At 34.4% G+C, this 144,179-nt stretch overlaps 1 protein-coding gene across 5 annotated transcripts; it reads right to left on the minus strand.

Moving 5' to 3' along the window:
* Nucleotides 1-15,198: 15,198 nt before the first annotated feature.
* LOC123525659 (uncharacterized) lies at nt 15,199-72,239 on the minus strand. Of its 5 annotated transcripts, XR_008370315.1 has the most exons (20): nt 71,445-71,952; nt 65,679-65,894; nt 64,811-64,897; nt 61,838-62,060; nt 60,987-61,199; nt 60,614-60,808; nt 59,101-59,282; nt 58,491-58,662; nt 57,646-57,756; nt 56,180-56,299; nt 54,228-54,383; nt 50,409-50,567; nt 48,112-48,312; nt 47,426-47,565; nt 35,825-35,984; nt 25,159-25,401; nt 22,342-22,456; nt 20,958-21,059; nt 16,666-20,481; nt 15,199-15,520 (listed from the first exon to the last, which is right to left on the minus strand). XR_008370315.1 is itself a non-coding variant. In XM_053539067.1 (19 exons), the coding sequence occupies exons 2-19, from the start codon at nt 65,834-65,836 to the stop codon at nt 20,447-20,449; spliced, it is 2,772 nt and encodes a 923-aa protein (XP_053395042.1). In that variant the 5' UTR covers nt 65,837-65,894; nt 71,718-71,952; the 3' UTR covers nt 15,579-20,446. The 5 variants fall into 5 exon arrangements, 3 of the variants coding, with proteins under 3 accessions (XP_053395042.1, XP_053395041.1, XP_053395043.1); XM_053539067.1 differs by lacking the exon at nt 15,199-15,520 and having other exon boundaries at nt 15,579-20,481; nt 71,718-71,952; XM_053539066.1 differs by lacking the exon at nt 15,199-15,520 and having other exon boundaries at nt 15,579-20,481.
* Nucleotides 72,240-144,179: the final 71,940 nt, after the last annotated feature.

Raw genomic sequence — 144,179 nt, forward strand, 5'->3', positions numbered from 1 at the left:
AACAAAAGATTTTAAAAAGAATTCATTATTAATAGTTCAATTACAAGATAAAATTGAAAAAGAAATGAAAGCTATGGTTGATTCTATTAAAGAACTTGAAGAGAAATCTGATTTGACAGATGAAAACATAAAAGAAGTATTTAGAGTCAATTTAAACATTTTATTCACTCAAATACAAGAATTAAAAGATAGTATGATTAAACATGAAGAATTAAAAGACAAGATTATTGAAGCTGAGAAAAAGTTACAAAATATGTATCAGTTAGAAATCAAAACAGAAGTAAATAAACTAAATACTGAAATGGTAAAAGGGAATCAAGATTTACTTGATACATTTTCAAATAAACTTGCAGAATATAAATCTGAACTGGAAAAGGCAGCTTCACAAAGAGGTGATGATCATGACACAGCATTAGATAACCTTAAAAAAGAGCTCAGTTCTAAAATAGAAGACTTTAAAAAACAAATTCGAATTTGGATTAGTACTGTTGACAACCGTCATAGTTTAAAGTATGCAGACTTAAGTAATATTACAAAAAAATTACAAGAAGATATTAATGAATTTAATGCTAAAGTTGAAAAACATAAAAATGAACTGGACTTTGTAGTTGAAAAATCAGTTAAACAAGGAGAATCAATTACTGCTAATGCTAAAGCAATTAACACAATTAATGACCAGCTAGAAAATTTTAAGAAACAACTTCGGAACTTGATTAGTACTGTTGACACACGTCACAATTTAAAGTACGCGGAATTAAGTACACTTACAGAAATGTTAGAAAAAGATATCAGCGAATTTAATAATAAAAATTAAAAAATAATAAATGATCTGGACTCTGTAGTTGAAATATCAACTAAACAAGGAGAATCAATTACTGCTAATACTCAAGAAATTTCTACTAATACCCAAGAAATTACAAAAGTAAAAAATGCTTTTCTAAAACAAGAAACACAATTAGCTAGAACAAAGGGTGTTGTTGACAATTTATCTGCTTCTGAAGTTGCTACAACAAAATTTAGCTGAAATAATTCTTAAACTTAAAAGGAAAGATAGAAAAGATAGAGAAGAATTGGAAAAAGAACTAGAGAAAGTAAGACGTGAAGTGTTTCTTTTTGATATAACAGCGGTTATAATGAAGGAGAATCCATTGTAGTAGCATATTCATACATAAAATTGAAAAAGTATTTTGATCGCCACGGTGTCTGGATATATTTATTATATGATAATATAATTAATAGTGGTGCGGGCTATTTTAGTGCATTTAATTTGGTATCTGGAAATATCGTAGATTATACAGATTTTATAAACACAAACCAAGAATATAAACTAGCTGTACCGGATGTGCTATTAAACAAGAGCACCGCCTTGCGGGTGTTGACGCTCATCTGATTTTTTTTGTGTAATAGAAATATTGTCCTACCCATGATTTTCTAAGTCTAAAAAGGGCCATCATTCTTGCAAAAAGCAGGATAGAGTTATGTTTCTTGATGTACAGTGTCCACTTATGATGGTGAAAAACTGTTGCAAGTTTTAAAGCAATAGCTTTGATAGTTTATGAGAAAAGTTGACTTAAACATAATACTCAACCAAGAAAATGATTTTCTAAGTCCAAAAGGGGCAATAATTATTGCAAAAAGCAGGATGGAGTTATGTTGCTTGCTGTACAGGGTCAGCTTATGATGGTGAACAAGTGTTGCAAGTTTCAAAGCAATAGCTTTGATAGTTTAAGAGAAAAAGTTGACCTAAACATAAAACTTAACCAAGAAATCTGATATTTTCTAAGTCCAAAAGGGGCCATAAATCTTGCAAAAAGCAGGATGGAGTTATGTTTCTTGCTATAAAGGGTCAACTTATGATGGTGAACAAGTGTTGCAAGTTTTAAAGCAATAGCTTTGATAGTTTAGGATAAAAGCTGACCTAAACATAAAACTTAACCAAGAAAACTGATTTTCTAAGTCCAAAAGGGGCAATAAATCTTGCAAAAAGCAAGATGGAGTTATGTTTCTTGATGTACAGGGTCTGCTTATGATGGTGAACAAGTATTCCAAGTTTCAAAGCAATAGCTTTGATAGTTTAGGAGAAAAGTTGACCTAAACATAAAACTTAACCAAGAAATCTGATATTTTCTAAGTACAAAAGGGGCCATAAATCTTGCAAAAAGCAAGATGGAGTTATGTTTCTTGCTATACAGGGTCAGCTTATGATGGTGAACAAGTATTCCAAGTTTCAAAGCAATAGCTTTGATAGTTTAGGAGAAAAGCTGACCTAAACATAAAACTTAACCAGGCAACGCCGACGCAGACGCCGACGCCGACGCCGACGCCGACGCCGACGCCGACGCCGACAACCGCTCAAGTGATGACAATAACTCATCATTTTTTTTCAAAAAATCAGATGAGCTAAAAATGTGTCCTCAGTAAAAAAAGCCGGAATTTATATAATAGATATCAGGTAATTATAGTGGCGTCCCAACAGTCGACAAAATGCAAAATATCACATTTTCTTTTTAGGTGGTGGCAAGAGGGTTTTACAGGTACATTTCCCGGTGGGAGTGTAAATATAACATCCAAGATCGATGATAGTGGGCCCGAAGCGGGCAGTGTATGTATGTATCAGAAAAAAATCAAAATTTATTTAACAGAAAGGACAATGTTTGACATTCATCCTTATGACGATTCATCATCTACAGAAATACCATTTATTCTTATGTCGGATAGTTATGTCAAATTCTACATATTGGAGGAATATATAAATTATAAAGAAAGCAAACTTTTGGAGGAATATATAAATTATAAAGAAAGCAAATTTTTGGATTACAACTTTAATTAAAACTTTATTTAATTACTGTGTTTTTATTTAACTGGAATAATTAATATAATGGGAATATTTAATAATATAAATGAAAAAGTAAATAAAATAGAAAAACAAATAATAAGAAAACCTCCATTGTTTCTAACATGTTATACTCAAGATACCGGTAGTGGATTATTTCAATGGAAAACTGTAAATGCTAGTCCTGGTTTAGTTCAAAATGGTAATAATGTAAGAATTAATTTTAATTGCATTTTAATTATTCTTGTTGATGCAATTAAATTAGATAAAGGAGAAGCTAAATTACAACTAAAAAAATAAAGAAAATGTAATTCTTCAAAGTTACAATGTAAAAAATAACAGAAAAAATGAATCTATTTCTATTAATTATGCTAATAAATTTAAAATAAATGATGTTATTTATATTAATTCTTTAAACGTTATGAATATTCAGTTAACAATTTATGGTTCTATAATTTAAGAATTAATTTAAGAATGAATTTAAGAATTAATTTAAGAATGAATTTAAGAGTTAATTTAAGAATTAATTTAAGAGTTAATTTAAGAATTAATTTAAGAGTTGATTTAAGAATTAATTTAAGAATAAGCTAATGTATCAATACCATTATCAAGAATATATCTTTTATCGTCATAACATGATAAAGATGTTTTATTTATAACATAACTGGAAAGATTGTGTTTATCAGAACGAATAACTTTAAAGGTGTGATTAGTTTGGGTTGAATTAAACAAAGTATCTTTGTAATTTTTATGAACTATTGTTTTCTTAACAACAAGTTTTTTAATTCCTTTACATTTTTTAACATTTACTTCGTTTTCTAATAAATATGAATACATTTTACTTCTTAATCCAACAAATTCAACAATGGGAATGCCGGCAGCTTCATCTTTAAATTTTCCAATTACTTTTTAATTATTGTCGAAATAAAATTTTGAATTACTATCATAATCACTATTATCAAATAAATCTTTGTCCTTATAAAAATCCTCATATGCATCTTTGGTTTTTATTTCATAACATAATGAATCAGTGTCAGTGAATAGTAATTTACAATTACCCTCGTACTTTTCCATAATGTAATTATAATGAAAATCATACATTAAATATTTTGATAAATCTAGAATGCACATTCCAACATAACAAGGTCTGTTTAATAACAAACTTTCTTTTATTCTATGAATACCAACCAAATTCTTGTTAAACATCGTTGAACTAACAAATGAAGGTTTGGCTATATATTTTAATAAAAGGTTTTCATCATGAGTTAATTTAATATTAACCCTCTTGCGTAAATTCTCCATCGTCTTACCGAATACAGAGTTGTTCATTAACTTAAAAAAGTCCTTTTCAAATGAATTTTTTGCTTTAGATCTTTTTTGAGTATTAAAATCAATATATTTTTTTACCCAAGGACTTTCGTCAAAAGTTAATATTTTGTGTATTTTTGTTACGTTTAACCCTAATTGTGTATATAGTTCAAGATTTTTATAATGAACTACATAATTTTGTTTTTTCATTAAAGTAGGAACTAATTTTTTTACATTACTTTTTCCTATTTCAAATTCTGTTTTAATAGTTTTACTATAGTCAGAAAGCCATTGATCTGGTATTTTAATTTTTTCAGGAGCCAAAGGATAATCATTATGTACAGTATGTAATTCTTTTGGATATTCAAGATCACATTCAACTATAAAGTTACTTTAAACTTTACAATTAATTTCTTGAATTGTTTTTCGGATATAAATTTAAAGTTTCCAGAGGGCAAAGGTTGACACATGGCCTAACCGTAAAGGTTATTGGCGTCGAGGTACATAATGTATTTGCTGTCAAGTTTAGGATTATAATCTTTCATATATTTATTGTTTGCTTTACTGTATCTGTTTGAAATATAACTTATTCCTCCTCTCAGTCCCTTTTCAATAAAAAGATACATATCAATATCAGTTATTAAATCTAACTTAATTCCAGTCATTTTTAACATTGCATCCCAAGCTAAACCAGGGCTACTAAAATAATGACAAGGATCTAATTTGTAGTACTCTAAACATAATTTTCTAAAATTTTCGAATACATCAGCTAAAAGTTATACGTCAGTTTTTAAATATAGATCATGATATTCTCCCATTGTTTTAATTTTAAATTTATTCCAAACATTTTTAGCATGTTCATATTCGTTGTCAGATATGTGTGTTTCATTTAAAATTGAATAAAACTCTTCTTTAGAAGGTAATTTTGTTTCTTTGAATTTTTTAAATGAATCCATGTAATCATATGGATAAACACCTTTTGTTTTTAATAATTCAACACTTTCACAATTAAATTCAGTTGATGTGTATTTAAATTCTGGAATATTTTTTACTAGGTTATCCAATGATTGAGACATAAATTGGAATGAATCAATAAAGACCAGGTCGGAAATCATAAATGCCATATATCTTTCCATATTGTTAGGAATAACATTATTTTCTTTTTTGAATTTTCCTATTTGTTGCATAATAAAATGACCGTCATAACCTCTTAAATTATGAAAAATAACAGGAATTTTGTGTGTTAGTCTAAAATTAATATTACATTCTGAGTGAGCACTTCCTCTGAATTTTCCTGTTATATGACAGTGGTCTCTTACTTTGATTGAATCTTCTATATATTCTTTTTCACAGATATGACAAAACTTTTGTTTTTTAAATTCACTTTCATCTTTTTTAGACATTCTCAAATCTTTGTTAAAGTGCTCTTTAAATATTTCTTTACAATATTCCTCTTCCTCAAGCATTTTTTCAATAAACTTATAAACTGCATTAGGTCCTCTATAAATCTGGGTTGGTTTAGTATATTTATCGTCATAACAACAAACAACTTTATAGCCGTAACCACAATCTATATGATTTTGATATGGTTCAGTAAATGAAGATTCAGGTGATGGTAAAGCAGTTAAAACTTTCTTAGTTATTGATTCAAAATCAGCATAAATTACAAAAGGTACTGCTAAACCTTTATGATAATTTTTAAATTGTACTTTACTTCCCTCTTTTGGCATTTTTACGCCTTGGGTACCATTAATAGCTAAACAATTTGGAATATGTTCATTTAATATTCTTTCTTGAGAAAAATGCTGCAGGCAGCTTATACAAAAATGGTTTTTATTTTTACATTTTGTTTTTTTAAACATTAATCTATTAAAGTATTTTGTCCAAACATAATGGTTTATCTTATCTTTATTAATTAGCAACATGTCACAGTGTTCTTCGTATTGATATTTTGATATGTACAATGGATAAATTCCCATAGGTTCTTCATAACCAAATATATTAAATGATATTTCATTTAAAACTTCAATTTTAGGTATTTGATTTAATGTAACAGGAAACTTTATTCCAGTATAATCAAGATCGTTTATATGTTTTTTATAATTTGAAACTCTTTCAGAATGCTTTGTTACAGGAAATTTGTAAGCTAAATGACACCATCTAAAACATTCATTATCATCATTCTTTATATTTATCAATCCTTTCTTCGGATTTTGTAATGGTTTTGGTAATTCTAAATAACTTGAAGCAGCCAATGGATTATACTCATATCTATTTATATAATGAGCATCAACTGACTCTATTCTCCAGCCACTTCCTTCTGAAATCCAGTTTCCAATTCTATTTATTATTTCATCAAAAGCTTGGCGTAAAGTGTTTTTTATTTCATTTGTATTAATTATTTCTAAAGCCTTTGATTGAAAATAAGCTGGTTTATATATTGTATCAGTTTTATCCATTTTTGCAAAAGTTATTTTTAAAACAACGTTTATTTTTATACCTTTTAAAGTTTTAAGTTCAGATTTAAGTATTTCAGAAGAGTCGTTTATAGTTAAATATAATTGATTCTTTGGATCTTGTCTATATGTAATTTTAATTTCAAATTTCTTATAATATTGTTTTGCAGATCTCTCAATTTCCATCTATATATTATATTTAGAAAAAAAAATCACTAAGGAAAAACGGATTAAAAAAAAAATAAAACAAATAAAGTTTAAGATGAATTAAAATATTTAAATTTATATCTTTTTCCGCTGGTTTTTGATATTCCACTTTTAACTTGGTTTTTCCTTTGCAGCACATTGTTATTAACCCTGAATTAATATTAAGGTCTTTGGATGCTGCATAAGTGCTTTTATATGTTTTTTCTTCATTAGTATCATAATTGGTTGCAATAACTTTTTTAGGATTGTTTCGAATATTATTTGGTCTGGGACAATCACATAATCTTTCGGCATTTTCTTCTTCAGTTAATAGACAACACAGTTCCATTCAAATAAATTATTTTTTAAAAGATAAGGATCTATAACATTTTGTAATTTATCAATGACATGATTTTTATATTCATCGCTAACTATTTGATTTAACCAATATTTAATAACATTTCTTCTTTTAAGAACTTTTTTATATGAATTTTTGTCTGGATTCATTATTTCTCCTAAAGTGCTAGATAATTTTGGCATAATCATTCTATCTATCTTTCTATTAACCATCTATATATAATATACTTATAGAAAAAAATCTTTAAAAACACACGTAAAGAAATTATATTGATTTGAGAAATTTGTTTATATTATCTATATCTTTTGAATAAGATTTTAAAGCCATTTTTTCTAAATTGTTATCAACTGTTAAAATTTTAATACCTTCTTGAGACATTCTGTTTAACCATTCTTCGTGTAATTTGTGTAGTTTTTCTAAATAATCTAAACCAACTCTGTTTTCTTCCGTTCTTTTTCTTTTTTGAAGTCTTTTAAGACATATTTCTGGGTCGGTTTTAACATAAACAAATCCATCAATTGGGTTTTTTCCGTATGGTTTTATAATATGATCAGTTAAGAAAAGATTGTATACTGCCCACTCGGGGTCATTTATAACACCGTTGTCGTGATGTTGTTTTGTAAAAACGTTACTGTTAGTTAAATAACAACGTTCGAGGACAGAAACACCATCAAACTGTTTAGCAGAAGATAACATTTTTATATGACTGTTTAAAGTTGTTAGCTGGAAAGGAAATAAATATTTGGAAGGTTCTTGAGCAGCAAGTTCAAAAAGGTTATATGAATTTCCGCTTGGATTAGAGGCTTTGCCTCCGAAGGGCGTAGCCCTGTCCATAACATTTTGCCATTCGTGAATTGGTTCTGGAATTATATTAAAATTAGGATTATATTCTTTAATAATATCTAAAAACGTACTTTTTCCTGATGCAATATTACCTTCAACTGATATAATTTTTCTCATTTATATAAAATACTTATAGAAAAAATCTTTAATAATCTTTAATAACCTTTAATACAACTTTTCTTCTTTTTTACTTTTATATCCGTTAAGTTTAAATTCCTTCATGTGCATTTCAAGAGGTGTTGAATAATTTTTTTCTTTCTGCATTTCTAATAGTATTGTAAAAATATCCTGAATAACTTTATTTGGATCTTCTTTATTTACTTTTCCGATCCGTGCTTTTGTTATAAGTTGTTTTATTTTGTGATGATGTGTTTTTAAAATAAATTTCTTGTCGTCAAGTTTTAGTCTATTAGTAAATATGGTAATTATTGTTGGAACAGCGCCAGCAACTGCTACAAATATAGGAATAGCTGGAAAAAGTGCTAATGCAGCTGAGCAACCAAAGATACCTGCTGTAATATATAACCCAGTACTTACTCTCCCACAGAATTTATAACTTTTTCTGTAAGCAGCAGCTAGTTTAGTTAAGTGAATAATTAATTGATCTATTGTTTCTATTCCATTATTATTAGAAATTAGATTTTTATTACTCATTTATATAATTAATATTAATATTTTTCAACTAAAATTTCTTCCAATTCACTAAACGGAACCCAACTATTAAATTTTTCATTGTAGCCTTTCCATTTTACTAAAGCTTGTTTTTTCTTATAGTCTCGTTTGATAACTTTTTCTATTCTAAAAACCTCTTGTGTAGTAGGTAAAAGTTCTTGTTCATAAAATGAACCTTGAATTATTTCATCATTTAAATCTTTAATAGTGTATGTTCTGGGATTTGTATTATTAATTTTATAAATTATAAATATTTCCTCTGTCCAGTTTGTTGTATATCCTTTTTCAAAATGTCTTTTAAGTTTGCTTAAACGAACACGATCACCAATTTTAAATTTTGCTTTACTCTTTGGTATCTTTAAATTACCATATAAGTTAAAGTAAACACTACCTTTATTTAAGTTTTTACTAGCTTCGGTTGGTGTCATTTTTATACTAGAGTGTTTTGTTTTGTTATATTTATCAACCATTTCCTGCAAATTATCTAAATAAGTATAAGTATTATTTGCTGTAAAATATTTCCACATTATTCTTTTTAAACTTCTATTAAATCTTTCAATAACTACAGCCTTTCCTTCATTAAATGTATGGTACATGTTAATTTTATTTTTATTCAAAAATGATTCAAACTTTTTATTATAAAATTCTTTTCCTTCATCTACCCATAAATTTTGTGGAATCCTTGCAGTCTTCGGGGACTTTCGTCCCTGAATTCTATCTTCAGGTCGAGCGTGAAGTTCATCAGGAGCTGAAGCTCCAGAAATTATTTTTTCAAATGCTTCATTAACAGATTCTCCAGTTTTATTCTTTAATGGAATAACCCAAGCATATTTACAAAATATATCAATAACGGTTAACAAGTACTTTACTCCTTTATTATATTTTGAAAAAGCTTGCATGTCAACTAAATCAGCTGACCAAGTATCATCAATGTCATTAACTATCACTCTTCGTTTCCTAAATTTTCTTTTAATTGGTTTGTGTAATTCTTCTGCTAATTCATCGCTCCAGCGGTAGCTTGGTACAGTTATTTCGGGGGTGTACTCTACCCCCTTTTCCCGTTTTTTGACTTTCGTTTTTGTCTGGACGTTAAGCCCATAGGGAACTGTTGTTCCTGTCCCAACCCAAGTTTGTATTTCGTTTTAATTGCAGGTTTTACAACTAAATGTTTTGCAATCTTTTCTCCAAATGTTTTTGATTTAGTTTTATTTAAGTTGGGAAGCATTTTTTTGTCGCATGTACCCTTTTTTACACCACTGTCATAGCAAAAGTCATGGTCCATACATACTGCATCCAGTTCATTGACAGGAGGTCCATTATCTAAAGGATTTCCTGGCCCACAATAGTTATATCCTGGAAGTGTTAAACCCTTTTTAGGTAATAAAGGTAACATTGCTTTATGGATATCTAAATTACCCCCTGTACTTTTAACAAACTTTGATTTCATTTTTCCACAAGACGAACAGGTAGCCATTATCATTTTTCTCCCGTTTTTTGCTGTAACATAGTGAGGATTTATATTATCAGTAAATTTTCTTTCTTTCAAACAATATATTTTATTCTGTAAACTCATTATATTATATGTGTTTAAAACTTTTTAGTCGGTTTGAAACCTGTGGGTTTTAAATTGTCCAGCATTAGTTGTTTCGGACCAAGGATTAAAGGTTAAATTAGGTTATTTGCTATTCTGCCATTTTGTTTGACGTATTCTGCTATTCTGCCATTCTGCTGAAGTTATTATGCTATTCTGCCATTCTGCTGGAGTTATTCTGCTATTCTGCCATTCTGCTGGATTTATTCTGCTATTCTGCTAACTTCACACAGATCTCGATTTGCCGTTCTCATTATCCAACTCACTGATCAAACTGCATTCATCTGTACCAATATTTTAATATTAAGGTATTTCTGCACGTTTGATAAACCGGAAGTGATGGCGTAACGTCATTTTTCCGGAAAACGTAGAATAAAGACTGGATTCGGCATACGCAAACGAAAATAATTTTATGGATTAATCGCAACCTGTGAGTAAATTAATTACAGTGGCTTTGTTGCCATATTTCTAAGTCGAAATAAGATATTATTATTATAAATTTTATGTTCTGTTCTGTTCTGTTCTGTATTAATTAAAACATATCACACGTTAAATAATTCAAAATAATGTCTTAAAATTAGCGTGAAATGTCCGATTTACTTTAATCATGGTCAATTATCTCAAAAATAAGCACACGGATCTATACATTTTATTTTCATCAAATCATAGGCCATGTATTTATTTACAATTGTGAGAAGTTTCATCAAAATCTACATTGTAGAATAAAATGCTATAATACACGAAAATGTTATGAATGTTATGATTTTACCATAGACTCCCGTTATTAAGTATTGTGTGAGGTCCCTATTTTTCAAATCAGTCTAGCAAAAAAATCAAACACACGACTCTATCTTTTTTATTTGCTGAATTTTCTAGGTATATTCTGAAGTTTTGAAAAATCAGAGTTTAATCCAATTCTACATTGTAGAAACAATTTCTATCAAAACGTGCAGAAGTACCTTAGCGACTGTTTTCTTATATAAATTACCTAAATCATCAAAGCGTACCAGCTTCAAAAGTAAATATCTTTGCAGAGAAAGCGAATTGGAAGCTGTGGTTTCGAATAATTACAGAGAAATAATTGTACTTTATCAAGGAATATTTCAAATATTTCAAGTTTGTGAATAAAAAAGAATATTTGCGGCCGATTCATCAAATGAGTCATTTTGCCGAAAATCTGCACACTTTTCCCGCAATTTCTCGCTGAATAATATCCCGTTTACGCCATGATTTCGTCGGTAGAATCCTTTTCAAACAGGGAATCAATCAGTATGATTCTTTCTGCTAAGATATTGCGGGAAAATGTAAAAATCAGGCCAATATTCACTTTTACCAAAATAAGTACATGTATATACTGTACTATCGTCGGCAGATTAATGGTATTCACTAGACTCGATTGAACGGTGTGTCTGTTCACCTATCTGTTCGAAAGCCAAACTCTGCTGACAGTTTTGCCGTAGTACAGCGGAACGGCGCTTTGGGGCGACCCCGCTTTTCCTTTTTTCGCTTATGCCGGCGAAATCGTTGGCGACTCGTAATAAAATCATACAGTTGTCACGAGTTTTCCTGCTAGTTGCGTCAAATGAGACCGGTCCCATTACCCGGGAGCTTATAATTTGACATCGTCAACTGATATCGTTCCAGTTCCTTTTTCAAACTTTGTATCTTTATTTTGAAGCATACACATTCAAATCCTTGGAAAATATTACTTATATAGTTAAAACATTTTATGACAGAAATGTAAACTAACTTTTTGAAAAGATTATAGTACATCTGTAGTATTTTCATTCTTTTGTGTTCTGTTCCTTTGTCAACTTTTGAAAAAAGTCTAGTTCTTTTTTTTTTGCCGTTGGAAATATCGCTTAAATATATATCTAAAACAGTTTATGACGACAATGAATACTAGTAGCCTATCTACTTTTTGAGAGGATTTTATTGCATTTTAAGTATCTTCATTTCTTTATGCTTTATTCCTTTTTCGGGTTTTGAAAACGGAATAGGGAACCAGTTCCTTCTTTTGTATTCGACTTTACGATTTTTGTTATTTATTTATTACAGATGTCACATTTCACCAATATGCCTTCTGTTAATCGTAATTAATTACTGTCTTATATAGATCTGTTCAATGGATTCTAAAAAATTTAATGTTTCGCATCTACGTACATTATGAATTTTCGAACTTTGTACATTTTGTATTTATATTGCAAGGCATAGGGGCCTACACTTCCAACATCCCCAAAAAAATTTTTCAAAAACTGTTATTTTTTTATGTTTTAAAAAGGTTTTCATGACGTGTAGTTGTTATTATTTTCAGATTTTTTAATTCCTTATTCGGCTTTTGAAAAAGGAAAAGGGAAATAGCTCCTTATTCCTCTTTCGGTTTTTCGATCTTACTTGTTCATTTATGCTGTGAAACATTTTTAACCGCGAAGTAAGGATCACTTTCCGATTGCTTTTACAAAGTATTCGCCGAATAGGGAATAAGGAATCTTGTTCCTTGTTCTTTATTTGAAAAAGGAATTAGGAATAAGGAATCAGGAACCAGTCTATTCGTCATCTATATGTACCGTGAACTACAAAGGGCATATATATAGAAGTGTCTAGGGATAAGGATCCGTCCTGTTAGGGGTTGTTTAGGGGTACAGACCTCCTTTTCCCAGATGTTGTGTGTGTTTTTACATCTATTAATTTTTGAAAATAAACTATCATATAAGATTTTACCAACATTCACCTAAAACTTGATTATAAATGGTTATGGTTTACAGATAACAGCATTCACCCGATGTTTACACTTTCTTCCGAAAAGTAAGTAACCAAGGAATACAAAATAAATAACGAAAAAAATCGAACCGGCAAAAACTGGCAAAAACAGGTTTTAGATTACCTTGTTGACAAACCACTTTTTGATAATAAATAAGGTATGTTTTCCGCACATTTGGTGACAATATCAAGATACCAGGGAAGATTTACAAACTGTTTCTTTTACTCGTATCGGTAAATTGATTACAAAAGAAATTATTCTGTGCCGATTTTTATATAAAACACATAAACAGGTGCATATCGTACAGTATATTTAGTAATTTCTTTATGTTTACTGCTGAATTTCAAATATAATTCATTCAAGAGTTCGATACGCTCGTTCGCTTTATGTCGGCTCGCCTCAAAATATAGTGAGAAAATCAGCATTAACGCACCTAGAACTCTGAACGTTCCGAAAATTAGGACCAACCTGGATTCCAGCTTCATCATATCAATAAAACATAAAAAAAATGGAAATCAAATTTTACGTTTTGGAAAGTAACCAATAGAAATCGGACTGACAAATTATAAATTTACCCCCATGTTTTGCGGCCATAAGTATAGTAAATATCGCAAATATGTCTTTGAAACGACAAAGACGTCATAAAATCAAAGAACTGAAGGTACTGAGAGGGAGTCACGGTTAGGTCATATTGCACTTGAACTCGATTGAGTCACACATGCAACAGAAAACTTTCAATAAGAAACAACTAAACTAGTCAATGGACAGAAACCTCAAACAAAAGCGCCGCTTATCGGGGCATAATGTCCCAGTTTGAAATCGGCAGTAAAATCAAAAGCGAAAATAAATGTCCAAAACGATAAAATGTGCTAAATAATTCAGAATGACACATCGATGTAAATAGTATTCAAATTAAGTAAAAATACATATTTATTTATATGCAAATTCTAAGGACTGGTTGGAAAATAGAAAAAAACTTTATATTTTTATATTTCACACTGAAGTATTTTAATGTGAAACACAATAGGTGAACAACAATATAGAACAAATTGTTTGTTTATTCTTAGCTGCCGAATGAATGCCAAATGTAATGAAATATTTGTTCATGTTAAAAGAAGAAAATTATATCTTCAATTCTAAATGATGACTGTATGAGTTTGAAAATGCATGTCTGTAAAATACTTTCAAAAATTTCAGATTACCGGTATTTCATAGATAAGTTTTAATACTATTTCATTTTCAAAGTTGGCAAGGAGATAAAAATGAAGATATGTAATGAAATAGACATGTCGATGCACGTTTGGTAATAAAAGAATTTAAAGCGGTTAACTTCAGTTCTTGCGGAATTGAACTTTCAGTCTACGGCCATAAAAGCAAAATGGATATTTCTGACGGTTTAAGTTTATTTAGTTACTATGTATAAAGTTCGAAAACCTTACATTATCTCTGACTAAGGTTCCGGAAACTGAAAAAGTTGACTTACGATCGGACGGACAGACGACGCGATAACTTAATGCATTAGATATAAAAAAAAACATTAAAAACTGGCTATTTAGAGCTACTCTAAACTGTTTTAATAGTTAAAAAGAAAAAAAATCGTAATGTTAAAAAATTCAAGCCAGTAGAGGTTCACGCAAACTGAATTCTGTTTTCACTGTTCAACTTATCAACGGCAGTCTGAAAGCTGGCCTATTAACATATGCCCTATCAATAAGAAATCTTCAAAATCATATGTATGATCAAATTAAACAAGTGTTATTTGAGCAACAGTATGTCAGGATTTTACAATATTGTGATAGACATTTTCACATGATCAACATCAACAGTATTTTGAAATGCATGAAAATTTTGATCTTTTTATTGTTATACACTTATTATACGGCAACAGCGGGTTTTCTTGGTAACTGCCACCGCTAAACCTATATTGTCACTAGGCTATTGTAAGTGTATGTAAACGTTAAAATAAAGCAACCGGCATGCCAAAAAATCAGTTATTTTGCGCTTTCGGTTATTTGCATCGGTTACTGTCGCTTGCAACTGTGTTTCAACTTATAGTAAGTCATTTATATAGGAAGCAAAGTATCAGTCAGTGTACATTAATACATACTTATGACAACTCTAACAAAATTCAAAGTACATGTAAAAACGTTCAGTTTTTTTTTTGTGGGGGGGGGGGGGTTGGTGGGGGGGGGGGTTGAGTTTAACGCAGTTTTTCAACAGTATTTCAGTCATGTAACGGCGGGCAGTTAACCTAAACAGGGGTTCCTGGATTCTGTACCAGTACAAACCTGTTCTCTGCAAGTAACTGCCAACTCCCCCAAATGAATTATCAGAGGTGGAGGACGAATGATTTCAGACACAACGTCTTTCATCAAATCGTCACGGAAAACATACACCCCGCCCGGGGATCGAACTCGCGACCCCGCGATCCGTAGACCAACGCACTCCCTACTGAGCTATGCGGGCGAGTTAAAAAAAAGTTTAGTGCCAGAGAACAAAGTGCAATAACATACTATTAGTCTAATCAGTCTAGCCAAAAAAATCACCTAACCTAGACAAAATTGCAAAAGTTTTGTTTTGTGTATTTCCAAGTTTTACAATGTCTAAACTATAACCAGGAAAAAATCCCCTGTCCAGAAAGTTGAGGAAGTACATAAAATTGCTATTTCAATTAAGGACCCCGTAATTTTGATCAAATCTTCACTGTTATATTTGGGAATGGAATTTTATCGGTATTATAACGGTAGATACACTAATACATGTAAACATCGAAGATAACTTATAAATAATAAGACTTAACACGCAATACATCTTCAATAAACCATTTATTTCAAGTTTTTAGGTAAATAATGTGAAAAGAATGGGGTAATTTTACCCCACCCACTTTTTGTGAAAAAAAAATGTTAATTTGAAAATTTTCACAAAACATGGATTTCTTTCTTTATATAGGTAAATATGTTTACACATACCTATTTTTATTCATTTCTAATACAACTAATTCATTACTATAAGACAATATAATGTTTATTCAATTCTACCTTAATTATATAGAGAGTGGTGCTGCGTATTGGAAATAACATTGTTTCTTAAACTACACTGTTTTCTTTGCATGTGCTTAATGTTAATCTACAAAATGCCATTAAGGATATAATATCTATAAAATGATTAAATATTACACATATTCATACAAAAGATAAGCCGCTATTTAATATTACATAACAACATTACTATCAGTATGTTACAGATTTTCTGAAATTCTTATTCAATGAGACAAAATTGACGGCAAGAAAATTTGAGTTCAGTTGCTATAGCAAAATCAAAGTAAAGTACTGCAATACCATAATAAAATTTTAATACTACACTACCATAATCAAAGTATATAACGTTAACATCATAATAAAGTAAAGTACTGCAACAAGATAATAAAATTTTAGTACTGCAATACCCTAATTAAAATATAATACTGTGTACAGTGTACTGCAACACCATAATTAAAGTATAGTACTTCAACAGCATAATTAATGTATAGAAGAGCAACATCATAATCAGAGTATAGTACCGCAACATCATAATCAAAGTATAGTACTATGTACTGCAACACTTAAAGTATCGAAGTATATTACTGCAACACCATTATCAAACTATAGTACAATGCACATATTAGACACTTCTGACTCCATACTAAAAGTTACTCTGAAATTATAACTATGCTGATGGGTTATATACACTGCCTGCTGTAATTTAAAAATGGGTACAAATTGCATTGATCAGAAAGTATAATTCATAAAACCGATGTAAAATATAGTAAAATAAAATCACATATTGAAATCATCTACGAATACGACTGAAAATGTAAATACAAAACTTTGCTGCAAAAGTAAAAAAAAAAACGAAGAAAAAAAAAACAGTGTGGTATAAAAAATATACTCTGCTTATACGTTAACGCAACACTATACTACAATAGATAGGTAAAACCGATGAATGCTTCCCAAAGTTTGACTTTGCTTATTTAAAGGACAAACGTGGAATTCATCGAATAGGCACAAACGTCGGCGTTGTAGTGAAGCTTCCAAAGAAGTTTCTTTGAACTCTAGCAAGTAGCTGTTGAGAAAAAGCATGCACACTATATATCTACTCTTCTGAGCGAAGATTTCTATGAAATTTTGCTGAATTCCAGCAAGTAATTTCTGAAGAATACTCAAGCAATTATGACGCTTAACTAATGATGAATGAACAAAGTGAAATAGCACTTAAAATCATCATGAAGATTATATGCGTATATCCTCTTAAGACTGAAGCTTCACATAAGGTACTGCTGAATTCGAACGAAGAGTTGTTAAGGAAAACTCTCGACAAGAAACGGTACAATAGTAAAACTAATTCAAAATAATTAGAGGGCTATAACTAAGTTAAAACACCTGACTGGAACTTAAAGAAAATATGCAAATCTCCTCTTTGGGAGTGAAGTTGTCTGAAGTTTCGCTGTATTCATACAAGCAGTGGTTGCTTAGGAAAACCTCGGACAAGAAATGGTATCACGGTATGATAATGTTTATTAATCAAAGAGCAATAATCAGTTAAAATCATCCAACCGGGACATGAAGCTTCTTAGGAATTTTCGATAAATTCTAGCAAAAGTCCTGAGAAATACTTGGGACAAGAATTGCGGGATGGACGGATGGCCGGACAAGCCGACGGCTGTATGGTTCACCATTCGGCGAGCAGAAAATACTGTGGTAGAAAATATTCAGCAACTTGCTACGCTAAAAAAAAACTAGCTTGTGCATGGAATGATATCCAGAGGGGCACGAGTGGACTTTACTTCCTTATAATAATTAACCGTGTTATTGTGACGAAAGATAGAACAATATTACACTTCAAAGTGTCTAAACAATTCTATTATTAATGTCTAAACAAAGCTGTGCTTAAAAAGCTACACATTTAACATCGTCAAAAATGTAAACAAAAAACTTTACTAAGAAGTCTAAACTATAGTAAGTTATAAAAGTTTAAACAATATATGCTAAACAACATTCTAAATAAAGGCTGAGCAACACGCCGCTATATTAAAAAAAGTACTGTGTCGCACAATACCAAGTTACAAAAGTATTAACTTTACTTAGATATGAAAATAAACAAGAGGCCATAATGGCCCTAAATCGCTCACCTGTTATCATTACACTTAAGGACAAGAAGGTCAAAAATTATAATCAAGATCAATCAAAAGAATCATGAGAAAATATAGCTGAAATTTTCTTAAAGGTACAGATAAGTCAAAATACACCTAAAAATTGGAGGTACCATCCATGTTGTATCACAGAAAAGTGGTCTCGGTTTTTCTCTACGGCTAATAATAAAAAAGTTACTAAAACTATTTATAGTAACATAAAAGGGAAGTAATTCAAAAAAATTATTGTAAGTGAACAAAAGAAGGATCTGCCAAATAAAAACAAGAGCAATGCAATGCAACGCAAATGCAGAGCAATATACACACAAAACAAAGTCATATGACCTTTGACCCGTAAGCGTGACCTTGACCTTGAAGTGAGCCATCCAAAACATGCGCTCTGCACATCATTTCAATGAGGTGAACATTTGTCAGACAGACGGACACCGAGACGATAACATTATACATCCCTTCAGGCATATAAAAAGGAATCGAGATCTTATGGTGATACAAGTTGTGTGCAAGTGTGGTTAAAATTAGGGGCCATAACTCTAACCCAAATTAAGGGATCTGGCCGGTTCAAAAAAGGAACCAAGATCTTATGGTAACACAGGTTTTGTGCAAGTTTGATTAAATTCAAATCATAAATGAAGCTACTATTGTGCAGACAAGGTCAAAATAGCTAATTTTGGCCCTTTCAGGGGCCATAACTCTGAAACCTATTATGGGATCTGGCCGGTTCAAAAAAGGACCCGAGATCTTATGGTGACACAAGTTTTGTGCAAGTTTGATTAAATTCAAATGATAAATGAAGCTGTTATTGTGCAGACAAGGTCAAATAGCTAATTCTGATCCTATCAGGGGCCATAACTCTGGAACCTATAAAGGAATCTGGCCAGTTCAAGAAAGGAACCAAGATCTTGTGGTGATATAAGTTGCGTGCAAGTTTGGTTAAAATCAAATCATAAATGAAGCTGCTATTGTGCAGACAAGGTCAAAATAGCTAATTTTGGCCCTTTCAGGGGCCATAACTCTAGAACCCATAATGGAATCTGGCCAGTTCAAGAAAGGAACCAAGATCTTATGGTGATACAAGTTGTATGCAAGTTTAGTAAAAATCAAGTCATAAATGAAGCTGTTATTGTGCAGACAAGGTCAAAATAGTTAATTTTAGCCCTTTCAGGGGCCATAACTCTGGAAACCATAATGGGATCTGGCCGGTTCAAGAAAGGAACCAAGATCTTATGGGGATACAAGTTGTGTGCAAGTTTGGTTAAAATTAAATCATAAATGAAACCACTATATATATATCGTGCAGACAAGAAATTGTGGACGGACGACGGACGACGGACGAAGGGTGATCACAAAAGCTCACCCTGTCACTATGTGACAGGTGAGCTAAAAAGAAACATGATATGCATCAAACGCTTGATTAAATAGAAACAAAACAAAATGCTGCTTTAGAGCGAGTATTTGGTTATCAAAACTGGAAGCAAGAGTGAAGAAAAGTATATTCTCAACGTTATATCTGGTTGGAAAACGTTTAGTGTAGATTATAATATTATAAGAAACAATGACAGAATCATTTAATTACTGGAGATACATTTTGTTCATAAATTACATATGTATATAGTTAATATTGGTGTACAAGTCTCAATAAAATTATGTTCTGTTTTGTTCATAATTTTACATTTAGTGTAATTTCTTGTTTTGCTAGAAGTTTCTGACATTTTTTTCAGCGTTGGAATAATTCAATTTTGTTTTAAGTATGTAAAAATAGACCTTAGTGCTTTCTAGCGCAAAAGGCTCAGTATTTAAATATTTATTAATGTATAATATTTTGTATATAGTTTGGTGGTCATTTCAATGTGGCAACTTTCTAAATTTTGATGGTTACGGAATACTCAAGGTGCCCCTCCGTGCATATTTTCATCACGGACAGGCACCTTGGTAAAACCACTGACATTCCATACGACAGCTTCCTCACATGACGAATTCGAAGTCCCTAGTGTTGCTGGAATTTACATCGGTAAGGAGCAAGTGATTCGAAGACAACATTAACCAGTCGGCCACGGAGACCCTAAAATATTCAAAGTCGCGGTAAAACTTACTTAACATGTAAAACTGATATTTTTGTAAAGTATCGAGTAATGGAAAAAATGTTCATTCGCAATATTGCGACACTGAAATTATTTCCTTTGAGTGTATGTATAGTTAGCTGTTGACTGTACTCGTGTAGGCAGCTGTGTCATAACGTAGTGTTGTATTCGTCTACTTGCTGCAGCCTTGCATAGGCTCAGGAGACTCTGTAATTAGAATATAGCACTAACACAAAATGTAGGATAAATAGTATTTATTCATGTTACGCATAAAATTCAATTTTTAAACTTTCAATGAGTGGAACAAATCAGGTAAGTATCAATCGTTTATCATGTAGAAGTCTCATGTTTTACTTGAGTTTGGGTAACGCCTTTTATTTCTAAAGTTTCTTGAAATATTTAATCAAGGATACAGTAGTTAGTTTAGAGTAGTTAAAACAAAATTTACTGTAGTGTCTATTATTCTATCGTATTTTTAAATGCATTTTGTCAAATCTAATAATTATATCCGTCATGACACAAAGAGTATAATGGTCATAACGTAATAGAGTACCGCTAAAACGCTATGATATTGAAGTATTACTTTTGTATTGAAATTAAGGATCAGTGTTTTAGAAGGATTTGCAGTGATAATCATCTGAATATTTTATTTCTAGAAGAGTCCATTTTACATTTTTCTGTACCTAAATTACATTGTAGTTTTTGCCTCTTCTGTGATGAGCCTTCAGCCACGGACTGGAAATCTTCTAATACTCCCTTGACTTTTAATGAAAATTGTCCGACAGCTAAAATTGAAACGCAATGAAATTATTGATAATTGTGTTTTTTCTTAACAGAAATCTTATCTGTAGCGACTTTTCAGTTGCAAATGCTCGCTTAGTTCAGTATGGTCGTAAGTTCGATCCCCGGGCAGGGCTTAAGTTCTCCGTGACGATTTGATAAAAGAAACTGTGTCTGAAGTCATAAGGTCTCAACCTCTGATTCATGTTGAGAAGTTGGCAGTTAATTGCGGAGAACAAGTGTGTAATGGTACTGAATTGTGGAAGACTTGTCAGGTTAACTGTTTCCGTTTGATAACTTAAATACTGTTGAAAAACGGCGTTAAAGCTAAAACAAACAAACAAACTAACTTACTAACCAGTTGTAATGGTTTATGTTCATACAAAGTGCTCCATTGGACATAAATTCAGCCAATGAGTTGAACCTAGGTAGAACCACCTACACTAAATTAGACATTTACGTAGCTCCATCACATGATGACTCGAGCAGGAATTTACCCCACAAAGGTAAGGGGTAAATGCTTCGAATTCAGCGAACTGAACCATTCAAGGGCGGTGGAACCATAAATAGCTTGTTTCTATCACGAAAGTTTCAATTTACTCAAATTCCTCATGTAAGCAATATTGTCTACTAAGCTTGTATTTGGTATTCTATCATAACGATTAATGATGTTATGAGTTAGGTCGGAAAGAAGACAGTGTTCCAAACTCAGGTATCAGTCTGGTACCTTTCTGTCAGGTTTTGTAACTAACATACTATAAAATCATTATTATTCGTGGTGTACACTACATGCACATGAACGGAAACACGTTGTTCCCTAAAATTTAAGGGTTTTGGTTTGTGTGCGGTAGTCATTCAACAGAAAAGAATTTGTGGGAATATGTAGAGTAAATAGTGGTTAAATTGAAATTTGCATATTCCTCGGAGGATGCTTCCGTCGAGCATGCGTTTAAATATAGATTTGATTCTATTTGAATGTCTGCCTCATCTCTGCTTTTACTTTTAGAAGTCCGATATAGACAAACCTATCACCTACTGCAGGTTTTCTGTAAATAGATCTTATGCTACTCTAAGCAAGACGCTTTTGAAGGTTTCAATTGTTTCTGTGAAGGTGTTATCTCGAGTTTATTATACTTTTATTCTGCATAATTTCATACTCTAAACATTATATTTTGTCTGGAAGTTATTGCGTATTCTATCGAAAAACAACATATCTTTATTCTAAATAAGAAAATCATTTAAAAAGACGTACATATTTTATGTGAGATGATCTAGAAGTTAACATACCTTCGCTGAAAGCGGTTCTTAATATAGTGTTGTCGTCCCAGAGCGGCTCTAATGCCGTATTTAAATCATTTACTAGATCGTTACTCTCCTGTGTCAACTGCTCTATAATACTTTCCTGCGCATTTAAAAGCAAGATAAATGTAAACAAAATACGAATAATCAAGAGAAATGCACATATTTATTTTAAAAAATGTCTGTATAACATGAAAATCTTTAAATTAAAAAAGCACAAAATCTAGAGCCGAGTCGGGTTACGAGGTTTTTATATGTTGACACATCGAACATTTCTGTTAGTAACAAAATGTTTGGCTACTCGTAGGAAAAGTTAAAGTCAAAACAAGTTTAGACAAAAACTATAGCCCGAATATGTAAACAGGTGCGTGCCTGGGGGTCTTGCGCATCATTTACCGTCTTACCGAGACAAAGTTTTGTGAACTTGAACGACAGTTAAGTTGGATACCAGACAAATGGGACAAAAGCAGATCGAATTGTCTCCCTCGCCGAAAAATTATGTCAAAGTACACAGACATTACGTATTAAGATATATATGTACAAAAAGAGTGCAATCTTCCTCAAAAATACTTATGTGTCAAGTAGGCACAAAGCCATAAGATATCTGCACAGTTCATACTTCACGCTGTACAGTTAATACTTCACAGTTCATACTTAATGTTTCATAATTCACACTTCATACCCTTCAGTTAAAAGTTCAGAGAACACATTTCAAAGGTCACAGTTAACAGTTCACACTTCATACTTAACAAATCCTAGTTATTGTTTTGTGCCATATACATCATTTTTGATTGCCTTTGAATGCGTCTTTTCTATATTTGGTGAAGAAATTATAAGCGAAACATTCCATTTTATAAATACTATATCATGATATCTGGGTTTATGTAATTAGAGTTCAATAAGTACAGTATATGAAACAAAGTTAAACTGACATAGAACTGTGATAGTGTAGTGTAAATGAATTGAAATATATATATTGTTTTTGGAGGATGTTATTTTTCTTTCTTCAGTTGAAACATATGGAAAAAACTACTTTTTAACAGTTGTGCATAAGCTGTTCATGTGCATTAATTTAACAGAGTAATGGCATTGGTGTTTCTAAAGATAGTTTTTCATACCTTTTTGTAGGGTTGGAGAAAAAGCTTTGGTCCTTTCATTAAACAATCGTTTCAAATAAAATTACTAAGCAAAAACGTCGTAATTGTTTGAATGTTTTTCAAGTTATGTGAACATGTTTCAATTGTCAAACTGATTCTAAAATATTAAGAAAGTAGGTCAGTAGGTCACAATGATGATCGTTGAAAGTCAATTACAAGATCGGTGTACAAAACTGTATATATTTCATCCAAATTTCATATTTCAAGGCTGTATCATAAAAAGCAAGGAAGTATATGAGTAAGTCAAGGTTACTGTCACAATTTGAACGATTAGCAAATGATCACCAGACAGTGCCACATATAAAATACCTAAGCTGTGTGCCTCTCTGTTTCAGAAACGAACATTCTTTATGTTTTTCCTATACAACTCTGTGTAAATTTAGGGGGCAATGGGATCATAATTTGAACAATCTTGGTTAAAGTCTACCAGACAATATCACATACCAAATATCTAAGCTCTAGGTCTTCAGGTTTCAGAGAAAAAGATTTTTGAAATTCGCAATAAAGTGATATAGGAAAAATAAGTCCCGCTTCCTGGCGGCCATGTTTTTAAACGGAATAGAATGGTTTAAGTAATTTTGGTAGAGAGTCACCTTGAAATCATTCCTACATAATATATTTGAAATCCGGCTACCAGTTCCTGTGAAGAAGATTTTTTTAAAGATTTTCCTTCAGGTTGCCATGGCAACCACAGTTCTGAATGGATTTTAATGCTTTAGACAATTTTGAAAGTGGACTAACCAAGAATCATTTCTTTGAAGTTTGATGTAAATCTGTCCAGCGGTACGGAGAAGATTTTTTGAAATTTTCAGAATAGCCACTGAGGGAAAATGAACCCCGTCCCCTGGCAGCCGTGTTGTTTACTGAAATAGAACGACTTCAGCAATATTGGAAGAGGGTCACCTAGAAATCATTTCTACAAAATATTTTTGAAATCTGGCCAACAGTTTCTGAGAGTAAGATTTTAAAGATTTTTATTTCCGATGCTAAAGTAACTACGGTACTGAATGGATTTTAGTTGTTTTGAGGCAATTTAGAAAAGGGGCCACCCAAAATGCATTCCTATGAAGTTTGGTGTAAATCTATCCCGTAGTTTTGAAGAAGGTTTTTTTTTAGAAAATGTTGAAATGTTGATGGCCGCACGATGGACGACGGTCGACGCACGACGGATATCAAGCGGCCACAAAAGCTCCCCTTGAGCCTTTGACTCAGGTGAGCGAACCACTATAAATTTTGCAATCCCATTTTATCGGAAAATATCCAAAACTTGTGCAAAATTGTGCGGGCAATCTTAACGTCCCATATTAAGAATTAAGCAATCTGATGTAATGAATTTTACACATTTTCATTTTTCTTTTTAAAAAATTTGAAGCATGAACTTTGACGTATTAAATGATAATTATGAAGAGCGAATTATGATCTACGAAGTCTTTTAGTATGAGAGCTGCGACTTGTGACGTATGGATTGTGAAGTATAATGTGTGAACTGGTTAAGTACAACATAATGTACAATATATTGTGTTGTACTAACCAGTACTATTATACCGTACAGTACTATTAATTTTTCACTTTGAAGTGTGACGTCTGAAGTATATAAACACTGTGTTGTTTAAGATATACAGTCATCGCTAGTCTATCGTTAATATACCTTAATGGTGTGCAGTTTATCTGCCATGTCATCTGCAATCTCGACAAACATTGTCCTCCGCTTTTCGTCGATTCCTGCAGTAAGTTTCGACTTCACTCTTTCTAACATTCCTTTTCCTTTTATTTCAGCGCACTCTTTGTACACATCAGAAAGATGTAGTTGTATATGCGGTGAAGCTATCCGAGGAATAGCACGATGCTTTTGCGATATCTCGTCTTGTATGACCTTTATGGTACAACTTATCTACAATAACGTAAACAATAGCAATTATAAAACTGATAGGTATTCCTGAAATACAGCTTGGACACAAAAATGGCTACCATTATCGTTATCAAAATAAAAATATGAAAACAAAAAGAATGAAAGTGATAATTTGTTATAATTGCAGATAAGATAACTATCTTTCAATATTTACTCCATTTCAAGTTTCAGATATCACGAAAAAATGGAAGATAGATCATCAAGATACGCTTTTTTTTTTTTGTTTCTTTGATTTTGCGTACCTATCGATCTGTTAAATTAAAACACACCCATATCTATTTATTTGAAAGTGATTTATATAGATTATTTTCAAGCACTAAAGGTTTTGTGTAGAAACAAAACATGCTGATTTTCATATAACACGACGTCAATGCAATGGTATTAATGATAGTTCTTTCCACGAGACTGTACGGGCAATCTGACACACAAAACATGATCTGTCCCTATTAATGAAAAATGCAACGGAAGCGTGTCAAAAAATGGTGACGCTGAGCGTGGAGTTAGGGATCTGGGTCTTGCACAGGATAAATTTACTTGTAGCATAGAACATTTATGCCAAGTAATTTTAAAATCCCTTGACAATTATGCGCATGATACGTCGTTTTTGTTATGGAGAATATTTATGCAAAGTAATTATAAATTGACGTTTACATTACCTTGAAGGTAAGGATCTGGGTCATGCGAATGTCACATTGTCTCATCATTGTAAACATAAGCAGAGTTGTGAACCTGATATGAAATAGACCCTGTTTACCTTTGACCTCTAAGTGTGTTAAAGCCCGGACAAATAACCTACACGGACGCCAAGACGGACGGACAGACCAATTTTAATATGTCCATCTTCGTGACATAATAACTTGCATCGTTCGAAAGATCTTTCAGTTGCTTCACTGATGGTGAAGATTAATGCTGAACTCACCTTACTTTATGCCCATATAAGTTTAACTGAATCTATTACGATCTGCATGTTTATCAGAAGGCGACATTGGCGTGTCTTGTTTACTGCCTAACATGGATCAACAGTCTGATACTCATTTTTATTTACTAATACACATGGGATACTGAAAACACATGATCACTATACGGTACAAATGAAAAAACTAAACCCGAACTTTGTTGTATACGTCTTTAAAATATCATGGTGTAATTTCTTTGTGTAGACGTCAATTTCCCGCCCTTTCTTTAGTTAACAATGCAAGTAGAAAGACTGCAATAAAATCATTCGTTTTTCTTTATTCTTTAATTTCTAAAATATATATTCAAGAAAATTAAGCCATCTCTGGTTGTAGGAAAGAAGGAACACCCGACCGAGAAACCGACTGCTTCCTTTGTATCTACAACCAGTGGTGTACAGGGATCAAACCGAGTTTAAAAATCTTTCTGGGTTTTCCAGAAATTTTTAATTTTTATTCTTTGTGATTAATAAATGTACTGGAATGTTCGACAGGAAGCTGTCTGAAGAAAAAGAACCTAAAGAAATTCTTATTCAAATGCTTTCCTGCATTTCTTAAGGCATCGCCTACAGTGGCAGCCATTTGACTCAAAATTTTATATGCAAATTTTCATAAAAATAAAAGATGACTAAGTGGTAACTATAAAGTCAATAAATTTGTCATAATTATGTTTTAAATATCTATGTGAACATATGCAAGTAGAAGGATGTGCATTTCACTACCTGTATTATGCCTTTATTCGATATTTTTTATGACAAAATTTTGCAATTTTATCTGCAGTCAAACTCAGTATATATTCAATACATTTCAAAGATAATTACAGCCAATTGTAAAGCAGACCTTGAAGAATAAAGTCTTCAGAAATTATTTTGAAATTTTACCTGATTACTGAATTATACACAAAAATCCCAACACCATCAATTTATCCAATTTGTGTTATCTGTTCACACATAATTTACATGTATATAAACAGGTGATATTATAGGATTATGTATAGGTTTACCTGGCTACCTGTGGTCAGTAATGCATGTACAAACAACATTTTAAATTAAATTTACATGGGGTTGTCTTTTTGTGTCTAATGCAATAACCAGGAACAATTTCGACAAAAATCCATAGGAGTTTGCAGTATACATATTGTACTATGAAATTAACTAAATTTTGTCTTTGTAATATTTTTTATATTGGAGTTCTACTGCACATAAAATTTCAATATTTTGGGGTAAATTTTCGGTCTAAACGAGACTAAAATATTTTACAAGTGGTATATGTACTATAAATCATCATATGCTTCTTATGTTGATGATAATTTGACCAGCTGTTAAGGCTTTAGTGCAATTTTCAAGAGAAAAATACTCGGCCTGAAAATATGAACTGATACTGAGTTGTGACTGTGGCGATGCCTTAAGAACGGTATATTACAAGTTTGGATATTCTACATTTGTTAACGTTGGAAATACATTAAGGCATCGCCGCAGTCACAACTCAATATCAGTTCATATTTTCAGGTCGAATATTTTCTTCTTGAAAATTGCACTAAAGCCATAACAGTTGGTTAAATCATAATCCACATAGAAGCAGATGATGATTAATAGTACATACGCCGCTTGTAAAATGTTTGTTTCCCGTTTAGACCTAAAGTTTATCCCAAAATATTGAAATCTTACTCGCAGTCAAACTCCATTGTACCAAATATTACAGAGACAAAATTTAGTTATATTTGGCGTACAATTCGTATACTACAAACTCTTACGGAATTTTTGTTGAAATTATTCCTGGTTCTTGCATTAGACAAAAAAAAAGACAACCACAACAACCACATGTAAATTGAATTTTAAATGGTGTACTAATCACAGCTTGTTAGGTCAACCAGTACACATCGATGGTTCAAGGCAACACTACGCTAACTATATATTGATTTATAAAGGGAGTTTTTCATTGAACAGTCGACCTACAATATCACCTGTTTATATACCTGTAAATTATGTGTGAACAGATAAAACAAATTGGATAAACTGATGTTGTGGAATTTTGTGTATAATTCAGTAACTAGGTAAAATTTCAAAAATATTTGCTAAGGCTTTGTTCTTCACGGTCTGCTTTACAATCGGCTTAATTACTTATTACATGTATTGAATATATATTGAGTTTGACTGCAGTAAAACTGCAAAATTTTGTCATTTTGGCAAGAGAAAAATTTCAAATACATGTAAAGGCAAAATACAGGTAGCGAAATGCACATCCTTTTACTTGCGTATGTTCACAACATGTATGTATGTTAAAACATGATCATTACAAAATTATTGACTTAATTGCTACCGCTTCTAATGATAACAGGTAAGGGTAGATTTCTCTGAAGCACAGAGTCACGCATTTGCAAAGTAGGCCCACAACAAAAGAGGCTGACAGAAAATCAGTTTAAAATAGGGGCACCGCCTTGGAACGGTCAGCAATCTATACAAAGGATATTGGGGATTTAACGCGTTTAGGGCATGCCAACCTCGCATTTACCCTACCCACAACAAGTTAGACAAGACACTGTTAATAAAATGCCAACAATAAACAATACTACATACGCAACAATAAAATCCCCACTTGTCTGAAGTCAAAACACCAAGAGCCTAACTTTTAAAGGCACGACTAAGAAAACTACAAGAAAAAATCAACTCCCTCCGACCGTTGTATGTAGGATTTAAGAGAAAAGCATAATGGAGTCAACGAAGAAACAAGTAAAGAGGTTAAACATGATACCATAGCATGTCTACAATAGCGTTTTAGAATTATATGTCAATCAGCAACAGTTATTCTTTTGCGAAGTTTACGTCTGATATTCCCTTGTAGTCGAACAACATGAGAACAAATTTTGCGTCTTCTTGGGGAATTAATAGAAAATATATCGATTCCAGAATCTTTTGAAATATTTCCCTTTTGATAAATGTTATCATTTAAACCTAATGGGAAGGGTGAAATTTAATCTATTTAAGTTCAGAGACATGTTTGAGTTTAGCCTTAAAGCCAGAAGTCATGTTAACTTCATACTTGAATTGTTCAACAGCTTGAACAGAAACATCTTTATCTGAATGTCCAGTTTAACGAAAATGATTGTATAAGAAGATTCGATATTTATTATTACGAATTTTGTAACAGTGTTCCCGAAATCGGTTTTAAGGGGTCGTTTCGTTTGCCCAACATGCTGTATACCACAATTATGGGCGTTTCATGTAACAACATAGATAACATCAGAGGAATTTCAAGAAATGTCTGAATAAATATTTATACTGAAATTTCTATTATTACCAGAACAGCGTATTGTCGACTTGCAGTTGAAATAAAGAAGCAAATGCACCTATCAGAATGACACTTAGAGACTGATTGAGACCTAACGTGTTTAGTAGCAACTATTCTTATGTTGTATTTTCTAAGTATAGGTGATTCAATTGGTGAAATCAGTACTTTTAAATTATTGTTGTGAAGTGCAGTGTTTTTATAGTTCTCCTAGAATTATCTGAATGTAAAGGTAAATGACCACTGGTCGCCACGTTACAGTTAGTAAAAACGGAGGATAAGTATTTACTGGGCACGTTAGACACCATATAATTAGTCATCTTTTATTTTTATGAAAATTTGCACGTAAAATATTGAGTAAAATAACCGCCACCGTTGCGACGCCTAAACATTGTGGATTTGAAAATTTACCATAAAGAGAGGATTTGTATTGTTTGGATAAAGTAAATTCACTTTTAATTCTTTGTTAGATTTGGAACTAATATCGCTTGCATTTAGATTAAATAAGGACAGCATTTGGATTTTTCGTGCATTTTAGATTTGGAATAACGGCTAATTTACATTTTCAATGTATTTGAACTGTTACTTTCAAACATAAACTTTTATTATTGTTGATAGTTGCCGGTTTGGATTTCTGTTACCTTCAGTATTCTAAGTAACAAGCACCCTTAGACTTACGACATACTTTTGAACATCTGATTACTGTGGATATGATAAGCGTGAATAAATGTGCTGCGAATGATCATACTGTCTCCCTACAAAATTTAAGCTGAGATATTTCATACCGTAGTAATAAGGTGATAAGTCAGCGATGCCAGGACATTAAAAAACCTTCAAAATATATTCATACAAACAAATACATTTTCATTTTAAACAAAACTTCTTGCTTTCTTAACCTATCAACCAACTTCACTTTTCTGCACATTGTCTTATCGCCATCTACCTATACAACATATGATGGACAAAACATATGATGGACAGAATTAATTTAACTATATCCTTGAACTTTTACCCAACGACTTGGTTCTTTTATTTGAAGATGGGTTGGGGATTTGTTGTGACATATGTGAGGGCTTTGGTTTGTGAGATTTCATGTGGTGGATTGTCAAAAGCAATACTTTGAAAAGTTATGCGGTGCTTCGAAACTTCAATAGATAGAACTCAATTGTAACCTTGAACTTTGATCTCCAACAAAGCTCATGCGTTCAATAATTCTTTGCTCTGGACACGATAACATGTATGAAGGAAAAAGTAAGCCTACGAACTCAGTTTGTGACATTGACCATTTACGTATATACTAAGTTTAAAGTCAAAACGTTGAATGGTTATTACATTACACACCGGCAAAGAAATAGTGCGTCAAATTTGACACTAAAGCTCCATTTTTGACCTTAATCTTCCATCTACAGATATTGTTTATGCTCACTGCAGATTGCCTTGTCGCCACGTACAAATATGCAATATTTATTGTAAATACAACTAATAAATTGGACACAGGCAGACGTACGCACCATCGTATAATAGGTACCATTTTTCAAAACGGGCATATAAAAAGTTATTATTGAACCTAACAGTTTCTTGTCAGAACTTGTTTCATAGATTTACCCATATCTTGCTGCAAAATTATGCTTAAATGACAGGGTTGGTTAGCTGGTGAATACAAAATATACCAGATGAACACAATCTAGAGCTGTTACAGGAATGAAGAATTACTCCCCCACAATACGACTTTGTCACAGAAATAAGCTAATGCCAAAGTGGAACTTGTCCTATATGTGATAATGTTACATACAATGTATAACCGGCTATCCTGACGTCCGCTGGACAAAAAAAAAACACGCTGGAAAAGTAACTCAGCTGTAAATCTGCAAGTAAAGTTTTCATTTATTTATATTGAAACAAAGCCAATTCTTCTAAGTCAACTTGATAGTTTTGTCAAGGAATGGACATGGCTTACATGTATAATTTCATTTCAGGGCCGAAAATGATAGTTCTGTTTTTAGAAATTCCCTAACAATTTCTTAAGTTTGCAAAATCAAACAAAAATCCAAAGTTTCGCGCAAATTGTTTTGTTTATGAACAACCATTGCAAACTTTTATCATCTGGTTTAATTAATGTGTCTTTTCGGAACACCTGTGTAACTTTTCCGGGTTCTACGTTCTTTCCGAAAATAAGTAGTAGCTGTTAAATAGGCCACTATATTTGCAGTAGACAGTCGTTGAAGGCAGCTATCGGCTATTGAGAATACAGCTGTATTGAAGTAAAATAAATTGTCTTGTAGACATGCTATATGTCCCGTAGTGTCTCCTCTTCATGTATATTTTGTATCTGTTTAATCTATCTGTGTTTTTGCGGGTAAACCGTCTTTCATTTGTGTTAAATGTGTATACTTGTAGTCAGTAAACAGTTTAAATATACTTATGTATTGTCCTTACTGGAAGACTTAAATAACGTTTCAAACCAATCTCATTAGATGCTGCTGAGGTATATTCATTTACATAAAATAAAGAGAGGTAATTTGTAATAATTCAGTCAAAAGTTATCTACCCTGATTGTCAGTGTCAATCTGATGGCATAAATGACATTTCAAATCAGTATCTTCATTGGTTATTGAGATACACCCATATTAATTTGAAACAAAGGGAGGTAATTTGACATAAAATCAGTCCATAGTTATTTATCCTGATTGTCTCAGTCCAACTAATGACAATAATGAAATTTCAAACAAGTCCTATAGATATTTTCTGAGATAAAAGACAAAAATAATGTTTCAAACCAATCTCATTAGAAGCTGCTAGGTATATTCATCTACATAAAAAGGGAGGTTATCTGTCATAAATTCAGTCAATATGTATCTTCACTGATTGTCAAAGTCCATCTGATGGCATAAATGAAATATTCATTAGTTACGGAGATATACCCACTTTAATTTGAAATAACGGGAGGTAATTTGACATCAGTCCATAGTTATCTACCCTGATTGTCTGAGTCCAACTTATGACAATAATGAAATTCTAATGAGTCCTATAAGTACTTACTGATATAAATCAATTCTGATTAAAATCAGGGGAGTTAGTCAGATATAAAATAACTCCAGATTCAATGATCAGATCTGACAGATTCATCATGGAATCCAAGATTTATTGTTGTTGAAAATATTTTGCAAGTTTGTAGCAAATCAAACCATAAATGAAGTCTCTATATGACTGCAAAAGCCAAAATAGCAAATTTTGGACATTTAAGGGGCCATAACTCTGAAACCCATGATGGGATTTGGCCAGTTTTCGAAAAGAACTGAGATATTATGCCAATACAAGTTGTGTGCAAGTTTGATTAAAGTTGATTGCAAAATGTTTTCTCTATCGTATTCACAAGAAAAATAGCAAATGTTGACCCTTTAAGGGGCCATAACTCTGAAACCCATGATAGGATTTGGCCAGTTTTCGAAAGGAAATGAGATATTATGCCAATACAAGTTGTGTGCAAGTTTGATTAAAGTTGATTGCAAAATGTTGTCTCTGTCGTGTTCACAAGCCAAAAATAGTAAATTTTGGCCCTTAAAGGAGCCATAACTCTGGAACCCATGATGGGATCTGGCCTGTTTTCAAAAGGAACCGAGATATTATGCCCATATAAGTTGAGTGCAAGTTTGATTAAAATCAAATACAAAATGTGGTTTCTATCGTGTGACGACGGACAGACGAGGGAAGGACGGACGGATGGATAGACAGACACCGCCATAACTATATCCCTCCGACTTTCGTCGGGGGATAATGAATTTGGCGATGTTCCACGCGTGTACGATACCGAACATTCACGTTGGGCTATCATATGCATATGATTGCATATGATTACTACCTTCACAGAAGAACCATACGAAATGTTTCAAGATTACAACAATCATCATTATACAAATAACTCCTGACAGGTGCAGGTTAGTTGCAGAGACATAATTAGTGGAAAAGGATTTGGATACAATACCCAGTACATGTGAACACTTTCCTTGTGTGCAGAACCTGAACTTGTTCTCTGATCTTAAATCTAAGACATCCCAGTGACCTCTACCAAGTTTTGAACTACTGACCTTCGGACTGACAGTCAAAGCTGGTATCACTTTAGCACTGAGCCACATTAACACACGAATCTTAGTATACCTGGATACACTAAAGGTCTGTGTTTTATGGTAGCATACAATAATACTGTGTACGCTTAAAGCACCTATTTCTTTTTGTACAAAAAGACATTATGTACGTAAAACAATATACAATACCTAGCGTTGAACAAAATAACAGTATAAGATCTTGTTGACAGAAAGAGCAAATGCGTGCACTGCACAAAAGGGGAGTAACACTTGTGACATAAATCCTGGGATCCGGGACGTATAAACAAGCAAAGAAGAGTTTCGATCTACCTTAATATTTGTTGATTAAAGCTACATGTGGTTGGCATGTTAAGAAATAACTGACCTGATAAATTAACACTACTCTTTAAAACAGTCATGTGACATTTAGTAAAGTTCTGCTTATTTAGATTTGAAACAATTGTTTACAACCGTTTGCCTCTATACATCAACAACTTGCAGTTTTAGACCATGTATAAAGTGGTATTTGTTGAAAAGGTTTTTAAAACAAAATAGCAGAATTACATTAGGAGCAAAAAAAAAACTTCTTCAGTGTTTATGCGAAATGAACGACAAAACAGGGTCGGCAAATCCTTGAATAGCGCTCAAGATTAATGCTTAATTTGCCAACCCTACTTCGTCGTTCATTTTGCATGAACACCGAAAAAATGAGTTTCATTTCTTATATTTACATTATATTTCCTTTCCATCTGTAAACATGATAATATTATAAATTGCACATACTTTGTGGCATTTAACATTAAAATCAGCTCCCCGGCCATTCTGTTCACCAGACGGAACAACTGCGACGTCATCTTAGGAACGTTCTCCCTGAATATATGTTATCACTAAGCAGCGATTCTGTAGCTTTTGCGCCTTTCCTTTTGCAATTCATACGAAATGAACGTCATAATTTACAATGGAAAAGGACAGGGCGAATGTAAATATACATTTATGCTTCTACTTAATCAAGGGCCATAAATCTATTCTGACTGAGTGATACCTCCAACAAATCCCAAGGTGCATAACTTCACATGCTAAATGTATACTTTTCCTGTAATGTTTCATAATACTGGGTCAATTACTTTTTGAGATTCATGCGACACAAACTTAGGCCTATTTTATGCCCATTATAGACCTATTCAAGGGCCATAACTCTGGTCTGATTGTGTGAGATCCAAATTAAAATCATTGGTGCACCACTTCATGTGCTGAATTGCAATCCTGATAAGTTTGATGATAAGTCAAATACTTTAAGAGATATAATTGATACAAATTCGGGCGGATGTACGGACGGAAGCACAGACGGTCATCTCTAAGTGCCCCCACCCTACGCAACCCGACCTCCCTCCACAATAAAAAGCATTGGCTGTCGAAAAGTGCCACTACTAGTATGTCTTTGAACTGTATTGTTTTGTTTTGGATAGCTCCTTCTGTATGATTTCATTTGAATCGGGTTTAGTTCAGCATATTCTAGTTTTCATTCTATGTCGTCGGTAATAGCGGAGTAGAGGACTAAGATACTAAAGTATTTCAACGAATTAGCTTCAAAATATCACCTAAAACATGTACGGTCTCGAACTCCCAGCAAAGATTATCTCTTCTAGCGCTATATTAATCATGATCACTGTCGCAACTAATACCACGGAACATTGAAAAGTCACATGACTGTCGAAAGAACAAAATAAAATATTTTTCTTATTTTCAACTTAATTTTTCATCTGTCTGAAATCTTTGAAATAAATCCGAAACAATTTCAGTGATTGAAGTATTTCAGCAAAAGATGGAAAACGATTTATCAAATTCTTCCTAAAGTGTTTTTTGGTGTCAGATGTCTCTGTAAAGTAGGAGACTGCTTCCAATTTTCATCCGATTCGGTCAGTACGATAGTCTCAACTGTAGGAGGAGTTTTCCAGAAAAGAAACATGTTAACGATCGACGGACGGGCGGGCAAGGTTAAGCAAAATTATCATGCACACTCCTTGAAAGCAAATATCAAACATGTAAGAAATCGGTAAAACCTGTTGACGTTAAATTAAGTTCTACCTTAGTGGACGCAATGCATTCCTGTGCTTTTCTAAAGTTTTCGGAAACATCTTCTGGTATACCGAAATCGAGTAAAAGTTCATCCAAAAAGTTCTTTCTCTCCTGTAAAACAGCATCCTTAAATTCGTCCAGTACTTGCCATACGGTCCCAATGACAGTCCTTAAATAGCACAAAAATACTAATGTACCAAACGGAATGCACCAGTTACAGACAGAAACATCCAAAGAAATAGAAGTGTACACTAATCTTAAAATAGTAAGCAATCTTTTAAATTCTACAAATTCGTTACGCTCCTTCTAGTTAAAAACAAAATTCCATTAAATTACTAAATTTAGATACTACGTAAGGATATGTGTCAACCACTGATCTCCATACCAGGGTACATAGTTCTACAATTGTTATGATAATTCAAGTTTTTAAGTGTATTTTTGCAACATCTCTGTGTTTTCATGATGATATTAGAATAAGTTCATTCTATAGGTAAACAATTATAAATCCAGTCGTGGCAGGTTTTCACAGGTAATATCTAAACCCAATTAAGTGCCTCTTCATGTCTACAATAAAAGCCATATTGAACCCAACCGTCTGTCCGCGGAGCCAGGTGGACAATGATAAATACTTCTAACAGCAAACAAAGTAGATTATTTTGCTTTTTGTTTTGGATTTAACGCTATTTTTTTTCAAGTCTTAAAGATATAGACCATATCAACGATCTTATCAAGGTAAACACTCCAAGGGGCTTATCAGCTGAGCTCTCAGTACAGTTACATTCTATTGAAAAACACATCTGCAGGATACTAATAATTATGTTGATTTATTGTTGTGTGCCAAATTGTAAAGGCTCTGGTTAGGAAGAAAATGTATCTATGCATCAATTTCCAAATAATTTAAAACAGCAAAATGTATGTTTTATCTTTATTTATAGTCAAAACATAATGAAATATACTAGTAATACATCTTTACACTAACTTCTTGCAACATTTTTTTCACAGCATAACGTATAGATTTATCAAATTGTATCACGTATAGTTATCTTGCACTTTCTTAAAAGTATTACATGTAGATACCGGATAACAATAAAAGTTGATAACGATAACATGTTTAAATAGATGTGGAAGGAAAGAATACTTGTGCAGGAGAAACATCAAATGACGACTTTGTTATAAAATAACTCTTCAAAAAAGAAGATTTTCACTACTTAATAATAATAATGACACACCAAGAAGAACCATATTACACAGTGCTACACCATCTGTATTTCCTTAGACGAAAACACGAACACGAAAATCCGAAAAGAAGAGGCGCCTGGAAGACAGTGACATTGACACTGCGTCAGAAAAACGATGACAGGGTTCTGCTGAAACCTAAACTGACATACCAAATATCTGCAACCATCAGTTCTTATTGAAAAACATTATTGAATCAAACCCCTAACTGAGATTAATGCAGTTCTACACAGGATTTCCAAACTTATCTATGTTTAATACTGTTCTACAGCTGCTTGTTCCAAATAAAGACAGAAGTCAAAAAAAGTATTGGGATAGACGCAATCCAAATCAGTTTACAAGTGGTGCTGATTCCGATGATGAAGGGTGTGTGAGCATGGACAGTGATAATGAAGGTGACGACTCAAAGCAACCCATTCAGATTATTATTATTATTATACCAGATTTGTTGAGCGCTCTTTTCATATGTAATATACGTTCAAAGGCGCTTTACAATTAAACATGTGACACATCGCACATATGTAGGAAAATAACAAAACATGACATATGCAATCACAAAACTGAAACTGAACAATTTGATTAAACGCCTTTTTTATAAAAGATATTTTCAATGGCGTTGTACATAATAATAAAAAATAATAGTTATTACAACAATATCATAAATGAACAATGATAATATTTACAGCCTTATTGTAACAAACAGCCATGACCACACCCCCACCCCCGAGGTCGTTTTACCCCTATTGCCAATACCAGTGCTTTAAACATCTGGTACGCCCAGACGGGCTGCATATAGTGGTTCAACCTCCCGGTAAATGGTGCCATCATGTACTGTTTTAGACAGAAATACCACACATTTCAAGTGAAACTCAAGTCTTGCGAAAAACACACACATAGAACGTCATAACCCTTAAAATGTGACATGATGAAATAAAAGATGGATTGTCAATTTAGTTAATTACATGATGAATTGTACAGTTAAGAGACCTTCGTCAGCGACGAATGACTTGCTGTAGTTCTGTATTACAAAACTAATGAGTAGAAACAGTCACAGTTGGTATCTATGTGTTGTAGAAAATTTTGAAAAGGTGTGTTTTGAGAGCTCTTTTGAATGAATTAAGTGATGAATCTTTTCTGAGATTGTCAGGGAGAGAGTTCCATAGTTTTGCGGCGGCAACCCTGAAACTTCTATCCCCGTAGGTAACCAGTCGACTTTTTTGTGGCACAAGGGTTGTTGCTGCATTTGCTGACCTCAGATTTCTAGTTGGCACGTACACCTCCAGTAAGTCTCTCATATACACCGGCGACTGTCCATGCAAGGCCTTGAATGTTTGAATGAGAATTTTGTATTTGATTACACAAACTTTCACTTGAAAATGAGTTTTTGTTAATATTAATGAAATTAAGATTGGGATTACTTAATAAGGATTTAGCCATGCACTTTAAAATTTCACTGGCGACTGTAACAAAAATATTTATTACTTGGGTGTTTAAATGTACGTTGTACTCGGCTCCATAGTGATATTTCTCATCAAGACATTATATCAAAGTATATGACACCTGAATTTAAAAAGCAATACCCTAGTACAGTACTTATAATCGACTGTACAGAACGAAAAATTGAAATGTTATAATCATTAGTAAGAAAATCTCAGACATATTCGGATTATAAATCAACTAATACATTTAAAATGAAAATGGTCTGAAATTGGACTTCGCTTGAATATACCACCATTTTTGGGAAAACGAAAATGATTATCTATGGCTGACGTTCAGGACACACATGTTATTGCACAACACCGCATACACGTCGAAAGAGCAATTTGAAAAGTGCAAAATTTCCGCATATTTGACCGAAAGCTACCGATAAAATCTGCTAATGTTGTCAACCAAATTTGGACTGTTTGTTGTCTGCTGTTTAACTTTCAAAATCCCATGATTTCTACAGCATAGAAGAACCTTTAGTTATAAGCTTATGTCTGCAGGTTTCAAGTATGGAACTGTAACATTAACATAAAATTGTGCTAAATTTATTTCTGTAGATTCATGTATCTTTTCATTCTTCCTTTGGCTTCTCTAACATTTTGCTTTGATATGGAACTTGTTAATTGTCTTACAAACAAATGCGTCATGAATGTAACTTTCAACAAAGAAATAGTATCCTTTATCAAATGACCTCTTTTTACCATTTTCCTTTATGAAATCAGCACTTTGAATAATAGAAAATAACTTTAGTTTCCCAGACAGCTTTTAGTCCATTCAACATAACTTGAAGTTGCCATTTTCTGTTTTAATACAATGATAGACTGGAAGCTCTAGAAATTGTGAGAAATGCAGTAAACATGTGAATGAATGCAGAATATATATTTTGTAAATTGTTTGATGATGCTAATTGTTTATTTATTATGGGCCTATCAGGGATTTATCTAAGGTTTAACAGCTAATTATCAACACCACTCACCTACTAGCCAGTGTATTGCTATTGTAAATACTGCCTAGAGTTAAGCTGCAGTTTATCTGTTTACCTGGAACAGACCACGTGACTCTTTGTTGATATGGTCTATATAACGGCGGGCAGTAAACTTTACCAGTGTTCCTGGTTTTTGTACCAGTACAAACCTGTTCCCCGCAAGTAACTGCCAACATCCTAACATAAATCAAAGGTGGAAGACCAAAGACTTCAGCCACAATGTTATTGATCAAATCGAGGATCGAACGGAGGATCGAACTCAAGACCCTGTGACCATATATCTGCATTGTCATTTTTAGCTAAGCGGACAGGCGTAGTAGACGGGTTCCTGTACTCTACACTGCGTCTCAATAATTATACAAGTAATAAAACAGAGAAGTGAAACTGGGTTCATCTCAGGAAACTAAAGCTATTAATGGAGTGACCAATAACCTTGCAATACTGTCAGAGAAGACAAGACATTTCGTTTGTAAAATTTCTAAACATACATTATAAATGCAAATAAATTCAGAAAACTGCGGGAAGAGTTTGGATATTGGTGTACCCACCTTCGTCCATTCTTCAAAATATACATAGCATGCAAATGAACACCTCATGGGCATTGTTATATGTAGGCAATGCTGCTGAAATGTTTAATCAAATACATTCACTAATAACAAAGGTAAGTCTAAGGTAACTTAAACTAGAGTGGTAACTCATGAAAACTTTAACCAGAAATCCTAAGGTAAATAAAGCATGGAATTTTTCTTCCGTTGTGGACCTTTGGTATTAAGTTTTTTAGGTTTGAATAAATCCACAGGTTGAGTGAAAATGAATTAAATCTATAACCGAACTGTAATGAGGCATTAATCATGCAATTTTGGGCAATAGGTACGGATCTTGTGTCACGTCATGTGTATGGTAACATGCAACAAAGATTTAAAGCTTGAATCAAATCAATTTAGAAAAAGCAAATATATCAAAACCTGACAATCAAAGTAAAAATGGGACTTAGTCTATGATCGGTGCAACATTGTTCGTCCGTATGTCATAAAAATGTTTTGAGTCAAAAGCAAGCTCATTTGAGAAATAACATATAAATAAAAATTAAAGGCTATCAAATTTAGAACAAAAAGCCCTGGACGCATACGCTGACGCATTGGCGAATAGGAAATCTCCCCATATCCTTATTATTGTCTGGCTAAAATGTAAGCAATGCAGACTTACAGATTTCTTTCACTACATTTCCTCTCAATATCTTATGCATTTGTCTGAAAATTTAACAAGGTCCCTTGCCTAATTTTAAAAATATACTGTTATTGCAAACAATTTAAACAAAGGGAGATAATTCAACAAGAGGGCCATGATGGTCCTAGATCATTTACCTGAATTTTAAGAGTTTGCGTGAACAGTTTTAGTAGACAGTTATGCAAGAAAGATACCTGCACAATTATCATTAAATAGTGTCAGCGACACGGATAATTCGAAAGTTTCTACTAAATGAAATCGGGCGGGTGTGTGGATAGCTGTTTGGACAGGTGTTGTAAGAGGTTTAAAATTAAGACATAGGATACAAAGAAATAATATCAAGTTTCCTCTTTATTCATATAGGGATGATACTACATATCAAGTGGGGCCTCCGAGGCCGAGTGGTTAAGGTCATTGACTCAAATCACTTGCCCCTCATCGATGTAGGTTCCAGCCTCACTCGCGTTGAATTCTTCATCTGAGGAAGCCATCAGCCTGGCTAAAGAAAGTTCGTTGATTCTACCCAGATGCCCGCATATGATGAAGGGGCAGCTGGGGTATTCCTGCACCATCAAAGCTGGAAAGTCGCCATATGACCTATAATTGTGGTGTCAGTGCGACGTTTTGCCCTCAAGCACGAATAAACAAAATGCTACATATCAAATATCAAAGCCCTATGACCTGTGGTTTCGGACACAAAGATATTCAAAGTTATTACCTATATTAGTGTATATAAACCTCCAGTGTTGGACTATATTTTACCTTAGGAGAATAATCTGAACCAGTTTGGTAGAAGACAAATAAATAATACTACATACCAAATATCAAATCCTTAGGACCTGTAAAGAAGATTTTCAAAGTTTTTCCATTCGGTTGCAATGGCAACCAGAGTTCTGTATTAAATTTCAAAGAAGAATATCAAAGAAGCATCTCTTTGAAGATTCATCCAAAACGGCGTGACGGTTTAGGAGGAGATACTGTTTAAAGTAAAGTGTTGACGTACTGACGGCCGGTCGACGGACGGGCGAGGGACGCCGTACGGTGATTGATCAAAATAGGTCACCATGTGAACCAGTGTCAACGCGTTACGTGATTCGTATCCATGGTAACATTTTTTCAATTCAACAACTTATTATTTCTACTAAAACTTGATCAATTTTAGAGAATGTTTTAGTACCAAATTATCAAATAGAAACAAATAATAGGTATTACAATTTGAACTGCCCAACTTTATTTGAAAATGGTCGTAATGAATAACCTTTCACCAAATTATATTTCCAAGAATTGCGCAGTAACTATCATCCATTTTCTTACATTCTGCACAGACATAGTGGTCGATTACTGACGTGCGATCGATCATTAATTGATTACATGGACATATTTGGTGTTATCGATTATTAATCAATTACTTTTATTTGGGTCTGTAATCGAATACTCTCGATTTCTTTGAGTAAAGTATACAAGATTACAAAATGATTACATCCGATTACTCGAATTTATTCAACTGTGAAACTTATAAACATGACAGTATTACACATGTAAATTGCAATGCAATACAATTATGTATGTAAAATAGAGCATAAATGTTATGTACATTGTGCTTATACTTATATAAAGTAGCAACGTTTCTGGATCACGCTGTACACTTAATCAAGAATGTTGCAGTCCATTATTTTACTTGTTCAAGTTACACTATCCATGTGTCACACAGGACATTTGCCCCCCACTTCATATTTTTAGAATGGATATTTGCCCCGCAATACTTTTGTCCTATGTGCCAGTAGATATACTGTGTTTTACTGTATGTTGTTTTATTATCAAAATTACTGTAAAAAGGCATCTTACTGATAAACTTTTGATGAATAATGATAATTACATTCAGGTGTTAAGGTAAATAATAGCCTAGCTATTATTGACTTATAAAAGTGCTCATAACAATGTTATAATTTTTTAATTTGTGCAATGTTTTTAACACTGAAATTTGTTAATTTGACAATTATCTATTAGAAAGATGTAAGAAACAAAGACATTGTTATCTGCAATATGATAATTATCTTCTACTAATTATAAGTTCCTAAACAATCACTAGGTGACAAAAATATTGGGAGGGGGAGGGCAAATGTTCATTTCAGAAATAAGCACTGAGTTGGGGGTAGGGGGGCAAATGTCCTATCTCCCATTTCAACTTGAGGGGAAGGGGCAAATGTAAAGCAGTCCACTTTTCTTATTGAGGTTGTGGGCAACCGGATCCCGTCTGGTAAAAGTAAGATCTACTGCATTTAGGTTCACTAACACAAAATTGACTGAAAACTTCTCTCATAATACTTCAAGGAAAGATAAGATTAATTGCTATGCCCGAGGACTTGAGAAGGTTATAACGTGTAACATGCATTTTTGAAAAGAAGTGTTTGAAATTATTGGTGGCTCAATAACCTTGATGTGAACATATTTTTTGTGAACAAGTGAAACAATATGTTAAGTGGTTTAGAGAACAAAATCCATCTCATTTTATTCATTATACATAAAACAATGTACCATAGATAGCTAATGATGATCTTAATATCAAAAACTAGTTTTGGGTTGTTGTTTATTTTTGTTTCAAGACAATAATGAGAACAAGGACATTGTATTTTGGGGGTTAGTTAAATAAATCACATAGATGTAATCGAAAGTAATCGAAAATATAATCACTGATTACATCAAATTTTAGGTCTGTAATCAATTAAATTACGATTACAAGTAATCGAAATGGACTTTGATTACTGATTACAGACGATTATTTGACAAAATGTATTTGATTACAATCGATTACGATTACTGATTACGATTACACCATTTCTGATTCTGCATAACATTTCAATAAAATTATGTAAAAACCGCAAAATATTGATCGTTCGGAGCGAAAGACTCGTGAAAAATATTTCGGCTAGTAATGGCTGCTTTATAATAGTTCAGATAAAAGAAATGCTTAGAATTACTTACATTCAAGATAAAAGCTATTAATTTTGCCCCGGAAAAAAGTGTTATGAGTAAATCAAACAGAGCTTTGTAGTGTGCCTGACTGTCTGAAACCCTTTCAACTGATACTAGCATAAATAAAATAGTTTAGTAAAATTTTCTGAATTGAATAAAAGGGCTATATTGGCTCTAAAACACTCACATTACCTTTACCTACTGAACTTGAACATATGTTTGATACATCATATCATGAATGGTAACAACTGTGTTTAGAATCAGACGGCATCAGTAATAAAAATCTTGAGATATACTTCTATAATAACTTAAAGTAAAGTCCATCCCAAGTTCTCCTTGACAAATTACAGTGATAAAATTCCATTTCACTCCACTCATGCTCCATGAAGCCAACTGTTTGATCATTTACTCGACAGTTTTCAGACAGGGATATATAAGGTACTATGACTCAATATATATGTATATAAAAGTATTGTCAGGGAAAAAGCAATTTTTTTCCAGAAACCAATTGAAAAAAAAAATAGGTTAGTTCATACGGAATGTATCTGACCGAATCATTGTTGCTGTCATTTGAGTTCTGTCATATCAGTCAAGCAAAACAAACATATATTCTCTTATCTGTCGACCCCTAAATTCAGTCATGCAGAACCAGTTAAATGAATTTACGGCCTTATTTTGATGCTTTAGACCAAGTTTGGTGATGATCCATACAGCGGATTATGACAACAGGTAAAGGGTTTTTATATTTTTGTCTATGGCGGTCCATAACAAAAGAAGAACCATTTGTACAAAATTGAGAGATGATCTTACAAGGATGCTATAGACCTCGTTTGGTGATGATAAAACTTTCTGTTCATGACAAGTAGTTGTTTAAAGTTTTTTTTCTACCTTTTCAAGTTGTGGTCGTCAAGCGGAACTATTTGAATAAATTTATGAGAGGAAAATATGAAAAGGCTAGCTTTAAACTGACAAGAACTAGTATACAGATACAATCTGGTTTATGTATAACTTCTTTGAAATATTTATAAACAAGACCATATGGTATTTCCTCTTTTAAACGGACATGATCCGACAAAAATAGGCTTTTGGGTTCATTTTCGAAAGTAAATACATAGCAAAATAATTAATATATACCACAACATTGCGTGCATGCACGTATAAATCTGAAAGAGCAGGACAAAAATTACCAGCGTCTACCACCATAGGACGCGTGCGTATTGGACTTAGGTCAAGAGAGCAATGGATTAACATGTTAAGGAGAACTTTTACTATACAGCAGCCTTAGTGGCCGAGTGGTTAAGGTCGCTGACCTCAAATCACTTGCTTCTCACCGATATGGTTTCGATCCTTATCCGGGGTGTTGAATTGTTATGAGGAAACCTTCTAGCTTGCTGACGGAAGGTCGGTGGTTCTACCCAGGCTCCTGCATGTTATGAAATAATGCATAGAGGAGGCACCTTGGGTTTTCCTCCAACATCAAAGCTAGAGAATTGCCATATGACGTATAAATATGTATTGGTTCGATATTAAACCCCTAAAAAGACATATCCTACAAGGTCTGGTTGAACGACTTAGTGACTGGGTTGCGTGGCATTGATCATGACCTACAACATTTAATAGTTCTTGGAAGTTTACGACCGGACACTATAAACCTTTGAGCTAAAAGTGTAATTACTTTCACAACACGGACAGGACATATTAATCCCTTATTTCTAATTTCTACATGTATGACAGTATTACGGAGTGACAGGAGAAGAAACTTGACTCTATAAACATTTGACCTCCAAGTCTGACCTTGACATTAGAGCGACAGGCTTACTCCCTGCGCACCATATGTCAGCTGGTTACAGAAAACATTTTTTGCCGATGAAAATTCAAACGGTTGGCAGAGTTATGGATCTACACAAACCGGACCCAGTGAAACTTTTACCTCTGAAATTGATATTGATCTTACAGCAAATGGCATTTGTCCTCCTTCTGACATTTTGTCAATTAAGGAGAAAAATTAACGGGAAAGACTTTTCAAATCCCTTGACGGATGTCAGAATAATGGACCGGAACAGACTATTTTAACTTTCGACCTCCTGATGTGAATTCGACATCTGTGTCAAGTGTCTGGGTCTTCCGCGTGACATGTTGTGTAGTCAGAAATACTTATGCAGGTAATATTTAAATCCCTTGATGACTTGAAGAGCTATGGACAGCTAAAGACGTGTTACAGAATGACGAAACTATCCGTATTCGCACAAAACAGAAACTAGAGATGGCTTATCGAAGAACATGCCAATTTGAAGACATCCGTTTCAAACAAAGGAGCAGACCTCGAATTGCCGGAGAGTTTTGACAGCCATTTTACCTGGCAAACCAATGGTCATACCTCGAGATCCGCTGAAAAACGTCTTTGATAGGGTATACCACGCCAATATAATTACTCACACCTTTAATCAACTAACAACCACTGCCCTAACCCTGACAATTAATAAGATAAGTAAAACTGCATTGTCCTGCTCATTTGGCACGATCATTTCAAGCCAGGTTCATGCAGATTAAGAGTAGGGTAATGGAGTTCAGCTCTTTTACGAAGACGGTATGATTCGTAGTTGCTACAGTAACACTAGTCCTTAAGCTGAACCTGCCACTGTTGCCATTGACTTTAATGGTGACGTTTGTGATGGACCTTATATTCCCATATGTCGGCCGGACCAAAACCATCTCCTAAGGATTTGTAGAGTCGGAATAAAATTTAACATTGAAATTTAAATGTTACATTAACAGGTACCGTTAGGTCAAAAATACCATCACGATGTTTTATGAAAGCAAAAGCATGGGCTTCCATTATGCTAACTAACTAATTGTTCCCGCTTTTAAGGTTTCAATTGAAATTGTTCCTTTCTCCAAGGTGAAAAGGACAATAACCCAACAATAAAAGGTCCCAAACACATTGTTTAATAAGATCAATGACAACTGTGAGTACTTTGAAATGAATTTTTTTTGTCTTATTGCGAAATAACGTACCAGCTTGCATGAGAAAAATATCTTGTATATTTTATGTCTAAAGGATTACAAATGTATTTCTTTCTATATTTAGTTTTAAGTTGCCATAGTAACAAACAGTTATATCAAAACATGTTTAGAAAGGCGTGTATTTGTATTATTTATATTATCCTATATCTTTAGAAATGGCAATAACAAAAGAATCGTCTGTGCAATGTACATGCAACGGTATTAAAGGATCATCATTTTGTGGTTACTGGTGAGCAAATGAAAATGCATTTAAACGTTTAAAATTAGACTTTATGTGCCGAGTTTCATGTAAATAACTCAATGTCTTGTACTTTTATTTTTCAAATAATTTCCAGACTCACCTTAAGTCACTGACGAACATACTATCAGACATGCTGAAGAAGAAACTGACAGAGGGGCAAAATAGAATAATTTGCTATTTGAGCACGCGTGTTTACCGAAGGCTTAGCATGAATTTATCCCTTTTTACAATTTTACAAATCCGGAAAGAGTGCAATGCAAAACTAATAATGCTAATTATTTTCCCCCACTTTTTCCATTGAAAGTAATAATTAGCAGGTTTTGGTATATTTGACTATGTGGTCCTTCTTAATACCCTTTGCATCAAAAAATATGGTACATTCTATCAAAAGATCTTTATAGATGAAATTCGTGTGACTGAATGACTAAAATATACGTACATAAATGTATTGCCCCATGTGAATGCAATTTTAGTTAAGATCGGTTGAGCTAGATCTTCATTGAAGTCAACGTCTATGTAAACGCCTTGTCTCTTCACCGCTGCTTGATATGTCCTGTGGTGTAAGCCGCCTTCTCCACGCTTATCCAGTTATAAGGAAAATGTAAATGCAGAGTTAAATTACATGTTTGCATAATTTCATTCTTCCAAAAATATGCTGAAGCGTCTTTAAACAGATAGAAGTATTCAATATTTGATACTATAATGATAAAAGACGTGTTTATATAATGACCCAGAATCAATAAGCAGCAGTCAGCTAACCACAGAAAAATTCTATATATTTCCTGGTCATTAAGAAATTATTTTATTTGCAATGTTACTACAGTATCATTAATTTGATATATGGAAATCTACCTTGCCTGGTCATAACAGACTTTTCTAATAAATTAATGTACGTGGTGGTAATATAATTTTATGATGGAAGGGGTCATGGTCAGACCTCATTCTTATAAATCAAGTTATAAGTATTCATTTTAACTACTCTGATATGCTAACAATTGATGATAAAATGATAGTTACGAAGATGCAAAAACAACCTGCAAATGCAAAAACAAAACGAGAAAAATTTCAAGATCAGTCACTGATTATATAGTGACACGTCCAAATACACAGAAAGCAAACGAGTACCTGAGCTCCCCATCTGTTACATATCTCCTTGGCCACATTGGCTGCAGCTGATGCTCCACCTCTCAATTTCACAATGAGGTTTCTATCAAAGATATCATCAAGATCTGATCGTATTTTGTCTAAATTGCAGTCTAATGTCGACTTGAGATTTTGCAGCTTTGAGTCTATGGTGACCTTCGTAAAGCTTTGTTTTGATGGCTTCTGGAATAGATATATCGCCTAATTGTACACATTTAAATGTCGTTTGTTATGAAATACATGTCATGAATGTGCAGCTGTTCATACAAATTTTCGATGCAAGACGTGATATTTAAACATAACATAAGTAACTTTAATAAAAGACCGAAATATTATACACGCAGAAGGAAGGAACCTCCACGTTTACGAAGGTATGTCATTATTTAAAGTCAAGTAAAGGTAAAGCGTCTTAGGACTGGCGCTTCAGCTTTTAACCATTCGACATTAGTTTCGCTCGAAAAACGTCGGGAATCGGTATCTCGCAAATTTTCTGACCCGTAAAAAACAGTATATCGTTTGTTTTAAGGTGCATATTATGCGGCCGAAGATAAAGTGTTCTGGAAGTTTACAGTTGACAGAAATCTAGACAATCGGAAGGTAACTGAAATGAATAGAGCAGCTGCATTTCTTTAAAAGTATTACACTTTCGAGTAAAATGGTATTTGACCCTGGCCGACATAGAGTTGAAAGACCTTTGTAAGTTCTTGTGTCTCCTCATCAATGACAAACTTCAGAAATTTAGGAGAGATCTTGTTGACCGAGCAACTTGCGAGGTTTTAGTCCCTGTAGATGTTTTACTACGCCATTGTCTGTGTTATTGTTGAAGGTACTGGCAGAGGAAATTTACAATCTTCATTGTAGAATATAGATGAAAATTTCTGGTTTAGTAGATCAACTTTAGTTTAGACTTAGCTGTGCTATATCTATTACTAAAGGACACACTTAAGTTGCTAGACTTCTTGAATTTGACTTAGTTCCTGAATACAATTTGGTTCTCTTTTTCCTTTCCTGGCGACTACATTTGTGTCATGGGCTGTTCTGCAAGCTTTCTAGGTTTTAGGCTTTAGGTAAGTTCTCGTCTGTCATGTCCATCGTCACTTTAATCTATCAATTTGATGGATGTATCTGTTGATGCAGGGTCAATTGAACTTTACGGCTTTGTCTAACATACTTCATCTTCCATAACTTGTTTTCAGCCAATTTTTATATAAATCAAATGATTTTACGTCAGCTGTGTTTTGTACGGATTCAATTATAGAGTTGTTTGAACTGGCTTGATCTTTCTTGATGATATCTAAGTTGTATGTTACCCACAAAGGGTGTGTTTTACAGGCGTGTGATGAGGAGTGCATGTGTTTGTATCAACGAACATGTCACTAATGCCTGATAAAGCTGTACATCAGTTGATCAATTTTAGGTGATTTGTCCGGAAAGACTGCATTCTTATTGTTTTCTCTTGTAAGAAAATCAACCAAAGTGCGAAAGACCAACAAAGTTCAGATTTCTACCAAGAAAGTCAAGATGACCGACGATCCGTATGGTAGCATTCTTGTATATTGCACAAACTGAACATAAATTTTCGCAATAATTCCAGAATAAAGTTCATGGTTACATTTGGGATGATATGCTGAGCCGGTTATCAAAGTTTCTTATTTTCTCATTCCAGTTCCGAGCACATACTATTGGATGGTGTATCTACTTCACCTTTTTTACAAGGCTCAGGTTGTCTCGGCACAATTTTTTTCTATCCTTTCGAGATTCAGTTTAAGCTCCGGGGAAAACTCTCTGCATCGCTGATTGTTGAGCCATGTCCATGTCGAGGGTACATGCAAGTAAACACGTAGGTTTATTTTCATTCAAGTTGAAATCTGAAAAGCGATCGTTAGAAGCAATCCTGTAAGTGTGTCAGTTTAATATTTTAGTTTTCGTCATACACAAAAAATTCGGTTGAAATGACAATAAATATTCTTGATTGCTGATTTGAAAAGATATGTGAAGCGTCTTTTCAGCTTCACGGAACACTGTATTATTGTATCTTCGGAAGCATTTCTAAGATGACTTCCATTCATAGCTTCGGATTTGTGAATACTGTAAATTCTTCCTCGGAGCGTTTATTTCGTATAAAGCACTTTGTTTAAAATTCGCTGTTGAAAACGCGGGACTATGATTGCGATGGAACTGATCAGTACTGTCAGGGTGTGATTTAATTGTAAGTAAATTGTTTAAATAATTTCGGCTTAAATATCAGAAAATTGTGTCAAATACTGAATGAACCTTACCATGACTTCTTTGTCTAATAGGTAACTCTGCACACTAGACACAAATCCATCTAAACTGGATAGTGTGTCTGTCAATGACTCTTTCTTCTTTGTGCTCGTGAGTTCGTGCACAAAATTCCTCAACTTCGGAATCTGTGTGTCATCCACATTACTGAACACCTATGAAATTGTATGATCTATAACTGTCACATACTGCATAAAATTTCAAGTACAGCTAATAATTTTGATACTGCAAGAATATTCTAATGTTTTGTATATCATACAGGCATTGTCTAAATAACTTTTAAAAATTTTTTGGATATTTTATATAATTAACAAGTGTTTTGGAATATGGCTGAAATTATGAGAACATTCTGAAGAATGCCTTCTACGAAATACTAAAGAGCTAAGTGTATCAAATTCAGCGAGTTTCTGTAACAGGTCACTGTGATAACCTCTGGTCATCGTATCAAATGAAAAACATTTCCAGGTATTCTGCAATATAAGCAGACATTTTGCTGAATGCCTAACTTCTCTAAAAATTGTAAACAACATATCAGCAATATAATGAATTCAATGAATTATTAGACAATGTTGTCGTTTGAGTAATTTATTAACATTTCCAGATATTTTGAAATATTCCTGAAAATTTAAGCAGACATTTTGTAGAATGCCAAACTGCTATAAAATCTTTAAAAAACACAATGTATAAAATTAGATACAGCATAACACAATATATTTTAGTCGAATTACTAGTCAGGGTTGTTAGTGGGGAATGTTTTATGGTATAATGATAACAGTTATTAGCAGAGGCAAAAACGTTATTTTTATCATGAAATACACAAGTTTCGTTTCAAAAGTCAGATTTAGGTAGCGCCTAGTGTTGAAAAACTGATCGGAACTGCCGGTGTAATGAAGTATTTCGACCCACATAGAATAATGACCCCGCAACGGGAAAAGGGATTCTATTTCTAGACGCTGTATCTTGGTGTATACATTTTTTCAGGAAAATAACAATTCACAATACGTTCACAAAACACACCAGTGTCAATAATCCCAGCAAACTTCGGTATGAAGTAATTCTTCAGAAGAAAACTGCACAAGAAACTGCTAGCACAGAACTTAGTATTAATAGAAATTGCAATACTTAGCAGTGGCAGTAAAGTACGGTAGCGGCAACAATAGAAAGTAGTAGTAATAGTAGTAGTAGTAGTAGTAGTAGTAGTAGTAGTAGTAGTAGTAGTAGTAGTAGTAGTAATGGCAGTGGTAGTGGCAGTTGCAGTAGCAGTAGCAGCAGCAGCAGCAGCAGCAGCAGCAGCAGCAGCAACAGAGGAATAAGTGACAGCAACAACAGCAGCAGGAGAAGAAGAGGTAGATGTACAAGACGTATTAGTGAAAGCAGGTATAGTAGTATCAGTAGTAGCAGTTGTAGTAGTAGTAGTAGAAGTAGTAGTAGTAGTAGAAGAAGAAGAAGAAGTACATGTAGTAATAGCAATAGAAGTAGCGGCACCAGTAGTAGTAGTACAATCAAAATGTTAACTATTGGCAATGGAGGGTATTAGAGTTGTAAATCTAGTAAAATTGTCCGTTAGGTTTGGTGGGGATCACTTTTTAATAGATATTATCGTTGAAAAGTCTTTTAAGGAGCCGGTGTTTTACACGGAACGAGTAACTTTTTTAAATAGAATAATGTCCGGGAATCGATATTGTATGAGAGTTCGAATGTAGTAATTTCGGCAGTGAGTATTTTACATGGAAGGAGTCACTTTTTCTATAGAATAATAACCGGGGTCGTTATTCTATGAGATTCGAAGGGAGTCATCTTTAGGGAGTCAGTATTTTACTTGGAGGGGTCAGTTTTTTATAGAATAATGACCGGGGGTTCGTTATTCTATAGAGTTTTCAAAGGGAGTCAGTTTTTTTTATAAGGGGAGTCAATATTTTACAGGAAAGGAGTCACATTTTCTATAGAATAATGACCGGGGGGTCGTTATTCTATGGGGGTCGAAATACTTCATTACACCGGCCTAATCAAATTTTATGTTAATCTAAATTTCATGTTTGTACTTAAATCAAAAATCGACTTTACAGCTTTCAAGCCTGTTTGAGACAAGTTTTGTTTTTTATGTTTACAGCGTTCGTTGTCATGATCACACGGTCAGCAATTTAAAACCAAACTGTCAGTTTTCGTATATTTTCAAATGATCTGTGTCATTCCTTCCTGGTTAGTTTCCCACACTCCCATCAGACATTTTATCGGAGACTTGCATTTCGGGCATATTGTAAACTAACTCGATCAAAAAAGCTATATGCCGGGGCAATAAAATGGGAGTATACAAATATAATAAACAATAACAGCTGTAGTGCTTTTAAATTTCCTTATTAATTAGAAGACATTCTCGTTTATATGTATAACGGAAAAAAATAAACTTAAATGCCTCTGAAATTATTTGTATTTTAATGGTTCTAATCCTATTCTATAGTATATAAACTTCTATCAAATTGTCATATACGCCGAACCCTGAGATCAAACAAATGCGCAAATTTCAACATGCTAATAGAGCGGTCAAAATTGCTTTGATAGATTTCATCTATTTATTATACAGAACCAACTTGATTACTTGGCATGTGCACTTATTATAGAGTATTTTTTATATTTTCATCTTTAGGTTTTACTAAGAAGGTACTCGTGTGTATATAAACGGCAGCGCTATGTAATTATTCCATTACATGAACCATATTTAAATAATGTAAATTAGAACGTCACAATTTTTTATTTATATACTTTCTGGCAAACTGAATAAAAGCAAACATGTAACACAGCTGAACAACATGAAATAAGTTAAACAAATAAGAATCTAAGAATCTGTAAAAAGTATGTTGCATGTACGTTTAGGAACTATGACCTTCCAGATGTCTCTAGTATGTAATAACCTCCCTAAGGACATTGCACATGGCCCGATCACAATAAACATTGTTCAGTATCAGTCTTCAAAACCGTCAGTTTCTGTTGTAGATATTTTCGCGCGTGAAAGTAAGAATTACTTGATCGGACGTTATGTAATGAATCAACTGCTACCGACCGACTCAATTTTCCAAAACTTAACCATAAAACTCAAAAGATTGTGTTATTATACATGTAAATAAACTGGTTTCAACCTTTGGAACGGTTCAGTCTTTAAAGTAAGTTATATTAGTTTTTTCTTCACGAATCCACTGTCACTCATAATTTCCCAAATACCGACCCTGTTTGGTGGTTTACGGGATGATTTTAAGGAGCGCTTCTCTTTGGCACTTCGTGATGAAATAATGCACGGTGGGGCAACTGGAGTCTTCCTCCACCAGTAAAGCTGGAAAAGTTGCCATATGACCTATATTTGTATTGGGGTCACGTTAAACCCAACAAAATAAATAAACTTGCCGAAAGTAAGAATTTGCTGGTGGTATTTTTTATTTGTTAACTGTACAAAAATAATATAATAACGGTGCTTTGAGTTCTTAGCTCGAAATGATAAAATCATTTAAGCACTGACACTGGACTGTCTAAAATTTATTAGATAATCAAGTTTCTACCATTATAAAACAATTAGCACTAAAGGGATCATTACAAAATCATATACAATTACATAAAAATATGCATTATGCGGACTGTGAGTTACACATCATTTCGCCTAAATTAAAATCTTCTACAGAATAAATCGAACGTTGGATATATATCAAACTTATTGCCGAATACCAATAAACAACTTTTAATGCAAAAAATGCACCTTCGAGTAATCTGGTGCAAATAAAACAATAATATATTTCATGTATGAGAAAACTCCCCCTCTGAAATTATACCTTTGGACCAGCATCGTTTGGCTCCGAGTGTTCGAGTAATTGGTATTCCCATGAACTACAGCAGAATACTTTAAGGTTGTTTGTAAGGCGTTTTATCTGCAATTGCTCTGGCTCTTTTTCGTCTGTGATGTCAGGTATGCTTGCTCTTTTAATTTCCTATAATAAAAGTAGTTTTACATGTGTCGCGTCGTTAAATGCAGTAGAACCAACTAACGTTCATAAACACTATAGTCTACGAAATAATGAGAAACGTCGTATATTAAATTTCATAAAATGAATATTAAGAAATATTCATTGTTGTGTCTAAATGATAGAGAGCAAAGTTAATATCATATTAGTAACGTTCATATCATAGCTAGCTGCCGGTGTAATGAAGTTTTTCGACCCCCATAGAATAACGACCCCCCGGTCATTATTCTATAGAAAATGTGACTCCTTTCCTGTAAAATATTGACTCCCCTTATAAAAGACTGACTCCCTTTGAAAACTCTATAGAATAACGACTCCCCGGTCATTATTCTATAGAAAAACTGACCCCTCCAAGTAAAATACTGACTCCCTAAAGATGACTTCCTTCGAATCTCATAGAATAACGACCCCGGTTATTATTCTATAGAAAAAGTGACTCCTTCCATGTAAAATACTCACTGCCGAAATAACTACATTCGAACTCTCATACAATATCGATTCCCGGACATTATTCTATTTAAAAAAGTTACTCTTTCCGTGTAAAACACCGGCTCCTAAAAAAATTTCGACGACAATATCTATTAAAAAGTGATCCCCACCAAACCTAACGGACAATCTTACTAGATCTACAACTTTAATACCCTCCATTGCCAATGGTTAACATTTTGATTGTGCTACTACTACTGGTGCCGCTACTTCTATTGCTATTACTACATGTACTTCTTCTTCTACTACTACTACTACTACTTCTACTACTACTACTACAACTGCTACTACTGATACTACTATACCTGCTTTCACTAATACGTCTTGTACATCTACCTCTTCTTCTCCTGCTGCTGTTGTTGCTGTCACTTATTCCTCTGCTGCTGCTGCTGCTGCTGCTGCAACTGCAACTGCCAATACTACTACTACTATTATTATTACTACTACTACTACTACTACTACTTTCTATTGTTGCCGCTACCGTACTTTACTGCCACTGCTAAGTATTGCAACTTCTATTAATACTAATTTCTATGCTAGTGATGTATCTAGGGTTAATGGTCAAACGGAAGGTCGGACGGACGGACAAGGTCAAATCTATATGCCCCCCCTCCCCCGAGTGGGGGCATAAAATGTAGCAATTAGGCCTTAGATACATGAGTTATCACTAAATTGGACCAAATGACCGGGGTCGTTTTTTTATGGGAGTCACTATTCTTCGTGAGGTTCAGTTTACTTCACGTAGGGGAGTCATAGTACTATGATCTGGAGGTCATAATACTATAACCGGGGGGGGTCACTTTTTCTATAGAATAATGACCGGGGGATCATTATTCTATGGGGGTCGAAATATTTCATTACACCGGCAACTCATAAACCTCGTCAGCTATATGTCTGTGCGTAACGTTCCAAAATCAGAAGTAATATTGTGATTTATATAAAAATAAGATTAGTTAAGTGTTCGCAAATAGCATTGCTGGTAGTAAAGAACGTTTAATAGGCCACAAGAACTAGAAGAACATGAAATATTAAAAACACTGGTTCAAAGAACTGGAGGATCTCCATACAGCACTTAAATGCTGTTGTTGCGACAATTCATCAATAAGATTACCCTTTAGAAACACAGAATAGCTTTAAATATTCCTCCTTACTGAACGCAATACAACCGCATAATTCAGACTTGGGTTCATTGTTATGTATACAGTTCTCAGAGATAGGCCACATAGCGGGTCGGGAATATATCAGACTGTTATATACACTATAGAAAGACAAAAAACCTCGTAGCTTGATGCAAAACGTTCTTTCAAATGCGTCTCGCAATAATCATTCCGAACTTTAGCACAAATCTCATCAATAGCCTTTATCTTCTCATTATGTTGGTCTTTCAACCTTTGTAGCTGTAAAGGAAAATACAGAGAAAGGACAATATTTCCTCAAAAGTTCAACAAATAGCAGACTGTATTTATACAGTGTTTAAGAAACTTATCAACTATCCTGATAAAATCAATCTAAATACAGTGAATAATTTTGGCTCTCAAGTATATATAAGTGTCAACCCGCTTAGCTTAGTAGATAGTGCACATATCTTTGGATCGCGGATGTGGTGTGTATTCCGGCACGATTGATAAAAGACATTGTGTCTCAAAACGTTTGTCCTCAACATCTGATTCATGCGGTGAAGTAGATAGTTGCTTGCGCAGAACAGGTTGGTACTAGTACAAAAAATACGAACACTATTCGGTTAATTACTCGTCGTTACATAACTGAAGTATTATTGAGAAACGGTGCTTATACCGAAAAGCATAAAAACAGACATGTATATATAGAGAGGGAACATTATGAAACGGATTGATACCACAAAAACAGGAGATTTTACAAAACGAAGTTCCTCTTCTTTCTATATCAAAATTCATGGAAATGATTCCTGCAATATGTTCCAATTATTGTCCAAAAATGAAGATAAATCGAATCATTTTTAAGATGCAGATATAAATGCTGTTCTCGTTATTTTTTCCCATTGCCATCTGTTTGATCAGAATATTAATCAAGTTCTCGTTAGTGTTTTCAAAGTTATTAGTATATCCATTTAGCAGATAAGGTTCCTGATTGGGTGTCTGTTCCAGTGTTATATACCACATTTTATCTCTATTATTTCTTCTGGTGACAGCAAAGCTGACATAGTAAACACAAATGGCTGGAATGGTCGCAATAAATTGCAACTCAAATGTGACTAAGGCATTAGCCGCGTTTATTTCATTTAGTCTCAAATAAGAAAAATCTTTATCCCATTTAAGCACAAGAAATTAAGAGATTTAAAATGCTCTTCCAATTTTGTTTACATTATTGGTATTCTGTAATGTGCACACTGTCAAGTTATCGTCCAAGATCTATATACAATCTGCGAGCTGGTATCGCAGTTACCCTTCAAGCGTGCATTCTTTCCACCAAAACATTGGTAATATGTCTTTCGTTCAAATTTATACTTTCCAACAGTTATATAACATTCAAATTAGCCTTATTGTATGCTTTCCATGAGCAACAGTCAATAAAATAGACGTATCTCATATTACGACGTGACGTATGCTAACTAGCCTCAAAAATCCACGCGTGTTGTCCTCACAATGTCCCAACTTTGTTGAACATATGTTTTAAAAGGACTTTGACACAATCAGTGTAGATAATGTTTCACAAAAAAATAAATGCATTAAAACTATAAATATAGTAAAAAGAAAAGTATACAAACCTTACTATTCAAATTACGAAGCTGGTTTTCTTTATCTCTTACACTTTTTTCTATATCTTTCACTTCCTTTTCCAAATCTTCTTTTTCACAGCGCACAGGTTCATCCTCATCCTAAAAATGAAAATAACATTGAATTAAATAATTGATATACGCAGTGCTACTGCTGGAAATAATTAGGTACTTGTTGAATAGACAGACAAAGTCTCGTTTGATGAAGGTTTATATGCTGTTCGTGTTTTACCAATCCAAACTCCGATTTTATAAATTATTTCCACTTTCCCCTTCAGCCCCACTTCCTTTCTCTACACTCTACCTCTTCCTCACCGCATTTTCTATATTTACATAAAATTAAGATGTATTTGTGGAGTTTGTAATATTTCCCTTTACAGCTTCTTTCTGGTGTTGGCCTTCTTTTCTAATGCGTGGCTCTAATGCTGTGTTTGTGGTGCTCTGTGCTTTCCAGAAATCTACCCTTACCTATTATTTTTTGCATTTTTAAATGATTCGGGAAGTGTGTTGTAAATACCAACACATGCCAAAATAAGTGTAGTGTATATTGTAACATTAGAAGATAAGTCAGGATTACACTTACTCATGTTAACAGTTATGATAATTGTTTGCCATATTATTATATATGTTAATGCCTTGCTTATCAATTAAATCAACAAAATTGAATATCTTACAACTAAAACAAGGGAGAAAATGGTACATGTCACTATCTATTTGAACTTTTCATGTCTCTTCTGTAATTCAACATAACAGATTTTAAAGGTGTTATGTTTGAAAACAAGCTGATTGATTGAAATGACGTAGTTGGTGGATAAAAGTATTTGACAAGGAGGAACCTGATAATTCTCATCCTCTAAACATGACTTTGCTTCGTCGAGATATTTCTGCTCATGTTTAACAGAGAGAGTCAACTCCTCAATTTCTTTTGACAGATCTCTTTTTTGTAAGTTTAATTTTGACAACTCCTCTTTAAGTTCTTTGGTCAGACCTTCAAGCTGTTTCAATTCCCTGTAAAATACAAACAAAACAAGTTATAAGATCATATGATAATCAGTCAAGGAAAGCCTAACATTATTTTGTGTTTTTAGAGCGTCCTGTTCCGGTTTATGAGGGAGAGGGTCAACTCCTTCACATTATTTGTCTGATCTTTTTTACCTGATATCACCGTTTCCTCGTGAAGTTCTTTTGTCGAATGTTTTGCGGTGATTGTAGTTTTCTTCGAAAGTAGCAAGATAATGCATAGGTAAATCATCATAAGACCATTTTCTAGACTGTTGACTTTCTTTTTTTACATTTATGTTTCTCGGAACATAATTTACTGCAACTGCATAGAAGGCAGTATTCAAAAAAATTCAAATTCCGCAAATACCCGGCCTGTTCACTTGATTTGAACAAAATCTTCTACAAAATATGTAGATCATGTTGTTGGTGTGTTTAATACTATACCTTTGACATTCTTTTGCATTCACCATATCAGTCATTGTGCATATGAACGAAACCGCATCAAGCTGTCCGTTCATGTAAAACTGACTTCGCAGTTGCTCCCCAAGAAGCTCTTGCGCCGTTCTGTCGTTGATAGACCTGTGAATGCTTGATACTATCCATATGTGGTCACATTTTTCCAGATGCTGCGAAAAGACATAAATTGCATGCAAAAAAAAGTGTTAAGTATATCAAACAGTTTTTGCTGATTTACACATTTATACGTCATTTGGCGACTTTCCAGTTGTTGATGGCCATGGAAGATCCCAGATACCACGCCGTGAAGCATTTTATCACGTGTTTGCAACCACTGGGTAGAACGAACGATGATTGGCTTCATGAAGAATTCTACGCCACCAAAGAGGATCTAACCGACATTGGTGAGATATGCTCTATTAAGTAAGAACTAAATGCTTTAGAAAACACATAAATTAAACGAAGACAATACCTTCAATAAGAATTGAACATATGTCAAAAGGGGCCAAATATAATTAGATCTATAGTAGCAAAGAAAATGACATTTGTCTCACACGGGGGATAACGTTCTACACAAAACTTGATTCGCGTAATCTCAACAAAAGCAAGCATTATGGCTCCTGGACATAACAATTAATAACGATACAGGTAACAATTAAGCTGACTAATATACATTTATGTTTCTGGAACTTGAAGGGAAGAAGCGGATAACATTAATTTGGATTCTCTACAAAAATAAAAGAGGTAGAGGTCAAAAATAGCATTGTCTATAAACATTATCACTATTAAGGAGTTAAACAGATTAAATATCTTAATTCTAAGTAATAGAATTATTTCTCGGGGACATATTATTAAAGATAAATTCAGATAAAATCCGTTTTTGATATTAAGGTTTTTTTGGATATTTAAAATATACAGAAACACAATATAAAGTATGGAATTGTAAAGTCAAATGAAATTGTAGTCTGAATGAAAAGCAAAATGAAATATATTTAGATCTTTCGGTTTGGATAAAAGTTCAATTCTCTTGGAAATAAAACTTCAAAATCTCACAGGTAAATGAACATACTGGTTAAAATATCAGATATTGAACAAGACTTCAAATTTGAACAATAAAATAATTACAATCCATCTTTAAATGATAGATATATTTAAAACTTAGGACATTGTTATTTTTACATGGTCGACAACTGTGTTTGTCATAATCTTGCTTCATTGATATACAAAGGTCCGCCGCAGGTTTAGAATGATACAAAATGTAGTTCCTAAAGGTTTTAATACATGAATCCTCACATTTTAAAATTCATAAATCACAGTGACATTTGAATTTCGTTTCAAATGTTGCCTCGCCTTTTTACGGTACCATAAGCTATATCTTTGTCAGAAGCAAACGAAAGAACAAAGTGTCTCCTCTTTATAATCTAGTTAAGTGATACGAATATAACATTAAAAAAACAAAATCCCCTTATCTTTCTTTTAAAAAATATAACAACTATTTTACCGATTTTGCAATAGCATTCCTTGCCTCATTCGAGTCTCCGCGGCCTGGTAAATCAACCAATACAGCACCACTGCTACATACGTCACAGTCGGGTAATTTAAGGCACACTCGTTTGACAATCGGCCAAAAGCAGTGATCGGTACCTGACTCTTGTACTTCAACGTACCTTTCAACCTCTTTTTTGAATTCATCAAGCTAAAGAGACAATCGAAAAGAAGCAAAATAGGATATAAGGAATCAAAGACACCTGATTATTGCTTTTATTTTAGTTTAAAGGTAGGAAAGAGTCAGCTTCTGCTGTAGTCTTTCAGATAGGTTATTATAGTGACAAATTAAATGTTGCTGTTATTACGTTTGTTTAGGCATTACTTACTTTCGCAGCCTGTATATGTTTTATTTGTCCTAGCCATTTAGTTAATTCCGTCTTTTTGGAGAGTATGTCAAACTTGTCGATTGCTCCATACAAAGCAACCATCTTACAGTAAGAGTTGTATATAGCTGAGTTACGATCGGGTGGTGTTTTTGTAATAACACCGTTTTCATCTGTAAGATCCTCGCAAAGCTTTCTTAATTCATCAAACCATTCCTGGAGTTAAAAATCCATTATAGCCTTAACTAAATTTATGGGAATATCTTACGATCCGGTATCTAACTAATATTCAGCTGTGCATCATCCTTTAAGCTCTCTGTCTTCGGAATGATCTTCTGAAGAAACATAAAATGGAGTCTGGTATTCCAAAGGTAAAACATATTAGTACCCCGAAATGTACGGGTATGTCAAGTCGCATGTTCTTGGAAGCCAAACTGTTGTTATACATTTTGTACATTTCTTGAAAGGTCCATGCAAGGATGCCTATGACCAAGTTTGAGAGCATCTATAAATCGATTAACAACTGACGGAAACGACGAACATGGACCATTCACCTACATAAAGGGCTAAGATGATTCATCATGCCAGCAATAACAGCATTATGCAAGTAATATTATTACAATTTACTTGTACCAATATACTTAATCATCAAGAAAGGCAAATCAATCAAAGAAAATTAAAGTTTTACATATAACAGCAAGTATACATGTCCGAGACATCAGTCTTGCTAGATTGAAACACCTGAGTTCATGTTAAAACTTCTAAAGTTTAAGCAAGGTATTGTTAATCCAATCATGGTATCTGATGTTTACAACCAATCATTGTATCTGATGTTTTACAAGCATAATGTATACCTTTTCTTCTAGGAATTCAATTTCTGCATCAAATCTGTCTGTCTTATTCTGAACAACTTCAACGACAGTTGCAGTACAAGCTTTCATTCCTGATGTCGGCAAAACATCTCTCTTATCTAGAATAGCGTTCATCAAACTTGACTTTCCCATTCCTGTATTACCAATCACTGCTATCACCATAGGTTTAAACTTCAGTTTATTTTCTATTTCTTCCAGCTCCTTTCTGTATATTGTACAAGAAAAAACTGACCGAGCAGTGTAACAACATCAATGTGAAGGGTAGGAACTTGTAACATTATAAGTGTTACACTACATTTTACCAAATCAAGGAAAAAACCTCTGCTTTTACTGAAATAAGTGAGTATCTCTATAAGTCTGCAAAGGTCATATGATAAGGGATGTAGAGATTCTAACTATAATATTTATTAAATTAAAAGCATTTTGAATCTAAAACAGACAGAATGACACACGGACTCACGGACGCACGGACGGTCGGACAAACAGCAGGATCGGCAACGCTGGTAGGTAAGGGTAGCCTTGCTGAAGAAGTTTTCTTGTAATATAGTAATTACGTTCATTGAAATCCTCGACATGACTACATACTCTAGCAAACCAAAATAATTGAAAAATATATACCCCGTTAAAAGAGGTAGATAAATTAGTGTGATACTGATGGAGTTGAAATAAGCAAGGACGAATAAAGAAAAGGGAAAGTCACGCTCCATAAAAGAAATCATCCTACACCGCAATCCACAGCATTGTAAACACACACACACACACACACACGTCTTAAAAGGGCAATACTTTTGTATAAAATGCAAAACAGTGTTACAGACCCTGTACAATGCATATCAGCTCATGACAGCGGACAAGTGATGTTTCAGTCCATTCCCATTAGTTGGCACTGAGATACCAGTTTACATACAAAAACTCAACCAAAAACTGTGAAGTCAAAAAGTAGCATAATGTTGTAAAAATACAAGGTAGAGTTATGAAACCTTATCACTGCATGTCAGTTTATCACAAGGAAAAAGTGTGTGAAGTTTCTTTCCATTCCCAAACATACCAGTTTACATACAAGGACAGCAAAAAATACTGCTAAGTCGAAAAATGGGCATAATTTTGTAAAGAAAGCAAATACAGTTATATAACCTAGGCAATTCAAGCCAGTGTATAAGTGTGTAAATTTTCAATCCATTCACACAAGAAACAAGTGATATACCTGCTTACACACAAAAATACGAAACGGACAAAAAAATATATATATAAAAAGGACACGGCCTTTGAACGGTCAATAACCTATCTAAATGAAACTTGGGGCAAAGAGTTAAGAGTTTAGACATGTAAACCTCGCACTTACTCTCTTTCCAACAATTAAGACAAGGGAGTACAAGTAAGACTAGGCAGTCTGAAAGGCAGCTATATCCCGCGCCATTGCTACGGATAGTGAAATGGTTTATGTTATTTGGAGGAACCATTAAAAAGTCGAGTTGTAATCTTGACCCTAAGCTTGCAGGGATGAATTTTGAATTTTTCACATTGTCTACATAAATGGAATATAACATCCAACTTATATTACAATTCTTCAAGGGGTTAAGGAGATAAAGAGCAGGCATAAAATGGAAGGCTCAAACATTTGACCTTGAGTTTTGACCTTGATCTTAAGCCAACAAGGTTGACTCATAAGTTTTGCACATCATCTTTATAAGGTGATTAATTGGTCCAAGTTTCATGAAATTCATTCAGGGGGTTAAAAGATACAGAGTGGAAACAAAATGGAAGGCTCAAATATTTGACCCTGAGTTGTGGCCTTCACCTCAAGCCGACATAGCTGACTCTTGAGTTTTGCATATTGTCTTAATGATATGACCATTTGACCCAAGCTTCTTGAAATTCCTTCAAGCAGTTTAGGAGATACAGAGCGGACACAAAATGGAAGACTCAAACATTTGACCCAGAGTTGTGACCTTGACCTTGAGCCAACATGGCTGATTCATAAGTTATGCACATCGTCTTGATGAGGTGATTATTTGACCAAAGTTTCATGAAAATCCTTTTCTGGGTTTAGCAGATAAGGAGCGGACAAAAAATGGAAGGCTCAAACATTTGATCTTGACTTGTGGCCTTGACTTTAAGCCGATATGGCTGACTCGTAAGTTCTGCAAATTACCTTGATAAATAAGGTGATCATTTGATCCAAGTTTCTTGATTATCATTAGGGGATTAGGAAATATAGAGCGGACACAAAATTGAAGGCTCAAACCTTTAACCTCGAGATGTGACCTTGACATTGAGCAAACATGACTGACTCATACGTTCTGCACATCCTCTTGATGAAGTGATCATTTGGCCCAAGTTTCATGATACGAAATGGAAGGCTCAAACCTTTGACCTTGATCGGACATGGCTGACTCATAGACTCATAGATTCTGCACATCGTCTTGATAAGCTGATCATTTGACCAAAGTTTCATGAAAATCCTTCAAGGGGGTTAGGAGATACAGAGCGGACACAAAATGTTACGGACGGAACGACGGACGGACGGAGACCATTCCTATAACCCCCTACAACTCACTGCGAGGGATTGATAACTCCTCACTGAGAAAGGCTCCAACTTTAGTGACAAATACCACTTTATATAAAGTTGAACATCGAGGGTCAGTCTAAGGTATAATTATACCAATGTATACAACACCCGGACTGAAGCCAGAGCGTCAAGAGCCTAACCAAATTACTATTCACAGTTGTTAAATACAAGTCCAAAGAAAATGCTTCTAAGTCTGAAATATTAGTATTGTTCAGCTGCAATTCTTTTTGATAACGTGTGTTAACCATTTCTGAAAAATACAGGTAGTCTATATCTAAAATATCATCAATGTGCCTTGAAGTTCCATTAAAAAATCAATTATATCTAATTGCGTCTCAGTGGACAATCTGATGTAATTTCTTTCATAACAGTTTTAGAATACATACATCCAAGCTTTTACGCGCGGATACTGTCGTATATTTTCTCGTTTATTGTTAAACATATCTTGCATTTCCTTTATCACCTCCGCGCACCTGGAATGGAAACACATATTGGATAAGATAAAAGGGAGAAGATAATTCTACTTCATAAATAAGATAAGATTGATTTGGCATTTCTACAAATCATCCAATGACCATCTGTGTGAAACCTATTTCGAAATTTGTTCGCAGTGTTATTATAGTTTTAACTAAATAAAATGTGACAGCGTCACCTTGTGGTCAAGAATTTGACAAATCGAAATAGCTTGAGCACTCTTGCCAAAGGATCACTACAGAACATTTCTTGTGAAATTATTTCAAATTAGAACCAGAGGTTTAAATATTTCGTTTGAAGATATTTATCTTTTTAACCCTGTTGGCCACTATGTGCAGTCAAGTGCAACCGTTTGGATACTTTCACCTTCGTAAGAACAAATGTACGGACAGTCAAAAATGAATTCAACTTTTATCTTTTTCAATGAGACGCATAAAACGTAATGATGAATATAGTACGGACGTCGAGTGGTTGTAGCAGCTCCGCCCAAGCACGTAGTACTCAGTCAAACTAAAAGGTTTGAAAACAATTGACAGAATTTGGATATTTTACGCTCTTTAACAACCCTCCGTTTTATGAAAACGTATATAACTTTAAAACTCTTACCGCTTAAATTTTATCTATCTGAAAAACATGTTTATTAATTAACACAATATTCTCCGAGTGTATTTGATGTACAAATTCAGGAGAGCAGAGTGACCTACAATACATACAGCGCATATAACTGATGAAGAAGGATGGATATCCTGTTTTCGAAACCTAACCTTAAAATCTACAAACCTGTTTGCATGGTTGTCAATACTAAACAGCAACTTCTTTGACTCTGACATGTCTCTTTTTCTTTTTCGATCAACTGTTTCCTGGCCAAACTCCGAGCTTAAAGCGAGACCGGATTGTAACATTTTCCGTTTATCAAGAAGAGCTTTGACTTTGCTCATGGTTTGAGATGTTTTATTGTTGTATCCTCTTTCTTTGTGTCACTGTTATCGCCTTCTTCTGAAATTTGCGCAAAAAAGAACATGCCGGATAGTGAACAAAACATTCAAGTTTTTTGTTTGTTTTTTTTTTTCAAAAGAAAAATCAATCCATAAATTAGAACTACAACAAGAGACCCAAATGAGTCTAAGGCGCTCACCTGAAGAAGGCCTTGAACGTATACGTATAACCTTTCTTCTGACCGAGTTTTGCGAATAGCTTATTAAAATATAAGATATTTAAAGGTTTTTTTCTATATTTTTGCTGTGACAGCAAAAATATATAAAACATAAGAACACATTTGAAGATAAGAAGCTGATTAGATAATTTATAATGATGCTTCCGACAAAAGTTTCATGAAGATACATGAAGTTATTCATGAAAAAAGAAGTCGTTTAAATGTATTTCTTCTACTTCCTTCACTTAAAAAAAGTTGGAAAAACTTTTAATTCGATGCTTAAAACCAAGTCTGATGGGAAGTGTAAGCAGTTAACTTGATTCCGACGGACGACGACGTAACAAAGGACGATCGCAATAGCTCACCCTAGGCAACTCGAGCTCAGTCGAGCTAAAATAAATTTACTAGACAAGAAAGATCTTTAGGCCGGTACGATCAATTCTATATATTTCTATATATAGCATTTTGATAACATTTAATTAGATTTGACTTGAGCGATCTGTTGAATATGTCGGAGAAGTGCATACTGATACATTTTGATTACTTAGGCAGCTCCCACTCCCTAAAGTACACAGTTTGAAAAAAAATCAAATATTATTTTCTGAAAAACAGATGTTTGAGCTGAAACAAAAATGATCTCGGGAAAATATATATAAAAAAACGATGACAACTCCGCTAATTATTTGTGATAGGCTTTGGTGACTATTGGTCAAGTATTTCATGCAAACCATGCACTTTCTATCTCTAGGCCAGGGGCGTACCTAGGCATACGCCTATATGCCTATGCGTACAATTCAAATTCGGCAACGTGAAAATGAAAAGCCTTAAATGCAAAGAAATGCAATAAAATGTAAGCCTAAGGAGGTTAGGTGGCTATTTAAAGTTCTTTATTTGAAAAAATATCATCTTAATGACTTAATGAGACTATCAAACTCGTTTATTTTAAATATTAGTCTAAGACTGATTTGTGTTAATTAATAATCGTGAATATAGAAAAAACGTAAAAGGTAAGTGTAAATTTCATGGAATCATAGCGCACAGCAAACGCAGCCAGAGGCACAGACCGCCAAATACGCCTGTCACAAATAGAAAAACTCTCGTACACACGGATGCACAAATACATAAACTGACAGCGAGGAAAAAACGAACGGATATGTGTATATTGGTCATCCCTTGGTTAAAGTTTTCTATAGAAGAAAATACGCATAGATATGCCTCACAAGAACCAAATGCCCAGGTGGCAAAAGAAACATTCGAACAATGCAAATGAAGCAAGTGTATTAATGCCATGGAAAATATGCAGGTAAACCCTGAAATGTTTAGTAAGTTTAATATAAGATGATCAATAAAAGTAAACTTGAAATATTTTACAAGTTCATGTTTGTGTCTTAAAAGAACTACCCAGCTAAGCTAGCTTAATAGCTTACTCGTATTGAAAAATAGACACCTCGCGCGGGGTTTCGAACTTACAAAGATATGAGCGGATACAAGCTACAGGCACGCTATGGATTCGAATTTTACATTTGAAAATATGAACAATTACTATGTTTACGTTTTGTTTACGTAAACCTGCAATTAACAGTACTATGCAACATAACTGAAATAAGACAAAATGCATGTTTAGCTAAACAAAGTAACTATGAATATTTATAACTAGTATGAAAAGTCTAACCAATGATTTATATTTAATATACATGTATACTAATTGGATGTTTTAGATTTAGAGCATCACCTCAGGGGCATCATTTTGCAAAGAGATTCTATTGTACATATCATGCAAGGAAACCATCCAGCTGGCTTACGGCAGGTTGGTAGTTCTACCTAGGTGGCCGCCCGTGATATAATAATGCGCGGAGGGGCACATGGGGTCTTTTCTACGGCATCGACCGAGCGCTCGTTTCTACAAACATACAATAATACTGTGTATGTCCATTAAACTTTTATGTGCTCAATTTGGGCATAACGGAAAATTTGTTAGCACAAAAACGGGCCACGCGTCTCTCTGCTGTTCAAATTTCAAATGGCATGTGTTTTATTGGTAAACCAAGAGAGCGGCAGCAGAACAAAAATTATCAACCGATGTTGAGAAATAAAAAAGTAACGCTAAATATTACACTCTTGGTGTGATATTTGAGATTGTTTTCATGGTTGCAATTAAATCTATCAATCTATATCCAGATCTAGATACCGAAATACCATTTAACAATTTACGCAGTTGGAATTGCGTTTGCAAATATTACATGTTGTTTACAGCAACTAGAAATAAGTTACGTTTCGCGTGAGAAAACTTGAAATATTTACGTGTGGGTAGATACATTTATCAAAAACCTGTTAAAATGCAGATGCAGAAGTTATGCATTAAATTACACATTGCATTGACGAAGATTTCAAAAACGATAACAACAAAAATCTTGTACATCCTTAATGTGTGCGTTAACGTTCCATTCATTGCCTAATAAGTATGCGATATTTACATTGTAGAGGATATTAAATGATAAATAATGATAATAATAGCTTTGCACACGGTTCGAATATGCGATTTGTTCACATGTGTAGCAGTTAGTAGAGGTAAGAGTTTAGATGCAGTTACACTAACAGACACATTGTTAGGACCATCTGGCGATACACAATATGCCTGCGTGGGTCTTGGCAGTTGCACAATAAAACATATCATATAATGACCCAGTGTTTCAGGTCGCAAATATTTTGAAACATAACTATATATCTACTGTTACGTACTGTTGATTCCTGGAGTGTATTGTACGAGCAATTCATGGAACTCTGACTTTTCAACATATTAAGTCTGGCATAATTCATTTAGTTACGAAAAATCTGCGAAATAGAAATTCAAAATTTTAAAATCTTACCTAAAATTATTGATGAATACTAGTACGGGCCAAGCATCGTGCCATAGCGATCGAGCTAGTGAAGCACACACTTGCCATGGTAAAGTAACATAGGACTCTATACGAAAAGTGGTTTATCCGGGGCTGCTCCAGTTGCAATTTTAGATCCCTAACAGTAAGCATGCGCGGTGTGATAAAAAGTGACTATGAATTTAAATGATTATCTTTGTAATAGGTAGTACAAATGTGACAAACAAAATATATTATCGCTAGAATATAGCAAGAGCATTTTTGAACATTTTCAAGGGAAGGCCCCAAAAGCCCAATCAGCCGGGAGATGGAGACCATTTCCCTCACCTACTCCACATTCGAAGCATTTCTGCTTGGTTCGTAGCTATTGCTGGTCAAATCTTGCGTACAGTTCAATATCATCCAGGTACGCCCCTGTAGGCATGAAAAAAGCATTATTATTGCTGCAGCAACGGTGGGCAGTCTGAACAGAAAACTGTGTTTAATGTCCTGGGAAAAGTGTGACATTTTTTGTGGTGAAACGTGTCAACAACCAGACGACTCTTTTAGAAAAAAGTCAAATCCACATTATTTCAGAAGGAAAAATATGTCATAAAAGCTACTGCTGGAAAAGGAACAATCTCTGCTGCCAATACGTATGTGTGAAAGTATAAGAAAAATATGTAGAAATACGAGAAAATCAAAGAAATAATTTACAGACTGTTAAGATGCACCACCGTGTATCTTACATAGCATTAAGCATTGAAAGTTTACTTTTCCATTGAACCAATATGACATAAACAGGATAAGGATTGACAAACGATTTCACTCTACAAACAGATTGTTTCTCATGTGTAAAGAGGAGTTATGGCAAGTCTCTAGATTCGGTTAACGAAATATTACGTGTTTGACACTTATCGATAAGTGCAGTGTATGTCATTCGTGCAAGTTACTACAAGTTACCAAGGGTTATCTTGCTTGCACTCGCAAACTAGTCTTACTCATTTGGCGTATCGGGACGACTTGATATTTTATGATCTGATGTGTTATAGTTGTCATCAGCCTTTAAGTTACTCACTTGACTTATCGGGATGGCTTATTTCATGATCTGAAATTTTACAGGCCTGATCTGTTTCTGCATTTTACAGTTAGGAAAACGAGGACATTAAAAAAATTAAACAGTCATAAAATACTGGTCAGACGTACTTTCTTCCTTAAATCAAACATAAGTATTAATGTCTAAACATCAAATGTGTTTAGTTGTATTCAACCCATACTTTTAAATAAGAAGCTTAAACTTTCGGAAATACGGTATGATGCGAACAGATGCAAGGAGATAGTTATCCCGACACGGATTTCAATACACAGCGGATTGCCGATGACACTAAATTGCAGATTCAAACGTAAAACAAACATTGAAAAGTGTCAGCAAAGCAATTTCAATCTTTAATCTCATTATAAATTCATTATCAGAGATGTAATCATTACAAATGCATTGTACATGTATCAGAAAACGTTCCCAACGGATTTCATTGGAGATTTCCTAACAGAAATATGCAGAATAAGTTTACAGCGGCAGTCAAAAGTTTTCACGCTATCCCGGAACCTCCTATTATTTGTACTACTCGCAAACAGAAAATATTTGAAAAAAAAAACTGGCTAAGTACAAAAGCAAAAAAAAATAATAACTTACGCTAATTAAGTTAAACAGCTACATAGCACAGAGTCTGATGGACAGACATGCAACAGGCTGATAACTTTGACCGGTCGGGATTAAAAGCCCAATCCGATCGGGCTAAGATTTATGCAAAGAAGTGTTAAATTATGGCCAAATCACATACAATCACTTGACCGCGATTTCTTAATGTCCAAAATTTGGTACATTTTGACTAAATAAGTACATTTATGGGGAAATATTTTGTTTACATAATATGTTAAACTTTCGTTCAAATTCACTTCCATATTTCATTAATGTTCCGTATAAACTCACGAAAATTATCTCTGACCTGTGCGACATTGACTCATATATCTCCTGAAAAAGGAAGTATTATCATGCATATTATACGCATGGTTTATTGCACAAATATTACAAATGCAAATTTTCCGAAAATTCTTACTCTATTAACCTAAGATTCTTAAGACTATTATTATAATACAATAGATTTCCGGCATAAATAGCATGTAATTAAATTTTCTGTTACTGGTAAGAGTCAATGTTTTGATAACAACATATTTTCAAATATGAGAAATCTCATTTTTCACAATAATATAACAAAATGCATAATAACAATATAAATTCTCCATTGGAAAAATCGAGCAATTCTAATGGAAGACCATAACAATCCAGTTGGAGATCCATATCCTAACTTACTAATAAACTTTGATAATGTGGCAGGTGAGTCCAATAAGTCCAGGGGTGTTCAAATATAATCCTTCATAGATCTATTGTGCAGCAAATATTGGATTTACCTGTATTGGAAAATAAACAGTGTCGACTGTATTGAGGTCAACTGCCACATTATCAAAGTTTATTAGTACCTATCCAATTCCGTTCACAACACCTTAATGATAAGTATTCTGGCACGTAATCAATTCTTTTTTCTTTTCTTTTTTCAGATTATAAGTCAAATTCTGTTTTTAAATATTCATACTTCCAGTGCTAGAATAAAATCAGTTAAAAAGATTTGTGCAAATATTTACTACAAAACACTGTGCATAAATATTACTCCTTTTGTCCATGAATTTTATATTAACTTCCTCTCAATTATTGCACCATGTGAAGTTTCTAGTCAAAAAAGCGTTTCACTTTACCTTTTTTTTTTTTTTTGCTTTCTATGTAAATAATCAAATGGGTAACAAGACGCATGCAACTTCACGGTATTATATTATTTTAATCCTTTACACTAACATAAATGAGATGTAGTAACTGCATAACTTTGATGGGTCCTAGTCGTACACATATAGATTTTATTAACGCTAGTTGGTTTTCAGAAAATAAACTAGCCTATATTATAGCAGACGCAACTTGACCGCGATGGTTGACCTTAGGCTGATTATTCATATCGATTATTTCATTCTAGTAATCAAGGGTGCGTAGGGTAGCCATGTATATTTATATTGAATAAGTGTGTATACATTGCAGTATCAAAGTATATATACTTACATTTGGTCAGTTAAAACTTTCAAATACACTAATTTATATTTACATAAATTTATATTTCCTTCTTTTCTTTTCGTGCAGCTCGTGTTTTACGTACACTCCTTTTCAATAATAGGTTGTGCCTCATTATGTATTATAATGCAAAGGTCAATCATCGGGGTCAAGTTGCGTCCACTATATGCGGGGATAACGCTGATAACCGAGACGGAGGTATAAATCCCGCACGATAACTCAAACGATAACATGTTTTGATAATTTTGATTGTTCTTCAATAAAACGTTTCAATACAGAAAATATTTTGTATAGCATTACAATATGCAGTGAACTTCTATAATTGACAACCTTTTTGAGTTCAACGATGCATGAGAACCATAACAATTTAACAATACTATAAACACGCTGTCGTTTGAAGTATCGTGCGGAAGTAATATTATGCAAACAACTGATAGCAATAAATAGAATATGCAACGATTCGACGAATCCTAGACTAGCTACTAGACTGATAGAAAGAATTATATTTCGTTATTTTATGTTAAAGCGCCAAAATTGTCAATCTATTTTCCTGATTTTCTGTCATAGACTAGGAGCTAGTCGAAGTGAATCCTTGTCGTCGAAAAACATTTTCACCTTTTTCTGTTTTTGCATTACATCTATTTCGTGAGTTTGTCTTTCTTTGGTTTAAATTATTCCTTCATTCCAGACTTTTTATTTATTTTCGCATAAAACAAACAAACAAATAGCCCCTCGTGCTTAAAATATCCACATAAAGTATTTTAAATTAGAAAAATACGGTGTTCTGTTAGGAGAGAGAGAGAGAGAGAGAGAGAGAGAGAGAGAGAGATAGAGAGAGAGTGAGAGAGGTCCTATATACAAAACAAAAGGGCCAAGATGGCCCTAGGTCGCTCACCTGAGAAACACACCATAACTGTGTAAACATGTTTGAACTGGTGGTTTAATGGAAACAAATATTCTGACCAATTTTCATTAGGATTGGACCAAAAATGTGGTTTCTTGAGTTTAAACAAGTATTTTCTTTGATTTGACCTAGTGACCTACTATTTTACCCCAGATAATCCATATTCGAACTCAATCTGGATTTTATCAAGGCAATCATTCTGACCAAACTTCATGAAGATCAGTTGAAAAATACAGCCTCTATCGCATCCACAAGGTTTTTCCTTGATTTGACCGAGTGACCTACTTTTTGATCTCAGATGACCCATATTCAAACCCGACCAGGATTTCTTCAAGGCAATTATTCTGACCAAATTTCATGAAGTTCAATTGAAAAATACAGCCTCTATCGCATCCACAAGGTTTTTCCTGGATTTGACCTAGTGACCTACTTTTTGATCCCAGATAAACCATATTCAAACTCAACCTGGATTTCTTCAAGGCAATTATTCTGACTAAATTTCATGAAGATCAGTTGAAAAATACAGCCTCTATTGCATAAACAATGTTTTTCTTAGATTTGACCTAGTGATCTACTTTTTGGCCCCAGAAAAAATCTGGAAAGTAGAACCCTCGAAAGCACCGAGAACAAGGCAAATAGTGAAAATTGCAGACTCGGTTTAATTGAGTCTGTCCATGGGCAGTAATGGAAAAGGCAACACTGCCCACGCCCCCTAGCACCGGCTTAAGCAGTATTCAATCTTCAAATCTAAACGAGTTGAAATCAATGATCCCGAAGGACCAGAAAATATAACAACACTGAGATGAAGTCGGGGCGACTTTTTACGGCCGCCACATACCCATATTTGAACTCGACCTAAATTTTATCAAGGCAATCATTCTGACAAATTTTTATGAAGATCAATTGAAAAATACAGCCTCTATCACATACACAAGGTTTTATTTTATTTGACCTAGTGACCTACTTTTTGACCCCAGATAACCCACATTCGAACTCGGCCTAGATTTTATCAAGGCAATCATTCTGACTTAATTTCATGGAGATCAATTGAAAAATAAAGCCTCTATCGCATACACAAGGTTTTTCTTTGATTTGACCTAGTGGTCTACTTTTTGACACCCGATGACCTATATTCAAACTCGGCCTAGATTTTGTCAAGGCAAACATTTTGACTTAAATTCATCAAGATCAATGAAAAATACAGCTACTATAGCATACACAAGGTTTTTCTTTGATTTGACCTTGTGACCTACTTTTTGACCCCAGATTAAACCATATTCAAACTCGACCTAGATTTCATCAAGGCAATCATTCTGACCAAATTTCATGAATATCAATTGAAAAATACAGTCTCTATCGCATACACAAGGTTTTCCTTTGATTTGATCAAGTGACCTAGTTTTTGATCCCAGATAACCCATTTTCAAACTCGGCCTAGATTTCATCAAGGTTATCATTCTGACCAAATTCATGAATATCAGTTGAAAAATACAGCCTCTATCGCATCCACAAGCTAAATATTGACAGACGACAGACAGACAGACGACAGACGACGGACGCCGGACATCGAGCGATCACAATAACTCACCTGAGCATTGCTCGGGTGAGCTAAAAATATATTATAATCATTATGTGCAAAAGAATAGCAAAATTACATACCAGCAGTCGGTAGTCCTTATGTACTTATCAGACGTAGGCCGTAGCACATTTACTAATAGACCTTTATCACGGACACGGACATGGACATGTAAATGTAAACGTACTCTGTACTTCAGTCAAATTTGGGGGTTTTCTCAAACATGTTTTAAGAATCATGGTAACTTGTTGTACTTTAAAAGTGTGTATTGAGAATATGTATAATCATAATTATAGCGCATCTTTTAAAAAAATTCTGTAGAGGGAAAGTTTAGCCCTGCAAAGTTGCATGCTGTATATTCTTACAAAAAACACTGACGTTTGACGTATTTGTAATTGTTTGAAAAAGGATGGGGTATTCTAAAATAATTAAAAGATACACAAGGAATTGAAAAAGAAAGGAATATGAATAGAAGTTACAAAAATAACTGACGGTTGGTATAGGAGTGTAATAGGGAGGTTTAAGGGTCTGGGTGTGTTTGGGAGAATACTAAAATATTAGAAGAACATAAAACTTATTTATTTGTTGTCTCATGTTTTGGTGGTCAGGGTGTAAGAGTCAGTGGGATTGAGGTAAAAGGATACTTAGAAACAATATCAGCTATAAGACGGCCTGAAAACACCAGATCTACGTACTTTTGATGGCTAGTAAGGTTAGTTGAGGAAAATGCTAATGATACTTCCGAGGAGGCTCTAAGTAGTAAAAAAAGACTACTTTCTGTAACAATTTGGAACCTTATTTCAGTTAAACGTGCGATATAATTCTAATCGTAAAAAACTGTAACTTACATTTATAAAGTTCGATTTTCAGAGGTTTACTGTTTACGTTAGTACTTTTGGGTAGTGATATAGAGTCTGTTCAAAACGAAAGTTAAGTTTTGCAGTATATTTCGTTCGAAATAGTACCTATCTATTTGAAAAGCTTACTTTTATTAAAAAATAAATAATGTGGTTTACTGTTTGTTCTTACTTGTCTATTTACACTTTTGAGATGAAACCATTGCCGTTTGTACAGACATAAAGAGTTGGAGCATATGAGATATTTACTCTTTATCAAGATCAATCCTTAAGAAATGATTCTTTTTATTATAGGGACTGTAGTTAAGAAGGCATTGAGGAGGTTGACCTAAACATTTAACCAACACTCTTACAAATTATGAGGTTTAATGATTATAGGGAAATTTAGAAGGTGGCCAACTTTGACCCGAGAGCAAAGAGCAACACCGAAACCGACGTCGGCGTGGGTTCAATATAGCCATCCTTATTCGCTTAAATTGATTTAGCTCAATTACTGCAGTTCTGTAAATAACAAAGAGATATTACGATAAAACTTTAATTATAGGTAGCTTTCCATATATGGGGTAACTGCAGCTAATTTCAACTTGTTTGTTACTAAAAAATAGAAGCAAAGGTTTTCGGTCAATAACTAAAGTTTGGAATGACATATTGTCACCAAAATTGAGAAAAAACATGGTTATAAAGAAAACAGCTTGTGATTGCATTACAGCTGTTTGGGTCAAAGTCCTGTATCTAAATTAATACATAATGTTCTGCCATAAACTATACTTATTTGAGTGAAGAGACCTAGCCATGGGCAATTTGAGTTGCGGTCAGAATTTTTTTTACCTATAAAAGAAACAGCTACCGTCCAATGAATTTAGTTCAGAATGTAATTTTTGTCACTACGATGAAATTTGTTTTAATTGCGTTGCTTGCTGATAGACTGGTAAAATAATTCTCAAAAATTTACAAAATTGAAAAAAGGTATTTTATCAAATGACAGACAATAAATAAAATTACGGGTATTAAACTGAACATGATATTTTATCATCAGATGTATGTATACGTAGATATAAAGTCTTCGTTTGTGTTCTCCTTGGAGACAAGATTTATTCGCAGCAGAGAATAACACTGCCAAGAATTATAAAGATATGCTGTGCCTTGTTAACTTGGCGAAAACTTTAAGATTAATGTCTTAAAAATAAAACGAATCCCTGTGGTTACGTGTTTCAATTTTTGTGTTTTGAGAAATTCCCCAGACTTTGAACATAGTACATAGTACGATTACATTGTCCGTGTCCGTTATAAAGGTCTAATATTAGACCTTTACAACGGACACGTAGATGTAAATGTAAATGTAGACGTACTATGTACTTTGGTCAAAACACGGGGGTTTTCTCAAAACATAAATTTCGGAACAAGTCAGCTTCAATAAACAGCAATAAAGTCACAAAATCGGTCTTAATATAAGCATGTTATATACCATGTTTGGCGGGATAATATGTTATTACAAGCTAAAGTTGTTGGCCGAAAACTGGTTTTCATCTATTTTAGTAACCGTGTAGTTGAAATTACATCAAGCGGCCCAAATACTAGAAAGCTTCGTGGTAATACTTCAATCTTATTGAGAGGTATTGTACTGAATTTATTTTTCTGTTTTAAATTTTACTAATTTAGTGTTTATATCATACCATGATTATATTAAACTGTGTTCAAGTTAACTTTATTGAATAACCTTCTTGCTTGCTATATACAGACTTTAGTGACAATTTGTCAATTCGAACTTATGCAAAAGACTGGAAACATTTTGCTCTGCTTTCCGATCCAATTATTGAGCGATTTTTCTTCTATTTTTTGTGTGATATTTTGACCTTGAAAGCATTTACCCTAATGCCATCAACACTGCCAAAACAAAGTTAAGTTCCGATCGGGATTTTAACCACAACTCTTCAAAATTCCTAAATGTAAATGTTCTCTAGACCAGCACGTAAGATCACTGCATACAGTGGAGTTTCTCAAGTACAGCACATTTAGTAATGAACTTTCTTGCTGCAAACACAATTCGGGTCTTAGTTTTTCATTCTAACAGAAATTCATTGAGAGGACACATTTAAAAGAAATGCTTTTAGCAATAGTGATATTGACATTGAATCTAGCGCCCAAATCACATTCTCAAGCTAGGTCTCCAAATAAATTTGCTATATACTACGTAGCGTGAAAGTTTGCCAATCTGAAAAGTTGTTGACCAGAACAGCCTTACCACAAGCATGTAATAACCAGGCGTTTTCTATAATTATTTCTGTAATATTGTACGACATGCAACTTTACTGGGATAAACAAAGTTCCATTAAAGCGCATTTTAATATGTAATTATATAAAAATGGCTGAAATTATTGCGGTGCAAGAAAGGGTATAAAATCAAAGTTGAGATATTGGTACCATTTTTAACTATGACTGTTTCACTAATGACGTCACAAGATTTTATGAAAAGTACATAGTGCATAGTGGTACTGTTTTCCTAAACTAAACGGATTAATTCCACAAAGACATGCCTGGACTGCAATTCATGAAAATTTTGGACTGGTTTGCTAAAACGTTATGATTTATAATAGATATTTTTGATTCAAAAAGAAACGTATGAAATTTTATGGATTAGCCTTCGCTGGCCTTTAACACATTCTTGCATACCCAAAATTCTGAAAAGTGTTTTTGTGAATACACATGTGATTTTTTCAAAAGGACTTGGTCCGGTTAAGTTGAAAAATGGCATTTTGTGCATATTGCTAAAAAATCAATGACAAATACTATCACTCTTTTGAATTACAAAACTTTTAAAAATATGTTAAAAAATCACGAAAATTGTCCCATCTACACGTCGGTTTTCAATCTGACTCTCAGTGCGATAAAGATCCACTTACATTGTACGTGCTACTTTGACGTTTGAAAGGCGAGTATATATGTAATTAAGGTAGTTTCATTTCAAATATACTTTAATCAGGCAGGCGTGCATAATATTCCTGTAATGAATGAGTTACTGAAACGGCACAAAATCCATATTCTAACATCACACAATAAAGTCAACGAGGAAGACGGTAAAAACAATTTTGCTGATTAAAAATAGATCCATTATCAACGTGATGCATAATAAATATATGGAAAAAATGTCCTATTCATTTTAGTTGTTTGATTTATTGACATATTATTTCTATCTATCTTCCGTAACCGTCGAACCCCTTGCGGGGACGTAGACGTTTTGCGCGTCAAAATCATAAGAGAAAGAATATAGTGATAAAAATTTAGACTGGAAGAAACTAAAAAATAACTTTGGTGAAATAAAAAGGTTAAAACTTGAGTTAGCAGGATAACTAGGGCGAGACATGTTCAAGACTGCAAATTGCGGCACTGAACTGCTCTAGGGTAGAGAGGTGGGCGACACTGGGGGTAGTTGGTTCCAATGGTACACAGTTCTCGGAAAATAAGAAACTTGTAATAGTCAGTGGTTGCAGTAATTAACCTATAACTTAGGGAATGGCCTAAGCGGACACATCGGGTCATTGGGGTAAGGTAATCTACGATTCGGATAGCAACCAGATCATGATGAATCTTATAGAAGAGTGATAACCTAGAATATATACGCCTTAAATCCAGTCGACGAAGGTTTAGGGAGTGTAGCATATCTGTTACACTGGAAGTACGGCCGTAGTCAGTCTTGATCCAACGGGCGGCTCTCCTATGGACGCTTTCAATTTGGTCTATCTGGGTTTGGGTGTGGGGCGACCATACCTCGGAGGCATATTCAAGCTGGGGTCGGACTAGAGTATGGTAAGCAATGGTCTTAATGGGTTGGGATTTGACCTTAATGTTTCTTCTTAAGAACCCTAGGGTTTGGTTAGCTTTTTTGGTTGACCTATTTATGTGATTGTCCCATGATAGGTCATTTGAGATATCCACGCCTAGGTATTTAGCTGAGCTGACCGATTCAAGTTGGACTCCATGTAGGTAATACTGGGTAGGGATAGGATGTTTCCTTTTAGTGGCGTGGATCACTTGACACTTGGAGGGGTTGAACTCCATATCCCACTCCAACTCCCACTTTTCTAGAAGTTTTAGGTCATTTTGGAGAGTGACAGATTGGTCTGCAGATGACAATCTTAGATATATTGCCGTGTCATCTGCAAACAGACGGACTTTGGAACTAATGTTTTGTGGGAGGTCATTTATGTAAGCTAGGAAGAGCAGGGGACTAAGTACAGACCCCTGCGGGACACCAGATGATACTGGGATGGCATCAGAGGTAGTGCCATTTAGTACTACTGATTGGATCCTATTATCTAAAAAGCCTTTGACCCATCATAGTGTGTTACCTCTGACTCCATATTCATGCATTTTAGTAGGACTTTCTCATGGCTAACCTTGTCGAAAGCCTTACTAAAATCTAGAAGTATAAGATCTACTTGTTTCTTATTGTAGACTGAGGTGACCAGATCATTTACTAACATAACTAACTGAGTAGCGCATGACCTTTTTTCCCTAAAACCATGCTGTATGTCATACAGAATACCATGGTTGGTGAAGTGCTTAACAATTGATGATGAAACAATGTGTTCCAGAAGTTTGCATAGGACATATGTTAATGAAACTGGCCTATAATTTACTGGATTTGACCTATCACCTTTTTTAAAAATGGGGGCAACATATGCAGATTTCCACTGGGATGGAAGTGAACCTTCCTCCAGGGATTTCTGGAATATGACCTCAAGGATGGGAGATAGTTCTACAGAGAGTGATTTAAGTATTATAGGCTTGATTTTGTCAGGACCACTGGCCTTATGGGGGTTCAGGTTGCTGAGAAGTTTCTCAATACCATTTGTACCTATCCTAATATCTGGCATAGTAGGGACTGAATTTCCATCTGGGGTTAGTTTCATTTTACTGAGCGAGGCGAGGTTTAGTGGTGATTTGGGGCTAAAAACAGACTGAAACTGTTTGTTCAGTACTGTTGCCTTAGCTTGATCATGCAGATTATTTAGTATGATATCCAGATGGAGTTTATTTTCATACTTATGGGGAGGGATAGAGGAAGTTTCCTGTCTCGAGTGTTTAATGAGCGAGTACAGTTTCTTAGTATTTGGTTTATTTGGGAGTGAGGCATCAGTGTTATTCAGGTTTAGGATGTGCTCAAGATACTGGCTATAAGCCTCTTTGACCTTTTTCCGCACTAGATGCTTTAAGTCTGGAAATTTCTTTCGATCAGAAGATGAGCTAGTTTTCTTAACCTTTTTAAAAGCTCTGTTCCTCCTTCTGTTTAATTTCTTAATGTCCTGATTGACCCATGGAAGGTGATCTCTTATAGTTGACTGTTTGGAAGGAATCCATTTTTCTGTAAGGTTGTTTAGGGTATTTGAGACATTTTCCCATAACTCTTCTGTGTTTAGTGCGGAGTATTTACCTTCATTGGTCATAACCTGGTGGTAGTCAATTAATGACTGTTTTATTTCCTGCCAGTTTGCTTTTTTTATACAAGGGAATTGTTCGAGGCTTCTGGTAACATATCCTTGCGGATGTATTGACTTTTGTTTCTACTATATTATGAACACTGGTGCCTGGTGTGATGTTGACCTGATTTACTAGAGTTGGGTTTGTAGTAAGGAATAAGTCTAGAATATTATTTCCTCTAGATGGTAAGTTGACCATTTGGGTTAGGTTTGAATCATTTAATGTTTCAATAACCTGGCGGTAGAAGGTGGGGTGCTTACATTCAGGGGATGGGCTACTGGTGTCCCAGTCCATTTTTGGGAGGTTATTTGATCACGTCCATGCAAATATAGCCATGCAATATCGATTCCATAGAGTTCACGAAGTGCACGTGTATGTGATAATAGTATTTTTTTGTGTAAATATTTTTAGATTGAGAGGTGGTACTTGTACGTGTACGCGTTCATGTAGGATTTCATTCTTCATTTCAATAAGCGTCTATGTGCTTAAGTTTAGAACATTAACTTTACACAGACTATAGCCATACAAGTTCATTTAATATTTGTGTGATAGAGCCGTTGCCAGGGGTCGTGCAGGGTGTTGAACATTGAACAGACTCAAACAAAACAAGTCTGCTGTTATTTACTTTGTTGCGTTCTATTTCTCCAAATAGTCGTTCTTTGTAAATTGTATTCAATACACAGTTGACATGCTGGAAATTCTATAGCAAAGATTCAGTTACCATTCTCGCATACCAGAGGTCTACCGTGGTTCCCCGGATGAACCTCTGGCACATTTCGCCGATATTTATGGTTTGGTTACTTTACAGGTAAAACGTTTCAGCCAATCAGCGTCGTTCCGCAACAAATCGTAGCGAACCAATCAAAATCGTCCGTGAAAAGCGTGACCGCGTCCTTTCCATATTATCGAGGGAATACGATGTCCATTTACGACGAATATTATTATTTCTTGATGTAAATCTCTTAACGTCGAATTACAGTAATAAATCTTTATTTATCGCAATCATGGAATACAGCCTTTATCCATCGTAAGCAAGTATCTTGTTTACATATTTTTTGAAGTTTCAATTCGGAGTTCCAAATAATGGCGAACAATGATTGGCTGAAACCACTCCCGATAGTAATTACGAGTGCGCATGCTCACCAAGTAAACGATGGAAATAAATCAGAGGTTTGTCTCGGGATTTTGACGAACCTCTGATGGATGAGAATGTTCAGTTACAAGAACGAGAAAGAAACACTTGCCTTACTTATTTAAAGAAAAAAATGCTCGTCACGAGCCTCAGGTTTTATTATGTTAATTCACTAGTTGAATAAATTCAGTAAAAAATTTCACTCACGTAAGATCCTTTATATATTTCACCAACATCCGTAAATTTCAAGTATTAAGACTGTCGATATTTTCCTTTCAGATAATTTACTCAAATGAATATTTATCAAAATTACTTAATTCTGTATTATGTTGAAAGAATATACAGAATTTGAAATTTACACCATTCATTGAAATAAATGATAAATCGAATGAAAAGATGGTTGCTTCGATGAATTCTTAAAAGTTTATGATATTTAAGCAGTGTAGTTTATAAAACTTCCAGAGTATATGTTTTATTAAAGTTGGTAATGCAGGTGAACATCGCTGTAGCTAGCAAACTACGGGGACCCACGCATATATTCTAATTAATGTGATCTGAAAGCGACACATGATAACATAAACATAAAAATATTTCTATTTTGACTAAGTTACGTTTAAAATGTTGAATTAAATTTTACTCCTCCAAAATACTTCTTACCGAAAAACTGTGTATGTGTAAATCTAATCATTTTACGAATCTGTAGAACTAAGTCTATCGGATAAAACACTTGTCTCTTATTAATATTCAATAAAGAAATTGTCAGTATAGTTTTGACATCTCTGTTGTTAGAAGAACACTAAAATGCATAGAAACTCATTTTAGTAAGATACTGAGCTTCTTTTAAAAAAAGCAACGATGACAAGATGTCATATCAGCATTTTCAAATTTTGTTATGTGACAGAGTTAACTCTTCCTCCCACATGACCATGTAAATAATGGAAAGTTTATCAATTGTGGATATTGTTTATTTCTTGATTCTATAGCAAAAAAAAACACGGTTTTTCTAGCATTATACAGTATTTCATAAATGACGTAATCAGTGACGCCACAACTAGAAAAACTAATAACGTTATTTTCACTATGACGTTCAAACACTTGTTTATAGATTTAAGAATATCTATCAAAATATTTTATTAAATGTTTTAGAATTTGAACTCATTGTTTTAGGCCATTTTGTACAGAAAACCATACTGAGCCCTTTGAGAAATTTACAACATTCCCAATTTTAATCCGCACATTTCGATTTAGAAAATGAAAATGTGAAATAGCTTCCTTTTTGCACTAAGCCCTTTATGTATCCTCACTATACACATAAGTTCAACAGCTTGAACAAGTAAAACAGTTTTGAGATGACCCCTCAAGTTTGACTGAAGTACAGAGTACATGTACATTTACATTTCCATGTCCCTGTCCGTGATAAAGGTCTAATACGCTCTTTACCTGCCTCTGTTATTATTATGTAAATTGGTTACAAGTCTTTGGTGTACGCTGATAGGTTATTGATAATAAACAATCGCCATCACGTGTGAGAAGCGTAAACTTATCATTTATTATTGAAAATTAAAGTCTGTATTATTTACAAATTACAGGTAATGCATTGTACAAATTGTTTGATCATTTCCCAAGATCTATATGCCAAAGTATGTTTGATATATGTTGCTTTTACATGTATTGTCCTTAAATATTGACCTGGCACTCATTAATCTCTGCCAATATTTTCGTGCGTTTTCGTTATTTTACACGATTTTTGTATCCGTAAGATATCTCAATTGATAACCGATATACAGTTAACTAATGGCATGGTGGTGTAGTTGTAAGCTCTCCCATTTCCATGCACGTTACCATGGGTTCGAATTCGATTCAAACCATATTTTTCACTTCAAGGTAATGTAGTTGTATTAATATTTCTTTTATTTAATTTTTTTTTAATGAAACATTTTTTCTCGTGAACTGACACCAGTAACATAAAAACTCCGTTGATTGACCGGACACTTGTTTAGCCTTGAAGATTGAAGTCAACATTTTATAAAACAGTTTACTGACATGTTCGTAGATGAATATTGAATAGTCGAGTATTTCTTTCAATAAATGAATGCAAAATCTTGAGTCTGTTAAGTTTATAGATGAAGTAGAAGTATAGAAAATCAGAGGACTCGAACTCACTACCCTGAGTTTTGCACCTTAACGCTTTCTCCGCACAGCTAAATCAGCATTTGCGACATAAAGTATTGTTATTTAGGTTCGGAAACCGAAACTTAATTTACGGAAACACAGGGAATGTTCATGAGTGCAAGGTCAATACTTACGGACAATATTTGTAGGTTTTCTTTGTACCATTGTTTATGCTGACCACTGGCCGTTGACAGCCTTGTTTTTCATATTTTGCTTGAATATTACATTAGTTTGATATAATATATTTGAATGGACAATCGCCATTTCATCTGAGATGTACATGAACTTGTGAATTATACATTCATATCTAAATTAAAATCTTATAAATTAAAGCTCAAAATCATTATATCGACGATCCCTATATAAGAAACCATCAACAAATACCAAAACACTGAGCAAGCCATACAACGTCAATAACACCCAACTAGTGGTAAGGAAAGACAGTCTTTACCGACTATTAAACTGGTCACCAGATAACTACTTTTTATACGCCCGTTTGAAAAACGGGACGTATTATGGGAACGCCCCTGGCGGGCGGGCGGGCGGCGTCCAAAGACTTTGTCCGGAGCATATCTTCTTCATGCATGGAGGGATTTTGATGAAGCTTGGCACAATGTCCACCATCATGAGACGGAGTGTCATGCGCAAGAACTAGGTCTCTAGGTCTAAGGTCAAGGTCACACTTAGAGGTCAAAGGTCAAATTCAAGAATGACTTTGTCCGGAGCATATCTTCTTCAAGCATGGAGGGATTTTGATGTAATTTGGCACAATTGTTCACCATCATGAGAGGGAGTGTCTTGCGCAAGAACCAGGTCCCTAGGTCTAAGGTCAAGGTCACACTTGGAGGTCAAAGGATACAAGAATGAAACTTTGTCCGGAGCATTGGAGGGATTTTGATATAACTTGTCACAAATGTTCACCACTACGAGACGGAGTGTCATGTGCAAGAACCAGGTCCCTAAGTCTAAGGTCAAGGACACACTTAGAGGTCAAATGTCAAACTCAAGAATGACTTTGTCCGGAGCATATCTTCTTCATGCATGGAGGGATTTTGATGTCACTTGACACAATTGTTCACCATCATAAGACGGAGTGTCCTGTGCAAGAACCAGGTCCCTAGGTCTAAGGTCAATGTCACACTTAGAGATCAAAGGATACAAGAATGAAAACTTTGTCCGGAGCATTTCTTCTTCATGCATGGAGGGATTTTGATATAACTTGTCACAAATGTTCACCACTACGAGACGGAGTGTCATGTGCAAGAACCAGGTCCCTAAGTCTAAGGTCAAGGACACATTTAGAGGTCAAATGTCAAACTCAAGAATGACTTTGTCCGGAGCATATCTTCTTCATGCATGGAGGGATTTTGATGTCACTTGGCACAATTGTTCACCATCATAAGACGGATTGTCCTGTGCAAGAACCAGGTCCCTAGGTCTAAGGTCAAGGTCACACTTAGAGATCAAAGGATACAAGAATGAAAACTTTGTCCGGAACATTTCTTCTTCATGCATGGAGGGATTTTGATATAACTTGTCACAAATGTTCACCACCATGAGACGGAGTGCCATGCGCAAGAACCAGGTCCCTAGGTCTAAGACCAAGGTCACACGTAGAGGCCAAAGGTCAGATACAAGAATGACTTTGTTCGGAGCATTTCTTCTTCATGCATGCAGGGATTCTGATGTAACTTGGCACAATTGTACACCATCAGGAGACGGAGTATCATGCGCAGGTCCCTTCGTTAGAATAACTTCCCTTTGTTGTTACTATAAATAGCTTATATTGTAATTTTTCATTACTAGTCGTAGGGAAAAATCGAGACCACTTTTCTGTAGTACATTCAATTTTGATGTGTATTTTGACCTACCTCTACCTGGTAAGGATTGTTATGTGGACTTAGAATTTTTTTGATTTTTTTTTTTTTTTTTTTTTTTTTTTTTTTTTTTTAAGATTAACTTAGTTGTTACTATAAATAACTTATATTGTAACTTTTTTATAATTTACCGTAGGGAAAAACCAAGACCACTTTTCTGTGGCACAACATAGTTTCTTTGTTTTATCTGGGTTTTACGGCGCACCAACACAGTATAGGTTATATGGCGCCAAACAGGACTACAAATTTTGGTTTCATATCTCATTTACATCGAAATATAAAAAAAAAGATGTTACTTTCAAATTTTATATGTGTATTTTAAGGTATCTCTACCTGGTATGGAGTTTTTTTGTGGACTTAGAAAAACAAAATAATTACAATAATTACTAAACAACCACAAAATTAAAATTCCATTTGCAAATACAGGTGCTAGTGCAAAGAAATTTGCTGTGACGGGCGTATATTGTGACATTCTGGCACTCTTGTTAAACCTAAGATACTGGTATACAAACACATACATCAGCATAAAGGGTCCAAAGGATTCAGCATGCACATGAACCCCTTCGAAGTAAAAGGTTCGAACCCCAGCAAGTGCACCGATTGGAAAGCGTACGCCGGCATAACAATGCATACCATGATAAAGCACAACTTTGCATAGGATGGAAAATTGTTTCTTGAACTTTGAAAGTGACATTTTAGACGACATTTTGTGTGTTTTCTTTTATTCACAGTGGACTGGTCAACGGAGTGGTATAATGTTCATATTTGATATGTGTATATGTATATATTTTACTAAGCCTTGTGTAATACGTGCATATCCAGCTAAGCTCAAGAAAGTGTCAAATTTCAATTATTGACATATCATTCATAAATTCCCTAGTTTCTGACATGATCAGTATTAACAAAACGCGATACAGTCCATAAAATAAACAAACGTGTTTGTAAACATGGACGGATCCAAACGGAAGGGGAAGAAGCATTTTATAGAAATATTTCGATTGCAAAATACAATACATATCCGTAGCCCTGACCAACCTATAAACCGGGCCAGTCTATTTTATAAGTGCAACAACACGGTTGACCCATTTAAACTGAATGAGTAAAAATCGTTTAAAAAAAGAAGGGCTCGAACCTACACCACACAAACATAAAAAGAATAGATGTCCGAGACTGTATCCGCTAGACTAGAAATCTTTTATTGAATAACGCACCATATTTAGAGTTAAAATACTACAATATACAAATTAACACCACTCGGATAATACACCTGCTTTACCTGTTTTTGGATTTTACCAAGTACCGTTAAAATAAAATTATCGCGATTCATTAATACACAGGTATAAAACTGAAAGGTGTTTAAAATCAATCAGGTGTATCCATATCATTTGACCTGCAGACATAACTTAATAATTGGGTTACAGCATGTTTACATATCATCAAGACATATGAGCCGTGCCACGGGAAAACCAACATAGTGGCTTTGCGACCAGCATGGATCCAGACCAGCCTGCGCATCCGCGCAGTCTGGTCAGGATCCATGCTGTTCGCTAACGGTTTCTCTAATTGCAGTAGGCTTTAAAAGCGAACAGCATGGATCCTGACCAGACTGCGCGGATGCGCAGGCTGGTCTGGATCCATGCTGGTCGCAAAGCCACTATGTTGGTTTTCCCATGGCACGGCTCATATCTATTAATATCATTTATCATATTAGCATCATATATTCATATTCTTCTCTTTTACTTCTCCTACTCACCATACTAAATGTAAAGTGTCACGTAGAAGTACTACAGGGTAAAACAAAGATATCCAGATTTGTTAGAAAATTCTATAGATTCCTATAGAAAGGCTTTCATAAAAAAGAACTCGCCCATCCTAGTTCCCTATAGTGTTATATGCAAAAACTAATATATTCAAGTTTGTAAATTTAAATTACATTTTCCCCATAAGAAGGTTTCCTTAAACACTGATTTAGCAAGATAGATCACATATTTCATTTTGCTAAATGAACTATAAATGTTTGCAATTATGAAAATGATATTTTCAACTATAAAATAAGCTTTCGACAGCCGCCTGGAGATCTTGCTCTTGTACGCAATGTTTCACTCAGAGGAAAATGTAAGTTGGCCGACCAAAATAAAGTCCTTCTGGTATATGAAGTGAAACGGGAAGGGGCGTGATACCGGAAGACCCGTATTTTTCACTGCATTTTTTATTGCATTTTATGAGTGTAGAACCTGATCAGATTCGTGAGTCGTCGGAAGCAGAAGCGGGAACTGATTTACCTTTAGACGTGGATTCGCTTTTCAGTGATGACAGTGCTTCCCATGGTAATAGCTCCTCCTCCCAAGATCAGTCGTCAAGCGATACAGGATTCCCGTAAGACAAGCTCCAGCGGAGCTTGGCTTAACTCCGAGGTCTGAGGTGGATTCCGAACCATCTAGCCCTATCCCCTTTCTAAAACCCGTCAGGCACAGACATAAACCGGGATGGATGACTTCCAACGATTGGATCCTATAAGTGATTACATGAACAGTATGTATATATTATTCATAAAAGAACGGACTTAGTGTATATAGTTATTCAAACAGATGAAATGTGTTATATTATATACTGTGTTCACTCACGCGATAACTACGGAATTCCGTTAGGGCCATCGCCTTTGAATGTGATGATCTTAAACGCGAAACTCGATAGTACGATGATGAAAACGCGAAATCATGAAACTACGATAACGAAAACGCGACAACACGATGTTGATAACGCAAAACTATGATAACAAAAACGCGATAATGCGATAGTACGACGACGATAATGCGATATACTTTCGCTTTTTCACCATCATATTATCGCGTTTTCGTTATCGTAGTATCGTGATTTCGCAATTTCATTATCGTACTATCGCATTATCACCATCGAACTGTCGCATTATCGCCAGCGTACTGTTGCGTTATCATCATCGTACTGTCGCGTTATCACCATCGTACTGTCGCATTATCATCATCGTACTGTCGCGTTATCACCATCGTACTGTCGCGTTATCACCATCGCACTGTCGCGTTATCATCATCGTACTGTCGCCTTATCATCGTACTGTCGCATTATCATCATCGTACTGTCGCGTTATCACCATCGCACTGTCGCGTTATCATCATCATACTATCGCGTTATCACCTTCGTACTGTCGCCTTATCACTGTCGTACTGTCGCGTTGTCATTATCGCACCATCGCCTTCCGTTGCGCATGTGTATGCTAAAAATGAGAATATTAGAAGTTATGATTTTAGAACTACACCTCCTGCTCTAGCGATAGGGCGATATGCAGATTCGAACGCGGGTGCTCGTGTGTGAAATCATGATTTTTATTGATGATCCTCCTATAGCTACAGCTGCTAGTTGCTCAAAAGCAAAACATAATTAACCATTCATTTTGCATGCTTTTTCAGCTTTCGTCAATTTAAGAGACATTTACAGAAAATGAATTTAAGGAGACAAAACGTGTGGAATATTGGACAGGTTCAGAATTCTGTGCAGATATAATTTTACTGCATTTCTCATTCGGTAAAATTATAAATGAAATGTCTGAGTAAAGGGGCGTTAACTCTGTCACTTTTGGTTGTAGGCGATATACCAATAAAAGAAATAGCTCTTTGTTTCGTTTCATATAAAATTCAGCTACTTCGGAACAATTTTGTTACAGTTTCTAGATTTTAACTCCGTCGTAGACCTATTTTCCACAAGATATCCATACATTTGTTTCAAAAAAACGAAAAGAAAAAGGGGTGTTGAATAGTATGCAGTGAAATGCAAGTCCACTGAAGTCAGGTACCCTCATATTGCCGCATTTCAGAAAGCGGTCCGCAGAATAAGCACCCTACTTTTGTTTTCAAGTAAACAACTCGAAAACATGCGAATATTAGCATGAAAAGTGTCCTATTTTATGTAAAATTCATTCCACGAGTGAAATAATGCCCATTTGTACACCGAGTTACGCGCTCATGCGCGAAAAATGGAAAAATTAGGATCTATTTATTATGGACTTCTTTCTAGCACATTTTTGACCGAATTACTGCATGTAATAACATGTAAACCGCTTTATTTTTATTTTATTTTTGCAGAAAATTGCCAGACTTTGATGCATTTAAATGAAAATATGTTCCATGAAAACTGCAAACAATATTCTTCGAATATTTGCGATGCTCCGATTTCAGTTTTGTTATGCGTCTTATGGAATTCAACATCGATAACTTGAGCTTTACAAGACATGTTTTGCTTTTCAGTGTAGAAATAAAAGTCATCATATTTGTGAAAAAAATCATCATCATATTTGTGAAAATATTCATGTCAGACCAAAAAAAAATCAAAAACGTCCGGATTATGGTACAATATATCATTCTTTTTTGTTGTTATTAATCTTATACTACATGTATATAGAAAAACAAGAGCGCCGCCAAGCGGGGCAATATACGCCCGAAGGCTTACATCATAGGATGGGAGCAAAATTTTAAGAACTTGACTGTTGTAGCCCAAAGGACTGGAACAACAAAAGGAAAACTTCAAAAAACAAATCTAAGTCCACAAAAAAAAATATTCAAAGTCTACAAAAAAATCCTTATTAGGTACAGATATGTAAAAATACACCTTAAAATTGGAGGTACCATCCATGTTGTACCACAGAAAAGTGGTCTCGGTTTTTTCCCTACGGCCAATAATAAAAAAGTTTCAAAATAAGCTATTTGTAGTAACATAAAGGGAAGTAATTCAAAAAAAAATTATTGTAAGTACAAAAAAGAGATCTGCTAAATAAAAACAAGAGCACTGCAATGCAGAACAATATACACAAAGCAAAGTCATATATGACCTTTGACCCTTAAGTGTGACCTTGACCTTGAAGCGAGTCATCCGGAACATGCGATCTGCACATTGTTACAATGTGGTGAACATTTCTGCCAAGTTTCTTTGAAATCCTTCCAGCAGTTCAAGAGTTACAGAGCGAACACGAAACAAACTGATATGACTTTTGACCCCTAAGTGTGACCTTGACCTTAAAGCAAGTCATCCGGAACATACGCTCTGCACGTTGTCTTGGTGTGGTGAACATTTGTGTCAAGTTTCTTTGAAATCCATCAAGGGGTTCAAGAGTTACAGAGCGGACACGAAACAAACTGATATGACCTTTGACTCCTAAGTGTGACCTTGACCTTGAAGCGAGACATCAAAAACATGCGCTCTGCACATCGTCTCGGTGTGGTGAACATTTGTGTAAAGTTTCCTTGAAATCCTTCAAGGGGTTCAAGAGTTACAGAGCGGACACGAAATTGCTAACGGACAGACGGACGGACAGACGGACACCAGCGTCATAACATAATACGTCCCTTCGGGCGTATAAAAAGCGATGGACCTGCAGAGTTTTTGCCAAATTGCATATTTGGTTTTAGCTGAAAAACGTTTACAACCCATTAGCAAGCAATAGAAATCATTTTGAATTTCAACAGTGCTTAAATAACAAGATAAATAGAAAGGGGAAATTCTTCTATGTGCATGGGCACCGGAAAGCGATAGTACGATGATGCTAACACGACAGTACGATGGTGATAACGCGACAGTACGATGACGATAACACGACAGTACGGAGGTGATAACGCGACAGTACTATGACGATAACGCGACAGTACGATGGTGATAATGCGACAGAACGATGATTATAACGCGACAGTACGATGGTGATAACGCGACAGTACGATGGTGATAATGCGATAGTACGATAATTGCGAAATCACGATACTACGATAACTAAAACGCGATAACACGATAGTGCGATGGTGAAGAGGCGACAGTACGACGTCGAAAACGCGATAGTGTATCGCATTATCATCATCGTATTATCGCGTTTTCGTTATCGTAGTTTCGCGTTATCATCATCGTGTTGTCGCGTTTTCGTTATCGTAGTTTCGTGATTTCGCGTTTTCATCATCGTACTATCGAGTATCGCTTTTCAGATCAATACATTCAAAGGCGATGGCCCTAACGGAATTCCGTAGATAATAAGTGTTAACAATGATTCAGTTGTGACGGCATTGATAGTGGTGTAGATTTATAAAATCTTCATTAGATCGTGCATTGCATATATGTATATATATATACTACCAGTAACTTATGTAAATAAAGAAATAAAGTATTTGATCATATAGGTGTTGTGTCCTACAGTAGATCAGTCAGGCAAGAAACTGCCCAGCCGTACTTCGCGTTGATATATGATATTACCGGGTCCGATACATTCACTTCGCGATCGCCTACGTTATAAGCCGCGCATATCAGTCTGATTTTGTTTTGTTTTTGTTGTTACATGCAACTTACATGCAATCATGCAATTTACTTATTTGACAGGAATAACCATGTGTTGTTGATAATAGACAATGTTAAGGACTACTTTTTCCCGGAGAGTAGTAATATGTCACAGGTGTTAAATCTAATAAAAGAAAAGGTTCCAATATTGTTGTTGCCCTATAAAACCCCTATATAATCTCTTTTCAGCATAGTTTTAAGAATATAGATTAATAACTATCTTACACTTTAGAAACAAAATGTGATTGAAATTTAACTAAATACACTGATTTATGTATATATTGCTACATGAATTCAATAAACTTTAAAGACATATCACAGTCAATTTGAAACTAAATTCTAAAACAGTTATTTTGTGGTACGTCTTTTATTATTAAAAATTAAAGTCTATATTATCTACAAATTACAGCTTAACGTCCCATCAATAAATACCAAAACACTGAGCAAGCCATACGGCGACATAAGCAAAAACAAACAAACTTTCTGTCACCCATACAAAAATATTTATGACCTGTACATGCTTTATATTTTGCTTTTAATTTAATTTTGAAAATACTCAATGAATCCGAATTCTTAATATCCATTTCCAGTCTGTTCCAAAGAGAAGTTGCAGATGGAATAAAAGATGAATTATATTTGAGGGTATGGCGAATTAATGTTACGTAGTCATTGCTTATACGAAGTCTGTATGAGTTCTATTCAGAAACAGTTCTGAAAATAGTTTTTCCAGATAATCCGTCAGCTTTCCTTGTCTCGCTTTATATGTAGTAGTTAGTTTTAAATAGTATGAATGTGTTTTTAACGAAATCCAGCCTATTTCTGTCGTAAGTTTTTCTACTGAGTCAGATCGGGTTATATAGCCCCATGACGACTCTCGTAGCTTCGTACTGTACTGTTTTCCACATTCGGTATATGAGCCGTGCCATGAGAAAACCAACATAGTGGGTTTGCGACCAGCATGGATTCAGACCAGCCTGCGCATCCGCGCAGTCTGGTCAGGATCTATGCTGTTCGCTTTCAAAGCCTATTGTAATTAGAGAAACCGTTAGCGAACAGCATGGATCCTGACCAGACTGCGCGGATGCGCAGGCTGGTCTGGATCCATGCTGGTCGCATACCCATTATGTTTTCTCATGGCGCGGCTCATATATATCCGTCCCATACAACAGAAGCATACTCTAACAGGGGTCTCAAGTATGAAATGTATATATCTGATTTAATGAATTACGGTTGATCTTCAACTTTAAATCGTATAGATCCAAAACCTTTCGATGTAGATCGGATGATTAATATGATCATGCCATTTTCCATCTGTTTTAAGCGAAAGTCTTAAAGTTTGTGGCTTTCAACAAAATCGAGATGGGCGTTAATAAATGTCATCGCAGGTTTGTGTTTTGACCCTTCGGTAAAAAATACTACTTCCGTTTTATTTGGATTAAATTCAACGAGCCATTGTCGAGACAAGTCACTAATTTTCTGAAGATCAGAATTTAAAGTATTTTTGCATGAAGTTTATGTCTGAATATGGAACACCAGAGCTGTCTTAAGTTAGATGATTAGGAGGTATCTTCTTTACTTAGAGAATTATTTTCTCAAGATCTTGTAATGTCTTCTTAATTTCTGTATTATCATGTTGAGTTGCAATGTTATCATGTCTAATGTACGTATCTTTTTTCTATTTTCTGAAATATGATAGCCTAGGATGGTTTTCAAAATTTGATTGTAAATCTATTAACTGATATACTGTTGAATGATCTGATATGAAACCTAACTGCTTTGAATATAATAATTAAATTAAATGCAAATGGTTATAAAGATTTTTAAACATTATTCTTTCCATAATTTTCCAAATGCATATGCCTGTAGTTGCAGGGTGTATTTCTGTTACCATATTTTAAAAAAGCGGCAAAACTGTAATAGATTTACATGTCAGGGTATTCACAATCGTGTAGTGACCTTTTTAACAAACTGTAGGAGAGGGCCGATCGCTAATATTGTAAAAACTTGTGCTTAACCCTTTTGCTTTTCAATGTATCGTAAATGGTTTGTTTCTGTATATATATATATGTATATATAAGCAATAAAATACGATTAAACTGAAACTGAACAAACTTAAAGGTTTACTTTTAGTATTCTTACGTTCCTTTATCATCCTATGGCTAATTTTATCCGGGTCTGATGTTTTGGTAACTAACAAAACTGATATAATATCAGTAACTTCTTCTTCAGTTATCGAGAAATCTTCCTGTATGTTCCTACTTTTCAATGTGAACTGAGGAAGTTTAGATTTAGAGGAGTCGACAGTCTATGATTAGAATGACATAATCTAATTCGTTGAGGAAATGGATGTAAGTTAACTGATATGATATGTATTTATAGCAAGTGAAAATAATAAACGAAATAAAAGCTACAAGGCAGTCTGAAAGACAGCTAAATCCCCCGCCACTGCTATGGATAGTGAAAGGGTAAACCTTTGATTTTAGCTGTGACCTTGACCTTGAACTGACATGGCCGACTCATGAATTCTGCACAACGCCTTGATGAGGTGATCATTTGACCCAAGTTTCATGAAAATCCTTCAAGGGGTTTAGGAGATACAGAGCTGAAACCTTTGACCTTCAGTTGTGACCTTGACCTTGAGTTGACATGGCTGACTCATGAGTTCTTGATGAGGTGATCATTTGACCCAAGCTTGATGAAAATCCTTCAAGGGGTTTAGGAGATACAGAGTGGACACAAAATGGAAGGCTCAAACCTGTGACCTTGACCTTGAGCTGGCATGGTTGACTCATAATTTCTGCACATCGTTTTGATGAGGTAATCATTTTACCCAAGTTTTATAAAATTCCTTCAAGGGGTTTAGGAGATATAGAGCGGAAACAAAATGGAAGGCTCAAACCTTTGACCCTTAGTTGTGACCTTGACCTTGAGCCGGCATGACTGACTCATGGGTTCTGCACATCGTCTAGATGAGGTGATCATTTGACCCAAGTTTGATAAAATTCCTTCAAGAGGTTTAGGAGATATAGAGCGGAAACAAAATGGAAGGCTCAAACCTTTGACCTTGAGTTGTGACCTTGACCTTGAGCCGACAAGGCTGACCCATGGGTTCTGCACATCGTCTTGATGAGGTAATCATTTGACCAAAGTTTCATGAAAATCCTTCAAGGAGTTTAGAAGATATAGAGCGGACACAAAATGGAAGGCTCAAAACCTTTGACCCTAAGTTGTGACCTTGACCTTGAGCCGGCATGGCTGACTCATAGGTTCTGCACATCGTCTTGATGAGGTAATCATTTGACCCAAGCTTTATAAAATTCCTTCAAGGGGTTTAGGAGATATAGAGCGGACACAAAATGGCAGGCTCAAACATTTGACCTTGAGTTGTGACCTTGACCTTGAACCGACAAGGCTGACTCATGGGTTCTGCACATCGTCTTGATGAGGTGATCATTTGACCCAAGTTTCATGAAAATCCTTCAAGGGGTTTAGGAGATATGGACCGGACACGATTTTGTTACGGACGGAAGGACGGACGGACGAAAGGACGGAAAGACGGAAGGACGGACGGAAGGACAGACGGACGCAGACCATTCCTATAATCCCTCTGCCACGGCGGGGGATTGAAAATAGGGGAAAAAACATTACGGCCTTGGAAATCGAACTCACGATGTTGGAAACGGAGCACGTTACCGTTCGATCATATTTGTATTGGAAACATTGTGTATGGTATTTAATTTTGTCAATTTAATGAAATGGCAGCCGTTTTGAGCACAGTGACGTTCTTTCCTTATACAAGCATTACCAAATATGGTATTTATGACAAGATTATGTAAAATACAACTAAAAATGGAGCTTAAATTTAAAGTATACACTTTTACATACGCACTAGGGTTCATATTATATTATGGACCACAAAATATGATTCTCTTAGTTGTTATTCATTGATTTTCCATATATGGTTATGCCCATAAAAGAAAAGAATGATTATGTCACTGTGCCCAAAATTGCTGCCATTTCATAACATAGGTGGTACTCAAATGGCTAAACCTTTTTTTGTTTTTTGTCCGATTTTGGTACTTTTTCGTCACTGTTAATGTTTCGTCCAGTTATTTCTAATAAGAAATGACGCCAAATGTTGCATATTCCCTTTTAAGGAGTACAATAATAGTCCAAGAAAGAACGAGTGCATATTTTCGATGCAAATATAATGATATTTCTATTCCATACGCGTATTAAATTTATAGTTTCTACATAAACGATATTATTTGCTATTTAGCCTGAGTAAAACTGAAAATTTGTTGTGACTGAAGAAATTCTGAACGAGGCAAGACGCATGAAACTGACACCATTTGTGACGTTAGGTACCCGATATCAATTTTGAACGTCAATGTGGAAAAAAATATTAACACTTACAGGGCAGGGAATGCCTGATATACGGTATTTGTTTTACTGTAAGTCATATATACATCCACACATACACTGATATACGGTATTTGTTTTACTGTAAGACATCTACACATCTATACATACACTGATATACGGCATTTGTTTTACTGTAAGTCATATATACATCCAAACATACACTGATATACGGCATTTGTTTTACTGTAAGTCATATATACATCCACACATACACTGATATACGGCATTTGTTTTACTGTAAGTCGTATATACATCCACACATACACTGATATACGGCATTTGTTTTACTGTAAGTCATATATACATCCACACATACACTGATATACGGCATTTGTTTTACTGTAAGTCATATATACATCCAAACATACACTGATATACGGTATCTATTTTATTGTAAGACATCTACACATCTATACATACACTGATATACGGCATTTGTTTTACTGTAAGTCATATATACATCCAAACATACACTGATATACGGCATTTGTTTTACTGTAAGTCATATATACATCCACACATACACTGATATACGGCATTTGTTTTACTGTAAGTCGTATATACATCCACACATACACTGATATACGGTATTTATTTTATTGTAAGACATCTACACATCTATACATACACTGATATACGGCATTTGTTTTACTGTAAGTCATATATACATCCACACATACACTGATATACGGCATTTGTTTTACTGTAAGTCATATATACATCCACACATACACTGATATACGGCATTTGTTTTACTGTAAGTCGTATATACATCCACACATACACTGATATACGGTATCTATTTTATTGTAAGACATCTACACATCTATACATACACTGATATACGGCATTTGTTTTACTGTAAGTCATATATACATCCACACATACACTGATATACGGCATTTGTTTTACTGTAAGTCATATATACATCCAAACATACACTGATATACGGCATTTGTTTTACTGTAAGTCATATATACATCCACACATACACTGATATACGGCATTTGTTTTACTGTAAGTCATATATACATCCACACATACACTGATATACGGCATTTGTTTTACTGTAAGTCGTATATACATCCACACATACACTGATATACGGTATCTATTTTATTGTAAGACATCTACACATCTATACATACACTGATATACGGCATTTGTTTTACTGTAAGTCATATATACATCCACACATACACTGATATACGGCATTTGTTTTACTGTAAGTCATATATACATCCACACATACACTGATATACGGCATTTGTTTTACTGTAAGTCGTATATACATCCACACATACACTGATATACGGTATCTATTTTATTGTAAGACATCTACACATCTATACATACACTGATATACGGCATTTGTTTTACTGTAAGTCATATATACATCCACACATACACTGATATACGGCATTTGTTTTACTGTAAGTCATATATACATCCAAACATACACTGATATACGGTATCTATTTTATTGTAAGACATCTACACATCCACACATACACTGATATACATTATTTGTTTTACTGTAAATAAAATCTGAAAGGTAGATCCCTCGAGCACCGAGAACTAGGCAAACAGTGAAATTGCAGAATCGGTTTGATCGAGTCTGCTCATGAGCAGTAATAGAAAAGGCAACACTGCCCACGCCCCCTAGCAGCTGCTTAAAAAGTATCCAATCTCCAAATCTAAATGAGTTGTAAGACATCTGCACATCTATACATACACTGATATACGGAATATGTGTTACTGTAAGTTATATGTAAATCCAAACATACCCTGATATACGGTATTTGTTTTACTGTAGGTCATATATATATATATATATATATCCTGATATACGGTATTTATTTTTCCGTAAGTCTTCTAAACATCAAATACTGATATACAGTATTTATTTTACAGTAAGTCATCTACATCCATAAATACACTGATATACGGTTTTTTGTTTAACTGTAATTCATTTGTACGTCCATGTATAAACAAATATATGGCATTTATGTTATTGTAAGTCATCTACATATGGATACATACACAGATCTACGGTATCTGTTTTACTGTTAGTCATCTACATATCCATACATGCACTGATATATGATATTCATTTTACTGTAAGTTATCTATACATCTATACATACACTGATATACGGTATTTATTTTACTGTAAGTCCTCTACACGTGTATACATACACTAATATACCTTATTTGTTTTACTGTAAGTCATCCAAACATCTATACATACACTGATACACGGTATTTGTTTTACTGTAGGTCATGTACATATCTATATATACACTGATATACGGTCATCTTTGTTTTACTGTATACATCTACAGTCGACACTGTATTAAGAGACCGCCCGAGGGACTGCTGAAAAGTGGTCTCTTAATGTAATGGTCTCTTACTGAATTTCTGTCGGGTGAAGAGAAAAGTTATTTGTAATTGTTAATGTAAATGTATTTATTATGAACATACATATATGTATATACATTTCACACTTTCAAACTGTGAAAATTATAGCTGGATTGTTCGTCAGTTCGAGTGTTACAAAGGTTAATTGCATTCAGGCAATTTGGTACCCGGTTGCTTAATAGATACTTTTGTCGAATATTTTAACTGTCGGGACTATATTAATGTGGTCGCTAGTCGTTTAATAAAAAAGCCGTTTAATGGAATGAATGTATGTACTGAAATCGTTCGGGAGGGATTTTGACCGGTCGTTTAATACAAAAATCGCTTAATAGAGGTGGTCGCAAGTAGATGTGGACTGTATTCTAACATAAACATAGGCTGATATACGGTCTTTGTTTTACTGTAAGTCAACTATACATCTACTCTAGCATAAACATAGGCTGATATACGGTCTTTGTTTTACTGTAAGTCAACTATACATCTATTCTAGCATAAACATAGGCTGATATACGGTCTTTGTTTTACTGTAAGTCAACTATACATCTATTCTAGCATAAACATAGGCTGATATACGGTTTTTGTTTTACTGTAAATCAACTATACATCTATTCTAGCATAAACATAGGCTGATATACGGTCTTTGTTTTACTGTAAGTCAACTATACATCTATTCTAGCATAAACATAGGCTGATATACGGTCTTTGTTTTACTGTAAGTCAACTATACATCTACTCTAACATAAACATAGGCTGATATACGGTCTTTGTTTTACTGTAAGTCAACTATACATCTACTCTAGCATAAACATAGGCTGATATACGGTCTTTGTTTTACTGTAAGTCAACTATACATCTACTCTAGCATAAACATAGGCTGATATACGATCTTTGTTTTACTGTAAGTCAGCTATACATCTACTCTAACATAAACATAGGCTGATATACGGTCTTTGTATTACTGTAAGTCAACTATACATTTTACTGTAAGTCAACTATACATCTATTCTAACGTAAACATAGGCTGATATACGGTCTTTGTTTTACTGTAAGGCGTAAAAGAAAATTGTTTGTTTCCGGTATCCCGACCTACCCTAAATTTCTGGCCCGACCCTAAATGTTTTTATGGCCTTGGAGAACAATTTTTTCAATTTTTTGACAAAAAGTTGCAAAACTGCACTTTTTATGCTTTAAACATGGTCAGTGATGTTATAAATCAACTTACTGATGCTCTAGAGACATAACCCCCCTATTTGTATTCATTTTTTGACACAAAAATAATTTCCGAAAAGTCTCCCTTAATAAAAAAAAAATCCAAAAAAAAAAGTTTTTCCGACCTACCTACCCTAACTTTTTTGAGCATGTTACCGGAAACAAAGAATTTTTTTTTAGGCCTAAGTCAACTGTACATCTATTCTAACATAAACATAGGCTGATATACGGTCTTTGTTTTACTGTAAGTCAACTATACATCTACTCTAGCATAAACATAGGCTGATATACGGTCTTTGTTTTACTGTAAGTCAACTATACATCTACTCTAACATAAACATAGGCTGATATACGGTCTTTGTTTTACTGTAAGTCAACTATACATTTTACTGTAAGTCAACTATACATCTATTCTAACGTACACATAGGCTGATATACGGTCTTTGTTTTACTGTAAGTCAACTATACAAATGTACATCTATTCTAACATAAACATAGGCTGATATACGGTCTTTGTTTTACTGTAAGTCAACTATACATCTACTCTAGCATAAACATAGGCTGATATACGGTCTTTGTTTTACTGTAAGTCAACTATACATCTACTCTAGCATATACATACACTGATATACGGTCTTTGTTTTACTGTAAGTCAACTATACATCTACTCTAGCATATACATACACTGATATACGGTCTTTGTTTTACTGTAAGTCAACTATACATCTACTCTAGCATATACATACACTGATATACGGTCTTTGTTTTACTGTAAGTCAACTATACATCTACTCTAGCATACACATACACTGATATACGGTCTTTGTTTTACTGTAAGTCAACTATACATCTACTCTAGCATATACATACACTGATATACGTTATTTGGAAGATGCGTTCTTCGAACGTGGTTGTTCCTTTCGCGTCTTCATTCTTCAATAAATAATTTTCCAATAGCGCACTGGTTACATATGAAAGGCCGTTGCACTGCTAAATGCCAAATTCTAAAAGTCAAATAGTTCATGCAAAAAGCCATTTGCCAAATACTTAATGTAAACCATTGCCTTTCAGACTATACTTGTCAAAAGCTAATTGTTAATTGCAAAGTGTAAAACAATGATTGCCAAATGATTATAGCTGTGCACTTGATAAAATAAAAAGATAAATCTATATAACTGGTCATTTACCTTCGTTACATAACTTTGTCTCTTTTAAAAACCTTTTTCCTGAACATTTCAGAGTTTCCATGACAGTAACGATATTATTGCTTCAAATCATATAATGTTTTCAGAAATTCAAATTTACATTAGTTGATTTAAGAGATACAGATCATTTACCCATGAATATGAAATACATGTATTTGACGATTAGCATTTATCAGCTGGCAATAAGAATCAGCTACTTGATATTTAGTGTGCCGCACTGACCTTCCATAAGATGCAATTCTTTTCGGCAGTATATGTTTCTACAAATTGCCTTCTAGCATAATATCACATTACTGAAACTAAAATAAATGAAGTGGTAATTGTTTCAGGCAAAACTAGTCCCGAAAGTCTTTTAAAATCACTCCAATTATACGAAGACCAATATTTTATCGCAGACATGAACTGATATTTGTTATAACACAACAACGTGAGTTAAGGAATGATTTATAGCAAAAGAGTGCTTTAACACTATTTATGCACGATGGGTGGTTATACGTCGGGCGTAATAATTTCACGAGGGCGCAGCCCGAGTGAAATTATTTGAACGACGTATCACCACCCGAGTGTATAAATAGTGTTAAAACACGCTTGTGCTATAAATTATTTCGATTCTAATATGCCCTTAATCTAAAACAGTAGATAAAATATAGAAGCGCTCTTTCTTGGTCGCAACAAAAACGTTGACGTCACCGCACGTTAATGTGACGTCATCCTAGCGTAAGAGTGTTTAACAGAGGCAAGCATATTAGAATAACAAAATATTCAATTTCAATCTATCAGATTTTGTTGTTTTTTTTGTTTTGTTTTTTTTCTTTTTATGTTGGTTCTTTTTTATTATTTGTTTTGTTGTTGTTGTAGTTGTTATTGTTATTTCATTAACATCAAGATTAAATCCGTCATTTAAAAATAAAGATCAATTAAATAAAGAACAGTAACTTAATATAGAAACACTTAATTATTCAAAACGTATTTCATAGGTAATCAATCAAAATGCATTTTAACCAATCATGTGGCATTAATACATGTTATGCATGTAATGACAACATAAAGTCATTTATTATGAAACTAAATCACATAAGGAAACCCTCTCTTTTTGAAAAACGGGTGTAACCTGTGATAAAAGATGTTTGCATTAAATAATCAAGGATTACTTTAAAAGAACGTGGCCCTTCAATTGAATACTGAGCCATTTGATAAAAAGCCTCTCCACGTGCCCAATTTGTATAGAATTATATTTCTATAACTTTACGAAACTGCACTTAAAAATAGCAAACACTGTTTCCTTTGAACTCGATTTGTATAGTATACAATTCTATAATTGAAAAAGAAACATTAATTTTTAACGTTCACCGATGTAAATTATAAACAGTTGAATTGTACAAAGTACATGCATGTGAACGCAAATGAATTGTGGGAATGAATAAAAGAAAGCCACTGAACATATTGTCTGACAGATAAAAGAAATATGACCGGACAAGAGTCGGGTATTCAGATAAATCGTGTATGTTTTTGATGAAATTAGTAAAATAAATCTGTTAGGGGTCCATTGAAATCACAGAAGGCAACCAAGCAAAAATAATAGCAGTCTACGTTTGTTTAAGTCTGTTTGTGTGAGGAAATCAGAAGTGAAGTATCCCTCCCCCAGTCCGCTCGCAAGAGAAAATCAAAAGTTAAACACATGGCGCTAAATATCACGTCGAAGTGACGTCGGCATAATATTGCTTTGATGATTTAAGCATTGTCTAGTCATATCAGAATGGTTCATAAATAACTGTAACAAGAGCGCCGCCAAGCGGGGCAATATACGCCCGAAGGCTTACATCATAGGATGGGAGCAAAATTTTAAGAACTTGACTGTTGTAGCCCCAAAGGACTGGAACAACAAAAGGAAAACTTCAAAAAAACAAATCTAAGTCCACAAAAAAAATATTCAAAGTCTACAAAAATATCCTTATCAGGTACAGGTATGTAAAAATACACCTTAAAATTGGAGGTACCATCCATGTTGTACCACAGAAAAGTAGTCTCGGTTTTTCCCTACGGCCAATAATAAAAAAGTTTCAAAATAAGCTATTTATAGTAACATAAAAGGGAAGTAATTAGAAAAAAAATTATTGTAAGTACAAAAAAAGAGATCTGCCAAATAAAAACAAGAGAACTGCAATGCAGAGCAATATACACAAACAAAGTCATATATGACCTTTGACTCTTAAGTGTGACCTTGACCTTGAAGCGAGTCATCCGGAACATGCACTTTGCACGTCGTCTCAGTGTGGTGAACATTTCTGCCAAGTTTCTTTGAAATCCTTCCAGTAGTTCAAGAGTTACAGAGCGGACATGAAACAAACTGATATGACTTTTGACCCCTAAATGTGTGACCTTGACCTTGAAGCAAGTCATCCGGAACATGCGCTCTGCACGTCGTCTTGGTATGGTGAACATTTGTGTCAAGTTTCTTTGAAATCCTTCAAGGGGTTCAAGAGTTACAGAGCGGACACGAAACAAACTGATATGACATTTGACTCCTAAGTGTGACCTTGACCTTGAAGCGAGACATCCAAAACATGCGCTCTGCACATCATCTCCGTGTGGTGAACATTTGTGTAACGTGTCCTTGAAATCCTTCAAGGGGTTCAAGAGTTACAGAGCGGACACGAAATTGCTAACGGACAGACGGACAGACAGACGGACAGACGGACACCAGCGTCATAACACAATACGTCCCTTCGGGCGTATAAAAAGTGATGTAGATTGAGAAAAATAGATTAATGTCTACAACTAAGTGTTTTCTTTCAAAATATTATCTTTATGATATTACTTTTCGTATCATACATACACAAAATATCTCATATCATTTCATCATTTAGCGCCATGTACGCTTTACCTTTGATTTCCTCTTACGAATGGATGGGGGAGCGTGATGGGTGTTTCACCTTTGATTTCTTCTTATGAACGGACGGGGTGTGTGGCGTGATGGGTGTAATTCCGATTATACAATGACAGTGAAAAATAAAACTAGAAATACATTCTGCATGCCCACGGGCAGAATGTCGAGCCCGCCAGTTATCTAAAAATGTAATATTTATTATACTAGTTGGCGGTGTCAGAACTAATTTACACTAGCACCATTATTTGCATATGTATTTTTTTGGACCAATTATAAAAAAAATCTATATAATATAAGTCAACGCAAAACTCCTTACCAGGTAGACTAATAAGGTCTTAACACTTGGTTTTGCTGTAATTCTGTTATTCCAGCAGGTATGCAAATTTTGATTCCATACCTCATGTTTTTATTTCGATGTAAATGAGATGTGAAACCAAAATTTGTAGTCCTGTTTGGCGCCATATAACCTATACTGTGTTGGTGCGCCGTAAAACCCAAATAAATAAATATTACCAGGTAGAGATAGGTCAAAATACACCAAAACATTGGATGTAACATGCATGTTGTACTACAGAAAAGTGGTATTAATTTTTCCCCACGGCCAGTAATAAAAAAATACAATATAAGCTATTTAAAGTTACAACAAAGGGAAGTAATTCTAAAAACAAGGTTGCCTCATGGTGTTGAACATATGTGCCAAGTTACATCAAAATCCCCTGAAGCATGAGGAAGACATGCTCCAGACAATGACATTCTTGTATCTGACATTTGGCCTCTAAGTGTAACCTTGACCTTTGACCTAGGGACCTGGTTCTTGCGCCTGACACTCCGTCTCATAAAGATGAACATTCATTCCAAGTTACATCAAAATCCCACCATGCATGAAGAAGAAATGCTTCGGACAAGCTTCAATTTAACCTTTGACCTCCAACTGTGACTTTGACCTTAGAGATAGGAACATGGGGTTTGCGCATGACACTCCACTTCATTGAGGTAAACATTCATGCCAAATATAAACAAATTTAGCTTATGCATGTCAAAGTTATGGTCTGGACAAACTTCAATTTCACATTTGACCTCCAACTGTGACCTTGACTTTCGAGATAGGAACATGGGGTTTGTCATGACATGCTTTCTCATTGAGGTAAACATTCATGATAAATATAAACAAGACTGGTCCATGCATGTCAAAGTTATGATCCGGACAAAATCGGATGGACGCACGTACGCACGCACATACACCAAAAGTGACGACTATATCGAGCTCACCGCAAGCGGACATCGACAAGAAAATAACTTGTCAACAGATAGAAACCCCAAACAAAAGCGCCGCTAACATGGGTATAAAATTCCAGTTTGAAACTAACAAGTAGTCCAACGTAGTAAAATCTAAGGCAAAACTGCCCTAAACGGTAATATTAAGACTTACTTATCGGATTAAATAGTATTCACACAAAATAAGGATACATATTTATTTATATGCAAACTCGAAGGAACTGGTGGGAAAAACAGATAAATATATGTAACTGTATGGGAACTGTATGGGAATTTCTAATGAAAATAACAATAAGTGAAAGGATATAGCTTTTATTATTATAATCAAATTGTTTTTTATTCTTAGCTGCCAAAATGAATGCCAAATGTAATAAAATATGTGTTCATGTTAAATGTAAGAAATTCTATCTTTAATTCTAAATAATGACTGTATGGGTTTGAAAAAGCATGTCATGAAATATACAGTTGCACAATTCTTTCAAACATTTTTAAATATCCCATAAATAAGTTTTAATGCAATCTCATTTGGCAATAAGATAAAAATAAAGACATGTAATGAAATAGTCTTGTCGACGCACGTTTGATAAAAAAGGATTCAAAGCGGTTAACTTCTTTACTTGTGAAATTGATCTTTGAGACACTGACCGTAAAAGCAACAGAGATATAGATTTTTCTGTAGATACATGTAGAGGTCCCCGCAAACTGAATACTGTGTTCATTGTTTAATTTTCTAACGGCAGTCTAAAAGTTGACTTGTGAACATATGCCCAATGAATGAGAAATCTTCAAAATGATATGTATGATCAAAATAAACAGGTATGGTTTGAGCAAGATTATGTCAAGAGAGCTTTAACAATCAACCTATAGAAGGATGTCAATACTGAACTGCATTTTACAATATCGTTATAAATATTTCTCCAGATCTAAATCAACACCATTTTGAAATGCCTGAAAATTTTGATTTTTTAGATTATCATTATACACTTATTATACGACAATAGCCTGTTTTCGTGTTTACTGCCACCGCTAGACCTATACTGTTACTAGGACGTGTCAGTGTCTATAAACGTTCACAGAAGGCGTACCAAAAATCAATGTGTCGCTTCCGGTTATTAGCATCGGTTACTGTCGTGTACAACTGTGTTTCAATTTATACTAAGGCATGTAGGAAGGAAAGTATCAGTCACTGTATATTAATATATACTTATGACAACTCTGACAAAATTCAAAATTCTTGAAAACATCGTTAAGTGCCAAAGAACAAAGTGCAATATCCTAGACGCTTCTGACTCCATTCTCTTAGTTGAAATTAAAGTTATGATGATAGTTTATATACACCGCGTGCTGTAACTCTGTGGAAAACTTTAAAGTATGGGTACAAACTGCAGTGATCAGAAAGTACAATTCATCAAGTCGAGGTACAATGTAGAAAAATAAAATCATATATTTAAAGCATCTGAGAATACGTTTAAAAAGTGTAAATACAAAACTATGAGGCAAAAGTTAAAAATTCTACAAAAGTTTACAAAATTTTCTACGCTACACGTTAACGCTACACTATGCTATGAGTAATGAAGGTTTAAACAATAGTATGCTACAAAAAATAAAAACAATAAAACATACATCAAACTGATGAATGCTTCCCGAAGCCTGTTTATTGCTTATTAATAGCACAAAAATTCATCGAATGGACAAATACCGCGTCTTTGTAGTGAAGCTTCCAAAGAAGTTTCTTTGAACTCTAGCAAGTAGTTGTTGAGAAAATGAATGCATAATATATGCACATCTCCTCTTCTGAGCGAGGCTTCCTATGAAGTTTCGCTTAATTCTGAAAAATACTCATGATAAGTATGGCGCTATAGTTAACTAATGTTGAATAATCAAAGGGCAATAACTCACTTAAAATCAGCCGACCTGAACATGACGATAATATGCGTATCTCCTCTTAGGAGTGAAGCTTCCGATGAAGTTCTGCTGAATTCAAGCGAATGATTGCTGAGGAAATCTCTCGACAACAAATGTTGCTTTAGTAAACTAATTGCGATTAATCAAAGGGCAATAATTAAGTGAAAACACCCGAACGGAACAGAAAGAAAATATGCACAACCCCTCTTTGGGAGTGAAGCTTTCTGTGAAGTTTCGCTGAATTCAAGCAGTCATTGCTTCGGAAAACTCCGGACAGGAAATGGTATTACGGTATAATAATATTGAATAATCAAAGAGCAATAACTCAGTAAAAATCATCCAACCGGGAGCGCATCTCCTCTTAGGAAAGAAGCTTCTTATGAATTTTCCATAAATCCAAGCCAAGGTGCTGAGAAATACTTTGGACAACAATTGCAAGACTAAGCGGCATATATGGTTCCCATTCGGCGAGCAGAAAAATCCTTATTTATTTTTAAGTTTACTGTGCTGCGCAAAATAAGCCCGCCCGTGCATGAAATTATGCCTAGAAGGGGCGTGCACTTTCGTCATATCATACAACTGTGTCAGTGTGACAAAAGATTTAACAATACTAGACTTCAAAATGTCTAAGCAATTCTATTGTCTACGTCTAAACAAAAGTGTGCTTAAAATGCTGCACATTTAACAAAGCCAAAAAGGTAAACAAAAAGCTTTACTAATAGGTTTAAACAATAGTAAGCTATGAATGCTTAAACAATACTATGCTAAACAATATGCTACAAAGGCTGAGTAATACGCCACTACATTAAAACAGTAAGTCTGAACAATATGCAATAAATAGAACAATATACAATAAGTAGAACAATATACAATAAGTAAATTCTAAAAAAACAGTGCTTGAAATATTACACAATTCCGAGTTACAAAAGCATTAATTTTACTAAGCTACGAAAATAAAAAAGAAACATGATATACATCAAACGTTTGATATAATAGAAACAAAACAAAATACAGCTTTAGAGCAGGTATTTGGTAATCAAAACTGGAAGCTGGAGTGAAATTTTGCTCTGTAAGGAAAAGTATATTCTCAACGCAGTATCTGGTCGGGGAACGTTTCCTGTGGCTCATATAAGAATAGTCTTGAAACAATGACAAAATCATTTTAATACTGGAGATATATTTAATAGATAGCATTACCTTCAGTTTAACAGCTTTTTTGGCTTGCAATATTTGACCTTTTTTCAACGTTGGATGAATTCATTTTAAAAATAAGGCATTTTGTGCTTTCCAGCGCAGAAAAGGCTTAGGTAGATAAGTAATGTAAATTTTTGATAAATATATAATTCGGTGGTCATTTAATTTTTCAGAAAACAAAAATAATTAGGTTTTTTTGTTGGTAACGTCGCACTGGCATAATAAGTATCGAGTAATGGAAAAAAATGCATTCGTCATATTGCGACACTGAAAGTATTTCCTTTGAATGTACATATAATTAGCTGATAACTGTACTGGTGTAAGAAGCTGTATTTTGTATCCGTGTAGGCAGCTGTGTCATATTCGTCTACTTGCTACAGCCTTGCATAGGCTCAGGAGACTCTGTAAAGAGTAATTCAATTATACAAATGTAAGGTAAATAATATTTATTCCTTTCAAGCGTAGAATGCCATTTTTAAACTCTCAGTAAAGTGGAATAAATTTAGTAAGAATCAGTCGTTTATCAGGTAGAAATCTCATGTTTTCTTAAGTTTGGATAACATTTTTTTTTATTCCTGAAGCTTCTCAAAATATTTCAACAAGGATACTGTAGATACTGAACTCTACCGTAGTTCTTGATTTATGTTGGTTTTCGTGCTGTTACAACAAAATTGAATGTAGTATCTATTCTAATATCATGATCTAAGAACAAATATTCATGAAAATGCATTCTGTCAAATTTCATGTATCCTTGATAACTGAAGGGTTTAATGGTCTAAATATGACATAGCACTGCTAAAATACGACGATATCGAAGTATTACTTTTGGATCAATGTTTGTTTTAGAAGGTTTTATAGTCAAATTCATCTGAATATATCATTTTTAGTATAGTCCATTTTACCTTTTCCTGTATCTGAATGAGTTTGTAGTTTTTGCCTCTTCTGCGACGGGCCTTCAGCCGTGGACTGGAAATCTTCTAAAATTCCCCTGACTTTTAATGAAACTTTTTCGACATCTAAAAAGGAAACAAAAAAAATGTTAATAACTAAAAATTTGTTTGTTTCTTCACAGAAACCTTATGTTCTCCGTGACGATTTGATTAAACACATTGTGTCTGAAATCATTCGTCCTCCACCCCTGATTCATGTGGAGAAAAGTTGGCAGTTACTTGCGGAGAAAATGTTGGTACTGGTATAGAATCCAGCCAAGGAATGGTACCTAGGTAGAACCACCTACACTTAACTAGCCATTTACTTAGCTTCATCACATGATGACCCGAGTAGGACTGGAACCCACAAAGGTGAGGGGTAATTGCTTCGAATTCAGCGACCTTAACCACTCGGCAGCGGAGGTCCCGTGCATAGTTTGATTCTATCATAGTTTTAATTTAACACAAAGCTTTCAAACTGATTTCATTATGCAAGAAATATTGTTTACTAGGCTGGTAGTTAGACACAGATTCTACCACAACAATTAACTAAAATGTGTCTGTAGGACACAGGGTGTGCCCCCTACTGGTACATTTGTCACAAACAAGGGGAAATAATTCAAATGTTTGCAGTCTTAATGGGGTATAGCCTCAGAAAAAAAAATTATGAAATGGATTCATTATTCTATACCATATACTTTTTGAGCTATGAGCATCACAAACAAAAAATCCACTATTTTGGCTATTTCAAGGGCCATAACTCTGTAATAAACGCTAAAATTCTCAAGAAGAATGCCAAGTGTGTAAGGTCACATTATGATAAAGACTCAAGCAAAGCAAGGTTTCATGAATTTACATTAACTACTTTTTTTTTGAGTGAGGCTCATAATTAGGTGAAAATGTGCATTTTTTTTCTATTTCAGGGGCCATAACTCTGGAAACTGGGGCCGGAGCCCAGATGAAAAATAAGAGGTGCACAAGTTCATATCATGATTAAGATTCATGCAAGGTTTCATGAATCTATATCAAATACTTTTTGAGCTAGGCGTGTCACAAGTTGAAAATGTGCATTTTTGACTATTTCATGGGCCATAACTCTAGAAATAGGGGGCGGACCCGAGGAAAAATAGGAGGTGCGCAAGTTCATATCATGATTAAGACTCAGGCAAGGTTTCATGAATCTATATCAAATACATTTTGAGCTAGGCGTGCCACAAGGTGAAAATGTGCATTTTTGACTATTTCAGGGGCCATAACTCTAAAATTAGGAGGCGGAGCCAGACGAAAAATAGAAGGTGCGCAAGTTCATATCATGATAAAGACTCATGCAAGGTTTCATTAATTTATATCAAATACTTTTTGAGCTAGGCGTGTCACGAACTTCGGACGGACGGACGGACGGACGGACAAGAGCAAATCTATATGCCCCCACCACTCATGGGGTGGGGGGGGGGGACATAAAAATCGCAAAGAAGACAGTTCCAAACTACAAAGTCAATATCAGGTGTCAAATCTGGTATCTTTCTGTTAGGGTTTGTAACTAACATACTGTAAAATCATTATTATTCGTGGTGTACTAATTTTCGTTGATTTTGTGCTTGCGTCAATCAACGAAATAAAATCCAAACGAACAAGTTAATTCTCGATGATATCATCATAAACGGTTATAGGGTAGTATAGTTTAGCCTCCTGTAGCATAGTATTGTAGCACAATATTGTTTTAATTTTCATAGTTTAGTATAGTTCAGACTTTTTAGAACACTTTTGTTTACCTTTTTGGCGTGGTTTTCTTTAAACGTTAATTATGCAGTTTTTGCAGACTTATGGCTTGCCTATTTCTAGTCCAGACATTTTTCTCGAAAACCGAAAGTATCTGGTAACCCTTATGGTGTTAAAGAGCAATATAGCAAACACTGACATATGTTTTTATTTAAGCATTTTGTCAATATTTTCAAATACGTTCATGTTATAATAAGGTTCATTTAAATAAATACTTTGAGCAATTACATAAACTTTACCACTATTATGCACTTGAACAGAGACACATTTGTACCTCAAATTTAGAGGTTTTGGTTCGTGTGCGGCAGTCATTCAACAGAAAAGTAAATGTGGGCATGTGTAGAGTAAATTTGTGGTTAAATTTAAAAGAAATTTTACATATTCCATCGGAGCATCGGAGCATGCTTTAAATGCGGATTTAATTCTATTCCTATGTCTGTCTTATCATGACTTTAAATTTTAGAAGCCCGATATAGATAAACCTATTACCTATTGCAACAGTTTTCTGATAGTAGATCGTATGCTATTCTAAATAAAACAGACGCTTTTGAAGGGTTAATATGTTTCTGTGAAGGTGTTATCTCGATTTTATTATACTTTGATTCTATAAAATTTCATAGTCTGAAAATTTACATTTTATCTAGAAGTTATTGCGTATTGTATCGAAAAACAACATATTCTGATTCTGAACAAGACAAACATTTTAAAACAACGTGCATACATATTGTGTTATGATCTAGAAATTAACATACCTCCGCCGAAAGCTCTTCTTAGTATGGTATCGTCATCCGAATGCTCTAATGCAGTATTTAAATCTTTAATTAGGTCGATACTCTTCTGTGTCAGCTGGTCAATAATATAAATCTGTGCATTGAAAAGCAAGATAATTGTAAACATATTATGAATGCTTATAAAAAATATACACATTTATTAAAAAAAAAACGAATATATAACATGAAATTTTGTTTTAAAAAATCTTAATCTGGTGCCGAGTCGGATACAATAACGAGGCTATCATATGTTGACACATCGAGCATTTCTGTTTGTTTCAAGAACTATAAGACAAAATAAGTTTAAACACGAAATTTGTCCCCAAAGTGTAACCTTAACCTATAAGACGGGTGTCTGGGTCTTGCGAATATTTTACCGTCTTACTGGAGCAAAGTTTTGAGAAAATGTGCGACAGAAAGGTCGGACGGACAGATGGACAAAGACAATGCGAATTACCTCCTTCCCCCAAAAAATAATGTTAGTAATGCACAAACCTTATGTATTAAGATATATACACACAAAAAGTGTTTAGTCTTTCTCGAAAATGCTTATGTAACAAACAGGCAAAATTCCGAAGGTGACTGCACAGTTCATACCTAATATGTACAATTAATACTTCGCAGAACATATTTCAAACTTCTCGTTTTGTTCCATATACATAATTTTTGATGTCCTTTAAAGCTATAACTACTTCTTTTCTGTATTTGATCAAGAAAGTGTAAAGGAACATTTCTTTGTTCTTTTATAAATATTATAGTATAATACCTGTGTTTATGTAATTAGAGTTTTATAAGTACAGTATATGAAACAAATTTAGACACTTCATTAAACTGACATAAAAACTGATAGTGTAGTGAAAATGAAATATATATTGTTTTTAAGGATGTCATGTGTCTATCTACAGTTGAAACATATTTGGGAAGACTGATGGAGGCGGGTTTTGGCATATTTCTTTCCTGCTCTACTTCATTGACTGTTAGAGTTAATGCATTTACAGATTGTCTGTTAACAAATACAATTGCATTAAAGCTTTCAGAGGCAGATTTTATCTCAAGAAAAGAAACAAACAGATTAAACGCTTGAGATAAAAATAGTAACAAAGTCGACCTAATAAGTAAATATCTGCTCCTCCAAAAATGTCTGAAAATCGCACTTACAGGCATATGTTGTGCTATTAATAGCACACTAATGAATACTTTGTTTTGTTTTTTGTTTTGGGTTTAACGCCGTTTTTCAATTGTATTTCAGTTATGTAACGGCGAGCAGTTAACCTAACTAAAATGTTCCTGGATTCTGTACCAGTACAAACCTGTTCTCCGCAAGTAACTGTCAACTTCCCCACATGAATCAAAGGTAGAGGACGAATGATTTCAGACACAATGTATTTTATCAAATCGTCACGGAGAACATACGGCCCGCCCGAGGATCGAACTCACGATCCTGCGATCCGTAGATCCGCGCTCTCCTTATTGAGCTAAGCGGGCGGGTTAAATGAATACTTATTGTGCCATCCAATTACAATAAGTAGCAAATCGATCACCAAATGTTTATATATTACCATGAAACATCAGCAAGCCTAAATACTAACTAATCATTTTGGAAAACCTGTCAGTGTATTGTCCGTAAGTATTGACATGGCACTCATTAATCTTCGCCAATAGTTCCGGGCGTTTTCGTTAATTTACGCAAAATTTGAAAATAACTATCTATAAAGTTAACCGATGACATGGTAGTGTAGTGGTAAGATGTCTGACTTCCACGCACGTTACCACGGGTTCGAAATTTTGCACAACGGTTAAGTTAGATAACTTTCAAAAAAAAAAATAAACATAAAAATCATGATAATTTTGATCAAATAAGTGGTAAGTTTGCAGATAAAATTTGGAAAAAAGAAGATATGGTCAGACGTAGGACTCAAACCCATAACCGGAGATTGGCAGCTAAACGCTTGGTCCGCACAGCTGCTTGCACATGCTTAGAAATATATATCCAATAGTTGTATCGCTACGTATCTAGGTTCGGACACCGAAAATTAATGTACGGAAATATATGGAATAATCATGAGTGCCAGGTCAATACTTATGGACAATACAGCTCAATATAACCACATTTATTGATCAATCAACCGTCTGACAAGATAACATCTACACTGTACATTTTAAATAGCACATTTCCAAATCAGCCCCGTATCTATTTTTAGAATGACCCTAAAACAACCAGGTTTGAATAGGTAAATGATTTGGACAAACATTGATCGCGATGTGCGTTGTTTATATACTTAGTGGACTGCGTGCTGATTGTATAGTGTTATACATATTCTTTTTGTTTAAGTAAAGTAACAAGAGGACCAAGATGACACTAGGTCGCTCACCAGAGTAACACACCAAAACAGTGTAAACATGTCTGACCTAGTGACCCAGTTTTTTCCCCAACCTGACCCAATTTTTAACTCGTCCGATATTTCATGGAGACAAATATTCTGATTAATTTTCGCTAAGGTTGGACCAAAAATGTGGCATCTTGAGTGTAAACAAGCATTTTCTTTGATTTGACATATTGACCTGGTTTTTTTATCACACATAACCAAGTTTCAAACAAGGGTTGAAAATCATCAAGATAAACATTTTCACCAAGTTTCATGAAGATAGAGTCATAAATGTGGCCTCTAGTGTGTTAACAAGTTTTTCCTTCGATTTGACCGGGTGACCTAGTTTTTGACCCCATATAACCCAGATTCAAACTTGACCTAGAGGTCATCAAGACAAACATTCTGACCAATTCTCATGAATTTCAAACTTAAACTGTGGACTCTAGAGCGTTAACAAGATTTTCCTTTGATCTGGCCTACTGACCTAGTTTTTGACCCCATTTGACTTAATTTCGAACTTGACCTAGAGTTTATCAAGACAAACATCTGACCAAGTTACATAAGGATTGGGTCACAACTGTGGCCTCTAGAGTGTTAACAAGGCAAATGTTGACGGACGACGCACGACGGACAACGCACGACGCCGGACGCCGGACAATGACAGGTCACAACAGCTCACCTTGAACACTTCGTGCTCTGGTGAGCTTAAAACATTTCAAACATGTCCTAGAACTTGGTAGACCGAATTACAGAAAACACTTGGTTTAACTTCTGTGATGATTAACATGCAATATACTTCTTTCTGACCATATAGCTCCTGTAAGGTAGATTATCTGATGCATGTTGAACTTTAGATTGACTATACTGAGATCTATGACATTAGTTATATGAAATGATATTTCAGAAAAGACTCTAATAAAATTAATCACATGGTCTGCATTGTCATTGGTGAAAGCAAACAAAAATTATACTGAGGGAAAAATAAAGTTTCTGTTATTAAAGCCTGTGTATGTGACACTTTAAAGAATATTATTAATTAGATTTTGATTGAAATCTATGTTTATCAAAAAGAAAATGATAATATGAAAGTTACATACAGTGATCTGTCAGTATAAAACAATTTCTTCTCTTGTTTTTTTGAAAACAGAATTCTCTTTCATGAACATCTTTCTTATTTTGTAAGAAAGTTTCATGTTTAGTTTAAACAAAAAACATAATCAGCATGTGAGACAACTCTGTGGGGCCAATCAGAATGTTGCGACTTCGAACTCAGACAATGACAATGCGACCAGAGAGAATACATCTGAAATCATTTGTTCTCAACCCAAATTTTGTGGGGAAGTTGTATGTTAGATTAAATTGGTTCAGTTAAATGACTCTTGATAATATATATATATTATAACCTGAATAGTGCTTAAATGGTAATATAGCTGTGTCAAACAATAAACAACCAGCATCTGTCAGAATGAGTGTTCTAAAGTTAAATATGTAACGAAAATAAAACATTAATATATGAGCCGCGTCATGAGAAAACCAACATAGTGAGTTTGCGACCAGCATGGATCCAGACCAGCCTGCGCATCCGCGCAGTCTGGTCAGGATCCATGCTGTTCGCTTTCAAAGCCTATTGCAATCAGAGAAACTGTTAGCGAACAGCATGGATCCTGACCAGACTGCGCGTATGCGCAGGCTGGTTTGGATCCATGCTGGTCGCAAACTCACTATGTTGGTTTTCCCATGGCGCGGCTCATATATTTTTACTGCTTATTTATATAAACATTCAAGATAATAATCTGTGTAAAAGTTTATAAATTCAAAATTAATTCATCAAAATACTTCTTCAATCTTTAGTCATTTTTTGTCGATGTGAAACAGTGATTGTTAAAAAATACAATTTCTTAATATCATTAAAAATATCATCTAATATAATCATGGAAATTAATGGTTTGGAAAGTTTGTCGTGTAGCTTCACTTGTTACATGAAATAGCTTGAAATATATGCAATCCATTTATTTCTTTGATTCATAACTTTTGTCTCTATTTGTTCAAAAGATACTAGTGTACATGTATTAAAATTCTGCAGATGTTCATATTTTAACTGTCTCTTTTCATTTATGGTTAAAATATTTCATGTGCATTTTCTTTTTTTTTTACTAAAAATTTCGCAAAAAGTAAGTATTTATACAGAGATATTTCTTTCATGTGTAAGTGAAATCGATATACCAACAAAATGTACCAAACATTCAAACTGCATTTCAGTGCTTTAAATATAAACATCATTGGCTAGGTACAACATTTTGTGTGGGATTAGAATGGGCAAATGCAATACTAACAGTAGTTAATTCTATATGTGCTATAAAATTCTACTGTCCGAAATCTCTGTGCCAGGAATGTTGGTTATTAATAATAGGGATAAGTGCATAGAGTGTGACCTAGTGATACCTGTAATCTGAAAATGTGATATTCAAGTAGTAAAATCAATATAGACTACCAAACCAGAAGGTTTTCCTTAATCATTAATACCTCAGACCAACTGGAACTATGTGAGCCCTCACTCATATCAGGAACTTACATAATCTAACTGCAGTCAGTGATGTAAACGTTGGCTGGATTACTTTATCATTGATAAATCTTATATCTAATTAGTTTGACCTGTAACCAGCCGGTCTTGTAACCAAGGCAGCACCACTACTTTATCATTGATAATTCATCCGCATTACTCATGAATGAAACTATTTGATGTAGCGCAGAAATTTAGATGTTGTTTGGAATAAAATAATCACTACCATATTTCAGAAAGTGAGTATTAACTTTGGAAGCGGGTAAAATCCGCATACAAAAACTACTTGTTTAATACTTGTGCATAAGCTGTTCATGTGCATTAATTTAAATGAGCAATCGTGTTTCTAACATTAGTTTTTCAGACCTTTTATAGGGTTGAAGAAGATGCTTTGCTCCTTTCATTAAACAATCGTTTCCGTTGAAAATTACTGAGGAAAAATGTCGCCATTGAAAACAAGAGCTGTCCAAGGACAGCAACTATTCAACAGCCTTGTCAATTGAATGAATATAAAAGTTGAAAAAGGGGCATAATTTTGTAAAAATGCAAAACAGGGTTATGGAACCAGTACAGTCCGTATGAGCTCATGACAGTGGACAAGAGTGTGAAGTTTTAATCCATTCCAATTAGTGGGTACTGAGATACAAGCTTACATACAAAAACTTAACCAAAAACTGCTAAGTCGAAAAATAGGTATAATTTTGTGAAAATGCAAATTAGAGTTATGGAACCTGAACAGTGCATATCAGATCATTACAGTGGACAAGTGTGTAAGGTTTCAATCCATTCCCATTGGTTGGTACTGAGATACCAGTTTACTTATAAAACCTAAACCAAAATTTTCTAAGTCGAAAAAAGGGGTATAATTGTAAAAAAGTAAAATAGAGTTATGGAACCAGTGCAGTGTAACTCAGTTTATCAAAGTGAATGAGTGTGTGGAGTTTCAATCCATTCCTACAAGCGGTTACGGAGATACCAGCTTCTTAAGCTTCCAAAACTTAACCAAAAACTGCTAAGTCGAAAAAGGGGCATAAGTTTGTAAACAAGAGGTACATGATGACCCTGGATCGCTCACCTGAGTAATATGAGCTACATGTTTCCAATGTCAAACTGATGCTAAAATATTAAGAAAGTAGGTCAGTAGGTCACATTCATGGTCACTGAAAGTCAGTGTTAAGATCGGTGTGCAAAACTGTATATGTCATCCAAATTTCAAGGCTGTATCTTAAACAAGAGGGTCATGATGACCCTGGATCGCTCACCTGAGTAATATGAGCTACATGTTTCAAATGTCAAACTGATGATAAAATATTAAGGAAGTCAGTAGGTCACATTCATGGTCAATGAAATTCAGTTTTACGATTTGTGTGCAAAACAGTGTATGTCGTCAAAATTTCAAGGCTGCATCTTCAAAAACAAGAAAGTAGGTCAGTAGGTCAAGGTCACAGTCAAGTGACATCATATTACTTGGGGTCATCAGGTAATTATAATTAAACAGTTTTGGAAATAGGATCAGATGATTTTTTAATTATTTTTCCTATATAACTCATAAAATAACAAAGTGACCCCAGGGCGGGCCTCTTTTAACCCCAGGGGCATAATTTGAACAATTTTGGTAGAGGACTACTAGACAATGCATCATACCAAATATCAAAGGCCTAGGTCGTATGGTTTCAGACAAGAAGATTTTTGAAGCTTTTTCCTATATAAGTCTTTATAAAACTTGGGACCCCCAGGGCAGGGCCTCTTTTCATCCAAGGGGTACAGTTTGAACAATTTTGGTTGAGGACCATAAGACAATGCTACAAACCAAATATCAAAGGTCTAAGTGTTGTGGTTTCAGACAAGAATATTTTTAAACTTTTTTTCCTATATAAGTCTATGCAAAACTTGGGACCCTCGGGGCGGGGCCACATTTGACCCTAGGGGAATAATTTGAACAATCTTTGTAGAGGACCACTAGATGATGCTACATACCAAATATCAAAGCCCTAGGCCATGTGGTTTTGTACAAGAAGATTTTCAAAGTTTTCCCTATATAAGTCTGTATAAACCATGTGACCCCTGGGGTGGGGCCATACTTGACCCTAGGGGAATAATTTGAAAAATCTTGGAAGAGGACTACTAGATGATGCTACATACGAAATATCAAAGCCCTAGGCCATGTGGGTTTGTACAAGAAGATTTTCAAAGTTTTCCCTATATAAGTCTATATAAACCATGTGATCCCCAGGGCGGGTTGAGGACCATAAGACAATGCTACAAACCAAATATCAAAGGTCTAAGTGTTGTGGTTTCAGACAAGAAGATTTTTTAAACTTTTTTTCCTATATGTCTATGTAAAAATTGGGACCCCCGGGGTGGGGCCACATTTGATCCTAGGGGGATAATTTGAAAAATTTTGGTAGAGGACCACTAGATGATGCTACACACCAGATATCAAAGCCCTAGGCCCTGTGGTTTTGGACAAGAAGATTTTTAAAGTTTTTCCTTTCGGTTGCCATGGCAACCAGAGTTCTGCATGGAATTCAATTCTTTGAAAAAATTTGAAAGGGGGCTACCCAAGGATCATTCCTGTGAAGTTTGGTGTAATTCTGCCCAGTGGTTTTCAAGGAGAAGATTTTTATAGAAATTGTTGACGGACGACGGACGACGCACGACGCACGACGGACATCAAGTGGTCACAATAGCTCACATTGTCACTTCGTGACAGGTGAGCTAAAAACAAGAAAGTAGGTCACCATTAGGTGATGACACATGCCAAATATCGAGGCTCTACGCCTTGCGGTTTTGGACAAGATGATTTTTTTTTCCTTTCAGTTGCCATGGCAACCAGAGTTCTGTGTGGAATTCAATTCTTTGAACAAATTTTGAAGGGACTATCCAAGAAACATCCAGGCCAAGTTTCATCAACTTCTACCAAATGGTTACAAAGGAGATGTTGTTTAAAGGAAAGTGTGGACGGACGCCGGACGGACGACGGACGGACGGACGCCGGACGGTGAGCGATCACAATAGCTCACCATGAGCACTGCTCAGGTGAGCTAAAAATGCAAAGTAGAGTTATGGAACCTGTGCATTGCATGTCAGATCATGACAGGGAACAAGTGTGTAAAGTTTCAATTCATTCCCATTGGTGGGTACTGAGATACCAGCTTCCATAAAAAAAAACTTAACCAAAATATTCTAAGTCGAAAAAGGGGCATAATTTTGTAAAATAGTAAAATAGAATTATTGAACCTGTGCATAGTAATTTATTTTATTTTGTTGGGTTTAACGTCGCACCGACACAATTATAGGTCATATGGCGACTTTCCAGCTTTGATGGTGGAGGAAGACCCCAGATGCCCCTCCGTGCATTATTTCATCACGAGCGGGCACCTGGGTAGAACCACCGACCTTCCGTAAGCCAGCTGGATGGCTTCCTCACATGAAGAATTCAACGCCCCGAGCGAGGCTCGAACCCACATCGACGAGGGGCAAGTGATTTGAAGTCAGCGACCTTAACCACTCGGCCACGGAGGCCCCCTGTGCATAGTAAGTCAGTTTATCACAGTGAATAAGTGTGTGAAGTTTCAGTTCTTTCCCACATGCGGTTAGTGAGATACCAGCTTACATACAAAAACTTAACCAAATCGAGACGCGGACGCGGACGCGGACGCCGCGATGCAGATGCAGACGCCGACGCACGGGTGAGTCCAATAGCTCTACCTATTATTTGAAAAGTCGAGCTAAAAATCTCAATTTTGCAATCACATTTGCTAATATCGGAAACCATCCATAACTTCTGCAAAATATATGCGGCTAGTCTTGACATCCTATATTAAGAATTTTTGAAGTAATGAATTTCACATTTTCACATACGAACTGTGAGTATGAACCGTAAACTGTGATGTATGAAAAGGTAAGTATTAAGAGTGAATTTTGATCTACGAAGTGTTAAGTATGAGCTGCGACGCGACGTATAGACTGCAGAGTATGAAGTGTGAACTGGTTATTATAAATTGTAAGTACAATATAATATGTTATTAATATTTTACTTTGAAGTGTGAAATCTGAAGTATACACTGTGAAGTCTGAACTATGCAGTCATCACCAATCTTTCGTAAATATACCTTTATAGCCTGCAGTTTTTCCGTCATGTTATCTGTAATCTCATCAAACATTGTCCTTCGCTTTTCGTTGATTCCAGCAGAAAGTTTCGACTTCACTTTTTCTAACATTCCTTTTCCTGTTATTTCAGCGCACTCTTTGTAAACATCAGAAAGACATGACTGTATATGCGGTACGGCTATTCCAGGAATAGCGCGATGCTGGAGGGATACCTCGTCTTGTATCTCCTTTATGGTACCACTTATCTACAATATCGTAAACAACAGCAGTAGTACAGCCTGGACGTAAAAATGGCTGCCAGTATCGCTATCTGGCACAAATGGAAATATCAAAAACAAATAAAGGAAGTGGAGATAAATATGTAACTATTGCAGATAAGATAACCATCCATCAATATTTACTCCATTTCAAGTTTCAAATATTATGAAAACTTAGTACAAAAAGGAAGATAAATCAATAAATCATCAAGATACACTAATGTTTCATGCATTCTGCGTACCTATTAGATTTGTTAAAGCAAAACGCATCCATATCTATTTATTTGTTTTAAAATTTAGAAAGTGATTTTTATCATTTATTATTTTCAGTCACTTTATGTCTTGTGTGCAAAGAAATCACGTTAATTTTCATATAAAACGAGGTTGATGCAATGATATTAAGAATGGTCCTTTCCACGAGACTGTACATGCGACCTGACACACACACAAAAACTTGCGTCGTTTGAAAGATCTTTCAAATACTTTACTGACGGTATAGATCAATGCTGAATTGACACTTCTATATGACTATATCAGTTTTACTGGATTTATCAGGAACTGCATTTTTATCAGAAGGCGACATGGGCGTGTCTGTTCTACTGCTTAATCTAGATCAATAGCCTGATACTCATTTTGATTTTCTAATACTCATGGAAAAACAATTAATTTTTTTGTAGCAAGCTACTGTAAAAATGTAGATATACAGGGTGAATATTGGTTTTTTTTATATCGCGTTTAAATCAAATACCTTTATAGTTGCTGAATGTTCTTTATAGTGTATTTCACGATTCAGAAAAGTTTTATAGTGTATTTCACGATTCTTGGTAGAGGGTCACACAAGGACTATTTATGTGAAATTATTTTAAGATCGGGCCAGCAGTTTCCTACAAGAAGATTTTTAAATTTTCCACCATATACATACAGGGAAAAGTGACCACGCCCCCCTGGCGGCCTGTTTTTGACGAATCAAAATAATTTCAACATTCTTTGTAGAGGGTCACACAAGGACAATTTGTGTGAAATTATTTTAAATTCGGGTCAGCAGTTTTATACAAAAAGATGTTTAAAGTTTCCAATATATACAAAAAGGGAAAAGTGACCTTGGCGGCCATGTTTTTCAATGAATCGAAAACAATTGAACAATCTTGGTAGAGGGTCACACAAGGACCATTTGTGTAAAATTGTTTTTAAATCAGGTCAGCAGTTTCGTACAAGAAGATTTTTAAAGTTTCCACTATATACATATAGGAAAAAGTGACCACGCCCCCTGTCGGTCATGTTGTTTGACGAATCAAAATGATTTGAACAATCTTGGTAGAGAGTCACGCAAGGACCATTTGTGTGAAATCATTTCAACAATCGAGCCAGCTGTTACATACAAGAAGATTTTTAAAGTTTCCAATATATACATACAGGAAAAAGTGACCACGTCCCCTGGCGGCCATGTTTTATGACGAATCAAAATGATTCACAATCTTGTAAGGTCACCCAAGGACCATTTGTTGAAATTATTTCAAAATCAGCCAGCGTTAAATACTAAAAGATTTTTAGCCCACGTTTCAGCAAATTACAACAGGAATAAAGATTAGGCAAGCACCCCTCGCCAATGAGAATTTTTATGGACGAATCACGATCACAATAGCTCACCCGAGCACTTCGTGCTCATGTGAGCTAAAAAGGACTTAAAACTGCAGGGGATCAGTTTTACAATGCAATGGCTGTCATTCGATTATACTTGACACAGGCCAAATATTAATCAAAGTACTGAAAGTACAGAAAGGCTGGCTACCACTAAACTGTGCGGGAAAGATGTTTGCAAAATCTTAGATATTATGGGTTTTCCATATTAAACTAAGGCGAGCATAGGGTATTGTTGTGATCTTGATTAACTTGTGCATCCAAGTTAAAGTTCAATCGAGAAACCTAGTTTATCGGACGTAAACATGGGTCCAAGAGAGTAAACTATAGTTTAAGCCCGTTATACTGTGTGTTCGCTCGAAAATTTATGTTAGTATTCGATAATCATAGTTTTTCGACAAAGAATGTAATTGTTGGATAATTTGATTGCCGAGAACCATTGTATACGGACATGAACCTATGTTTACGACCATGAACTTGGGTTTACGAGCGTGAACCATAGTTTATGAACGTGAACGTAGGTTTAAGTTCGAAAAACTTGGTTTCTCGAACAAAACTATGATTTTTGGTCATTATCCTATGTTCACCAGCGTTAACCTATGTTTACGGTTGTAAACCATGTTCACGGTCGTAAACCTAAATTCTCGATCGTTAATATATGTTCACGTTCGTAAGCTATGGTTTACACGCGAGAACCCTGGTTTACTTCCGTAAACATAGGTTCACGCTCGTGAACTTAAAATAACGGCCGAAATTCAAAGTTCAATTGAAAACCGTAGTTGAAACCTGGGTTCACAGGTGTATTTTCGCCCGAAAATATGGGTAAGTATTAGAAAAACCTGGTTTTACGTTCGAAAACCCTTGTTTATCTGTAATTGTTAATTTAACAAATAATTAAGGCTTTCGAGTGGTTTATCGTCTGATTTACCACGGTTCAGAGTTCAGATGCGTAGGAATTGAACCACGAGGGCGTTAGCCCGAGTGGTTAAATACTGAAGCATCTGAACGATGAACCGTGGTAAATTAGACGATAAATCACAAGAAGGCCTTGATTGTTTTCATTCTGACATGCTCATTGATATATTTTAATAAATATTATGCTGGGCTTCATTTACGCGAGGAGTAATGTATCGGACGTCATGCGGCAATTTGACGTCATAATTGACGTCATAATGCTCTCGCGCGTCAACCGTTGTTTATCGCAGAATATACAGAGCTTGATTTTCTTCTTTGTTTAACTGTAAATCAATTCGAGCCATGTTAGAATCTACTTTTTTTACCGTAAACCTGGGTTAACGTTATTATTGGACATTTGGCGTGCCATAATCATTTATATATGTTTCTTGCGAAGCGATAATAAACATTGAGGGACATAATATCAGATAAAATATAAAGGTAACAAAAACAACATCTATATTTCGATATGCAATCCCCCACCCAACACACACATTATGTGTGAATGTATGAACATTGATCAAATGGGGCGATTTTTTTGTCGGTATGAGGGAAATGTTGGGCTCGAACCCCGCTATAAACCGGACTGTTAATGATTATTGTCTAGTCATGTTGCTTCCTTAATACGAGGGTTAGGAAAATTGACGTACCCTTAATAATGTATTTTTTGAAGAGTATTCAATTCCTACCATGAGATTACTTTAACTAATTTTTCAGGAGGGCGTAGGTTCAAACCCTACTAGGACCAAACTTTGTTCATTATTTTTCTTTTTTCGAGTAAGATAAACTGTTGTTTTTTTAAGACATATTATCATTGATCTGTCGTACAAAAGCGGAAATGTTTTATTTGATTAGCCATTTCTTAGTCATTTCTTGCTGTTTCAAATGAATTTGACCTGAAGGGTGAATGTTTAGACATCTTTGAAAAATACTTAATTACATTTGTAAAAGTTCTTGATTTTACATTTATTTTTACAAAGTTTTGAATAAATGTAGGTAGGTAGGTTTTACTTCTGCCCAATGGTTCTTTATGAATGCATAGAGCAAGGCCATAATTTTCAAAAGTTGGAGCTTAATTTCTTTCCGATTAAATCCTTTGACTCGAGGCTCCCCAGAAAAATTGCCAATTTTATTTTGTGTTTTATAATTGTTACGCAATATTTTGAGGTTTCATTTAGAAAAAAATTTGGTAAAATGAATTCTCTGTGATCGTTTAGCACAATGGCTATCACTTTGAAATTTGTCTCTCTTTCAGCTGGAGGAAAACAAGAGGGCCAAGATGGCCCTAGGTCGCTCACCTAAGAAACACCATAACAGTGTAAAACATGTTTGACCTAGTGATTTCATGGAAACAAATATTCTGACCAATTTTCATTAAGATTGGACCAAAAAATTGGTCTCTTGCGATAAAACAAGCATTTTCTTAGATATGACCTAGTTTTTGACCCTAGATGACCCATGTTCAAACTCGACCTAGATTTTATCAAGGCAATCATTCTGACCAAAATTCATGAAGATCAATTGAAAAATACAGCCTCTATCACATACACAAGTTTTTTCTTTGATTTGACCAAGTGACCTAGTTTTTGACCTCAGATGACCCATATTCAAATTCGACCTAGATTTCATTAAGGCAATCATCCTGACCAAATTTCATAAAATCAATTGAAAAAAACAGTCTCTATCGCATACACAAGATTTTTCTTTAATTTGACCTAGTGACCTAGTTTTTGATCTCAGATAACCCATATTCAAACTTGACCTAGATTTCATCAAGGCAATCACTCTGACCAAATTTCATGAAGATCAATTGAAAACTACATCCTCTATTGCATACACAATGTTTTTCTTCGATTTGACCTAGTGACCTAGTTTTTGACCCCAGATGACCCATTTTCGAACTCGGCCTAAATTTTATCAAGGTAATCATTCTGGCTAAATTTCATGAAGATCAGTTGAAAAATACAGCCTCTATCGCATACACAAGGTTTTTCCTTGATTTGACCTAGTGACCTAGTTTTTGAACCCAGATGACCCATTTTCGAAATCGGCCTAGATTTCATCAAGGTTATCATTCTGACCAAAATTCATGAAGATCAACTGAAAAATACCGCCTCTATCGCATACACAAGGTTTTTCTTTGATTTGACCTAGTTTTTGACCCGAGATGACCCATTTTCGAATTCGGCCTAGATTTCATCAATGCAATCATTCTGACCAATATTCATGAAGATCAATTGAAAAATACACCCTCTATCGCATACACAAGGTTTTTCTTTGATTTGACCTAGTGACCTAGTTTTTGACCGGAGATGACCCATTTTCGAACTTGGCCTAGATTTCATCAAGGTTATCATTCTGACCAATATTCATGAAGAATAATTGAAAAATACAGCCTCTATCGCATACACAAGGTTTTTCTTTGATTTGACCTAGTGACCTAGTTTTTGACCCCAGATGACCCATTTTCGAACTCGGCCTAGATTTCATCAAGGCAATCATTCTGACCAAAATTCATGAAGATCAATTGAAAAATACAGCCTCTATCGCATACACAAGGTTTTTCTTTGATTTGACCTAGTGACCTAGTTTTTGACCCGAGATGACCCATTTTCGAATTCGGCCTAGATTTCATCAAGGTTATCATTCTGACCAATATTCATGAAGAGTAATTGAAAAATACAGCCTCTATCGCATACACAAGGTTTTTCTTTGATTTGACCTAGTGACCTAGTTTTTGACCCGAGATGACCCATTTTCGAACTCGGCCTAGATTTCATAAAGGTAATCATTCTGACCAAGTTTCATGAAGATCAGTTGAAAAATACAGCCTCTATCGCATACACAAGCTAAATGTTGACAGACGACAGACGACGGACGACAGACGACAGACAGACAGACGACGGACGCCGGACATCGAGCGATCAGAAAAACTCACCTGAGCATTGCTCAGGTGAGCTAAAAAGACATAACTTATACAAAATTAACAAATAAAAAACAAACAAACAAACAACAACGACACGGTAAAAGTCATTTAAAGATGAATCACAGTGCGAAATATGTTAACTTCAGAACTGTATCAAGTTAGTGCAATTGTTAAACATTACCAATACGGGTCCATTATCTTAATATAACCTGAAAAAAGTTGAAAACGTGTGTTTAAACAAAACACACTACATCTATACCCCCACCCTTGACAAAGCGCTTTTTACATTATATCTTTCAGTATTCGTCAGAATGTTTAAAACGAATTTAGTATAAAAATAGCCTAAAAACAGGTATAATGTGGTAATTTGTTTCTTATCACGTTACTGTGGCAATCACGCAGCGATTACGTCCCTTAGTACCTATAGCAAATGATCTGAAAGAATAGTTTCTTAAAACTTAAGCCCTAAATATAAGACCTGACATAGCTCATATCACTATAAGTTCATTTTAATTGATCTTTCATATTTCTTATTTTCCACGTTATGTCAGGTCGTCGAATAATGCGCAGTATAATTCATATCGACGATTGTTTCTCGGAACCAGCGTTTGTTTACTTAGCTCCTTACAGACCGAGGTCATAATCTATAACGAAGCGGTCAACGTTGAGTTAGTTCCATTCATACGGACATTTCATTCATGGAGGCGAATTAATTTACCATCATTATGTAATATTTTCTAATGTTATCTTTCAAGTATTTACCGTTAGAAAAATAAAACATTATTATAACATGTTTGCGCAAGTAGATCTATTGAAACAGGTAAGTTTAACAATCTTTATAAAACTCTATGGCAAAACTGATTAACGTGGCGGACTATTTGAATTGCGCATGAAATTATATTTTGTGTTGTCAGTCTCAGCACCTGTTGAACTTTACAGAAACTCGATATATGGTTATAATAGTCTGGCGAATATCGCCAGCCTAAAAAGCGCCTTGTGCAAGTTACTACAAGTTACTGAGAGGTTATCTTGTTTGTACTCGCAATCTAGCCTTTCTCATTTGGCATATCAGGATGACTTATTTTATGATCTGATATTTTATAGTTGTCATCAGCCTTACTCATTTGGCTTATCGGGATGACTTATTTTATGATCTGATATTCTATAGTTGCCTTACTCGTATCTGCATTTTACTGTTAGGAAAACGAGAACACTGCCAGCTTTCATAGCCAATTTTACATTGTAGCCTCCCTTGATTATCTGGCAATTCGTGCATATCTGTCTGGATTGTTTCCCTTTAAGCAAGACCACAGGATTAACGTATTTCGGGTTAAAATCGATATTCGGTCAGACAAGGGTCATTGTTTATTGGAAAGTCAGTCTACCTTTTAGTTATTACTATTACAAATTTCATTATGTTTTTTTCAAGTTCTGTCTGGAGAAGTGCACAAATTCGGATTTGATATTTTAGAAAAATGTGTTATTCACTCATTACATTTGAAATCGAAAATTCAGTATAGATAGAACACAATAATTTGATTTTATCCAGTAATATTATATTCCAATAATGGTGATTTCATGGCATTGTATTTGAGAAAATCATTTTCTTTTTGTAAGTTTTCTATATCATATAAATATAATTGAAGGATCACCTTCATCGGTATGACCTTTTTCATTATAATTATGATATTATAAGATATTGTTTGTCAATGAGTTTTCACTATACCTGAGTTTTATTATCATTATTATTTTTTTATATTACTGCTATAAGTTTTGTGACATAAGGTTTGGAAGTTATTTTACACGCATTCACATCAATTTGAGTTCTCAACCACATTTCATATCGTATCTTTAAAAATACGTACTCTGAAGTTTGTTTAATATGTTATGATATTTAAATGCACGTTGGTTGAAAATTGATCATGGAATTATTTCTATGCCCTTATTGCAAGCAACTCAACTTCTGTAACCGTAATCGTCTAATGTATTAAGGGGAATTTACTCTTTTAGTTTTGGAACATGGCCTTTCTTGACCACCATATCTTTTAATATGCACTACTATAACAATAATAATAATATTTATTAATCAGATAATAATTACTATCTATATAATAATAAAATAATAATAATAATTATTATAAAAACAATATTATTATTATTATTATTATTATTATTCCACATTCACCAAAGGAAAACTAATTTGTTTCAACTCCACTGCACACATCATGGTATAGGTGGGTCCCCTGCTGTGCTAATTGCTCTCTAATCTCCAAAGAGACGAAAGGAAATGTACTCTTTGTGAGAAAAATGATATTGAAGATGAGTTTCACTTCATTCTTATATGTCCTGTATATGATCATTTGAGAAGTATTTATATACCTGGGTACTACAGTAGACGACCTAACATGATAAAATTCATAGAATTGCTAAATGTTTCAAATGTAAAGATATTAAATAAATTAGCAGTATTCTGCATTAAAGCATTTAAGCAGAGACAAAACTGTTTGAATTATCTGTATGATTAATGTATACATGTACTCCAATTATAAAAAAGTATCCATATGTTAAACGATATTGTTAAACATTAGAGATGTATGGTATACTTAGTAATAGTGCATATATTTAGTGTCTACACTTGGGTGGTATTGTAGCTAAGAAGAGAAGTAACTGATGGCGTGGGAGTTAAATGTAACTTTTAAAATAATGCAGTCTTACATGATACTGTTTATGTCTTATATGGTACTGTCCGCAATCTCTATTCACTATCAGGTTCGTATTGGTCCGAGAGCTCATGGACTTTTATTGCAACAATTGAGGCCAAAGGAAGTTTATACATTTTTGGAAACAATATTTCATATCCTCCATGAAAACCCATTTCTTAAGTGTCAAAGCCGTGCCTGTCTATATTTTGTTCACTTATGTTTGTGATAGGGGAGGTAAAACTCACTTGTTAAAATTTAGGGGGTAGGGTAAAGTTTACGACTACCAGATTTTTCATTGTTTTATTACAGTAACTATCTTATTGTCAGTAAATGTATATATGTCAACCAATGTCAGCAAAAAGAAATTCATCAAAAAGGAATAAAGGGCAAACTTGATATTTAAGGTCAAAGGTCAAATTTATGTAGAGATCACAAAAATTGACATATTTGAAATTTATTTTTATTCTTAAAAATTTGTTTGTTATCATAAGTCACTCAGTTTTACTTATGTAATGTATATATACTAGCCAAAGTCAGAAATGCAAGTCTTATTGCAAAACGTCAAAGTTAACCCTGATAATAGAAGGTCAAAGTTCATTTTCATGCAAAAATGTGAAAAACGTTACCTTTACATTTTTTAATCTGTTTAATATGTATTCACATTATTAGTCACTGAAGTTAATTTGTTTTAATGTCTGTATGCCAGGCAAAGTCAGCAGTGCAGATGTAACCCCAACACTGCCAAGGGTAAAGCTTATATCAAAGGTCAAATGTCAAATTTGTTTGAAAAATTGCATGAATAGCTTCCTGTTTGAAATATATATGCCATTTCTAATCATTATTAGTAATTGCTCGTGATTTATTTCAATGTATGTATGTCCCACAATGTCAGTAATAAAGATATCGTCTGAAATCAGACAAGTTCAAATGTGATATTATTAAGGGTCAAAGGTCATTTTCAAGTAAAAGAATGAAAAAATGGCTCTTTAACTTTTCTTCTTGTTGATAATATTTCGTCGATATTAGTCAACGATATCAGTTCATTTTAATGTATAAATATTAGGCGATGTCTAGTATGCACACATAATTTCAAAGCATTCAAGGTCAACCATAATATCAGAGATCAAAGGTCAAAAAAGTGAGTAAAATGTTGCAATAATATCACCTGTTTGTAATAATTTTTATCGTTTAAGAGTATTTGTTTTGTCATTTTAGTAACTGATCATTGTTCATTTTACTGTATATATGTCAGACGATGTCATGGAAGAGATAATAAGTCAAGGTCAAACCTGGTATTCTGGGTCACTTTTGTATAAAAAATCACAAAATTTACCATACTTACTCATTACTTTGATCAAAAATAGCTTGTTGTTTTAATTCAGTGTTAGCAATTTACTTAATGTATAAATGTCAAGCAAGGTCAGCAATGTAGGTCTTATTCTTATAAGTCAAAGGCAAACCTATTATCAAAGGTCAAATTTGTGCAAAATAACTAGAATTTTGAAATGATTTTTCTTTATTGTGTAGGTTATTTTTGTCACTACTAGTAAAACTAATCAGTATTCATTTTAAAGTATATACAACTGACAATATTACTGTTGAAATTATAATGAAAAATAAATCAAGGTCAAACCTGACATTAAAGATCATAGGCCATTTTCATGTAAAAATTCAAAATACAGCATTTTTAATTTCTTCTTTGTTACAAATTATCTTGTCACTTTGTTCATTGAAAATAATTTTGTCTTATGTTTATTTGTAAATCAATGTCGGCAATGCAGATCTAATTTCAAAATCACTGATTGGTAAAGCTTATATCAAAGGTAAAAGGTGAAAATTGCGCGAAAGATCGCAAAAAAAGCATTTTTGCAATAATTTTCATTGTTTAAAGGTATTTTGTCATTATTAATATCTTATGGTTATTCCTTGAAGTTTCATACATGTATATATATGGGTCAATGTCAACAATGAAGCTATCATAAGACATAAGTCTAGATCAGCCCTGATGCTAAAGTTTAAAATTCATTTTTGGGTAATAAATTCAAAAGATAGCACTGTAACTTTATTTCTTTGTTCAAACATAACTTGTTATAACTTGATGTTAATTCATTTTAATGTTAGCCTTAACTTACTTACTTCCTTACGGCCATCCATCTTCTTATGGCCGTTTTATATCTAATGATTAGATGCGGCAATGAACTGCACCGTATTCTGTAGGTCGCTGGCATCTCTCCAAGGCTTGGTCTCAAATGGGATGTCTGTTGGCCAAACTTTCTGGCGTGCTTCTTCCAGATAGAAACAGCTCTGCAGAATGTGAAACGGTGTTTGTTCCTCTGATCCGCACTGACATTTAGCTTTCTCTGCAACTCCCAGCTTCTTCATATGTTTTCTCAGGCCACAGTCTACAGTGCGCAGACGGAAGACAGTAAATGGGCTGTTTAGTTTGTGTAGACAGTCCTGATTTGGCAGGTAACCTCCATTTATGTTCTTCCAGTCTGACGCAAAGCTGTTCTTCCACGGAGTCTGAGCTTCTCTGTATGAAGTTGGAGGTTGGGGCTGTATTTGCCTGGTTGCTGTCTTTGCAAGTTTGTGCACAGCTTCATTTCCAGATATGCCAACATGTGCAGGAATAGATCGGAATGCTACATTGTTGCTCTCAGGCAGGAGATTGATGTTTTTCAACAGCTGTCTGATTAAGTTGTCTGAGAGAGCCTGAAGAGCTTACTTGGTGTCTGTTAGGAATATATTGTCCCTTTTCTCCTCGCTCATACAGTTCGAGTGTCGCCGATGTGAGGGCTTGTATCTGGATCTGTTGTTGGAGCATCTTTGCCGACTGGATGAGAGAGTATGAAGGAGGAGCTGTCTGAAAATTTGTTGTAGGCACCACTCCCAGCTTTCTGAACTGCCTTTTCCACTGATCCATCGGTTTATGCTTGGATCCAGAAGTGTGCTAGATAGCGGTTATTGATCATTTCTAGCGTAAGAGATTGTTGGTTACCCTGATGTTGCTTTCTCTTTTCTTCTACTCCTAGCACATCCAATCTAAACTTGGGAGCACATTGTCTGGGAACACATTCATTGGGCTCGAGCGGCTCTGCATCTGTGTCCAGTGCTGCTGTTTTCCCTTTTTGCAGTCCTTTGACGATGTGGTTAAGACTCTGTCTATTCAGTCTGTTCTAGGTTCTGTTCAGTTTTGAGTGGAGTGGGTGGGAAGGTAGTCTATTTGCCTTTTCTGCATGCACAAAAGAGTTGTACTCTCGTCTTGTCTCTTATGGCTCAGGGTTGGCTGTCTTTTCCCTTTAATTTATTGGAGTTGTTTTCATTGCCCCGGGATTATCCCCAGACCTGAAATTTAACCTTGTCCAGTTTATCTTTACTGGTTTTGGAAGCAGGTACCAATGAGCTTGATGCGTACTCTGCTATTGGCCGTACGTTGCCTGTGTAGACTTGCAGAGGATCTTTGCATTTACTCCCCAACTTGTTCCAGCCTGTTTTAAGGCCCTCTTTTGACCTTGACTAATTTTTCATTATTATTTAAAGAATGATATCATCGGTTATATATACTTTAAAATGAATAATAACCAGTTAATAGTTCTGATATGCCCTCAATTAATAATGAAAAGTCATTGCAAAAATACTGTTTTTTGGCGAATTGTCACGCAAATTTGACCTTTGACCTCTGATAATAGGTTTGGCTTTGCCTTATTTGGATAAGACCTACATTCCTGACCTTGCTTGACATGTATACATTAAAATAAATTGCTAACAGAAAATTCTAACAAGCGCTATTATTTTTTAACAAAGTAATGAGTAATTATGCTACAATTTGATCTTTTACACAAAAATGACCCATGACCTTTAATACCAGGTTCGACCTTGACTTATTTTCTCTTCCATGACATCGTCTGACATATATACAGTAAAATGAACAACGATCAGTTACTAAAACGACAAAACAAATACTTTTAAACAATTAAAATTATTACAGCCAGGTGATATTATTGCAACATTTTACTCACTTTTTTTAACCTTTGACCTTTGAAATTATGGTTGACCTTGAATGTTTTGAAATAATATGTGCATACCAGACAACATCTACATTTTATATATCAAAATGAACTGATATTGTTGATTAATATCGACGAAATATTATTAACAAAAAGAAAAGTTAAAGAGCTATTTTTTCATACTTTTACTTGAAAATGACCTTTGACCCTTAATATCACATTTGAACTTATCTAATTTTAGATGATATCTTTATTACTGACATTGTGGGACATATATACACTAAAATAAATCACGAGCAATTACATATAATGATCAGAAATAGCTGTTATATTTCAAATAGGATACTATTCATGCAATTTTTCACACAAATTTGACCTCTGACCTTTGATATAAGCTTTACCATTGGCAGTTTTGGGGTTACCTTTGCACTGCTGACTTTGCCTGACATACAGACATTAAAACGAATTAACTTCAGTGACTAACAACGTGAATACATATTAAAAACGTCAGAAAAAGTACATGTAACATTCTTCATATTTTTGCATGAAAATGAACTTTGACCTTCAATTATCAGGGTTGACCTCGACGTTTTGCAATAAGATTTGCATTTCTGACTTTGACTGATATATACACATTACATATATAAAACTGAGTGACTTATGACAACAAACTAATTTTTAAGAATAAAAATAAATTTCAAATATGCCAAATTTTGTGATTTGTACATAAATTTGACCTTTGACCTTAAATATCAAGTTTGCCCTTCATTCCTTTTTGATGAATTTCTTTTTGCTGACATTGGTTGACATACATATATTTACTGACAATCATATAGCTACTGTAATTAAACAGTGAAAAAACTAGTAGACGTAAACTTTACCCTACCCCCTGAATTTTCACAAGTGAGTTTTACCTCCCCTATCACAAACATAAGTGAACAAAATATAGATAGGCACGGCTTTGACACTTAAGAAATGGGTTTTCATGGAGGATATGAAATATTGTTTCCAAAAATGTATACACTTCTTTTGGCCTCAATTGTTGCAATAAAAGTCCATGAGCTCTCGGACCATATGCACCTGTATTGGTTTTAACGATGATATTATAAAGCATAAAATATAGCCTCAGATAAATCTTAACTTTCGTTTCGCAAGGTTTATCAAGTCTAGGCAACTCTGGGCAGAACCAGTGCTGTTTTGGTAGTTGGTAACCCTTACAATTTCGTTTCGGTAAGGATTTACACTATTGTTTAATGTAGTTTTATTATACTTATTATTGAACAGCGGCGTGTGTCATAATATTAATGCATTCCTGGGCTAGGTGAGCTCATGATTAATTTATTGCTATTAACAAAGTAAAGTATAATTTGCTTCTCTTCTTGACTTTGATACACCTAAACACAAGTAATTGATTATATTGTTAGATTGTGAAATTTGATCTCATTCATTGATATGTAAAAAAAAATGTCATTATACCATATATAAACACTTTGCTAAATTTATCAATGGAGTCAAAAATTAATAAATTAGTTAGTACTAATTTGGTAGCACGTTAAAAATTAAGAGGTGCAATTTGAACAATTTCTGCATGTTATTAGTTTATTTTATTTCATATGTATATATATTGTTATACTCTCTCGTATACACGCATGCATGTACAGTTTATGTGACAAAGAACTTCTATGTTCAAGTCAAGTTGTTAATAAAATTTCTGTTCTGTTCTGTTATAATCAGTCACTGTTACATAATCGCTGATAAGCAGCAGATAAGATGGGAAGATGGGAGTTGTTTATAGGATTTTTTTTTTTTGGGGGGGGGGGGGGGGGCACTTATATATTAGTGGATCTAGGCCTTTAAATCTTTAAATTGTAATATATTACTATATGCTCATTACTATCTGTATTAATAGATAAAATATATCTTTCGAAAATAGATAACTTGATAAAAATAACACTTACAACAAATTATCCCCCATTTAAATTAAATTAAAATATGGTTATTGAATTCGAATATGCTGAACCGAAGGTCGCATCACAAAGACCCCACCGGATATATATATTCTGACACGTGATTATGTGCGAAATTATGCTAAATTGTACATTAGTAATGTCCTACATTTTAATCAATTTTATTGAATTTTGTAGAACTCAGGAAAAGTTACACATGTTAGAAAGAATAAAAATAATGTAAAAAATAAAGTAACAGACACTGGTTAAAAACTACGCTTAAGTGCCTTGTTCTCAAAACGTATAAATACAACACACAAGCGAAAGTTCATTGTTCGTTTTTATTGAGTAACTAAAATTATAGACCATTTCGGAAAATAACAAAAAGAAAAAGTTATTTTATGATAAACCAACAAGTCGTCATTATTTGCCGACATTTTAACGATTCTATTTCCTCCATTGTGTTCATATCGTATAAGCACATTCTTTCAATTTGTCGCGTTATTTTCACATTCTTCCAAATGTATGATAACTTTCTTTTGCTCAGTTAATAAATCAGTAATTGGTTGCACCTGTACTTGTCCCGTTAATAAAAATAAATTATTAAATAATTCATTAAAAAAATATATAAAAAGTTTTAGATGAAAAAAAAAAACAGAAAAAACAAACAAGATTAAACACAATCATACTGTAATCGACCATCAGTATACAAATACATGTAATAGGTCTAGTTATGTAATACGCGTTTCACAAACCCGTTGAATGGCCAGAAAGTTTTTTTGCTAAAACATGACTGATTTAAAGGGAAGCATTAAGATCATGATAAATTTCATTTTTAAAAACACCATTAAAATCTTCATACTTTGTAGTTTGTGCACATACGTGGATAAATTTTGTACGAAAATTATAAAAATACGAAATATCTATTTGAAAAATGCTTTTTTATGAAAAATGACTCTTTTCCCTTCTGTTTTCTATTGTGGGAATAGGGAGTGACAGTATCCATTTTATAACGAGTAGGGAAGCTATTAAATCACAAAACTTTTTACATCATTATAATAATGAAAGATTAAAGTTTGTGCTCATACGTCATGTACGTGGATAAATTATGTGGCATAAAAAATAAAAAAGTTATAATTACAATTTAAAAAATCATTTCCTATATATCTCTATAGTAGCGAAATCAATCGGATCGAGAAATCGATAACGCCGATAGCGTATTTTCAAGCGAGACAATTTCATCGATAAGCCAGCGATTTGGCTATGAAAGCTGGCAATGCATTAAAAAATCTAAAAAAGTCATAAAATACTGATCAGACTTACTTGCTCCAATAAATCAAACATTAATATTCATTTCGAAACTTGTAATGTGTTGAATTTAACTCATACTTTTAAATAAGAGACTTAAACCTTCGGAAATATGATGTGAACAGATGCGACGAGATATTTATCCCGACACGGGTTTCAATACACAGTGGACTGCCGATGACACTAAATTGCTGGATCAAAACACAAAATAAACATTGAAAAATGTCAGCGAAGCAATTTTATACTTTAATCTCAACATAAATTTATTATCAGAGATGTAATCACTACAAATACATTGTACATGTATCAGAAAACGTTCCCAACGGATTTCATTGGGGATTTCCTAACAGGAACATGCAGAATAAGTTTACTGCGACTGTCAAAAGTTTTCACGCTGTCCCGAAACTTCCTGTTACTTGTATTTCTCGCAAACAGAATATTGTTGAAAAAACTGGCTAAGTACAAAAGCAAAAAATATAACTTACGCTAATAAAGTCTTATGGACAGACATAAAATAGGCTGGTCACGTTGCCGGATCGGGTTTAAAAGCCCAATCGAGCTATTATTGCCCGATCTGGCTTAAATTTATGAAAAGAAGTGGGAAATTATGGCCGTATCACATACAATGACTTGACCGCGATTTTTGAATGTCTTAAACTTGGTACATTTTGATTAAATAAGAACATTTATGAGAAAAAAATTCTCTTTTAAAAATTATGTTGCTTAATGCGCAGATAAGTTGGAAAATTACCTTTTTCAGGCACGTGTCCAGGTGGGGGCCAGGGGGCTGGCTGGCTAGTTACGATTTTTATTACTATGGGCCCTCAATTAACAAATTTATACACCAGCGCAACTGGCTTGATTTGACAGCAATACACAGGCTAAAGAGCCATAAAACCGTGTCCGGTAGTGGAAATTAGCCCCAGGCATGTCACAGGTAAAAGTTTATCTGTGCATGCTTCATTGATCGCTTGATCGGTACTTGATTGGATAGTGGAGAAACTATTATGTTTTTTACTCTTTGGAAGTGTTATAAAATGATCATTACATTGTTGGTTTTGTTAAGTAAATCATAAAATGAATCTGAAAATTGAAACATTATGATGGTTGTATTTTGTTTTTACATTACGGCACATTCCCCAAATTTTTTAAATTGATAGATATTTATCCTATCTTTTTATTTTACAACAATTATGAATTTGAAACTACTGTATCAATTTTACTCTTTTGGGTCCAATAACCTTACTTAAAAACTCTCATAGTTTTAAAAGTAGTTTCTCAGTAAATCTTACAAAACGCATCTAAAACTCGTTACTTATGAGGGGTTTTATACATAAAAATATCATTTAATATGTGCTGTGATGTTATAGTTTGTACAGTCAAAGAAGTATAAAATACACATCTATTTATTTTTATAGATCTTTGGTACAGTTAAGAGTTCATTGTCATTTGAAATCTGTGATGTAAATAGTAATTGTCATAATACTTCGTTTGTTTTGTTGGAAATCTAAAAACATTTGGCCATTTTGCAAATAGGATACACTTAATAATTAGACTAGCCACTAGACTGATAATTATGATATTTCTATGATTTTTTTTTCTTTTTTATGTTCATAGAGACAAAAGCCAGTCTATTCTAGAGATTTTCTAAGAGGACTAATGTTAAAATTGTAATATTGGACATAGTATATAGACTGGCTCAGTTCACTACATGAAATCATAAAAATGTGGGAAAAAATCATCATAGTCTAGGAGCTAGTCTACCTAATAATCATCTTAAAACTTCAACATTTTTTTCAACTGGGTATCATACAGAAAAATAAGTCCATACACTGTGACTGTACAATCATACATACATTGAAAAGGCTTGATGAAATGATTAAAAAGTAGACTTTTCCTCAAATATATAATACATTCATGCATCCTTAAAGGTGTTTCAGGTAGCAGGAAAATGCATCTATTCATGTGCCATATTACAAAAATTTCACAATCGGCAGGGGATACCCCTCCCCCCCCCCCCCCCCCCCCCCAGCAAACAAATCCTGCACACGGGCCTGTTTTTTTTGCACATAAACTTATAACAACTAGCCTAAACAGCGATGTCTTTGCAAATCCTGAACCGATTCACTCATTTTTTTTCAGTAGGCTGCCATCTTGACTTCCGGGTTATGTTGCAATATTTACAAATATTCTAAAATGCATATATCGTCAGCATCCTTTTGATTACTAATTAGTACAGGCTGTGCCAAAACTATTTACTGTAATTTAACATATACTTTGACGCTAAGTATAATTTTAACGATTTTAAGCGTGTATGCAGTTGTTTAATTGAACGATAGTTAAACATACGTAAACACCTCTTTTTTATGAAATTAAACTAAATCATTTAAAACCCGTTCTTTTCAGAGCCTATACTAACTGATAGTGTAAGTCCCGTGAACGTCGTGCATATTCCACGTTTACTTCTTGTCAGGTTATTACTTAAAAGATGTCAATTCAAGTTTGTGTATCAAAATCTCTGAACCAACATCTAATGATTTTTATGTGTCTAGTGTTGAAGACCCAGGAGACATGTTAATTTAAAATGTCATAAAGTGTAAATCTAGCACGGAAAACACGCACAACGTGTATATATACACACATTTGTCTACTCTCTAATGATTATTTATGAAATATACTATTCATCAACTTACGAAAAGTTATGGAGTCCAATACTTTTTATGTAGACTGTAGCAATTATTGAAACAATAGTATGCTAACGATATATGCATTTCAGAATAGTCGCAAATTTTGTAACATAACCCGGAAGTCAAGATGGCGACCTACTGAAAAAAATTGAGTGAATCGTTCAGTATTTGTAAAGGTATCGTTGTTTTAAAATTAGGCTAGTTGTTATAAGTTTATATGCAAAAATATGTAATTTTCCAACATATCTGCGAATTAAACAACATAATTCTTATAGTTATTTTCTTCATAATTTAAATGTACTTATTTAGTCAAAATGTACCAATTTTAGGACTCGCCGTCATGTCATTGTATGTGATATGGCCATAATTTCATACTTCTTTTTATAAATTTAAGCCCGATCGGGCAATAATAGCTCCACTGGGCTTTTAAGCCCGATCGGGCAATGTGACCAGCCTGATACAATAAGAACGAAAGATTAAGCCACAGTGATCAAATTCACTTCCATATTCCATTAACGTTTTGTATAAACTAATGAAAAGTATCTGACCCGTGTGACATTGATTCATATGTTTCCTGTATTAAAAGGAAGTTTTTGTCATGCATTATACGCATGATCTATAACACAAATATTACAAGTACAAATTTTCCGAAAATTCTTACATTGATAACCGCGCTTTTAACAAAATATCTTAAGACTTATTGTGCAATGGATTTCCGGCACACATAACATGTAATTAACTTTTCTGTTAGTGTCTATATATTGATAAAAACATAGTTCTTTTAACTTTCCAATAAGAGGAATCTCATCATTCACAATTATATGAGCCGTGCCATGAGAAAACCAACATAGTGGCTTTGCGACCAGCATCCACGCAGTCTGGTCAGGATCCATGCTGCTATTGCAATTAGAGAAACTGTTATCGAACAGCATGGATCCTGACCAGACTGCGCGGATGCGCAGGCTGATCTGGATCTATGCTGGTCGCAAAGCCACTATGTTGGTTTTCTCATGGCATGGCTCATATAACAAAAAGTATAACAACACTATAAATTCCCCGTTCGTAAAACCGAACGATTCTTTAAAACATGTAATTTCTAATGGAAGACCGTTACATTCCAGTCGGAGATTCCATTCCCCATTTCGTTCACACCGCCCTATATCATTTATTTTCTCAGATTATAATTCAAATTCAATATTTAAAATATCCATAGTGCCAATGCTAAATAAAAAATCAGTTAAGGGGACGCATATTGCTACATTCACTGTTCATACAGAAATGCGGAAGGAGTGCATTGTAGGACCACATTCGTAACAGATCGTATTTGTAACAGGTGTTACAAATGCGATCGCATATGTAACAGGTATTACAAATGAGATCGCATATGTAACAGAAATCAAGCACATTTGTAACAATTTTTGAGACAAATGTGATCGATACCGATTTTTGATGTGACATCTGATCACATTTGTCACATGTCATTTTCAATTGGTAAAATGAACAAAAAAGTGCATTTTTACATCTGAAACACATTTGTAACATGTTTTAGCTCACTTGTACGAAGTGACAAAGTATGCTGTTGTGATCATCCTTTGTACGTCGTCCGTCGTCCGACCGTCCGTCAGTTCACATTTTTCTTATAAATACGATAGAGACAACATTTATTATTTGATTGTGACAAATCTTGCACAGAACTTGCATATATCTATGATATCTCGGTTCCTTTCAAAAACCGACCATATCACCTTATTCGTCTTTGAGTTATGGCCCCAGAGATGGCAATAATTACTGATTTTAGCCTTGAGAACGCGATAGACCTTATATTTTGTTTATTTTGACTAAACTTGTACGTAACTTATATATCTATGAGATCTCGGTTCCTTTCAAAAACAACCGTATTGCACCATTTGACTTGGAGTTACGACCCCTGAATTGGCAAAAAATGCTGACTTTGTCCTTGTCAACACAATGGAGACTACGTTCATTATTTGACTTTATTAAACTTCTCACTTCCTTTAAAAACAGTCATATCGCGCCATTTGTCTCGGAGTTATGGCTGAAATAGCAAAATTTGCTTATTTTAGTCTTGTGAACACAATAGAAGCCATATTTATTATTTCATTTTGATCAAACTTGTAAAGAATTTATATTTCTATAACATCTCGGTTCCTTGCGAAAACCGGCTATATAGAACCATTTATCCTGGAGTTATGGCCCATAAAATGACAAATTTTGCTGATTTTAGCACTGTGAACATGACATAGATCACATTTATTATTTGATTTTGACCAAACTTGCATTGAAGTTACATATCATTAAGATCTTGTTTTTTTCCTCGAAGAGTAGCCACATCACGCTATTTGTCTTAGAGTTATGGCCCCTGAAATGGCAAAAATCACAGATTTAATAACATGTTTAGTGTAGTACTACTCATGTGAGCGATAGTTGGCCATGACGACCCTATTGTTGATAAGAGGGATATTTCCGGCCCGGTAGCTTGGTACTGGTTTGTTATTTGGCAATTAAACTTGGCAAGAATATCGTTATCATGACCGGTCTGTTCATAGAAGCATGGTAATACATGTACATGTTACTCATATCGGTTTTGGTTTGTAAGATTTCATTTTTACTAAATGCATGAATATATGACTATGTTTAATTAAAGGGGGAAGATGCACACCACATGCAATTCAACATTTATAAACGGCAAATGGCTGGTTGTATCGCTTCAACAGCAAATAAAATGCACTGAAATCAAGATCAAGGCAGTCTCAACTAACGTAGAAAGTCTTGTAAAAACTTATTTCCGTAGAACACCGGGTATATATACATTTATGTATACTTTAAAATAGTGACTAGCTTGACTATTCGAAGACTGCTCATGGCTATTGTTCTGATCCTGATGTCGTCGGCGTCCGCGGATTCGCTGCAAGATAGGTTTTCCGTTTTCGTTTTGTTTATCTTTGTCAATTTGCATTGCTTTAAACATCAAAAATAAAAAAAAAATCTTATACTTGACGGCAATGGATACATCAAATGAAATATGTCCCATTGGAAACCCTCTTATTTTGCATCTCTATAGGAGCGGCACAAGTATCTCCATCGGTGAGGGGTGGTGCAGTGGATAGTTTTACAGATTACTAAACCGGCGGAGCGGGTTGAATTCCCAGTTAGGGCCGGAATTTCCAGAGATATTGTGTCTCTCATCCACCCAGTTAAGACTTTACGTGTATCGGTGCGTTTTTCCAGACCCGTAAACGAACGTATGAGTATAAACTCGTATATGAGCCAGGGTATAATTTCAATTGAAATTAATGGGAAGAACTAACCATCGACTAGAGCGTCAAGGGACGCACGTTCGAGACCGGGTGAAAACTACTCGTATCTGTTGCGATTTTCGCCTATCAGTGCTGTTTAAACCTGGGAAGTTGCCTGTTACTAACATAAAGATAATGTTGTACTGATTTTAATGTTATTGACATTTTTATTATCATAATCATCATCATCATCTTGGACTGGTCCGTTGTATACTGCTCTAAACTGTATTACCTATATACTGTTGAATACAGGCGCTCTGAATCCAACAAACAAACATAATATTCATCAAAACCATTCTACAGGGTGCCAAACTTTGAGAAGTTTGCAGTAATTAGTGTAAATATGATCACTAGCTACAGATTGTCAATAAATGGTGGTTATTTGTACCAAAGTATTTTGAAATCTGACTAAAGCGAGTTATGATCCGGACACAAACGTATATATTACAACAAAATAAAAAAAAAAGAAGAAAAATCTAAGTTCAAAGCTGTGACCTTGATCTTGGATACAGCAAAATGGATCATGATCGCAACGAACCTTCTATCCATGCTGATCATTTGTACCAAATAATTTGAAAATCTGACTATGCATGGGCAAGTTATACCAAGGACAAGAACCTATATATATAACTGCACAAACGTACAAACTCCGCTATTTCACGGTGGGATTGTGATTAAAGAAGGCCTGTTACCTTTCAAGCGGGCTCACTGGGCTGAGGGTAATTAAAAACTAAGGTGTATTTTCTTAGAATCGAATCTCATAGACATTAGTTCGCAGCATGCACAAGGTCGGGGCCCTCCTAGACTTAAAGCTAACGACTCCGTCCATGACAAGTTGTATATAATTTGTCCCAGGACATAGCAACTTCCTGTTTGTCACCCAACTTGAAACAGCTCTGGATAACGAAAGAGGTATGTCGCCACCGAGTTCGAACTAGTGACCTGAGCATGTGGGTCAACAATTCAGCTAGTCGAGGAAA

This window comes from Mercenaria mercenaria, chromosome 3 (assembly GCF_021730395.1).
Source record: "Mercenaria mercenaria strain notata chromosome 3, MADL_Memer_1, whole genome shotgun sequence".
In the NCBI taxonomy this organism is placed as follows: Eukaryota; Metazoa; Mollusca; class Bivalvia; order Venerida; family Veneridae; genus Mercenaria; species Mercenaria mercenaria.

Bases quoted from the DNA above. Each gene is read 5' to 3' on its own strand.
- LOC123525659 (XM_053539067.1), bottom strand. From the start codon at position 65,836: ATGAGCAAAGTCAAAGCTCTTCTTGATAAACGGAAAATGTTACAATCC. The intron at 58,663-59,100 runs GTATAGTATTAA...TGTATTTTACAG, and splicing joins AATGCAAAAGAATGTCAAAG to GGAATTGAAACAGCTTGAAG. The intron at 54,384-56,179 runs GTTTTTTGTCTT...CTTTTATTATAG, and splicing joins GTTTTGCATCAAGCTACGAG to GAAATTAAAAGAGCAAGCAT.